Source organism: Ictalurus furcatus, chromosome 13 (assembly GCF_023375685.1).
Source record: "Ictalurus furcatus strain D&B chromosome 13, Billie_1.0, whole genome shotgun sequence".
Taxonomy (NCBI): Eukaryota; Metazoa; Chordata; class Actinopteri; order Siluriformes; family Ictaluridae; genus Ictalurus; species Ictalurus furcatus.
This window is the reverse complement of record NC_071267.1, coordinates 15,954,478-16,085,278: the sequence shown is the minus strand read 5'-3', so window position 1 is coordinate 16,085,278 and position 130,801 is coordinate 15,954,478. Positions and strand designations below refer to the sequence as shown.

Here is a 130,801-nt window from a genome sequence, read left to right as displayed (position 1 = left end):
GTTTCTTTTAAAACTATTATTTTTAATATCCTGCTATTGCTTTTCAGTACAGAGTTTAGTCTTTAAAATGTCAGTTCAACACGCTTTTGCTTAATTTCACACAATTTGATTTGAAAAGATTCAAAGCAGACAAATTATCAAAGAGGTTAAAGATAAAGATCTTTAAATGTTAGTACCAGAGGCAAGAAAAGATTAATCAGATTATATAAACAAAATGGTTAATAGCTCACACTTTACATGGAAAGGCACAGAAGTCAAGCAACACTTAAACTCAAAAAGACAAACCTAGTGGCCCAGCAAACTATATTATGCTATATATTAAGGTATATATAATAGTAACTATATTATTAAGGAATTGAAGCAATGGCTACAACATTATGCTGGGCATTAAATAATATTGTTCAATAACTCAAAATAATAATAATAATAACAACCTCATTGGCATTTTGTATTAATATGATATGCTAACACCAGATTTCAATGGAATAACACAGATCATGATCGAGTGACTGAAAAACTTCTCCCAAATACCAATTTCTGTAATAAGGCATAAGAGTTCATATCAGAAAACATGATTTAATGTTATTTCATACATACAAAATGTGATAGAAAAATACATTTTATAGTTGTTACAATGGTTATAAATAGGACCAGACATTTCCAGTGGAATAAACAAGACTGCTTAAAAAAAGGGAGGTGCAGTTGACTGGTGTAGATCATATTCAACAAATCAATCAAACACACACACACACACACACACACACACACACACACACACAAACACACAAACACACGTACGTATGCACACACACACACACACACACACACACACACACTGCCAATTACACAATCTTATAATACTGCTCACAAAAAGAAATAAAACAGATCAAACCTAGGAAAACATCTTAGAACCCAGAACTCCCGTTTTGAAGTTAATTGAGAAATTTGTTGTGTTTCAAAATATTTTCCTGTGCTGATTCTCACGTGTCAATAAAAGAAATGACATAAAATTTCTAGACCTTTAAAAACTACTTAATATATGGCACTAAATACAAAGTAACAGAAAAGAGATACTGAAGATCCAGTTATAACAACCGAAATAAGAACGATTATTCTTGTTAATCATGTTACAAATTAAATAACAAAAGCAATCTCCATATTCTCGATTGAGTTTCTAATCGAATCGTTTCCTTGTTAATGCTTGGCTGTGTAATCTGGAAGACCTGCAGGAAAACCTCATGAAACTTGGCAAGAGCAACTCAATTGCATAGACTTCTAGTTTTAAGATTCCATTTGCTTTATTTCACAGTTCACGTCGTAATAATGTAAAACTGAAAAGAAAATCACCTTCTACAACACTTGCTGAATCCATCTTACATTTATAATTCATAGAACCAGTGACTAAATAGTAACTAAAACCTTCTCTGTAACAGTTTAAGCATTTTTTTTGTTGATGCATAAATGCTGTTTTGACACGAGCTTCATAGTGGAGGAGCAGATGTTACTGCTGAACCAGAGTGAGTATCACAAAGTAACCAGTATTTAATATACTGCATGCGCATGGCACATAACATAACGCATGGCACGACTGTAAATCAGAGTTAGAAATAATGTCTAAGCATAAATGTTTAAAAAAAAAAAATCTAATTTGCTGGGTGCGTTTTTGGCATTCATCCCATTAACCAATAAAGAAATGAAGGAACTGATTATAATCGATATGTTCTCATAAACAGTGATGGATATTCATCCACAATGATCATATGTACTGTAAAATAAGGCACTTCAAATGTTAAAAAAGACATTTTGGTCTCTAAAATCTTTCCATTCTTCTTTGTCATTTAATGCATGTACAAAAAAAGAAACATTGTGAAAAATAGAGTAATTTCACCTGCAGCAACCTCATATCAAAAAATGCATGAGCTAGTCTTCGGTGCTTGTAAAATTATTCTTATTTATAAATGCATTTTATTCTATTTGTCTTTAAGATGCTGATGGGCAAGAATGGCTTTTACTTTATCAATGTACATTATAACTTTGAGTTATCTTTTAAAAAAAAAACTTTTGCAGATTTCCCCTGCTCATCTTCACACTCTCTCGTACATGAACATGCTGATACACGTGAACACATTACACAGCCACAAAGTTTCAGTCCTGTGTGTCTCCACAACTTTATCAAAGCACCAGCTTAATGCTCAATCTCTATATTCTATTACGAGAACTGTTGTGTGTGTGTGTGTGTGTGTGAGAAAGTCTGAGTGGAACTAGTAATGATTTTGCACATGGTGTTCCAGACCATATTATTGCTTTTATGTTGCTTCAGTGCAGGCTGTGGAGACTAGATCACCTGACCATGGAGGTCCTCAGATGGACGGTTGAGTTCAGGGGGACTGTCACTGCTGTGTTGTATTAAGTGAATTAAATCTGATTCGTTGCTCACCAGCAGGCTGCGAGTACGAGACAAGTGAAGGAGGAGAGCCAGAGAACTGGTCAGCACACAGGCAATGGTCAGGTCATCATTGGGTGAAGAGTTGAGAGCTCAGAGGGTCATTGGTTAGTTGCCGGTGGCAGCTGGGTGGTTAGGAAACAAACAGACAGACAGATACGTAAAGGGGAAAAAACCAAAAGAAAAGACACATAGGAGGACACAAAAGAAAAAAAGATAGAGAAGGAGATTAGTGTCCGCTAGTGACAGTCAGATGACAACATGACATTACTAATCAGAGCTACTGTCAGAGAAACTGTTTTAATATCTACATTAAATAAGGCAAAATCATGACAGCCTCATGATTTCACACGAAAGACCAACTCCCAGGTGAAAATGGTTAAAGAAGCAGAGAGGTGAATCAATTACAGAATTCAAATTATACCAACACCACCTAATGGTTAGTAGCAGTCAAAATATGGTAGGTGAACATGATTTATAGACTTGATTAAAGAGTTCAATAAATGAGTGGTTTGTTCTCTGACTGCTATTAAGCATTACAGTGCTCATTCAGTCCAAAGCCATGAAGCTGCTAGTGATAATGGGTTTGAAATCATGAGTAGTTAAAGAGATGTGACTGCAGAAAATCAAGAGATATATATATATAAAAAAAAAGACTCAATTTTTTCCCCTTGCAGAATACAAAAAAAATGTCATTTTTGACTCAAGCAAAGTTTATTGTCTTTAAAATCTGTCTATTTACAATAATACAAAAACACAAACAAACAAACAAAACAGAACACCAAAACAACTACTGAAGGCGGGGCGAAGAATAACGAGGAAGAAACAATAGACAAAACTGCAATATTTCATAGGACAGAGAATATAAAATGTACTACAGAAAATCATTGTAATTTCTATAATATTTGAGGCTCTAGAAACATGTTCTGCATTTTTCTCTAGCATATATTTCCTATTTCTCACATATACAATATAATCTGAATTTCATAAATTTTTTTGATGCTGTAGAAATATTGTTTTCATAAACGTGAAAGAAAGAAAGAAAAAAAAACACTATGCAAGTAAATACTCTGTTTTTTTTCTCAAATAAGACAATGGCAACAATTTAAAAAGAAGCAAAGAAGTTTACAATAAAACAAAACTTAGAAAATGGAATATTTCTTCAGATCATCTGCTCACACTGTGCCAAGAGAAAAAGGTACGAGTTTCTCAATAACACCACACAATTCTGATCATTTTAACTCTTACAGAAAGGACACTCTTGACAATATTGTGATGATCGTTTGAGCTTGCAAAACCTCGGCCCCAGCCCAGTCTACCACCCTGTCCTCTGTCCATCACAAAGAACTCTAACCTATGAGGTTTCATCTGTTTGTCTTTTTCCTGACATTTTCTGTCTAATAACAGACAAAGATCTGTTGATTTAAAAAATTCAGTGCAAACTATGTGCTGTATTTTTATGAAGAGGTATTTTTGCATGGGGAGCCATTAAGAGTCCATAAGCACAGCATATCACCTTTATAATGAAACAAGATCCACTCTGAATATCAGCTGTGTTGAGCATAATATAGAAGTCTGCTCAGATTTAATACTTATGACGACTCTCCTCCTCAAACAATTCATACTCTTCATAAGACACTGTCAATTTTTCCCATGTGACACTGACCACAACCTTTGACTTATGCTTATTGACCTTTACATTGGTGGCATTTTGCTATCTTGAGCTGCTGTACTTTATTTAAGAAGAGTATATTTAGCTAATGTAATACTCTTCATTAAGCCTTGACTTTGGGATGAAATAAGCAGTTAAACTGCAAATAGTGGGAATCCAAAGAATTTTCACCAAGCAAGTTGCACAGCTCACGTGCTGATTTTCATTATGGTATTTCTATTAATGACATAAAAATCATCATATAAGGTCATGGGCAGTAGGTCAGATGAGATATTTTGACATTTTGTGCAATTTCACAATTGTTTTTCATTAATCTAGTCAGTTTTGTCTGTCGGTTATGTGTTAAGATTTTACAGTGGTAATTTTAATTCGATGTCAAATCAATAATCTTATAATTACACATCAGATTTAACTTTTAGGAATCGTTGATATTATATAAAGATTCCATAAACCAAAATCATTGTTTGATATGACTAATCTAGTGTAGTTTCATTATTGAGCCATCTCTGAAAGTCTGAGGGTCTTTAATCATCTTCGATATGTTTTACTGTTTTGCTATAAAAAATGGTCCTGGCAAAAGACTTAATAAGAGTAGTCATTATGAAAAAGGTCACAGGTTTGTCAAATACAAATTATGTGAAACTATATAAATAAAATTATATGTAATTCTATAAATAAAACAGGTAAAATAATAAAGTTAAGACAAAATGTAGACTGCTGTAGGAGTTTGATATACCATATGCAGAATGTTACACAATGGGCTTAATTTTCTGTATTAAGTAATTTCGCTGTTGAAAAGCTTCTAAACATGCTCAGCAAGGCTGATGTAATACTGCAATATTGGGTTTACAAACTACAGTACAGTGAATATTGTTGCTTGTTGATCAATTTTGCATTAAATGTGTTACACTTATTTGAAATTAAGTTGGTCTTCAAATAACAGACTTATTCTTGTAAACATGGTCAATAACAAAAAAAAAAATCCCCTTTTATAAATTAATCTGGAAAAAAAGTAAAAAAAACAAAACAAAAACAAAAACAGATTTTCAGGCACAGGATAAAACTGGTTGAATGGAATACACTAGACGTGAATGTATTTAAGAGTAAAAATGAAAAGACACAGGATGTAATTAACACAAACTAAATGAGAGAAAGAAAGAGAGACGCTAATGAGTAAGCTCCATCAGCCTTCATTGACTGGGAGTCATAAGGTCATCCCGTGGTCATCAGTGAAATAGAGCTCTAGTAAACAGTCTATTTAACTCTGAACAACCCGAATAACTCTCTCTAATAGCTTGAGGCTTTACCTCCAAAACATGCAGTGTGATAAATCCACCTGTGAACCCATCCTGGATGTAACACGTATACATAGCATTATAAAACCTACATAAAAGTGTCATTAGAGCCCCTTTTACACCAAGTATTAACAAGTGCTTTTGGTGATATTGACAGAATACCTCCTGAGGTTATCAGATATGCACTGGGTTTGTATCTCAGGATCTATAGTGTGCTTACATCATGCTGAGATTACAGAGGAAGTATTCGCCCACAGGATTAAAACGATTTTACAAGTCTCATCATTTTTCATCATCAAGTCACTAATCAAAAGAGGAAAATTAAATTTAAGCTGTAAAATAAAAATTTTCTTCTACTCCTACTCTTTTTTTCTTCTACTCTAAGGATAACTACATCCACACTCCCACACTGATGCTAGTCAGTTATGAGATCTGATTACAGTGTAATGTGTAGAAAACCCAGACGTAAAGGTAAAGGTGTGATCAGGTCATTAATTATCCAGATACTGATATTCAGATACACATCACATGCTAATGCAAGGTGTAAATGGAGCTTATGGATCACCTCAGTCTAATTTTATACAATACACTTAAGATCACTGAGTTAGCTTAAGTGCTAACAACTGCTTAATATTACATTACTTACGTAACCATTTTAACAGTAGCTAAATGATAATATTTCTACGTATGTTTTTATGAACTAAATATAGTGTTACTCATTTCTGCCACCATCTTCAGTACATCCCCAACTTCTGGACATGCATAAACACACACACACACACACACACACACACTCAAGTTCAATGACAGTCATACTGTGCCCTCCACTAATATTGGCACCCTTGGTAAATATCAGCAAAAAAGCTATGAAAAATTGTCTTCATTGTTTAACCTTTTGATCTTGTGTTAAGAAAATTCACAAAAATACTCTGCTCTCATGGATATCAAACAATTGCAAACAACACAGGTTTATCAAAAACAATAAATCTTTGTTAAGTACAGGTGTGCAACAATTATTGGCACCCTTTTAGTCAATACTTTGTGCTACCTCCCTTTGCCAAGATAACAGCTCTGAGTCTTCTCCTATAATGCCTGATGAGGTTGGAGAATACATGGCAAGGGATCTGAGATCATTCCTCCATACAGAATCTCTCCAGATCCTTCAAATTTCCAGGTCTATGCTGGTGGACTCTCCTCTTCAGTTCATCCCACAGGTTCTCTATGGGTTTCAAATCAGGGGACTGGGATGGCCATGGCAGGACCTTGATTTTGTGGTCAATAAACTATTTTTGTGTTGATTTTGATGTATGGTTTGGATCATTGTCCTGCTGGTCCATGATGCCATATATTCTAACAAAATGTCCAGGTCATCTGGCAGAAAAACATCTCCAAAACATTAAAGAGCCACCCCCATATTTAACTGTGGGCATGAGGTACTTTTCCATATGGCTACCTCTCTGTGTGCGCCAAAACCACCTCTGGTGTTTATTGCCAAAAAGCTCTATTTTGGTTTCATTTGACCATAGAACCCGATCCCATTTGAAGTTCTAGTAGTGTCTGGCAAACTGAAGATGCTTGAATTTGTTTTTGGATGAGAGTAGAGATTTTTTTCTTGAAACCCTTGTATTTGTAATTTTGGAGACTTTCCGACCCCAAGACACAACTAACTTCTGCAATTCTCCAGCTGTGATCCTTGGAAATATTTTGGCCACTCGAACCATCCTCTTCACAGTGCGTTGAGACAAAATAGACACACGTCCAATTCCAGGTTGATTCAGAACATTTCCAGTTGTCTAGAACTTCGTAATTATTGCCCTGATGGTGGTAATACGCATTTTCAATGTTTGTGCTATTTTCTTATAGACACTTCACATTTTGTGAAGCTCAACAACCTTTTGCCACCATCACAGCTATATTCCTTGGTCTTACCCATTGTTATGAATGACTCATATTTATACCTGTAAAACATATTCCTGTAAAACAGGAAGTAATGGTTGAACCATTTCCTGTTCCTAGTCACCCAGGTGTACTAAAAAAGTAAAATATCACTGGGAATATACTTCAAATATATTTTTCTCATATGAATTCATGCCAATAATTGTTACACATCTATATTTAACAAAGATTTTTTTTTTTTATAAACCCTGTGTTGTGTTTGTAATTGTTAATATCAAATGAGAGCAGAGTATTTTTGTGAATTTTTCTTTAACAAAAGATCAAAAGGTTAAACAATTCTTTGCTCATTTACCAAGGGTGCCAATATTAGTGGAGGGCACTGTATATATTGTGATGTGTATTATGAACTAAGAGTATCAGTTTATGTGAAGAATCTTAATAATGGTTGAATAATTGTGGATGATGAATATGTCCATAAATATGATTAACTTTGTAGCTTGTACTGTGACTGAAAGTGTAAGAAAGACACACACATACACACACACACACACACACACACAAAGTATTGCTTGAACACTGGGGCTAAACTAACCTCTTTCTGCGGTCACTACCCTTTGGTAAGGATGGACGCGCATATCCTGCCTTCGTACTTTAGTAGTCACTGCACCTGCTTAGAATGTAATATTACCAATAAAATAGAAAGTAACATCAGATAATTAATTATTACAACACATCAACAACAAAACACTGGAAAATAACTAAACAAAATACATCCACAACAAGATTATAAGACCCAATAAATCACAAAAAGAAGTGAAAATGGGCTTTGTTTTCATGGTGCAGAAATCTTCCATTATAATTTGTAAACACCCCAGGAATATCTATTAGGTGACACAAGACAAGTGTTTATATTTGCTTTACTTGCTGAACTATGACAACAGAGCCCTTAAGTCTCTCTCTCGCTTTCTCTCTCTCTCTCTAAAAAAAAAGGACGAACTGCTTTTACTAAGACAGATTAATTTCACACAGAATCTTATAGATAGATTTACATTGGCACATTGCAAGTGCTTCACTTATTACTACAGTTTATAACACAAAGTCAGCCATAATACTGATAATATTCTGAGAGCATTCAGAGATTAAGCAAGCACAGGGAATGTAGCTGACATGGTTTCAAACTGTAGGAGGATATTCAAAGCAAAGTGATAGTGACAAATCTATTTGATTAATCATTAATAATAAAGTTATCTTTAATTTAAATTTATAATTAATTCATAAGTCAAAGACAAACCAAAATAATCCAAAGTTACAAAAGAATAAACTCTGGGAAGTTAAGACCAGTGTAAACATCAGTAGTAAATGATTTTTGTCTTGGTATTTCTATTTTTTTGTTAAAAAACTATTAAGGGTTTTTGTTTTATTGTTCTGCAACTGCTATAAAATAAAAAACAGTTAACACTTTTGAGGAATGCAGACTGTCCACGAACTCTACTAGCCTTTTGTAGGGAAAGCCATACCTAAAAGAGTGAGACAGAGTGCTAAAATTAGTTTATTTGGTCCCAAAAATACCAAAGACAGCATCCGGAACAAGATTTCCTATTTGGTGATGGCATATTAAAATAGATCATGAACATGAATCTGGACATGAACTAGTATACTACAACACACCAACAGAGTTACAACTACTTACCTAATACACCACTGGAGTCAATGGGATACTCAAGGATAGAGGTGGCAGGGGCCAGAGTATAGGGATACTCGTATGGGGTGTAGATAATACCCGACTCGGGGGTCTGGGGCATCAGTGTAGCAGTGGGGTGAGGGGTGCCAGCAGGCATTAGAGCAGAGGTCTGGATCTGTCGGATTAGAGGCATGAGGGTGGGACCAGTAGGCGCAGGAGTACGCAGGGCTGCAGTGGGCATCACTGGGGATGGGCCGGTGATGAGGCGTGGAGCCTGGGCAGCCAAAGAGAAAGCCAAGGCTGCTACAAAGGAAAAGATGAGATACACAGATACAAGAAAAAACACGGACAGGGAGATGTCAAAGAAAGGGAGGCAAATAATAATAAAATTAACTGCTTACCGTGTCTTATCTTGTTGAAAACAAAGCTGTTAGTGAAACTACCGATCTATGCACATACTACACAACCGTACTAGTAAATATTGCGTATCTAGAATGGACAGGAGGAAAGAGAGACAGAGAACTGACACTAATCTGGGCAGGTGCACAGATTTTTTTAAATGGGAGCCCTTACGTGATTTGATATTGGCATCTCGGTATGTGCCATTGAGAATTGCCAGCTCCATCAGCTGCATCTTTTTCAAGTTGTCTTCACCTTCAGCCTGTCAACACACACACACACACGAAATGCACTTCAACTGAAATATTATACATAGAAATGTTATTTTTAAATTGTCATGGTTTCGTGTTTTCTACAAAAGAACCAATTGAGGAGACTGTTTATCAAAATCTTTCAATAGAGACTATTTAAACACCATTTTATTTCTGTTTCATCTGTATGGTGAACTAGTGCTGGGTTTCAGAAGTGCTAGCCTAGTACTGTGTATACAAGCTAGGGTTTCCTACTTGCTAACAAATCGAGTGCGAGTTGCTTCAACGCTGTCCAAACAAACCAGTCAAAATGAACATGCAGAGCACAGAGGTTAAAGATACAGCTCATGCTTCTTTCAACAGCTTGGAATCAGCACCTCAGCTTCTCACGTTTTCTCCATCTCCTGTTCCATCTGCTTCTGCCACTTCACTGTATACCTCTTTTACTGTCTACTTCCCTTCTGCTGTCTACTTTTTCCATATTTCTGCAGTTTACTCATTCTGGTCGTTCCACTCATGCTCTCTGTACAGTCCAAATTCTCACGGTCTCTAAAGTGATAGCCAATGGTTCTTCAAATTATCTTCACACATATTACCATTTTTCTATTACTCTATGTCCCTCATCTCAGTTAAAACTATCTACCAAAACTGACACTTTACTATATTTTTGAAACTTGTTATTTCAAATACAAAATTTGCTATCTGAAATTTGTAGTTAGTAGTACTGTTGTACTGTTAGTAGTTTGACTTCAGTTATACAAAGAACTGACTCTGCTTGCAACTGCAACTCAGACGAGCTGTGATTCTGGTATTTTTAATGATCTGCTCAACATAGGTTCAGGTCAGGTCAGAGTAAAGCAGGCCACAGAATGATCTAAACTATGTCAGCAAGCACAATGGAAAAGAAAAGCTGATCCATTCAGAGTAGGATCAGAGTGTGTGTGTGTCCTTTGCTTAGAATGCTGATGTCTGCCTACCAAATGGCCTCAGAGCGTGATATGGGTCAGTATGGGCATGGCTGCGCAGTGATCAGTGTGCTATCAATGAAACTTTCCAAACCAGTGTAACGGTTAATGTATGTATGACAGTGAGCTCAATGGTATAATAATACCTCACTTAAAAATACAAACTGAACCTTTAAGCAAATGTCTTTCAAAGACTGCTGGAGTGTGGTGTGGTCACACACTGACACACCATAAAAATAGATAGCTGGATATTTTTAGTAGTCTGGTTGAATCCACTCCTATCCTGTTAGTCTGGGTGGAGGCGGTGGAAGTGGAAGCGTATTGTTAAACAGGACACCGTATGCTTGGTTGTGTGCACACATGCGTATGTATGTACAGTTTTTTTCCCCCATGCAAAAGAGTGTCTCAGTTTAAAGGGTTAAAACATTAGTAGCACTATGTTCAAACAGAAAAGCTCAATATAAATTATAATCCATGTACACTTCCTTTCCTTTGAGAAGCAAGAAAGGATTACCAAAATTACCCCAGCAGATGGAGGTTAAATGTGATTGTGTGAATGTTATGTGTTATAGATATTGAATTGGCAGTTGGCTATTTTACCATCAACTGGAAAGTAATATACCACTTTTTGTTTCGGATTTATTACACTACAATTACTATACTACATTACTATAACATAGTACCATTCTCAAATATACTGATCACAAAAACTAGTGATGCACCAAAAGGGAAATTCTGGGCCAAAACCAAAAATTCAGGATGCACTTAGTTTTTTTGTATAATTGTGTTATTATTAGATTTTTTTTTATTCATTTCATGAATTTAATTAAGCTGAATTAAAAAACCACAAAGCAATAAAATTATCACATTTTTATTGAAATTAACATATCAAAACAAAAACAATATTAAAATATATTATTCTTGAATTATTATTGACATTTCGGTGCATCCCTAACAAAAACCACTGTTTAAACATTTTACTGCAAAATGACTTGTATGAGCTTACATGATTGATTATCATCAGTGCCTCCTGATGTCAACACTGCTGAAATTTAGAACGAACGTTCCCTCCATTCACAACTATGAACCACCAAAAGGGCACAACTGTCAATCATGGATCACTGGAGTCCAATGACAATTACCATGGCAGCACAATGAGCCACACATTCCACATCACCCCTGAAGCTGGAGGTCCACTTCCAGTCAGAAATAAAACCTTACCTTCTTCAGCATTCTCTTTATCTCCTACAATGAAGTCTTGTTTTTCTGTGTAATATTTTACGGACCATTTGATGTGCTAGAAAGTGGAATTTACATTGAATCACAGTTCAGCACACATTTTCTTTTCCCTTTAAATTTCACAGGCATCTCCAGCTAACCTGCCATCTCTTACAGCTTTATCATCATTCAGCTCTACACCTGATGGCTACACAGAGCCTTCTGGTGGCCCCAATGGGCACACAGAGTCCCGACCCCTCGTCTCTCGTTAAATTTTTAAGCAGTCAATTAAGCCCATTAAATCTGTCCACACTGCTCACCTTTGAACATTAGAATCAAGTGTGTGTGCTTTTCACTTCAGTGCCAGTCTTTCTGTTTTCTGTACCACACTCTCTTTTTTCCTGTAAGGACTCAGTACAGCTAGCATGGAAATGGCAGTCATGCTGAGCGCAGCTATTTAGATTGAATTTGCTCCCACTGAGCAAATACATTCATCAGTGCTTATGTAGCACTTCTTTTAACTGAAACCCACAAGTCTTGTTTGTTGAACCAAATCAATGTGTTTTTGCCACTTTGACATTTTTCTTTAACTTGGTGTTCTGATAAATACATGCAGCGTAAAGGGGGAAAAAGGTAAGAGTGCAAACACGTGACTCACTGCAGGCACAAGTAGCTTCTTAACTTCCTCCACAGCTCTCTTGAGTTTTATCTCAGCACGGTTCTGTGAGTCTTCAACTGTAATGAGCACATGCAGGTCCTCGTTCAGATGCTCCCAGTTGGGCTTTCCACGGTTCTGCTCCTCCTGTACAGATTAATGGATGGGAGAGCATATCTGTGGTTACCATCTGAATCAGATGTACATAACTATGCCGGATGTAGAATTAATTTTTTTCAGATAAAAACATTTTTAATACTTGAGTACTTATGTCCAGCTGTACCACTGTGCCAGCCCCAGCTGCCCCGCCCAAACAAATGCTCACATTTGTTTACCCTGATATTGGTTGTGACAGAGCATGTCTAAAGTGATTTACACCATAGCACTGATGAATTCTTGATTCCGATTGGTCAGAAGGTATTGATTATTTATATTTATATTATATTATATTTCTATAACAGCATGGCTCGGAAAGCAGTGCTGATTACAAGGTAAATGATTCATTTATGCACTTGTGATAATACTTTATTGTTTCTATAGTAACAGTTAATTCACATAAAACACTAATAAATAGAATTAAAAAAAAAACATGTTGCTATTTGACAAAGAAAAATACATAATTGTTGATATGATGAAGTTTCTGCAAGGAAATGTTTGTTTCACATTCATGGAAGGACTTTGTAACAGTCAGCAAGTTTTCCACCACAGGAGAGTGTCCAGGACAGTCCTCTCAGCAACATGACGGGCTGCCTTTTTTTTTTTTTTTTTTGCTTTTTCTGTATTATTAAAAAGAGGATGGTGGGGTAACTGTTTATGGCTACTATAACCTAGAACAACTAACGTGTTTCACACGAGTTAAATGCAACCATAATCTGAGTATGAGTGTGCTGTTTTTAAAAAAAAAAATTAATTACAAAAACTGTAATCACTGGCAAAGTGCTGTGTTATGAGAATAATAAAACACTTCGGGACATGCTGTTATAAGAAAATAATCAACTTCAGCATATTGCTTTGGGAAAATGTGTTTTCTCCAGCTGGGTTATCATCACTCTGACTTTTACAACAAAGAGCTTGGATGAACAGCACAATCATTTACAATAAACACTCACGTGCCTTTCATCGGAGTATAGTATGACATGCTGAAGAGAAGCGGTTTTAGGATGTGGAACAAAATCAGAAATGCAAAATCACAGAAGGAGGCACTGTATTTACTAATTACTGGCTGCCTACTCACAAAGGAGCAATTACTTGATCAAATATACTGTATACACTCAGTAACAAAATATGTTTTAATGCTCCCGGGAGCTAGTTACATGCTAAAAGTGCTTCTCTGAAGTGTAGAAAGAGAACTATATTGGGTGATGTCAAAACAAATCTGTGCCATGAGGTCATGCGTTTGGCCTATTTGTTCATGCTTGCATTTCAGAAATGGTCGACATGCCTAGGGGTTGCATTATTTACACCTTCAAGCAAGTAGTAGTAAATCACCCTGTTTATATAGCAAGTCAGGATGTGACCTGTTGATCATTTTACCATCACTCTGATCCAGAACCACATTATAAGATTTAAATAACTGTATAAGACCATACATATACTCTTAATTATGACATCAATCACGTAGTATTATTTTAACTTTGGACATCTGCAGAACCAGACAGCACAAACTGACAGGTTTTTAGTCACACTTACTGCTATCCATTAAAAACATTTCACATAATAGGAAATCAGGCTGTTCTTTCATTTGCGAACAAAAACACACTGGCTCAAAGTGATATCTATAAAGCATGGGAATATTTCATGCCCTCCTATGCGTGTTTCACAGGGATCATGATTGTAAATCTAATTTGGGTAGAAGTAAGAGAATACAGAGGGGGAAATAAGTATTAAACGCGTAAATTGTTTTTCAGTAAATATATTTCCAATGAGGTTAGTCACAGGAAATTTTCACCAGACATCAGTATTAACTCAAGAAATTCTCAAATATAAAGAATTCACAACATTAAAGTCCATAAATAAAGTTATGTGTAATAAAGCGGAATGACACAGGAACAAAGTATTGAACACGCTAAGAAAAAGCAGTTCTCCAAGCCAAGGTAAGGCAAGGAACCATCTGAAATCCGTAAGTAGTTAGAAAGTAATCATATCTCCTAACTGTGCAAATTAATAGCAGCTGGGTTAATAAATTGATGGTCTAAAAAAAAGGCTTTTCGTTACCAAGGTGTCACACAAGAAACATCTCATGATGGGTAAAAGCACGGAACTCTCCCAAGACCTTCACAACCTTATTGATGGAAAACATATTGATGGAATCGGATACAGACATATCTCAACACTTCTGAATCTTCCAGTAAGCACCATTGGGGCCATAATCCACAAGTGGAAGCAACATCACTACTTCAATAACCGGCCACGCACAGGAGCTCCTTGCAAGATTTCTGACCGGGGAGTCAGAAGAATAGTCAGAAGAGTAGCCCAAGAGCCAAGGACCACTCGGAAAGAGCTCCAGAAACACTTGGAGGCAACAGGTGCCATCGTCACAGAGAAAACAATAGGCGATGCACTCCACTGCTCACGCTCACCCCGCAAGACTCCATTACTAAAGGAAAGGTATGTCGAAGCTCGTTTAAAGTTTGCTACAACTCATTTGGACAAGCCTATGAAATACTGGGAGAGTGTAGTCTGGTCAGTTTTTGACTGTCATACTACACACCATGTTTGGAGAAGAAAAGGCACTGCACATCACCCTTAAAACACTACACCAACAGTGAAGTTTGGAGGTGGAAGCATCATGGTGTGAGCTGTTCATCGCATGGTACTGGCAGACTTCATATAATTGAAGGAACGATGAATGAAGCCCTTTACGGGGAGATTCTTGAGAAGAATCTGCTGCCATCCACCAGGATGATGAAGATGAGACATAGGCGGACCTTCCAGCAGGACACCGATCCAAAGCATACAGCAAAGGAAACTCTCAATTGGTTTCAGAGGAAAAAAATCAAAGTGTTAGAATGGCCCAATCAATCACCTGACTTGAATCCAATTGAATAAGATTTAAAGACAATATGTTTAGAAGAATGGGACAAAATCCCACCTGAATACTGCGGCCGATTAATTTCTTCACACAGGAAGTGTCTTTACAAACAAAGGCTTCTCCACCAAGTATTAAATAAATTTGAGTTAGCGTGTTCAATAATTTTTTCCTGTGTCATTCCACTTTATTACATATGACTTCATTTATGGAATATAATGTTTGGATTTCTTTATATGTGTATATTTTTTGAGTTAATACTGATGTCTGGTGAAAATTTCATGTGAATAGCCTCATTGGAAATATATTTACTGAAAAAAATGTTGATGCATTCAATACTTATTTCCCCCACTGTACATGGATCCAGATGGCATCTCTGTTTGAAGCCTGGCGTGTTTAGTCCTGGCTGCTTTTTTTTAAACCCCCTTCACCAATATCTTTTCTCGGTTTCCTTTATTTATATAATAATTTCCTCTGTTGCAATGTCAACCACCTCTGTAATTACAAAATTATGACTTAAATGTATTAGAAACACAGTGATATTGTAATATTCATATATGCAGGAGCACTGTTCATTGAGATGATTATTTTCGCAGCATTCAGGGCCTTTATCAGAAAAAAGCTCATTGGTGACTACTGTTAGAAAATGGAAATGGAAACCTCGGAGAAGCAGAGTTTAATTGCAGTGTTGAAATCCTTTTAAAATAATTTTTCAGACATGCAGCAGCATCGGAAGCTCCAAGTAGAAACCTGTACAAACACATTTTCATCGTGTCCAATTAAATGCCCTCTATTATCATGCGTCTGACGAGAGCACTTGCGAAATTTGTGATGGTGCAGCTCTGAGAAAAATGGCAGCATGCCTAATGGATGAATCCTATGGGATTCATTGAATTTCATTCATTCCCCCATCACTCTGAATTACCATGGCACAGTATCTCATCTGCCATATATTTAGTGTTGTTCGGCTACCAGTTATCATTCTACAACCACAGGCAGGTACATTTGAGCTGCTACTAGACTGTCATATTCCTTCACTCCAAAATCAAGTATGTGGCAGATATATACATTTCAGACTTCATCATCATACACCAAATCTTACTTTAAATGTACAGTTATTCATTAGACTTTATTACAATACAACTGTCTTTAAGACAATAATTTGATTTGCTCTTAAAATTGGCGTGTAATTAAAATTGGATGTGACAGTGATTTCAAACTGACTGCTAATGTAAAAACATGGACTAAATGGTTTTGTCACAGACATATTGAAAAAGTGAAGCCATCACCTTTGCTCAGCTCTAAAAAGCAAAATGCTCCCCCCTCTCAAATCTCTTACTCTAATAGCACTAATTTTCATTTTAATGCAAGTCATTTTTCCACCATGTCAGGCACCCTGGGAGGCAAACAAAAAGTCTGGGGGGTTTTTTTGGTTCCATAGTCGTGTAGGACAAAAAGATGAAACTGCATTTGACATGCATTAGCCATGCATATGCACAAATCCTATATCTACAGGCATAAGCATCCACATGACATTGTAAATCTATTGCAAATAATAAAATATCTTCTGAATAGCAAAAAGGAAAAAGAAAAGAAAAAGCTCACCTTCTTCTTGTCTCTCATGGAGCCTTTGCCTCGCACCATTATCTTGCAGCCTGTCTCAGCTTCCAGCTGTTTGGCAGTGAGCCCACGTGGGCCGAGGATTCTCCCCACAAAGTTGAACTGCAAAGACACACCGCAAGAAGAAAATATGCCATTGAATTAAAACGCAGTTGTAGGTCATGCACTTGTTACATATCTCCTGCTGTCAAAATAGTGTACAAACCTGGGCAAAGACCCGTCAATGATCGGCTAAATCATAGTGGCTGAGTGATTCACATGTTGACGGAATGATTTATATGTTATATTTATAATGTACATACCTACATGCATGAGTATTTAACGACACAAATTTGATTTGTGTCGTTACAACCTTTTTTTTTTGTCTCTTATTTGATTATATTGTTAAATCAACTTGGAAAGAAACCACAGGATGTCCTATGACCAGATCTCCAATGTTAAAGACACAAACACACTACTGAACCAACACTGTTTCACAGCTGGAAACTTTGGCAAAGGTCTAATGTGAACTAAATCATGCTTAACATAATTTGATCAAAGAGATCTGGTAAAACTCTGAGGGAATCTGAGGAAAGTTTTGCACCCTGTTGTGAAATGATGAACATCCACAACCCAGTGGGTCTTATGAATGAAGCATTTGCTAAAGATCAGCCACAAATCTGTCCCATCTCTCATCCCGTCACACATATCAATTTTTCACTTTGTTCTTCCAGGCCTAACACAGCACGACAACCATTTAAGACATTTACTTACGATTAATGCTCAGTCATTTAGTTACTATTTCCAACTTTTACTGAGACGTTTTCCTCTGTTTACATCGGTATATATAAAAGCGCTTTTCTGAAAATCATGTAGCAAATGATTTGCTTATAGCGCCTGTGCTTTTGTGCAAGCTGAATATTGCCTTAATGCCTTGATGGGTGTGCTCATTTTAAACCAAACTCATTTTTTAATTAATGAATCTACAAGAAATTGATTTGTCCACAGTGAACCTCTTCATATTAAAATGAATACTCTCTTCCTCAAATAAACGACTCAGTAATGAACACATTTGATCTCAAGATCGTCTGAACTATATTACATTTTGAAGTTGATTTGCATCCACCAGTTCTTGAACCCCATTATAAGTAATATTATACTTAAAAAATTAAAAAGTACAGCTTCAGTTTCATGTGACATTAAATGTACTGAAAAGGAAAAATAATGAGGTACATGTGGAACATAGAGCCACACTAGGGTTGTCACGGTACCAAAATATCAGTAGTCGGTACCAATACCAGTAAAATTCCAAGATACTCTGTATCAATTTCGGTACCAAAACACAAAAACATGCTAATTAAACAACACACTATTTTATTATCTAATTTAAATATCAATGTAAAATGTAATTTTTTAAAATGCCATTCTGTATACTTCAAGTATATCATTATTATTAAAGCTACTAGGAGTTATCCAGGCAAGAGTAGAAATGTTTTTCTGACTGACTGATATTAAAGACATAAACAGTGCTAGCCACACATCTATTATTTTCTAACACATAAATTTCAGATATATTGGTCATCAAAAAGCCTCTCATGTGTAAAATTTGTAAACCCCATCATGTCCTCCCATTTATTTTACCCCAATAAAAGTTAAAGCATTAAATGGTTAATAAGGACTCCTGACCGTATTAGCTTTAAACGCGTGTACGCTAACATTATGTAAGCAAAAACAAGGATGTCTTCTTGCAATAAAACACTCAAATTAAACTATGCTACAGCATTCATAATGCAACTGCTACCATCATTTTAAACTCACATGCTTGAACTGCTTGAATAAATACTGCGGTTAAGCAGCCGCTCTTCCTGAAAGCACGGTTAATCTATCCGCACATAAATTTTATTGGCGCAGGTTTTACACACTTAGCGATAATAGCACCGAAAGCGGAAAACGAGAGAGAAACACATGTATTTCGCCTACTATATAGTAGGTAAGTATGCGGTTTCGGACACAGCCATGGTAACCGGGGGAGCTGCTGCTGCTTTGGCTCTTGTTGCACAGTGCACCCATGAAAAGTTCCCGACTGACTACCTGTCAGGCAGCACGTCAGTACCGGGTTGACCCGGTACTACCGATACTTATGAAAATCTGGTACCGTCAACTTTTTTTCCTTTTTAGTACCGACTTGGTACCGAAGTACCGGTACTTTTGACAACCCTAGAGCAGACATATACACGCAACGCACAAGTTATCTGATAACCTAGTACACGAAAGCCTAGTACATGAAACATGGATGACGCTGCATTACAAAGTATCACGTGGGAAACTGCTTTCAACAACAGACAAAATATAAGGAGTCTCGAGACCTTAAAGAGGAGACCAGGGTCTGCTTAGAGGAAACTTAGAAACCTCAGAAATTCACTCAGAAACCTTAATAAAAATGAATGTAATAAAGTACAAAATATGCACAAAACATGCTGAAAATATGCACATATTACTAACAAAGCTACACTTCACCAGATCTGTGGTATTAATTTGCCAAAAGCAAAATCAGTTCTTCAGTTTGGCCTTTAAGCTTTACAAATGACCCAGCAGAAAAAAGGTCACATATCACTGAGCTAGTAAACTGAGCTGAGAGTTTTGACTGGCATGATAACTGCTGTGAACAGTAGCGCTCGGAGAAGGGATTTGTAACAGGGACTATTCAAAATGTTAATTTCAGCAAATTAAAGCAGTTCGTTTTAATGTCTTAATGTGATTTAATAGGCTGCAACCAATAGTGGCCTGGAATAATATGTTGTGTTTTTTGGCTGGTGGCTACACTGCTCTCTGAGTGTTTAACCTTATCTGTCAGGATGGCAGAGTGATAAGCCAGACAGCTGTCTCTCTCTCAGGGTCACAATGCATTCTCTTCCTTTTAAAGCCCATCTCCTCTGGCCTGATCACAGCTGCTGCGGCCGCTGAGCCTCTGTGCTGTATATTTAGAGCTGAGCTCATCAGACTACCGTGTGGCAAAAGGCTGTTTGTGTCATTGTTGATCACTGTTTTGCACAAGCATCATCTCTCCAGTACATCACAAGGTTAAATTTGCGAGAATAAGAGCACGTGCATAAATCCATGCACACAAACACATGTCCGTGTCCATTTTGTTAGGCTCATAGGACTTACATTATAGAGACTGTAATAGACTGTGCAGCTCAGTGGCCCACATAGTAACATCTCAGCACTTTAGTATGCTTATTACAGTCCTCAGGTGTGACTCAATCACAAACAAATGTGCACTGAGAATATTAATGATGAGCAAAAAAGCAAACACATAATTGAATTTCTCACATCAGGACTTTTTTTCCCCTTGTGCTATTTACCAGTTTTGCTAAATTCATCTGAAGTGCTCAACTTTAAATTAACAACAACAAAGAATCAGACAAATCTCATTACCAGCCAACACAGAGAAAGAGATGAAGAAAGGAAAGGGGAGGGAATGAGAAAGGGAGCGAGAAGAATATTAAGGGAGGGAGAGATTGAGAAATAGGGGGCAGCAGTCTCAAAATCATTCTCAGAGATTACATCACAAAAGTGAGAGAGAAAGTGCAACTGAGCGGAAAAATAATCAGAAGGTGAATGTAAACACCTCTCATCTCTGTCTCTATCATCTCTCCATCATTTCCTTCAAAGCTCTTGTTTGTTTTCTGATTCATGAGCGACAGGTGCTGGGAAGGCAAGAATAACTTTCTAGATCATTCTTCCTAAATGAGGCAGCTCAGAGAGGAGACATAGTCCAGAGCCTTAAATGCCTCTCCACCATCAGCTCTGGGCAGTTTTACAACACGCCCCCTGTGACTGCTGAGGTATTGTGGGAGGCTTGTCAGGGATTATCAGAATGCTGTTAATATTACAGGAGATAAAAGTTGCGCTCTAAACAAGCACAATAACTGATTACATACATCCTAACTGGGCATTTGTGTTTCTTCACTTAACCTACAACAGATGCGGTGTCTACACTGTCCACAAAGTCAATATTTTTACAGCATTTTAAAAAGTTCTCCGTCACTTTACTGACTTCTTTGACAATGTGAGGTTCGATGTCTAATTATGACAGCGCTGAATACATGATCCTTACAAACAAATCCTGGAAAAGCCCCCGTGTGTACACATTAGTCATATTCATCTCATTATAAGCAGATTCACTTATTGTCCAACTCTGATCCATATTTGCAGTATTTGCTTTTAAAAAGATTAGATTTATACTGTGCTAAAATTATATTCCACCCTGATATGAACAGCAAAGAAGAAAGGTTAATGATAACTAAACAACAGATAAGATACATCACTCAGAAGATTTTGCTGGATGTTTCTCATCCAAACTCAATTACCCCCCGACCTCACTATCCCAATTATCAGCTCTTTAAGAAAGCAGACACGAATCACTCAATGTGTTTTCTGTATAATAAATATAACCTGAAATGCCTCTAAATAAATAGCCATTAGTAATAATAAATGTAATGCATGTAAAATGTGGATAATAACTAATTTGATATTTGCTGTATTGTGGTTGAATCATCATCAACTGCAAATACTGGTATATATGGTATTTTTTTCTATACACTTTTCTGACCATGTACAATAGAAAACAAAATACTGAACTCAGAATTAGGCCCATCACAATAATTATGTTAATCAACTTATCGTACGATATATGGACATGACCTCGATATTGCCCGTTGTGTTAACATGCATGTTATTTACATAAGAACATTTTAGCCATTCGCGCTGCTTCTGTCCTCTTGTCTGCTCTAGCTGTCAAATTAAAATTCAAACTTCGAATATTCCCCAAATTTAAGATAGAAATGCACATTCGAAAGCAAATACTGTGCTACACGCAAACATACTGTTGAAAAAAATACATGCAAGATATTAACAATGCACTAACAAGGTTTTCTAGAAAAATAATCCAGTCATAGATAATAATGTCAGGGATTGAGCCTCTTAAACTGCGTGAGCTGAAGCTGAACAGTGAATGAACACCAGTAAACTGTAGCGCTTTACTAGAGGGTTAATGAACTCACCCAAGCGCATCCTATACACCTGAGATTAATCAGACATATACACAACATAAACCTAATATTATAACTTGCTTCTGAACAAAATGACACGAATGCACAAGTGAGCTTCAACTTAAGTAACGCGCTAGAAAGTCACATTGTGAATACGCTCTTTCCATAACAACGCACTAAAACACGGACAATGAGTAACTAAAGCATAAAGAATTCACAGTATTGTATTACAATGTCTGAATATTCCTAAGAATTAAAAGTTCATTGCTCTTTGAAAGGGTATACTTGCATTATTATATTATATCATCATTATATCAGTGGCATAAAAAGGTCTTAAAGTGACAATAATATTGTCTATTGTAATTATTTCTAGGACAATATATCATACAGCAAATGTAGCTTTCATGACAGGCCTAGTCAGAATAAGACAAATTCTGACTAGAATTTCCTTTGTGCTGCACTAATGCTATGTTCAGACAGACAGCTCAAATCTCATTTTTTGGAATATTCAATCTCAGTGATGGCTGTGATATAAAACATGAGCTGTATAGGTTGTTTAGAATAAATTTGAGTATTTTCATATTTATGCTTTCAAGTACAAAAAAGAATTTCTACTGTTAAAATCACCCAACTGCCTAACTTTTTTTTTTTTTAAAACAACCAATACATGACTACAGTCTAAACAGACAAAGCAGATGTAGTTCCTTGTAAATAAATCAGATTATCCTGCTATTTCAGCATAGCCTAACTATTTTGAACGAAATAATGAAAAACTTATTTTGTTTGTTTTAACTAGCTGGAGAAATTTAATTTGTTACTTCAGCTGAAGAATTATGTTATTTCTCTAAATAAGGAGGTGTGGATTGAGGTAATTAAAGATCTTGCCATCCTCCAACTTCACACTCATTAATAATCAGCACAGGGTTTCTACTTGAAGTTAAATTTTCCATGACTCCTCAGCAAATACATTTTTGTTTCATTAAATTTCTTTCTATTTCAGACTCTTTAAACCAAGTCTCAATTTCACAATGCTCCATGGACAAAACACCTAATTGGTTATTACATAAGTAATGAGTAATAAACACTTATATAACAAGCAATGCTTATATATATATATATATATATATATATATATATATATATATATATATATATATATATATATATATATATATATATACACACACACACATATACACACACACACATATATATCACACACACACACTGTCAAACTGCCACTCAGGGAAACCTCTATACCACAACCCATAGAATTCCCGCCATTAACAAACTCACAATAGGAGCCTCATCAACACTCACAGCAAAATGTTTATTTTAACTAACATTAATTAATAAATCTCATTTCCACTGGTATATTGTGATTTGAATATAACAATTATGACTTTTTCAAGGTATTCAAGGTAATACAGCTACAAAGCACAATAATAGTAAAAAAATAAATAATCAAGCACAATAATTTTGCTGGCTATTTGCATTTTGTGTCTTCTGAGCCCATATTATTTCAAATAAAGAAATCTTTTAATAATGTTTGCAGTCTTATTAATCTTATTATGTTTTAAAGTCTAAATATAAACAGAATTAGAGTCAAATTATTACATAAACCTCAGTATGCAACCAAACAGACAGTTCAACCAATAATGGCAAGCTTGATATTAATATGCCAGTGTAGTTAATATTACTATTAAAATATGATTAACTGTATAGTCCTATCAGGTCAACCTTATCTTTCCTGACTTATATAGTCCGTGGGAATCCTGTGACCAGTAGCAGGCATAACAAAATCTTAAATTAAACTGAAATTTGAAGTTGTATAAAGGTATAAAGGATGACTAAATAGGGATTGTGTCAATATTACAAGCAACAATCTGTTTGAAGACCTTAAGGATAAAGAGAATAACTGTAAGGATAAGCAACGGTATCCCACTTACGTCTGGATATTCTTTTACAGGCACATAAAGTTTCTCCTGGAGCTGTGCAGATGGCCCCACGGCGTCTGGGAGCTCCGATGTCCTTTTGTCTGTACTACTGTTCAGTGTGTCATTGTACATGTCCTTCCGTACCCGGCCAATCTCTGCCAAATAGAGCCATAAAAACACATAATTACACAATAGCACTGAGAGGAATGCACTTTTAGGAAAGAAAGAGAGAACATAGAACACAAGTGATTTTAGCACAACTCAGAACTTCAGGTAAAAGATAACTTGGCTAAATCGCTTCAAGACCCCAAATCTCTCTTTGCGTTCCAAATAGACCAGGCTTCCTCTCTGAGTGCAAAGGCAAACCCTAGGCCTAAATGCCTCCTGCTAAATGGAAACACAGGGATAGCGATCAAAAATGTCTGTCTGTGATGATAATATTCATTCTTTCTGATAAAACTGACCATTAAGAAGGTATCACGAAAACTTAGCTAATCCAAATTCTTTTAATACATTTTAATTTCACAATCACACTGCATGAACACAACTCCCAGAAGGCAATGAGCAAAACCAGTCATGCACATCAAAACTATCTTAAGTATTCACAAATAATTAATCACACAACAAATATGCAATTCTGAGGAGACCAGACAAACATATTATTATTAACAAAAGCTCTTTGTAGAGTATTGGATGAAAGAGACTCCTTGTAAGAATGGATTTTTGATGAGGTACAATAATGTCTGAAATGGCTACATCAAAGTCCACACCAGACTTGCCGATTGCTGTAATCTTAATATAACCCTGAGACGAGACAGGCATTGCCCAAGGGGCTCCCATAAGATTCTCTCAGCTGGAGTAAATCTGAGGCCTAAGCAAGCTTAAACAACTGGCTGTGGTGCAGTATGATATATAACATGCAGTGCCCTCCATTAATATTGGCACCCTTGGTAAATATGAGCAAAGAAGGCTGTGAAACTTTGTCTTTATTGTTTAACCTTTTGATCTTTTGTTAAAAAATTTTTTAAAAAATAATAATAATCACAAAAATACTCTGCTCTCATGGATATCAAAGAATTGTAAAAAAAAATACAGGTTAATCCAAAAACAATATATTTGTTAAATATAAGTGTGCAACAATTATTGGCACCGTTTTATTCAATACTTTGTGCTACCTTCCTTTGCCAAGATAACAGCTCTGAGGCTTCTCCTATAATGCCTGATGAGGTTGGAGAATACATGGCAAGGGATCTGAGAACATTCCTCCATACAGAATCTCTCCAGATCCTTCAAACGCTGGTGGACTCTCCTCTTCAGTTCACCCCACAGGTTTTCTATGGGTTTCAAGTCAGGGGACTAGGATGGCCATTGCAGGACCTTGATTTTGTGTTCAGTAAACCATTTTTTGTGTTGATTTTGATGTATGTTTTGGATCATTGTCCTGCTGGAAGATGCAACCACAGCCCATTTTAAGCTTTCTGGCAGAGGTAGTCAGGTTTTCATTTAATATCTATTGATATTTGATAGAGTCCATGATGCCATGTATCCTAACAAAATGTCCAGGTCCTCTGGCAGAAAAACAGCTCCAAAACATTAAAGAGCCACCACCATATTTAACCGTGGGCATGAGGTACTTTTCCATATGGCTACCTCTCTGTGTGTGCCAAAACCACCAAAGCTTTTTGGGTTTATTGCCAAAAAGCTCTATTTCGGTTTCATCTGACCATAGAACCCGATCCCATTTGAAGTTCCAGTAGTGTCTGGCAAACTGAAGACGCTTGAGTTTGTTTTTGGATGAGAATATAGGCTTTTGTCTTGAAATCCTTCCAAACAACTTGTGCTGATGTAGGTGACTTTGGATTGTAGTTTTGAAGACTTTCTGACCCCGAGACACAACTAACTTCTGCAGTTCTCCAGCTGTGATCCTTGGAGATTTTTGGCCACTCAAACCATCCTCTTCACAGTGTGTTGATACAATGTAGACACACGTCCAATTCCAGGTTGATTCAGAACATTTCCAGTTGACTGGAACTTCTTAATTATTGCCCTGATGGTGGGCATTTTCAATGTTTGTGCTAATTTCTTACAGCCACTTCCCATTTTGTGAAGCTCATCACAGCTATATTCCTTGGTCTTACCCATTGTTATGAATGATTAAGAGAATTTGGCCTATGTGTTACCTCATATTTATTCCCCTGTGAAACAGGAAGTCATGGTTGAACAATTTCCTGTTCCTAGTCACCAGGAGTACTAAAAAAATTTTCAATACCAATGGGAATATACTTCAAATATACTTTTCTCATATGAATTCATAGGGGTGCCAATAATTGTTGCACACCTCTATTTAACAAAGTTTTTTTTATATAAACCTGTGTTGTGTTTGCAATTATTTGATATCCATGAATGAAGTATTTTTGTGAATTTTTTAAACAAAAGATCAAAAGGTTAAACAATAAAGACAATTTTTCACAGCCTTCTTTGCTCATATTTACCAAGGGTGCCAATATTAGTGGAGGTCACTGTAAGCACCTAACTGACCCTGTCTCTCACACAGAAGAGTTGATGGGTCCACAAGCCCAGTGACGAAAATACACATACACACAAATCAGCACATGCCCAAGTACTTCAGTTCATTAGTAGTAATACTGCTATACAGTACAATATTGCCACTGGTTTATGACGTAAGCTATGAAGGAAGGGAACAGAATTTTAAAAAGATAACAAAAGTAACAGGGTAACAAGAAAGGCATTTCAGTAAAAAAAAAAAAAAAAGTTCTAAAAAACGCAAAAGTAAAAAGTGCAGGAGAATTTGTTTTGTGTAAAAGTTGTACAGTTAAATGGTGTTACATGGTGATGGTAAACCTGCAAATGAAGGACTTTGATCTTTTATATTTTTAAGCATATAACTAATGTTTCAATACAAGCACCTTACCACAGTTAGTGACCAGCTTGACTAATGTACAGAAACACAACACCTACACACACTGTGTCACTCTATGACGTGCAAGTGCCCTTATCCTTAAACACCTGGGGTAAAATATAATTGCCACATCCACTTGAGCTATTATTATAGCACCTTCAATGGCACTAAAACCAACCATTACAGACTGTTGATCAGCACTACAAAGCCTCCCTACTGCACACCATCCACTCTACTGTAATCCATCATTTTAGAGCTAAGGGAAAGACGGCAGACAGATCTCAATTACAGTGTGTGTCTGTTTGCTGCCATCCGAGTCCACCAGCGCAATGCTCCATCATGATACAGTGGCTGTGGTATGCTATCATGTACTGACCACATCATTAAGGCATAAGCCATAAGGCATAAATATCACCTCCAAAATCCGGAGTGACTTTCGGTGCTTTAAATATACAGAGTCACTGCTGAACACTTTAATTACTTTAATCTTATAATAAGACATTGTAATTGTGTGTACAAATACATGCTCCCATATTTTGTACTTTTACATTAAATAAGGTTTGGGGTAAATAAGTTGGGGAAACGCATAAGTTTGATCCAATAAATTGAACAGTGTGTGAATGTCATTTGTGCACTACTGAATACCATCCATTATTTAAGGTAGTCTGAAATTAAAATGAAGCACCGACAGCATCTTAAGTATGTACTGTCCATGCAGACACAGGTCATGATTTCGCTTGTAACCATGTAAATATATCAATTAGTTACAATTGTGGACACGGTCAAAGGTGATAGATCAAAGAGCTGAAGAAAAAAGATTTTATACAATAAAATAAAAAAAAAGCTCTAAACTGATTATGTAAGCACTTGTTTATGCTTTATGGAATTGAAAAATATGTTTTAGCTATCCATTATCACAGGCCAAATGACTGGAAGTCAGAGATCTCATCTAGCAAAGAGGTAGACATGATTTAAAGCCAGATGTCAGACAGTTTCCACGGTAGTTTGGAGAAAAAAATTCCACTGCCAGATAGGACTCTCAATCTTCATGACTATGAGGCATTATGGGGAAAGACAAAAGGGTCACTCTGTTTCACACCATCCTACTCTGTGTGCATGGAGAGACAAAGAGAAAGAAAAGAGCAAGGCTGAGAAATTGACAGAGGAATGGAATATATTTACTTTAGAGGACTATATGTAAAAAACAAACTCTTCATGACTATGACCACTAGAAAGATAATTATAAACTGTTGGCATCAAATTCTTGTTATATTGATGCAATTGCCCTCAGAAGCTGTCGCATAAGACTCCATGGCATGGTCCTACCAGACAGGGTGACAGTCCTCAGTGCCATTTTTATGTGAGTACAAACAGCAAAAATCACACTGAGTGTAATATTCTCAATTCTAATTTGGGCCACTCTCGTGTGGTAATCTTGGCTGAAGCTTTAATCTTCTGGAATTGGAAAAGACTGACATTCAAAGCTAAAAACTTGTCATGCTTGTGAGATTTTAATGGTTATGGATAGGTACGCTCAAGTACGGATGTAATAGGTCTTGTGGCTAGCACAAAAAGAACAAAAAGTGCTCACAAAAATAGAAAGCGTGCTAAAGAAAGGTAAAATTTATTACGCAAAGGGTTTGCTCACACATGGATAAAAGAGCAGGCCTCAAACAGGGAAACAATCTGGGTACTTTTTTACTGCCAAGAAAAAGCTTGTTCTTGACTCTGACACTTATGGAGCCACCACACCCACACCAAGAACCAGCCAAAAAACATAATCCTGTTTTTTCACTTCCATCAATGACCAAGATAACACCAACTTATAACATAAAACATGTAGCCGAGATCTTCTTGTAAGAAGAAAATGACTATTCATATAAAACACTATTCGTAATCGGATTTGTAAAAGAATCCAGGATCGCTCATCTGTTTTTATCTTTCTCTTATTTCACCAAGCTGTGCTTTTTGCCATTTCGTGACTTGCATTCACAAGACAAGCATGCTGATAGACAAGCTGCGATCAGCATGTGTGAGCAAGTCATTGTGTCTCTGACCATCGAGAATACCATATGTAATGTGATTGGGAGCATTGGAGATGTAAACAACACTGTGGTGATATATGGCACTGTGGTTGGATGACAGGTATCCCCTTTGCGCTGAGTAGCTATAAGACAGGTAGCCTGGAACAGCAAGCTTCTGGCAGGCATTTAGCAAGATGGCATTTAGTAGGAAAGCTAAATTTACGGAGACAAGCACTGCTATCTTTGTGGAAAAACTGGTATGATGTGATCAAAAGAGACAAGCCTGACAGATTGGTTGATCAGCAGGGCAATCTCATTAAAGAGATCAGTCATGAGGGGGTGATGAATTTTAACAACAGAGATAAGGTTTACAGGACACTGACTAGTTAAAAACTGAATGGTGACATTGGTTCAGTCCAAGAAAACCAGTCTGATTTGAGATCCTATAATAATAGTACAATGTGAGGTTTAACCAGGCTGCTTCTTATTCAATGTAATCTCTACTGCACTGTCCTGATTAAACACATGGTGATTTAATACCAGCACCAATGGTTTCAAAAAGGTAATTCCATCTCCTAGAGTTTGCCTGGAAATCAAAAACACTCAAGGTGGTCAAAAGCTGTTTTCCCCCTACAAGTTTAAGGGGCTGTTTACACGACAACGTAAATTAAAAATGAAAAACTTTTTATGTGGTTTGGCTGTTCGTTTATACGACAACCGCGTGTTGGGGCCTGAAAATGCAAACTTTGAAAACGGATTTCAAAGTGCAAGTTTTTGAAAACGATGCCATTATCGTCTCGCATAGTGTTTCTTTACAAAGTGACATCGCCAACTACTGGCTTGGCATGCATAATACAGTGTTTTTAGTCGTTTTCGCGGATCCGTGTGAATGGGGATCGTTTTGACAACGTTGTCGCCTGTACTCAAACTTTTCAAAAACGCAAAGGAAAAACATTTCCGTTTTTAGAACATCCTGGTCATATAAACGTACCCTTGGAATCATTCATTCATCTTCCGTAAACGTTTTATCCAGGAGAGGGTAATTCTGGATCTGGAGCCAATCCCAGGAACACTAAGAAAATCTCCCTGGAAGGGATGCCAGTTCATCGAACAGCACCATGCAAACAAATATTCACACTTTCATTCACACCTAGGGCCAATTTAGCATAGTCAATCCACATACCTGCCATAATGGGAAACTGGAAAAGTTGGAGGAAACCCAAGCTGACACATGGAGAATATGTAAAATTCCACACTGACAGTAAAGCAAGCTTCAACCTGAACCAGGGACATTGGAGCTGTGAGACTGCAATGCTACCCACAGCAATGGTACCTGCTGTGCCACCATGACGCCCACAGACTTCAGATCTGAGGTAATATTGTTCTTTTGAATGCTTAAGTCACCAGGCAACATCCCAAAAGTGTTCATGTCACACTTGATGTAACTGGTCCTTAAACAACAGGTTACGGCTGCTTAATTACAGCAGTGTCAAGAGCACAGAAGGCTCCCTCTGAACACATATATTTAGTGACGTTTCACTCTGACTGCACCTCCTTCATAGGCTGGTGTGTCCTCATTGTTCTCCACACTCTCCTGCATGTTCATGCCTCTCACTCTGGCTGTGTAACACAGCCTAGCCAGAAAGTAATAGCTTAATGAAATTTAAATCAAAGGGCATTCATGTCACATGTGCTCACCAACAGGTCGAAAAAATGTCTCTCTGAGTAAATGAAGAAGGTCAGTGTAACATTGTCCCACACTTTTTCCTGGAATTCACTCCTACACAGCATTCTGTCGCTCTACCGCTCCAAATGCCACGTTCAATATGTCTAATAGTAACGACATAATACTAGATGAGTTACAGGGTCGGTCACTAACTGTTTGTCTATCCTTTGGGTGGACAGTGGTACACCAGTGAAATGCAAACACCAACTGCAGCATGCTGAAGCAGAAAGGACATGAGGACAACCAAAGGTCAAAACAAAAGAAACAAGCTCACATGTCACTTTGTGTAGGTGACACCATTCAGAAATAAACTCACATGGCTTACAGCTTGAAACAATTGCAATGTACAGTACATTGCTTTCTGTTCACATAAAATCAATGTGAACTAGCCTAGCACTAGGCGCACACTAGCCTACACCTTGAGTGTTGCTTTAGAAGCAACACATATATTTGAAACAGCTAAGACTACCAAAATAATATGGTACATTTATAAACTCACCCAGACACTCTGAACTATAATTAGAGCGCTTCTTTTAGAGTCAAGCAAAGTGCATGAAGGCGATTAAATAAAAACTTATCACAATATATTTGTACAATATTTTTATTTAAAAGTTTATCAGTCTCATGCACTACACATATACGTCTACATTGCTGCACCTTCACCTTTGCACTAAGAGTTACTCAATTACTAGTAAATATGTATATGTGCACAGATCTGTTCTTCTGTGTGTATCTGTATATATCTGTAAATGTATAAATGTTGTAGAAGAGTAATGATTTTTAATCCCGCTATCCGGTTTCACCCAGAAGAGGACAGGTTCCCTTTTGAGTCTGGTTCCTCTCAAAGGTTTCTTACTCATGTCACCTCAGGGAGTTTTGCTTGCCACCGTCATCTCTGGCTTGCTCATTAGGGACCTAAATCTACATCCAGATTTCTATAAATATGCTTTGTGCTATACAAATAAAACTGTATAGTAAATTGTACTGTAAGGTATTGTCTTATATTGTCTTACATTAAGACTTGTTAGAGAGGCGGCATAATAGAATAAAATTGGCATTCCTTGTATGCTGTGACAGCAATCAAGCCTACATATCTAACTGAAACAGCCAAGGAGCAATCATTTATTTTTTGGACCAACATCTCCATTGTTAAACTATAATCAATGGGCTTATATTTAGCAGGAAAAGAATGTGTGCTGGAATTGATGCGTGGACTAAAATCTGAAACTTATAACTAATGTTTCAAGGACAGTTACCAACTGGCGTCAGAGTACGATCAGGTATGATTCCAAATATGTTCAAGTCAACATAATTGGTTATTCAGCAATGTGCTCAGTCATTTCAGATGTTAACTAGCTAGAGCTTGTACAACTATGACTAGGCTCTGGTTGTCTCTAATCTACATACTGAATTATACATTAAATGAGCCATGATTTCAGGCTCGGGTTCAACACGGCTCTGGATCCTTTCCCAGATTTTGTTACTCAATGACTTAATGAAGATAATTTAATAAGCTACATAAAAACAGTGTGTGTTCCTATTAGAGAACTTAATCATAGTCATGCACACAAAACACACAATCTAAAAAACTAAACTAAAATCATGCTGCAAAAGACCTTTTTTTCCCCTCTTTTGTCCTGTAATTCTGTCTAAGTTTTGCAAGCACCCTAAAACAAGACTCCAACATGTGGAAGTGAAAACAGAAACTTAGTAAAGTTATTTCTGACCCACATGGCTTTAAGAGAACTAAACAGTTTAGTAGAGCACAATCTGTGAGCTGATACACATCCAAAGTCACTGTGCATATCAAGCAGCCTGGCTGAATAGCCTCCAACCCTTAGAGCCAATACTGAAGACATAAATCTGCCAAAGTAGCCTTCTCTCCAGGCAAGCATACACAGATACTCTTGTAAATTCAACAGATTCACCAATAAAGTGAGAAGGAACTCAGCCATGGCTAACCAAACTTTGCATACGAAAGACAACTTACCAGTTCTAGTAAATTATAACCTGTTTACTGTATAGAAGCCTAATTAATGATACCGATTAATGTTAAAATGATTCAGCTTTGTGGTACAGAATGTCTAAGTGATCTATTCAAGCTGCAATTTTATTACATGCTCACCGTTAGGCAGTAAGCAAAGCCAACCTTTAAATCATTACATCTCTAAGTGGGGTCCATAAAGCATAGCCAGAGTCCAGGAATTTTTTTTTTCTTCAGGATTTATGTTAATGCATGTCAATGATGTCAGCTTAAATCTAAGAGCCACTGTAATGAAGAAAAACTGGGATGTTTCAAATCAACATTTTATCACAATGTGTTTGGACTGCAATGGCTAATAAGTACATTTGAGGCAGGTTATATGCTGCATTTGCGTAATAAGAGTAATAGTTTAATTGTCTGATTATTTTCATGAAATTATTTAGTTATAGGGCTGATGTGAGGAGGCCCACATGATCCACGCCTCTCATTTGAACTGGCCGGAGCCCCTTGCTGACCGTCGTCGCGCATGCGCACAAGTTGTGTGTTGCCTTCCAAACAGCAACACCGCCCTCGCGCATTCTTCACCTACTTACATCGCTTTGCGTTTTATTTATTTATTTATTTATTTATTTATTTATCATTATGCAACTAATAGGCACAGACCACCCTGCTTTACCTCATTGTTGTTTCTCAAATAGCACTTTTAAAGCAATACTAGCCGAATAAAAAGTTGATTTAGTTCTCCAAGTGGTAAACACAAGGTGTTTCTTAAATAAGAAAATAAAAGTTTAAAGCAGTGCCATATTTGGGGTGTTGCCCCTAGTGATCCGCATCCAGCACGCCGCGTTTCAGATGAAACGTTACTCTCTTTACTGTCATGAGGGGGAAAAAATTGGGCATATTGGCAACTCAGTGCATATTTATTCTCGAAACAAACACAGAAAAGAGGACAACATGGTTTAACAAATATACGAACATGTTTGTATAAGTTTTTACCTTCGTCCAGAAGCCGCTCTAGGTGGTTGAAAATCCCACAAAAGTTAGGCAGGCTGCTCATCAGTTTCTTGTCGTTCATGAGCTGCATGAGATAGTCAGGAGTCGGCTTGGGTTTCTCTTTTGTTTCCATTTCCCCCACCATATTTCAAAACGTCTGCTTTAAATTTCAGTTGGGAAAAACGACAGTTATGAGGAGAAGAACAGACTCCACCGCAGGCTCCTCCACAGGCTCTATCAGTCTGAGACCCCTCTTCTGTCCTCACTTCTCCAGAGAAGTCCCGCTTCGAGCCAGAACACTTTCAAAGTGTCTCGCTTACAAAAATATCTCTTCAACAAACAAATAGATATCTGAAACACGCCGGAAGGAAAAAAAATCGCTGGTGTGCGTGATTTATAAAGGTCAGAAAAGCTCCGCAAACTGTCCGGACTCCCGCATGACCGCTCCGATTTGTTTTGTTTACTCTCAGAGATTGTAACCGTCAGAGTAACGCTATTTCCAGGCCATTCGACCTCTCTGGACCTCCACTTCCTGGCAAGATGATTTGGACTAGCGGTTTATAAGAGCGATCCTGAGAGCTGTGTGAAGTTTCTAGGCTAGGTCTGGAGCTGTGCAAACTCTTCTCCGCTTGCTGTGTCGGTATTCAAGAGACTCTACTACTGCTGCTGCTGCTGCTGCTTTCCTAACGCCCGCGGTCATGTGACCATCCGCGCGCGCAGCCATCAACCAAGCCAGAGAATAGGAGGAGAAATTTTTATACATTCTCTCTCTCTCTCTCTCTCTCTCTCTCTCTCTCTCTCTCTCCTCCGTTGGTCCCCACCAAAATATAAAACCATGCATTCCACCACACACACAGTGATTGTAATATTTTGTAACCAATTGGTGAATAGATGATTAGACACCTGCAGACTGAATCATTTGACCATGCATAAGAAAGTTCTTTTGAATCCACAGTGTTTAATGAAAAACAGCTGCCTTTGGATCAACTTTGGCCCATGTGAATTTCTTTGATTTCAGAAGAAGGGATCTCTAAGAAGACAAGCGACTCTAAAACAACAAACGTAGAGCTTCAATAAACACAGTAAAGGGCCTTGTATTCTTCACCTTAACAGGGAACAGTGCAAGAGTGAAAGACTTGCATCCAGCTGGTTTATAAAAGCCATTAAGCACTCATAAGAGCCATTTTATTAGATCTGTGTACCAAATAGGTGCACTTTGTATGTATACATTTTTGTACTACACACAATTTGTGTATGGTGGAAAGGAACCATGATAGAATCACCACAGACTGGATGTTATATACTATATGGCCAAAAGTTTGTATATAACTGACCATCACACTCATACTGTATATAGACCTTCCCCAAACTGTTGCCTCAAAGTTGGAAGAGCACAATTCTCTAGAATGTCTTTGCATGCTGTAGTATTACACATTCCCCTCATTGAAACTAAGGGGAACAAACCTGTTCCAGCATGATAACGCTCCTGTGCACAAAGCAAGGTCCATGAAGACATGGTTTGCCAAGGTTGGATTGGAAGAACTCAAGTAGCCTGCACGGAGTCCTGACCTCAACCCCACTGAACACCTTTGGGATGAATTGGAAAGCCAAATGCACCTCACCCGACATCCATGCCTGACCTCACTAATGCTCTTGTGGCTGAATGGGCAAATCCTCGCAGTCATGCTCCAAAATCTAATGGAAAGCCTTCCCAGAAGCTGGAGATTATTATAACAGCAAAAGGGGGACTGGATTGTGGGAAATCTGGATTGGGACATTCAGCAAGCATATATGGGTGTGATGGTCAGGTGTCCACAAACTTTTGGCCATATAGTGTATATGTGGTGGAATATTCCGACATGGTGGCACAGTAGTCGATGTTTTGTAATAAGCAGTGCTGGGGCATTTTAACACTATGCACACTTAATGGCCATTTTACCTACCTTCCTTGTTAATGTACCTTGTAGGTGTACAGTTAGAGAGTATTATCTATTATTATCTCCTATCCCTCCTTCAGTGTCAGTACTATTGGCTGGATATCTTTTGGTTGGTAGAATATACCTAGCCGAAAAAAGCATACTGAGGAGTATAAAAACCACCAAAGCCACTCCATCTGATACATCTGTATTACTGAAACACTGCTAACATGCCGTTATATAAGATTCACTGTTGTGCTGAGAATAGTCCAACCAAATAATGTCTGGTCAGCCACGGTCCCAGAGTAGATGGGGTAGAGAGGGACTACCAAACTTCTGTGCTAAGAATGGTCCACGCAAATAATGTCAGACCAGCAGTGATCTTACAGAAGACTGGGTAAAGAGGGACTACCAAGCTGTGGGTTACCATCCGTATTTCCATGATAGGTGTATGTGAAAAATGAATCTAGGTAAAGTTAGGTAAGGTGGCCACTAAGTACAAGTTTCAATTTACAGGTAAATACTACAGTTGTGGTATAGGCACAAAAGAAGCCAAAATGATTACTCAATGTTTACAATATTTGTCGAACCATCTCCTCTGTTTCTGCCATGCAGACACATAAGTGGGGGAGTCGGTTGGGTGCTAATTTGCTGGGCCGTGGAGATGAAAACAGGGATGGTGTTAGACTGACTGGCTGGGCATCAGAGGATCGGAATGCAGGCTGTTTAACACAGGAGTTAGACAATCCCTAGAGCCCCCACCAGCACCACAGCCCAACCGCTAAATAAATAGAAACGTAATTAAGAGATCACTGAGAAGAAAGGATGTGTTTCATTACTGCTGCTCCTTCTGAGGAAGCAAGAGACAGGCCATTTCATAGAGATTACTGTATGTAAAACAATACCACTCCGAAATAATGTAAATCTTTAAGAAAATAATATTTGTTTAACAGACCCCACACTGACACAGATATTTACTTGAAATGGCAGAAAAGTAGAGCAATATCTGAGTCATTGAACTGTTATTTCCATTCATGGGCTTGACACTCTGTAATTACTATAAGCTGACAGACTGAAGTGACAGCAATTAGTGAATGAATAGGTCCACATCCTTCCGTCTGTTATTCCTTCTCGCCTTCCTTCAGTCCTCCTCTGTAGCTAATATCATGCTTTGCAACGACTGTTTCAAAATCCAGTTGCAAAAATCTGAAGCAACGTTAAACCTTATGATTAAGGTCATGTCAATTAGACAAATTTCACTGTATACCCGTATGCTACAAGTTCACTGCATTGTAAATATAGCATTAATACATGATGATAGATCTTTTTCATTAATGGTGGTCATTTCTCTTGTTTGGGGCAGCGGTGCTACAGTGGGTAGGATCAAAAAGTGAGCAAAGCCCTTAATGCTCACTTGCTTCCTTGGACTGACATGGGAAAAATGTGTCTGCCAAATGAAAATGTATAAACAAACCACTGAAAGCAGGAATATTTGAGATAAATAGTGTTGTAATGTTTATTTTTCACATGAGCTGCTAAAACAGATGGCAGCACTGTTAGGAAAACTGTGAGATACATCCCCACCTGTATCCAAATTTGTAATGACTGTGCTTTTAAAGACATTTGTGCATTAAAGAGAGAGAGCGAGAGAGATAGAGAGAGAGCTAGAGAAAATCAGGTCAGAGGTCAGCGTCAGTGCTCTGTACTAGACCTGCTACACATGTAGCATGAGACATTTGTGTAAGTGTAAAATGTGAATATATTGTATGGCGGTATGGCAAAAGCAATTTTGTTTGACATAATGTTGTAATGTCATGGCTTAGAAAATCATTTGATTCAGTCCATGTGTAATAAAGTGTATAATATAGAAACAACATAAAGACAAAAAAAATAGAAAGGCAAAAATTGTGTGAAATATGTAGATGGAAAGAACCAAACGAAATGTACTTTGGCTTGATCCAACTGTTGTAGATACAGCTGGACATCACCTGTCACTTGGGAAAACTCTGGGTGGCCTTCTCTCCAGGCTAATTTAAATTGTGAGGCAATTTGTCCTGCTAAAAAAACATAAGCTATTTAAGAAACCCGAATTTTACTCTAAAAAAGGAACAAAATAGTTCATCACACCATTGATCATTATTTTTAACCATTAGTTATAGACTGATTTTTAAATGAAGCCTTGCAATGTGGGGATAAAAAAACTATTTAGGATTAACTGTTATTTATTTTTGAAGATGTATGGGTTTGTTTTTTTTTGGTGAATGAGTGTGTGAATGTGTGTGTACATGGTGTCCTATGATGAAATGGCTTTCTATTCACAGTGAAGTTTCCTTGCACACAGTTTTCCTTGTATAAACTCCAGCGCCACCGCAAATTAATTAATCTTTTGAATTTGTGTTCTCAAAAGCAATATATTTTCCCTGAAATACATGAACATGGAAGACATCTTTAAATCTGTTTTAGAACTGATTAAAAAATGTCATGGAGCATTATGAGTTTAGGATAGAGACAATTTTTTATTTTTTATCATTATCAGTTGATTTAATTAAATATAAAATATTAAAATTGATCTATGTTATTCATTAATTTACTAAAATTAGTCTAAAATCGTAACAAGTTACTTTTTTAACTGTTTACATATAACTTGTGGAGTAGAATAACAGAACTGAAACCCCATGATGAGTAATAGAGAACAATATTTCTCTCATTGCTATGTAATATCCACTTCACTCTGACCTATTTTAGCTTTCTACCTCACATTCTTTCTTCTTTTTCTCTTTCTCACTCCATGAAGGCTCATTGGTATTCACTAATAAAGACCATAGAGACATAACGCAGGAGTCATAGCCTTGTTACAGAAATAGATTTATTACTAATCCATTATGCATAGTGGGTAATGTTACATATCTGATGCACTGGCTCGCAGCAGGAGCAGAGAATTTAAGTGCACTGAACATTAAGCTGAGAGGCAGTGTGAGCAGAGAGGAACCCACAGGCCTCTTAACATACCACCCTGGAATAGACTCATAATCATGCCCTGCAACACTAAGTCCACACAGACCATTTCTCCTTCTTTTTTTTTTGACAGAATGAAAAGGTCAGGAAAAGCACTAGTGCCCCAAAGTGATTCATAAAACGAATGAGTTTCTTAAATGCTAAGAGATAGAATGGCCATTTATAGTGCATGAATGGATTTAGCATGCATACTGATGCAAATAAATATATATATATTTTTCAAAACATTTCCACTTCTTGTTGCACCGTTAATGTTATATTTCATGTTCAGCTGGAATAATTTCAGACTATGCATGGTCTATGTATACAATTCTACATGATGTTAATATATCAGTGGATACATTGATTGAAAGATAAGGCTAAATAGAATTGAGCTGCCACAACTTATTTAAAGTGAGCATTCAGAGATGACTATTTTTAAATCATTGCAAAGGCCTTCTACATCTCCAGATATCTCTAAGCATTCAGAAGGTTATGAGGCATTTGTATTACTAGCACACAGTAATTTTCTTGTGCCAAGCTCTTGGTTTAAGTGTCTGTCTAATTAGCACTAAACTCTTTTGAATTTATATTAACTGTCTTGTCTCATTCTGTGTTAAGTTTATTTACATCGGGATTTAAGTAGCTGTGCAGTGAAGTGTTGCCAATGTCACAATAATTACTGGTGATATATTGGTGATAGGGGAAGTTCATTATATTCTAATGGCCACTGGGAAAGAGTGGACAGGGGTTCTATACTTAGCTGTTTGTAAACCTCCCCCCAAATGTAGCACCTCACCTCTGCTTCATGTCACACATGCCTCAAGGTCTCAGTGCCCTTGTCACAAATCCAAATGAGAGACAGATGGCTGTTAACAGGGGGCTGGGAAAGTGTGACAACACACAACAATGTCCATCAGGGAGAGGGCTGGTAGATTGCTTGCTTTTTCCACTTGATGATACAAACTGATTAGAGTGAGTTAAGGTCATCTGAAGCCTATATTCTGGTATTAGTGGAAGAACATATACCAGAACTGCAGACTTACTCTGGACTGACTATACATTACATTCATTTGATGGCAGAAACAACAACAAAAAAAATAAATTTAACTTAAAAAAAAACAGTCTTAATATAATTATATATAGTTCTGATGCTAATTCACAAAATTTATTATAATAAAGTTTCTATGGCTTACATATCTGTCACAGTAAAGTGCATCAAGTTGCATGAAAGCTTCATAGCTTTGTATCCAGTAACTTTCTTATGCAAGAACTCAACATTTCTCATATAAAGTTGTTTCCAGAAAATGATGATGAAATACTCAGACAGATACAAGGTTTGTGAAAAAAAAATTGAGCGGAAAAAGAAAATCCTCATCGTGATGTTGTGTGAGTGCACGTGTGAGTGTGTGTGAGTGTAAGATTATATCATAGCATTTTCAACACATTACAGAGGCTGATTTTTCAGTCATGGATAATCCATAAATGGTGTAGATGTGTCACTGTGGCTATGGTAATGTCATTACTGGCAGGTAACTTGATTACAAACACCCAAATTCCACTACAATGACAGTGTTCCTGAGGCTGCTATATGTCTATTCAAATCAAAACCATCAGTGAAAAATTGTCTCCTACAGTTATAGGAGTTATAGGAAAGGGAGTTGGTTTTTTTTAAGATTCCCCTGGTAATTTTACAGGATTGTTTAGCATAAAATTCACCTTCTGAGTGGAGTAATGGATTTCTCTTTCTGTAAAGTAGTAAACACGTCATCAGATCTCTACTTTCTTCTTTCTTCCTGTCACTGAATTAAATTGGTAATGTCAAAAACAGTCTTTTCATTCAAACAAAATATAATTCAATACATCAATCCTATATCAATGGTATTCAGCAATGAATTAAAATATTTTCTTTCATAATATCACATACTTTGAGGTAAAGGACTCCTCTTAAGTAAATCATGACCATTCAGAGACCATCCAGCTTGCAATATCTCTATCATTATCTATCTATTATTACATCACTGGTCCAAAGTACTATCGTGACTTATTGTGTATCTGTAAATTTTTGGTATATTTTGTTATGCTTTATTGTCTCCAGGGTTATCCACTTTAAAACAACTGAGCCTGAACATATGGCCATTCTCAGAAACACAAGACTAATCCAAGGCTCAGTGCAGTTTTGGCACAAGCTCCCTCTCTGCAGAAGGGTGTTACACATTACACACGCTTGTTGAAGGAAATATCTCTAGGTTCCAATACGTAATGACCATCTGTTAGAGTCAGATTCTCTCATGCTACAGTACACTGATCTCATGGACCTCCATGCGCAGTTAATACACCCCCTGACAATAGGCATCTTGGGATTCATTTCAGCATCCACTGAAATGCAGTGTGGAGAAGCAGAGTAATAAGAGTCATCTGTAAAAATCAGTAAACAAAAATCATAACATTTCAACTTGAAAATGATATATTATGAGCAGCATTATTTTTTATACTGATGCTATTGTGTAGTAGAGTATAAAAATTCTGTCATGTGACAGACATGGATATAAACATTTGAGATAATGAGATCATGAGTGGAAAGACAGTTAGTAAGACATGGAAGTTTGTCTGTGCTTTTATTATGTTTACCTTTTTTGTGTATAAATGAGCCCTGTAGCTACTGGCATATTCATTGGCTACACTGTGGCTGATGATGTAAAAATGTTTATTATTATTACCCATCCATCCTTCCGTACATCTATCCATCCATTCATCCATTTTCTATATCGCTTATCCTACAAAGGCTCACAGGGAGAATGGAACCTATCCCAAGGGACTCAGGGCACAAGGCACAGGACTCCCTGGAGGGGGTGCCAACCCATCACAGGGTACAATCCTACACACATTCACACACTCATTCACACACTATGAACAATTTGGAATTGCCAATCAGCCTACAGCGCATGTTTTTGGATCGGAGTACCTGGAGGAAACCCCTGAAGCATGGGGAGAACATGCTAACTCTCTGAACGCAGGGTGGAGGCGGGATTCGAGTAGTAGTAGTAGTGTCATAAATGTTGTAAATATTACTGTCTGTGTGTATTGGCTAAGCTATATTTGACCCTAGAAGTGAATGTTTATGTGAATATATGTGTGCTTGGCCTCCTTTGTCGCCTTACGCCCAGTGTTCCAGGGTAGGCTCTAGATCCACCACAACCCTGATCACGATGAAGCAGATGAAGATAATGACATAAAAAAGCATTATTTTAATAAACACTGTAATCCATTCAACTTCCATCAAAGTAAATTCCATGTGTAAATTCTGATACAAACTGCTGATGAATCAAGGAGGAAGAAGATGATTTAGACACAGGATCTTGTTAAAAAATGCCTGGCATTTTCACTTTATTGTGAGGGCTTTAGACTCACAATAACCCTGACTTAACCTACAAACCTTAGAAGATATGAGTCATAGGCTTAATTAAATTGAGATAATACAGGTTTACTTCTATTTGAGAGGGAAAATGTAGTTTTTTCCTCCATAAAACTAGATGCTGTGAAAAATAGTGATAACTGAATAATACTATTAATACTATATTATCCTTATGGTACTGATTTTAACAGGATTTCTTTTAGAATCACACATAATGTCATCCTGGACAAAACATGTTTATTTGTGTGTACATTTTTATTCGTATACATATAGCATTTGAAGACATGCGCTATCAAATACAGATCCTTTTTTAAAATGCAAATGTCACAACCCACAAAAGTAAACATTTTTCAGTATGTAATTTTCAGTATGTTACAGTATGGAGGAAACCCTATTCAGGTTTTTATCTATATGAATAATGTGCTTTTAACTTGTACTCATACATTCATTGATTCTGCATTTGTAATCTAATGACACCAGAGCCTAATGCATTTAAGATTAATGCATGAATGGCATTTTTCTATACTTTGTAAGACTATACTGTAAGGCACTGTTCCTCTCATTATATACATGCCTATTCTTCTGCATGACTGTTTGTTCACTCAGACCTTTGTCCAGACCAAACGTGTCTATGTGTGTACTTCTTTTGTGTCACCCGGGACAAATATGCAGCAATGTGAATATTCATTATGGCTGCTGTCCTCCCCCAGAACAAGTTTTGCAGCACGCACTGCTGGTATACGAACAATTGATCCAAGTGTGCATTGACCAGCTATGGACAACGGCAGTCTTATGTGCCTGCAGGGTGTATGGGCGTACAAGCGCTGTAAGGGTGGCGATATGGTTCGTCACTACCAGCTGGTATGGAGGGTATCTCTGGGTGGAGGAGGGCCATTGTTCTTACACTGTCCAAACAATGGCACGTTTGAGAAGGACACACTGTCTCCGAGAGACAAGGCATGCTCTGACTACGGCGAGGGAAGGTCAGAGACAGGGAATGCATGTGATTTGAGCCTGCTGACCACAATAGATGACTGTTGATAACTGCTTTGGCTTTCTGTTATCACTTTGCCTTGGTACGGTTCCAGTATTTGTGCCTACTTGGCTTGAACTCAAAAAGGTTGGGTCATCACACATAGGAGTAATAACCGTACTTTTGATGAATGTTGTGAACAGTAAAGATTCTGTGTAAAAATGTGCACTGATTTTTAAGACCATCCATAGTGCGACAGCAACACACACACACATACACACACACACACAGACACATGTATAGAGCTGCAAAGATCTGCACAAGTACTGTTGTGTCTCATACTAATAAGACACAATGGAGATCTACAATAGAGCAGGCAAATCAATATTTCCCATTAATGCTCTCTAGCTGAAGGCTGCAGGTCTTCTGTTTTTATCTTCACCAAACTACTCCCCCCCCCCCCCACTCACCCCACAGTGCCATACTCTCTCAGCGATCAGAGGGACGGTTCAGGAAATTCATTCCGGATAAATATGTTGCCTTTTTTATATGCTTGAAATAGTCCATCATACACAAATGCAGCGGAGCTGAAAAAGCCTGTCACTGATCTCCATACAACAGCAGTAGCTTTCACATAAATATTAGTCAATTATTTCAGGGTTTTCCCTTTAGGACAATATGGATCATTCCTTGCCTGTCTCAGCAGACATTTGTAGTTGTCGCCTTTCTGCCATACAACAATTTTCTCTTTCTCAATCCATTGAACACAAACAGAAATAGTTTTCTTGGCAACCTGAGCTAAAAGAATGGAGAAGTAGGATATATAACCTGCCAGTAGGATTGATTGAAGGAGGTATGACTCTGGACTGTGTGTGTGTGTGTGTGTGTTTGCTCGCATAGCTGGAATCTGATAATAGTACACTTTTTTCTCTACACAGATAACAAATCTCACTGGCATTCATACAAAGCCATCCTCCAGGGAGGAAACACTGTTCTTCAAACATTTTGCCATTGTTTCTCTACTTAACCAATTCCTGAGACAGACTTGAACTTGTGTCTTTTATGTCTGTGCGAGGTATTTTTCCTGGAGCGGCTGACTATTTTACCTTCCTGCCTCAGGTTCTACACTTCAGTCAATCGAAAATGACTGAACATTTTATTTGAAGAGACAAACACACTGAAAACTGGAAAACATCAATAAAAAGATATGGATTTATTTGTAGCATACTCGATATAGTGACAATTGAGGCTCCTATAGGAGGACAGAGCAATTTTAGCAAGAAGTAGATTGGACTGGGGTCACCTCTCATGTAGCAATGCCGTGGTCTCCTGATTATTGCTAAGTAAGCAGTACTGCACATGCAGGGAGTCCTGTTGTAAATCACTGAATGAAGTATTCCCATGAAGTATCACTCCTACTGTTTAGTGCTGCTCTCTGAGTCAGAGCCAGCACTTTAATCAGATCCATCGTTGCAGTTTTATTCTCTAAGACACACATCTACATCATACACCTGCCAACTGATCTCTCTCTCTCTCTCTCTCTCTCTGTCTCTCTCTCTCTGTCTGTCTGTCTGTCTGTCTTCATGCTAGCTGTATAATCTGCAAGTGTGGATAGGTAGAAAAGGCACCTGGAGACATATATGTATAAATATTTGATAAGATTAATTACTGTCTAGCCAAATAAATTAAATAAAATTAAATACTGTTTGTGTGTGCGTTGTGATTGTCTTTTCTTGATAGTGCCATTAAGCTAAAATCATGGGAACACTGCCCCCCTGAGGAATAAATGATAACTGACGCACATGTTTACTCACCTAGAAATGTCCATCCTGACATTGATGGAACCCACCTGACACAAAAGGACAACAAACGTTTCAAATATATATACCCTTACTCATACTTTCCTCATACTAATACAGAAACACTTATATGACACCTGAGATTGTCATAGATGGGTCATCAGATGTAAATGCTTGTATTTTTCTCATTTGTAAGTCGCTTTGGATAAAAGCGTCTGCTAAGTGAATAAATGTAAATGTAAATAAATGAAAATGAAAAAAGTAATACAAACATGTTGATCTGTCTAGGTGACTGAGAGCATCATACCATAAACAAACCTAATTCTATTAGATCTGATCTGATTTTACATGTAGTTTAAATAGCAAACTTAACCCATTTATTATTTAGAGTAAGGATATACTCTATCTCGCTAAAGTGAGTACACCCCTTACATTTTTGTAAATATTTGATTATACCTAGCTTCAACCTGTGAAGCTCTGGTGAACTCCATGCCCAAGAGGGTTAAGGCAGTGCTGGAAAATAATGGTGGCCACACAAAATATTGACACTTTGGGCCCAATTTGGACATTTTCGCTTAGGGGTGTACTCACTTTTGTTGCCAGCAGTTTAGACATTAATGGCTGTGTGTTGAGTTATTTTGAAGGGACAGAAAATTTACACTGTTATACAAGCTGTACACTCACTACTTTACATTGTAGCAAAGTGTCATTTCTTCAGTGTTGTCACATGAAAAGATATAATCAAATATTTACAAAAATGTCAGGGGTGTACTCACTTTTGTGAGATACTGTAACTATATTTATTATATTATTTAGAGTGGCGTTAAAACCAAACCAATGACAAGCCTGTTATATTGCATGTTAAACTATAAATCAAAGAATCACACATTTTCACAAAGACAGCAACACTAGTCTCTGTTGATGGCTCACTCAATATCACTCCAAGACAATATTAAAGAGCAAAGAGTGCAATAAAAATACTGACTGACTGAGTATTAAAAATCCAAAACAGTTAGCAAAAGTTAGTCTTTAGAGGGAGGTAGAATAGTCTCCATTCTATCTGATTGTACACGGTGGCTTAGTGGTTAGCACGTTTGCTTCGCACTTCCAAGGTTGGGGGTTCGATTCCTGCTTCCACTCTGTATGCATATTCTCCCCATGCTTTGGTGGTTTCCTCCCCCAGTCCAAAGACATGTGTTGCCAATTTGAGTTTCTGAATTGTCCATAATGTGTGTGTGTGATTATGCCCTTTGATGGGCTGGCCCCCCCATTCAGGGTCTTGTTCCCTAGGATAGGCTCCAGGCTTCCCATGACCTTGTGTTGGATAAGTAGTACAGAAAATGGATGGATGGATGTATTCCCATGCTAACATTCACAATTCTAATAATTTGAGTCATTTGTAAAAATCTAACTCACAAGAAATATTTTGCTGGTTTTATTTTAGCAGGTCTGAAGTATGGGTATGCAAATTTTTGAACTCAACTTATCTGCACTGACAAATACAGTGATCTTATCACTCTACTCTTTTGTTTAATTATTTCTGTACCTCCAGTCTATTTCTGTTCATGTATTTATTATTTATTATATTTATTATTTTATTATCTATTTGCATAATAACAGAGGTTTGAAAAAAAAAAACAACAACTGTGATTTGTGGAGAAACATACTGGATACTGTCATTTTACAACAAACTAAATGATGCCATGTTGAGCAGCAACACACTGAAGACATTAATTTAAAATTAAAATAAAAAACAAGGAGCTACTAAACAGCTGGACATGTAGGATGGGTTCTAATGTTTCATCAACACTGCTTTATCATGGAGAGTCTTGAGAGACTCCTGACAGTGTTGGAGTGGTAATACTTCTCAATGCTGTAAGACAGAGAAAAAGATCATAATGTAAATCATAGTCAGTTATCAGAGTTATTACAAACATCAGTGTAAAGACCAGCGTGTACACACACACACACTTTCATACCCCATCAAAACACACACACACACACACACACACACACACTACATTATGTCTGTGCGTGCATGTGTGTGTGTGTGTGTGTGTGTGTGTGTGTGTGTGTGTTTCCACCAGTAGGGACACATCCATACCAATACTGGTATCTCGTATGAGCCTGATACCGTGCTCATTTACTGTTACTCAAGCTCATAAAAAAACTCCAAAACAAATATCTGATACCACATGCACATACTGTGTGATGTAAGCCTAGTGTGTACATGCTACATGCTAATGAACAGGTGACAAGAAACAGAACAGGTGTGGACATATTTCACAATGATGGCAATTAAAGCAAATCCCTTGGAAAAGAACTTGATAAAACATTACAAACATATAACCCAGATGAGTCCACAAGGCCTGGGTCAGTGAAAATAGCAGCTCTATTGTTGTTGATTGACAATAAGGGATTCCAATGTAGTGAAGACAATTAAACGTACTTTAATTACAGCTAAACAGAAGTGCTTTTTCAGAAGAGGAGCTCTACTCAATACATTTTTACTAATGTTGCTATCTAATGCACTTCATCTAAAATGAACTAACTACTTTATCAAGAATGAGCCTGAACATACACGTGCACACTTTTCAGGGCCACTATATAAATTGGGGAAACACAAACAGAGCTAAATAAAATGGCCCACCTCAGCACACTATTTAAATGGGTACAATAATATTTTGTCTATTTATTAGAGCCCTAGAGCTTTCTATTCCTCAATGTTCCACCAATTGAACACTTTAGATTTAAGCTGACATTATTTATAGGGCGACTTGTTTTTAAGTGTGGATTAAAACAATTTGCTTAAAGTGACCAGTCAAACATGCTAATAACTATAAGAACTCAATAATAAATATATTAACTTTGAAAATAGTGGATTATGATTTCTACTCCTAAAAAAACAAATTCAATACAATTCAATTTTATTTGTATAGCACTTTTAACAATGGACATTGTCCCAAAGCAGCTTTACAGAAATATATGAATTCCGAATATAAATTTTAAATGTATGAATTTGTCCATAATGAGCAAGCCGGAGGCAACGGTGGCAAGGAAAAACTCCCTGAGACGATAGACAAAGACCCCCAGGCTATGTGTTATGGACCCCTGGGGGTCCCTGGACCTCACTTTGGGAAACTTTGAAGAAGGTTACTCATACACATACTCTGCAGTTTTTTACTCTGGTATGAGTATCGGTACAGGCAAGTATGTGGTTTAGAAAAAAATGGTATCAGTGCATGCCTACCCACAAGTATATGAATATTTGCATGTTTTGACGGCTTTGACGGGAAAACTGTTGTGTTTACACCTGTCAAGTTTTTGTGTTACGAGTTTAATTTCTAGATATTTGTGTATGTGTGTGTGTGTGTGTGTGTGTGTGTGTGTGTGTAGACACCAAGTGGGTAACTCACTGTAGTTTCTCCAGTTTACAACATGGATCATCCAGTAGATCAGAGAGTAGCTTCACTTCTGAGTCATTCCATTTATTGTTGTTCAGATTCAGTTCTCTCAGTTGTGATGAGGAGTTTGACCTCAGAGCTGAAGCCAGAGCAACGCAGCCTTCATCTGCAATATTGCAGCCACACATCCTGCAGAAAAGAAAAAATGTCTCACACTTAAGAACTGTAGGAGACCTCTAAGAACTGGAGAACTTTAAGACCAGAAGAGCAGGCAGAGAGTAGTCTATGAACAAATATGTCTGAGTTAAGTATATCCGTACATATACACTCACTGGTCACTTTAATGGGAACACTTGAACACCTGATCATTTATGCAGTTATCCAATCATGTGGCAGCAGCACAATGCATAAAATCTTGCAGATACAGATCAAGAGTTTCAGTGAATGTTCACATCAAACATAAGAATAAGGGAAAATTGTGATGACTTTGACTTTAACCATGGCATGGCTGTTGGTGCCAGATGGGCTGGTTTGAGTATTTCATAAACTGCTGATCTCCTGGGATTTTCACACACACAACAGTCTCTAGGGTTTAAACAGAATGATGTGAAAAACAAAAAAGATCCAATGTCTGGAGGGTCTGTGGGCTGAAACACACATTGTTGATGAGAGAGATCAAAGGAGAATTGTCAGACTTAGGAGCTGTCAGTAAGCCTATGGTAGCTCAAATAATCACTCTTTACAACCGTGGTGAGAGGAAAAGCATCTCAGAATGCACAACATATCAAACCTTGAGGTGGATGGGCTACAACAGTAGAAGAGCACATTTACTTCACTTCTGTCAGCCAAGAACAAGAACCTGAGGTGATCATGGGCACAGACTCACCGAAACTGGACAGGTGAAGACTGAAAAGCAACCAGGTGATTTTTTTTGTAATCTTCAACTATCTAGTTTACACCATTCTGTGTAAACTCTAGAGACTGTTCCCAAAATCCCAGCAGATCAGCAGTTTCTGAAATACTCAAACCAGTCCATCTGGTACAAACAACCATGTCACTATAAAGAGATCACACTTTTTCTTTATTCTGATTTTTGATGTGAACGCTTTACCTAAAAAAGAGTCCAATCTACATGATTTTATGAATTGTGCTGCTGCCACATGATTGGCTGATTAGATAACTATATGAATGTGTCAGTGTATAGGTATTCATGGTATTCATAATAAAGTGGACGGTGATATGTGTGTGTGTGTGTGTGTGTGTGTGTGTGTGTGTGTGTGTGTGTGTGTGAGACAAAGCGATAGATAGATAGAGAGAGGGAGACTGACTTACTTCAGTATCTCCAGTTTACAGTGTTGACTCTTCAGTCCATTAGAGAGCCATGTCACTCCTGAATCCTGTAGGTTATTGTTACTCAGGTCCAGTTCTGTCAGACTGGATGAGTTTGAGCTGAGAACTGAGGACAGAATTCTACAGCTTTCTGCTTTAAGATTACAACCACATAGACTGGAAGAGAAATGATGATATATTTGAATATCTGATTGTTTGTCTGCATTAGGAAATAAACTGTCTACCTGATCATGAGGAATTACTGTGATTATAAACATTTTAAATAAAGAGACTGTGTATTTGTACATTGACAAATATTTGGATATGATTTTTCTGTGATAAAAGCCACATATAATAAATACATTTACACAAACAATTCTCTATGTAATCTTTGGTAATAAAGTGAGGACCTCAGTATCTCCAGTTTACAGTGTGAATGCTCCAGTCCGGCAGAGAGTGACTTTACTCCTGAATCCTGAAGTTTATTCTTATTCAGGTCCAATTCTCTCAGACTGGAGGTGTTTGAGCTGAGAACTGATGACAGAACTTTACAGCTTTCCTCTGTGAGACTACAATCAAACAGTCTGGAAGAGAAATGATTATATATCAAAACACTGATCTCAAACATACAAACACATCCATGATACAGTATATTTAAACTCTAAAAAAAAAAGTGTTTCTCTCACACATAAAAATCACCAGCACATTTACAGGAGCAGGATATTGATTTATTTTTTTTTGGTGTCAGGTCATTCTGTCACATAATTTATTATAAGCCCAAAGAAGGTTATTTTGAGTCCACACCACAATTAGATATTTTGTGACATTATATAATTTCATTAGTTTCAATTAATTTCACAACCGAAAGATTTTCAGGCAGTGTCAGAGTGTGCTTAGATGGACACTCTTGGTTGTAAACTACCAGCTAATAGCATGCCAATAAGAGTCACAATTTAAAATAAGGTCAATAAGCTAATTACTCTGATGTTATACAATGTTACCTCGTATTTATACCCCCGTGAAACAGGAAGTCATGGCCGAACAATTTCCTGTTTCTAGTCACCCAGGTGTTCTAAAGAAAATTTTAAATATCAATGGGAATATACCTCAAATATATTTTTTTCCATATGAATTCATAGGGGTGCCAATAATTGTTGCACATCTATATTTAACAAAGTTTTTTTTATATAAACCTGTGTTGTGTTTGCAATTGTTTTATTATCAATGAGAGCAGAGTATTTCTGTGAAATATTTTAAACAAAATATAAAAAAATTAAACAATAAAGACAATTTTTCACAGTCTTCTTTGCTCATATTTACCAAGGGTGCCAATATTAGTGGAGGGTACTGTATGCCCTATGGAACTGTTAAAGAATTGTTTCTATTGTTTTTTGGAAGGGAAAAAAATCCTTTAAAATATTTAAAAGGAAACAAAAATGTTCGCAATGTCTCTACAGATCTACGTGCTGTTTGTATTTTGCTCTAACGTGCGAGGCAATCTATATTTTTCAATAATAACACAAAGTAAAAAAGTAAAATAGTTTTGAGTTTAGTTCAGACCTGAGCAGGCAGAGCATTCACATATGTCAGAACGGATCAAATTAAAGAAAAAATTTGATAGGTACTGTAAAATTACTGATGGTTCATGTAGTTCAGTGTTACATGAAAATAAAAACAGTAGTAATGCACTTATGAATGAAAATACTCACACAGCTTTTCTGGATGCTTTGACCACTGGCAGTAGCCCCAGAAGACATTCCTCTGATGGGTAATATTTACGCAAATTGAACACCTCTAACTTGTGTTCGGAGTTCAGTAACACAAACACCAGAGCTGACCACTAAGAAGGAGAGAGTCTAGTTCCACTGAGACAATAGTCACTTCCTGTGTTCAGGTAAGTTTGGACTTCCTGCACTAGAGAATGATCATTCAGTTCATTCAAACAGTGGAACAGATTGATAGATTTCTCTGGAGAAGGATTCTGTCTGATCTTCTCCTTTGTGTATTCGACTGTTCTCTGTTTGCTGTGAGAACTGCTACCTGTCTGTAGCATTAATTCTTGTAAGAGAGCCTGATTGGACTCCAGGGACAGACCCAGAAGGAAGCAGATAAAAAGGTCCAGGTGTCCAGTCTCACTGTGTAAGGCCTTGTCCACTGCACTCCTGAGGAAATCAGACATGTTTGACTGGCTGAGAAGATCAGACAGATGACTGGCCTGTTCTGTTAGATTTTTGTTGATGAAGGAGAGAAAAGCATATAACGCTGCAAGAAACTCCTGAACACTCAGATGCACAGTGCTGAACACCTTTCCTAGGTGAAGCCAAAACTCCTCTCTGAAGATTTGAGTGCACACTCCTGAGTACACTGATACTTCATTGACATCAATGCCACACTCACTGAGGTCTTCCTCATCGAAGATCAGGTTGCCTTTTTCCAACTGTTGGAAAGCCAGTTTTCCCAGTGCAAGGATACACTCTCTGATCTGCTGAGGATCCAAGTCATATCCCTGAAGGTACTTTTGTTCCCTGTGTTTGATCTGAAAGATCAAGAAGATCAAAGAAACATTTGAGTCAGAGTCCTGGGGATCTCTCTGTTCTCTGCTTCATGCAGCATTCTCTCTACAACAGTGGCTGAAATCCAACAGAAAACTGAGATGTGGCACATGATGTACAGACTTCTAGAAACTTTCATGTGTCTGATGATTTTATCAGCCAGGCTCGGATTACTAACCTTCTTTCTGAAGTATTCCTCCTTCTGAGGATCATCGAACCCTCATACCTCTGTTACCTGGTTAACATACTCGGGAGGGATCTGACTGGCTGCTCCTGGCCGAGATGTTATCCAGAGAAGAGCAGAGGGAAGCAGATACCCCTTGATGAGGTTTGTCAAGAGCAAATCCACTGAGGCAGACACTGTTACATCACACAAAACTTCAATGTTTTGGAAATTTAGAGGAAATCGACACTCATCAAGGCCATCAAAGATAAACACTACTCTGTAGGTGTCACAATTTAATAATTCCATTGTTATAATTTCTGGGAAAAAGCGATGGAGAAGTTTCATCAAACTAAATTTTTCCTGCATCACCAAATTCAGTTCCCTGAAGGGAAGTGGAAACATGAATATGGTGTCCTGATTCGCATCTCCTTCAGCCCAGTCCAGAATGAACTTCTGCACAGAGACTGTTTTTCCAATTCCAGCAACACCTTTAGTCAGTGCAGTTCTGATGGACTTGTCTTTAAAGAGGTCATTACATTTAATGGGTGTCTCCTGTGATGCTGGTCTCCTGTATGCTGTCTCAATCTGTCTCACTTCATGTTCATTACTTATGTCTGTACTCCAACCTTCTGTTATGTAGAGATCTGTATAGATCTCACTGACAGCTGCTAAGCTTCCATGCTGTGAGATTCCTTCATTAATTCTTTTACAATGTTCTCTCAGTTTGGATTTGAGATTTTGCTGACATCCAGAGACCAGTTCTAATACACAAAGGAAAATACACAATGTATTAAATACAATAAACAAAGCAATAAAAAATATTAAAATTAACATAAAAATGTAATATTCTAAAAATAGTCAATTATATAGTGAATTTAAATTATAAAGAGCCACAGTGCAAACTAAAACTCTATGATTATCTCTATGACCTATTAAATTGTTCTGACACAGAGACCTATGTTTATCATAATTAGAGTACTATATCATAATATCAAGTCCCTGATGGCAACACAAGTGATTTCACTTCATTACACCACCCTTAGGATGGAAATGTGATAATCAGTGATTATCAGTGGTGTGATAATCAAGCACAGTTTCTTCTCCCAACCTGTAGTTATTTTCTTATAATAGCATGTCCCCAAGTGTTTTGTTCCTGAAACATGCTCCCAGAACATTACTCCTTCACACCAGCAAAGTTCTCCCTCCCCAGAATTCTATGACTCTTCTACTGCACACATATTTTCCATTTACTTCCTGGTCTTGCATACATGGTTCACATTTACACATTGCAGAGTCTTGCCTATCATTCAGGGTAACATAATTCTGAGCATTTTTCTAGTGATTGCTATTTCTGTGTTTTGACCCCTGGGAGTGCCAAGCCTTTTGAGTACTTTCTTGGATTTACCCTTCAAGTGGATTTGCCATGTTTTTCTGTGCATGGCCTATACACATTATATTTTGGAATGTTAATAAATCTCATACAAATGGATAGTCACCAATCTCCACAGCAGTTTGCCACCAATTACAATGTTGTTAGTTAGTTAGTTACAGTTACATTTCTAGACACTCAAAGTGCTTTACATTGTAGGGGGGATCTCTTCAACAACCACTAGTGTGTTGCATCCACCTGGGTGATGAGATGGCAGCCATAGTGCACCAGAACCCCCCCACACACCACCTATTGGTGGAAAGGAGAGAGTGATGTAGCCAATTCAGAGATGGGAATTATTAGTGGGCAATGATAGAGAAGGGCCAATGGGGGAATTTTGCCAGGACACCGGGGTTATACCACTACTCTCTTACTATAAGTGTCCTGGGATTTTTAATGATCACAGAGAGTCAGGACCACGGTTTAAGGTCTCATCCAAAAGACGGTGCTGTTTTTACAGTATGGTGTCCTCGTCACTATACTGGGGCATTAGGCCCCACACAGACCACAAGGCGAGCACCCCCTGCTGGCTTCACTAACATTTTGTAATGTTACAGATAAGCCACAAAGGAGCAAGCTCATGTGTCCTGAAATCTTTCCTGAAAATGTTTTTCGACATGTTCTTAAATCTAATTATTAATCGTAGATTATGTGAGCTGTTACCACAATGATATTGTATAGAAACGATAATGTTTCAGAGCGAGTGCATTATTATAAACCTGTGATTTGCAGGTCATGCAGATTCTCCTCATTCTTCACCTCCCTCAAGATCACCTCCCTCTCAGAGCATTCTGGGTAGTCTGGACTCAAGAGTGCATTATTTAACTTTGTGATATCTTCGTGTTCCAGCTCCTTTTTAGAAGTAGACAGTAGTCTGTGAACAATCAAAACACATCATGTAATATGGACTGTGCATATTCATAGCACAACACATATTTAAAAATACAAAGATTGATTGCAGCAATGGGGGCATGGCAAAGCACCAGCTATGTATGGGAAGAGGAATGGCAAAGAATGAGCAGGTAAAGACTAAGCATCTACACCTATGTGGTATTAATGTTAACCTATTTATATGCTCTGTGTCTTGCAGTAATCTGCTTAACACCAGACAGAGAGCAGATGTACATCAGAAGGAAAACAGGACACCTCTGATACTGTGTGTCAAATGTCATAGTGAGTTTCTGTTCTTCTCTTACTGCCAGTCCAAAAGCTGCAGCACCTTATGAAGCTGATGAAGGGCTTAATAATGAGATGAGAGCGTGTGATATGGTGGGACACAGATATAGACCATGTCACTACACTGACCTCTTATCAGTAGTACAGTCTACATCTGTGAACTTAATTGGGGATTCCATTGACTGGTCACTCTTAATGGACAAACAGCTGGGGTTTGGTGAGTCTGATCTTTTAGCCACCATCATTCTAGAACACAGATATTATTAGAGCTCAAACTCATGGGTACAATCAATAAAGTCATGTGACTTTGGAACATGTGACTGACAGGTGTTTCTTGGTACCGAGGTGTGTCCTGTTAGATTGATGTTTAAATAATAAATAGCTCTGAACTTCTACTTTTCGACTTAGCCTTCAGTTTCACATGTGAAGACTGCATTTGTTGTTAAAAAGGATAAGCCAACATGAAGATCAGAGATCTGTCTATGGGACAAAAGCAAGCCATTTTGAAGCTGAGAAAAGAGGGAATCAGAGGCATTGCACACGCATTTGGCAATGCCAATACAACAATTTGGAATATCCTGAAAAAGAAAGAAACCACTGGTTTACTGAGTACCAGACACCAAATTGGTTGGCCAAGGAAAACAACAACAGCTGGTGACAGAAACACCATCAGAGCTGTGAAGAAAGACCCCAAAACATCAGTCAGTAACATCACCAACAACATCTACAGGGCAGGGGTGAAAGTATCACAATCCACATTTTGAAGAAGAACAAGAGCAGAAATATAGAGGCCATACCACAAGATGCAAACCACTCCTCAGCAGTAAGAATCGGAAAGATTGGTAATCGCAAAGAAATACAGAGAGATTAGCCACAAAAGGTCTGGAATCAAGACTAACCTCTACCAAAGTGATGGAAAGACTAAAGTGTGGAGAAAGAAAGGATCTGCTCATGATCCAAAACATATAAGCTCATCTTTGAAACATGGTGTAGGTAGTGTCATGGTTTGGGCTTGCATGGCTGCTTCTGGAACAGGCTCATTCGTCTTTATTGATGCTGTAACTCATGAGAGTAGCAGCAGAATGAATTCAGAAGTTTACAGGAACATTCTGTCTGCCAATTCAGAAATGCATCCAAATTATTCGAGAGGAACTTTATCATGCAGCCTGACAATGATCCAAAACACACTGCCAACACAAGAAAGGACTTTGGGGCAAAAAGTGGAAGCTCTTAGACTGGCCAAGTCAATCACCAGACCTTAACGCAGTTGAGCATGCATTTTACCTCCTGAAGAGGAGAAAGAAGGCAGAAACCCCCAGAAACAAACAACAACTGACAGAGGCTGAGGTAAAAGCCTGTAAATTATCACAAAAAAAGAAACAAACAGTAAATGAGTCGCAGGCTTGATACAGTTATTGCAAGCAAGAGATATGCAACCAAATATTAAGCATTATTTACTTTCATTTCCTTCAAGACTTATCTGTTCCTATATTTTTGCTCACCTCAGAAATGGGGGTCTGATACAAAAGGTTCTGTGTTTTATGTTGTTTAACACATCTAGATGTAGCACAAACAAATGTCTTAGCCTTGCTGTTCCAATATTTTCAGAGGGGACTGTATCTACAGTATATACTTGTAAATATAGTCGAGTTTAAATGTGTACATTCTGTTGTTTTCAAGTCCAATTCATTCACTGAGGTTGTAATTGCAGTATTTTACAGCTGGTGTCTGTAAGAACTCCATGATGAATAAATGAGCTCCAAAATGTCTGTGACGTTCAGCCGAAGTAAAAAATTTAAATAAAAAAGCCGCTTGTAGCAAGCATGAGCAAGGTGATATGGCTCTCAACTTATGAATGTAAACAGTGCTACCAGAACTACACAATTTCCAAATGGAAATGCATCATAGCCCTGAGTCCAAGTATAGCCATTTCCTTACCACCAGCCAGCTCCCCCTTCCTCCAAGACATGTAAAACTGCTGCTCATGTACATTAAAAGTTCAATAATAAACCCACAAAACTGTGGGGAATCTGGTGTCAATTCATAGTGTTACATGTTATAAGTTTAGATTTAGATACTCACTGTGTTTTTTATATTTAGATTTAGATACTCACTTTTCCCCTCCTTACAAAATGGCAATGCTGAGATTCACTTTCACTTTTGCTCTGTAGAGTTCAAAGATCAAAAACACAACCCATACCATACCCCCCACTGGAGGAGCGCGCGCACACACACACACACACACACACACACACATATAACGGGTATGGAAAATATTCCATACATTTAATGTGTATAATTACACAAAAGGAAGTGTATACCTGATGTAGCTGTCTACTTGTGTGAGTACTTTGCCTTTTAATTGTCATGATGTCATTGGTCTGTGTAATTTCCTGCTTTGGTGCCTCCTCTTCCCTTTCGCATTATGATTGAATGGGAGAGAGCACAGTTTAAGGCCGATTCAGTCAAGGAGACTGCTTGTTTGTGTCATCAGAGATTAAGTGAAGCTTCAACCCAGTTGCCGTCCGCATATTTATTTGGTTAGAAGAAAACACACAACGCAGACTACAACCAGTTACACACACACACACACACACACACACACACACACACAGTACCAACAGTGCTACACACAAATAGTTGCTGTCCCCTGTACATCTCATCAACTGTCCTCCAATGTAGACATAAAGAAAACAAAAAGCAAGTATATTTATTTGATTAAAATAAAATGATGTACACTATAAGGCCTAATGTATGTGGACACCTGATCATCACACCCATGTGTGCTTGTTGAACGTCCCATACCAAAACCATGAGAATTACTATGGTGTTGGTCCACCCTTTGCTGTTATAATAACCTCTACTCTTCTGGGAAGGCTTTCCACTAAATTTTGGAATGTGGCTGTGGGGATTTGTGCTCATTCAGCCACAAGAGCATTAGTGAGGTTTGGCAAAAAAGCCTGGAACACTTTCATTCTTCCACACCAACCTTGGTCAGATGTCCAATAATTTATTATATTATATAATATATATTATAATTAATCATATAGTGTATCTTATATTCATGGCTATATACAACCTACCCATAATACATTTTATATAATATATGCTCAATACATTTACCTATATAAACCATAATATATGTGAAGTATATGAATAATATATGTTTTTCTGTCACTATAATCCAACTGTGACAGACAGTGTGATTTACCATGTTCTGATGCTGCAGATAATAGTCCTCCAGATCACTTCTCCAAATCAACTGGCAGCAGGCCAAGCTGTCGGCACTATAAAGCTGCTTACTGTTTTTTATCAGCTTTACAGCGAAGTCGTCCTCCTTACAAATGTCCACCTTAATTTCTCCCGTAGGTTTCCTTCTCCTCTAGCTGTCTACTCCACAACACTGTAATATACAGTCTATTATTAGCAAATTGGGTTCACATTTTAAAATAATACAGAAAACAAGGGCATATTGTACTGTGTGTGACATACATGTATACAACACAAGTGAATGCTACACAAGTTAACCATTATAGGATTCTTTACAGGCTAAATGTGATTGGTTTTGAACCAATAAGTGTCCTTCGAAAAGGACATCATTTGAAAAGATCAACTCAAAAACCTTTACTTGATTGCACCCAAGCACAACATTCCTTTGTATATAATTTTATATATCACTTTGTTTCAGTTCAAGAGCTGAGATACATTATTAACTGTTGTCAAAGTAAGAAAGATATGCCCCCAAAACCTCCACTTCACTCCACTTCAGCCTGGAAAAATAACAAAAGGGAATTTAAAAAACCTATCCTAATTACTACATGTCAAACAGAACAGCATGTGAGTGTAGCAATCGCATAATTCTCACACTAATCCAAACACTTAAGCATACCTCCTGCAGAGTTCCCAGAATACTGTACTGCATCTACAGTATGTCTTAAAAACAGACAAACGAATTCATAACACTCTTAATCCACTTATCAGAGCTGATACATTTTATTTACAGCAACATGTAATACACATAAACACTACCACATATTTTAATTAAGATTTGTTCACATTTATTCACTTGTACACTTAGAAAAGTAAAGAAACCTAGAACTCTACACTATTTACAAAGATATGAGTACATTTATGTTTGAGTCTTTTGTGACTGCTCACAGAAAAGTATGAAAGCATTTCATTTTTAAAGCATGGGGACACAAACCAGGTGAACCATACAAAGTTCAGAGGTCTCAGGTCAAAGATCTGTTGCAGTAAGGGTATTTTGAGAATGATAAAATGTATATTTATTGTATCTATGTGTCAAAAAAAGTCAATATCTATAACTATTTGAACAATTTTTTCTATATTTTACTTCACTGTGTTAGCACTGCAGAAGTGTTGTACCAGTTAAACCAGCAAAGTGATGGAAGCTGATGAGGATCTACAGTAGGTACACTCTCATTTAAATATATATTTAAAAGATATCAGAGAGACTTGTAGTTGCTATGTTACTCGATTTGTATGTATGGTTGCTCTCTGAGTTGTATTTTTAAGTAAATGAGGGATGTTCATTCTGCATGTTAAACCAGTATTGGTCACTAGAGAAAGTGGAGGCAAGGAATGATGTGTGTAGCTAGTTTCTTGGAATGCTTTCCTCATGCACTACAACACACATTACTCTGACCAGCACAAGATTTGGATTATTTGTAATGTGCCTTCTTTTGTATAAAAGACACAAAGGTTAAAGTTTAATGTACAGCACTGTGCAAAGGTTTTAGGCACACGCAAAGAAATGCTATAGAGCAAAGATGCCTTCAAAATAATGAAATTAAATGTTTCTACATAAAAGCAAATACCGTAAAGAGCAGTAAACAGTAGTAAATGACACAAAGTCAATATTTGGTGTGAAAAAAAATAAAATAAAAATAGTAGTCTCTGGTACAATTTGTGCAGATTTATAAGGAAATGAGCTGTAAGGTTTATTGAGCATCTTGCAGAACCAGCCACGGTTCTTCTGGAGACTTTGACTTTGACACTTGCTTCTTATTTTTGCAGCAAAACCCAGCAGCCTTCACTGTGTTTTTCATCTGAAAAGTGTTATCTTACCACTTAATATTCTGCTTTCATTAATGACATTCAAACATTTTTCTGTAACATTTAATTTTGTGCTAGAAAACTAATGTTTTGGAATCTAAAATGTTTTTTGTACTAACATGATAATGTAGAAGTCATAAAATAAAAAATTCCAAAGTTTGTACTAAAAAAATAGGGTGCCTAAAACATTTGCACAGTACTGTATGTAATTAGTTTTTTTCTCCATATGCACCACAATCCAATCTACAGGTCAGGATTTCCTACACCATTGAGAACAAATCTTAATAAACTGTTAGACATAGTAATCAACAGCATCGTACACACCAGTTCAGTCTTATCAGTTTAAATGGAGAGACAGAGTAACCATATATATTGGAAACTTAGTTGGGTTATAGTATTTGTTTTTAAAAAGTGCTTTGTGTGTAAAGCCAGCTGTCCACAAACCATACACAGAAACACCAAGATGACTGGGTACGTTTGTAATGGATTATAGACTAATAAATGATGTCTGGAAAATATATAGCATGAAAAAGAAGCACAACATTTTTAAAAAATTGGTTTCAGGTACTGTAAAAAGACATTTCCATTTGGATTTGGGTTCACATTACTTTCATAAGTTTCATTATGTAGCTTTATCTTCAAATAATTATATTAAACCATATAGAATGTAGCTGACTTGATCTTCATGCTGTATAATGTCAGATAGGCATTCCTACTTTGGTAGGAATGGAGTAGTCAGTGTTCAATCAGCATAGCATATTCAGCTCACTGTGGAAACTGCCTGCACTTCCACCCCCTCTTCCACCTGATTGCCTTTCCCCATTGCCTTCATTTTGGCTATGATGTCTGTGAAGGTTTCCTTGACTGTTTTCTCAAGGACCCACCCCTCACTTTCACTCTCAGGGTCTTCTGGGTTGACCAGTGTGGATAGAGACGTGTTTACATACTGTAGTCCCACCATCACAGCAACCTGAGAGAGGAGAAAGTAAAAAAAAAATCTACAATAAAAATAATCACATGCAAAATCACGAAAATGGACAACATTAAAAAGAAAATCATAGGTGTTATTGGTGTTATGCTATATGTGCCCTAATGACTGATATGGTTTTATCCACAGTGTGTTGGTAGATTTAAGGGCTACATTAAAACCCATTAAAGTCTACCATTAAAAAAAAAAAATGAAATACATTTATAAACCATACCTCAAGAATAGTAACCAATAACACCAGTACACCAATAGTGTTCATCAGTCCTCCATAGTAGAAAACTAGAGCTTCCCTGCAGCCACGTGTCCAGATGTTCAGTTCTTCACTATGGTGGTCATAACTGTAGTGAGCAGAGTTGTTGGTGACTTGGTAGTGAATGCAGGGCCTTGGTGAGCTAGGATTGCAACAGCTGAAAGGGACTCCGTCCAACAAATATTGCCCGTCAACATTGCTGCTAATTCGGCTATAAAGAGAGAAAACCAATATGAGACGAATTAATATCACAGAACTGCTTAAAAAGGATATATATATTTCTACAACCTGGGATATGCGTATGTCTGAGACTTTAAACTGTTTAAATAAAAACAGATGCCCAAACAAGGGGCAGTGGTAGCTCAGTGGTTAAAATGTTGGTTTACTGATTGTAGGGTTGTGAGTTCAAATCCCAGCAATACAAAGCTGCCAATGATGGGCCCTTGAGCAAAGCCCTTAATCCTCAACTGCTTAGTATTATAAATGAGATAATAAAACAAATTCTATTCAGAAAAGGGTATCTGCCAAAATATCACAAATGTAAAAAGGCACATGTACTTAATTGAATATCTAAGTAAATAAAAATTGGGATTTCTTTTTAAGGATTTGTTGATTTATTTTGGGCATTGATCAGGAAATATCAAATGTCACTGTATCAAAACATGATTAACACCTCAGCAACATTGAGACTCAAGGTCTCTCTATGACACCCTGATCTATTCCCAGCCAGTTGACCTAGTCTCAAAGTGATTGAAAAGGACATTAAGCTCTGAAAGACGTTGAAATGTGATTCAAGAGGATTATCAACTAAGTCTGAATTGGCTTACACACTTGATAGCATTTATGCAAACTAACCCCACGCTGTCAACTAACTACTTATAATGCAAAAGGAACAGTGCAAATTATTTTTTAAAAGTATATTATTGGTGATGACTGAAATATTACAACTTATGACAGCTGCTTATGCTCAGGCTTACTAATATTTAATTCAATATACAACACTTCAAATAAACTATTATTAATAAAACTGAATTTCACCACAAATAGCAAGAGTATTGTCATTCTATAATATTTATACATGTTCCAGTCTCAAATACTTGATGACAAACACTCACTCTTTGACTTCTTTAGAGCTGAAGTCCAAGTAGCGATTGCTAATCCACTGGATCTCAAACCAGTCTTTGTAGTTGTTGTTTCCACAACAACGAAACTCCATCTGCATTAGGTCCAGCGTTCTCTTCATGTAGCAGTGACCAGGTACATCTGTGTCCTTGTAGTATTTCATGCCATTCTTCAGGCCTTCTGCCAGGGTAAACTGTAGAGGGATACGCATGGCGAAGCACAAAAGTGCTGTGAAGATGAGGATAGCATTGAAGAGCAAACAGAAGATAAGGAATGGCTTTATAATTGTCTTCCACTTCGTAAACTTAGAGGAATCCAATGAGTCATAGCAGATCTTGCCTCCAAAGGCACTGATGCCGCAGGCTAACAGTCCCACACCAATTACCAGGTTGGGCACAAAGTGGCTTTCCTTGTTGTCCATAAGCTCACTTCGCTTCCTCAGTTCAATTTTTAAGAAAAGGCCCATGCTGAAGACAAGCACTCCAGCCATGATAGACACCCAATACATGAGCCATAGCATCTGGGCCAGTTTTACCCGTTTTTTCAAGTCAAACTTCACTTTCCAAAGAGCCATCTTTTGGTGCAAGTTTTTTATTTAAAAATAGAAAATATCTACCTTTTTTTTCCACCTGTATTTTTCACTGGTAGATGACGTCCAACAACGGTATTTAGATCCAAATTATTGTCTCAAGCAAAGTTTGGTCTGCCTTAGATGTAAATCTTCAAACAGCAATTTGTAATCCACTCCAGTTTTTTCCATGTCAGATTTCAGCTGGCATAAAGTTGATCTCAAGTCTTTTCCTTTTTACTCTATAAGTCGATTCCTTCCTAAACTAAAACAAAGTAGTTTTGATAAACATTGCTGTCTGTTCTCCAGTCAAGGGAACTAAACGACCAGTGAATGATTAAACCCAAAGTTATGTTACGTCATGCTAAACCACTTAATCAGCTTCATCCCATTTACAGAAATCCTCTGCCAGCAGATCAGCCAATCACTAAGCTGCTGTTGTAGTATCTGATTGGTTTGATTTGTCATGTGGTCTCGCTAGCAACACTCAAAAGTCACCAGGGGAGCAAAACTTAAGAGGACTTAAGACCATACTATTTCTGCTCTGAGGTCTTAGAGTTCAGTTCAGGAACAGGAGCTTGTACATCATTGTACAAAGATGTTTAAAGATGGCTTTTGAAGTAAAGCAGCTGTTGTGCTGCATCTTCTTGTTTCTTTTATTTATTTATTTATTAAACAATTATCTGCATGTCATAGCTATACATTCTTCCCTGATGGGCAAAAAACAGACATTCAAATCTACTATAAAGCACACGTTGTGTATTAAGCAAAAAAACTAATCACATAAAATCTTACACAATTTATCAAGATTTCAAGATTTATTACACAATCTACACATTTATTGTGATACTGTTATTTACATAAAATGTGTTTATCTATGTGTGCAACATAATAATGTGTTCTGCTAAAGGTGTTAATGTATATTTGATTCGATGTGGTCACTTGGAATGCTTTTTCAGATCTCTACCTGTCAAAACCATTTTCCAACAAGCATTCAGTCATTTGGTGTTTTTCTCATGTTAAAGCATTCTTTGATTCTAATGCACAGGTGTCTTGTCCTACTAGTAAAAAATAAACACTCAGCATCTGCCTCAACAGGCAAAAAGCACAACTGAAATTAATTAGTCCTGGCTGGATGAGAATTTATTCATGCAATTTTCCAGTGGGGTGGGGTGAAAGCCTAACACCCCAGAATTTTTATTTTTTTATTATAATAATAACATCTGAAAGCAGGATAAATTATTTTGAGATCACATCTAAAATTATAACATGCAACCTATAAAAGATGCTTTAATATGATAACTGTGTTTGTACATATGGGTTTCCTTGATGAACTTTGTCATTCAAAGTCGTGAAAAGTAAACATCAGTATTATGTGTATGTGGGAAATCTAGGTCACATTGTACCACACTGATTCCTACCTTTAAAGGAGACCTATTATGCAAAATGTACTTTTACATGGTGTTTGAACATAAATGTGTGTCGGCAGTGTGTGTACACAACCACCCTACAATGGTAAAAATCCACCCACTCCTATTTTTATATTCCCCATAAACCATAAACAGAGTCTCAAAATCAGTCGTTCGTGTTTTCTATTCAATGTGATGTCACATTGGAACAGGCCCCACCCATGACTGGTGACGGACTCTGCCCTATTAGCATAGATCCTCCCACACAGTCCGCCATGTTCTCCGCACTGGAGCAGCTACAGTGATAAGAATGCCTCAGCTTTGTAAGCGTTGTAAGTGCTCTGTTGTAGGCTATAAGAATGAACATAAGAGTCTTCATGTACTCCTGGCATCAGAGCCACTGAAGATGCTGTGGAGAAGTTTTTTTATGAATGTGCCCCCAAAAAAGCTACATTCGTATAAGTTTGTGGGAATCATTTTACACCAAACTGCTTTGTGAACGAGGGTCAATATAAATCAGGAAATGCGAAAAAGTTGATTCTCAAGCATGGATCAATACCAACTGTTCGTGATCCAGCTTCATATCCAAAAGATGTATCACACATTATATTTTGTGAAATTTTGTGAATAAAATTGAATTTTAACATGAAATTAGAACTAAGATAGTTGAAACCTAAGAGAGAACTTAAAGCGGTAAAAGTACAAAAATAAAAAACAAAACATTAAAATAAATAGTGTTCTGTTCAATTAAGTTCAACTCAACACAAACAGCTTTTGGGTTTGTTTGGGTTACTTACAGGTTGTTGTTTTTTTTTTGCAAAAAAACAATAAAAAATCAGCATATCTACATTTTCAGGCAGAATCTGGGATCTTTGTACATTTACAATATTCCCTGCTGTAGAAAAAACACATTCACTGGGAACAGAAGTTGCTGGAACTGTGAGGTAAGCCTTGGTAAGAGGGGAAAGAAGTGGATACTTTTGAGTATTTTCTTTCCATCATTTCAGTGGATAGCTAGTGAGGGGAATAGAAGTGTCCTTTTTGTACATGTCAATCTCTACTTCTATCCTACTTTTGTGCTGGGTGATTGCTGGTTCAGCAAAAGTTGCACCAAGGAGATTTTCCAGTGCTGTCTTTTTGCTAGGTGGCTGTTCTTGCTCAGCACTGTGTGCTGTATCTCTCTGATCTGCTGCATTAATGGGATCTCCATCACTGGCACCTCCTGCCTTCTTTTCATTTTGCTCCACAGTGCCAGCCTTAAATAAATAAATAAATAAATAAATAAATAAATAAATAAATAAGGTAGTACAGTTTCAATTACACACACATAAAGGTCTGCACAAAGTACACAAACATGCAAATGGAGTGACAAACACAAACACACATGCACACAAATGAAAATCCACAGATTCTCACACAATTAGTAATGCAGACATACCTGCTGTAACTGGTTTGATTTGTTCTTCAACCCGTGGAAAACCTTTACATGTTGTTCTGGGAATAAGTGGGGCAACAATCGAAATCTGGGGTTCAAGGCAGTGCCCTCTAGCAGATAATCCTGTTCCTCTGTGTATCTGCTTGAGAGGTTTTGCAGGATGGCGGTCTTCATTTTAGTTATAGATGTAGTCTTTCTTGTCCAGTGAACAGCCCTAGAAGTCCACCCGTCAGTTAATATTGCCACACTCTCTGCCTCTCTGCCACAATCTCTGTCACATTTGCTTTAGCTTTGTTGTACAGGGCTGGAATTACCTCCTGACTGAAGTGCGGGCATGACAGAATATAGTACCTGGGATCCAGTACATTAACCAATTCGCAAAATCCAACATGGTCGACAACAGAGAACGGTCTCATGTCTTTTGCAATAAAAACTCTGATGCACCTGGTTAATTCTTGAGCTTTTGCACTTTACTGAGACCACATTGAAGCAAAACTACACCGTTTAGATGTTGGCCTTCTTTCACTCTCTTTTTCACACTTGCACTAGTTGCAGGAGTTTGTCATTGTGGTGCCGTTTTAAAAAAACACAGCATATTTGTAATGTTCAACGCTGTGTATAAGTGTTTATTTTTTTAGAATACTGGCACAACATTTGTGTTTTGTCTGTTTGTTTTTTACCATCCTCCTGTCGAATATCTGGAAAAACCAAAATGCTGCCAGACTAATAACTGGACAGGGCATCCTCTATTTCAATTTCAGTTTCAGCCAAACTCATTTTGCCCTGCTTCTGCTCAGTTCAAGCGATTTCTGTGAATGCACGCTTGACGCAGGTACAGAGTAGGTCATGTGTTGGTAGCTCAACCAATATCTTGTTTGCATCACGTCACTGCGTTGTTGTGGTGCGAAATGCAGATGGAGGGCAGGAAGTGATTTTCTACATAGGAAGCACCATCACAAACTCAAATTGCCTATGTTTTGCATCGTTTATGGTTGCTCAAATTGATCAAACCAAGAAACCACAAGGAGCTTTTATCGTGTACCAAAAGTTGTTGTTCATGAGGGGGAAAATTCAAGAAATTGACAGGAAAAAGTGGCTGCGTCTGCGGTCGGGAGGAGCCAAGTCGGATAATGCTCGTGTGCAGTGACCACATTGCCAAGGTTAAGTTAATACAACTTACATATGCTATGTTTATGTAGCATTAGCTGTTTCCAAACTTTGTAAAGTTAAAGTAATTGTTTCGCGTTGATCCAGGCCTTTAGTGGCGTTTTGGCGGACCTTTGAGAGTGGTTAACTAATAACGTAAACAACCATAATGCTAACCTCGAGAGGCGCAACAGCGTTTAATGTTTGTTGCTAGGTTAATTCACAGGACAAAAAAGTAATGCCACTCACCCAGGCAAAAACCTAACAATAATCACTGTGGAGCACCTTAGTACCAAGGTTGTTGACCCATCCACTAACAAAAAAGTTGTATGCCTCCATAGTTTTGTAAGCTTTCCATTTGTTTTCTGGACTAGAAGGATGTCTGGAGGACAAGGTAATTGCTTATATTGACCGCCTCGTTGACACACAAGTATTTCAATTCAGTAGAAAATCGCTCCTCTTCATAACATAAGGATCACGTCCAACATATGTTGTGATTTTCTGTTTATACCTTTCTTTTGTAATAGTATCTAAACCAGTACAGTACGGACTTTCCTCCATCTTCTCCATTCTGCTTTTCACTTCCTGCTCTCTTTCTGAATTTCACATGTCATCAGAATCACATGACTGCAAACAAGCTATAGGATAAAATGGAAGTCATATCGTAACAATTTTTTTTAAACATCGCCATAACTCTACATATCGCAACATTTTTGCATCGCGATATATCGTACCACGATATATCGTTACACCCCTAGTGAATAATGAATGAAAGTCATAATTAATTTAACATGGCCATGTTTATTTTGAAAGTGGATTTTAAGACATCTCATTAAGTAGAGCAATCTGTTAGTAGAGGCATGACGATCAGAATTTGCCTACATTGTTAATCAAGAACATTTCAGTTTAGAAGAATACAAATGCCAGATCATGCTTCGGGCTCTGCAGCGTCCCAACAAGGTATCCTCTCAGACTCTGGAATTACAGTCCAGTTAGGCGAAGGCGTTCCAGCAGCAAGCCAGTTGAAATCATCCACCTGAGACCAATTATTTCTTTTGGGGTCCAGTCCAGACACTCGAAAATCATCATCCAGTGCAGGATACGTCCAGTTAAAAGGAGCAAAACAGACTCCGTGACAGTCCTCTATTATTGCTCGGCTAGTGACATGGAGGTAAATTCGGGTCGACGAGGTGTTGTGGGTGCGCAGCTGCTGACAGGCCAATACCAGAGTGGAGTCTCTACACTCATCAATGAAAACTGAACTGGACACAGGCCCACTGAGGATCTGGCAACCCTTCACATTTTTAATATGCAGGGTACTTGGTGAGCCATAAAGTCTCACCTTGCAGTTCGTCAGGTGAGACAACAGTACATCCCGTTGCTGGATCTCTTCTGACTGTTTGATTAATACTTCACTGTGGGCATTTGAGAAGCTACACTGTTCAGCAGGGATCGCAGAATCCACCGCAGAATGACCGGGATCTACCTCTGGTTTTCCTTCACTGCTGGAGGGAGGGACTGCAGGCTGCTGACTCGCAACGGCGGTTCGGGACCGGAAAGCGAATTTCTTTTTGGGCATCACCTCTGCTCTTTTCTCAGCTATGGACTCTTGCAATTGCTGCAGAGATGCTTGTGCCTGTCTCAGTTCGTACTGTGTTAGAAATACCGTGCTGTCATTCACGAACTTCTGGATGTTTTGGATCATGTTTGTCGCCTCCTCTAAAGCCTTCGTGGCTTTTTGGTGGTCGGTCTCGGTGCAGCTTGATAGCAACTCCTCGATAGCAGCCTTCTCCGCGCTAAACGTGGCGTTGAAGTAACTGATCTTTTCCTCCGAAACCGCTTGGCTCTCTTTGGCATTTTTGCGGCGCTCTAACTCTTCCAGTCTCGCCTGATCCCGGCGTAAAACGCGTTCAGGGATTTTTACAGCGTCGCTTGGACACGGTTTCGTTGGAGTTTCATCCATGTTGATTAAAAAAAACAGCCTCCTGCTCAGCCAGGAAGTAAAGAGCCGAGCTCATGCGCGTTCTAAAAAAGCTGAATGGTCATTGGACGAACCCCCCCCCCCTCCTCTTAGTGACGTTGTGATTGGTGGATTCAATCTTACCGCATAGTCTGTTACGAAACCATGGAGACCAAGCGGCTGAGTCATCTACAGAGCTGTACATTCTGTAATGAGCATTGTAAAATGATTTTGGTTAACAATTAAGTTATTTTTTATTTATTTGTTTGTTTATTGTACAAAATATGATCAGGATCCATTGAATAAGGTGCAAAAAGTAAAAACAAAATAAAGATTTTTTTTTTTTTAAAAAAGCTAAATGTTACAAACATACACTCACTGTCACTTTAATAGTGAAAATTAATTAAATAAATGTACACCTGATTATTTGTGCAGTTATCCAATCAACCAATTATCTGACCAACCAATTATATGTATCATGCAGATACAGGTCAAGCGCTCCAGTTAACGTTCACATTGATCATCAGAATTGGGGAAAAATGTGATTGCTGGGATTGTAACTGTTGCATGGATGTTGGTACTCTTGGTGAGCAGAAAAGCATCTCAGCATGAACAAAACATCACATATTGAGGTGGATGGGCTACAGCAGCAGAAGACCACATTAGTTCCACTCCTGTCAGTCAGAAACAGGGATCTGAGGCTATCATGGGCACAGACTCACCCAAACTGGACAGTTGAAGATTAGAAAAAAAAAATCACCTGGTCTTTTTCCAGTCAAATGTTTTGGTTAGTCTGTGCCCATGATAGCCTCAGATTCCTGTTTCTGGCTGACAGGAGTGGGACCAATGTGGCCTTCTGCTGTTGTAGCCCATCCACCTCAAAATTTGATGTTTTGTGCATGCTGAGATGCTTTTCTTCTCACTGCAGTTATAAAGGGTGTATATTTGAGTTACTAAAGACTTTCTGTCAGCTCAGACCAGTCTGGTCATTCTCCTCTGATCTCTCTTATCAACAAGGTGTTTTAGCCTGCAGACCCTCCACTCACAGGATGCTTTTTGCACAATTCTGTGAAAACTCTAGAGACTGTTATGTGTGAAATTCCCAGGAGATCAGTTTCTGAAATACTTAAACTAGCCCATCTGGCACCAACAACCATGCCGGGTAAAGTCACAGAGATCACAGTTTTCCCCATTCTGATGTTTGATGTGAACATTAACTGAAGCTCTTCACCTGTGTCTGCATGATTTTATGCATTGTGCTGCTGCCGCATGATTGGATAACTGCATAAATGAACAGGTGTACAGGTGTTCCTATTATACTGGATGGTGAGTGTACTTTCCCCAAATGTAATTTTGTCTGTCTTGAAATCCAAACATTACTTTGTGTCAGCAAATTCTCACATTACAAGAATGCTATAAAAACTATAACAATTCATAATACAGGCAATTTGTTTATAGAATGTTTAAATCACTTTTATCCCATTCTAACAAGTTGGTTAGGATTATCTTATCTTCTGTGTGTACTTCTTTGTATTGTGATTATTATTATTATGTAAAAGCAAAAGGGGATAAACATCTACAAGTTCTCTCCTCAATCATAGACCCAGCTTCTTCACTGAATTACACTGAGAAACAAGTATTACTCTGTGTAGAAAAAAAGTTTTAATATTAAAAAGGAAAAAAGTTCGGTTTGTTGCTGTGACAGTAAAACAAGTCATGCAAGACATTTTTATTTCACTGCCATTGTAAATTTTATTAATTGTCTGGGTGGGTGGGGGGGGGGGGGGGTTACAACAATGTAAACATAAGACTGTAAACACAAAAAATAAACTAACAATTTCACATTTAATTTCCAAATGAATGCATGTCACCGTGGCTGTGAAACCTTGATGTAAATTTGACAAATTGTATGATGATGATGATGATTATTATTATAATAATTATTATTATTATTAACAATAAAGCAGTAAATAAATACATTTTCAAAAAAAAATAACAATATGAACAGCATTGGCTACATATATTTATTGAAATTATTTAATACAACAAATAAAATAAAAAATAAATTAAGAAAAAAATGAATCCATCAATATATCATACAATAAATAAACACCCTTCAATGGCACTGTTCATAAATTAAGTATATTTTTTGTATATAGTATACATTCCCAGCCCCATTAATCTGAGGTATACCAGGCACCATAATAATTACAATAGCAGATGATTTTGGGTGTGGTCCCAGTCGACACTCCGCCCCCTATCGCTGAAATGCAATTAATAATCCAACTGAGCATAAACGTTAAACTAAACTCTGGACTGATTGTAGGGCATCACCGTGACCTAAAAGGTCAGCCTTTTGTTATCCTGTATGTGTTTATGTGAAGTGTTGAGTGTAAAGTGGATGTGGCACAGTGTTTGTGAGTGAGTGTGGTGTTTTGGGGCTACAGTTGGTGGTGATGTTTCCCTCAGGGCTGCAGATGCGCCTTCTGCTGGAGCAACGCTGCCTCAGCGGCCCGTGCAGAGATGGCGAGGAAACCCCGGTGACACTGCACTGCTTTTTCATGACGGTGAGTTTCCCTTTGAGTGTATTATAATTTTGTGATAAAAATTTCAAGGAAAAAACACACACGGCCTCCTTCCACCCCTTCCTTCTGGGAGGGAAGAGTGAGCGCGGAGAGAAAAATCTATCTGAGACAGAGCAAGGACAGTGAGGGGAAAATATATGAGTGGGAGAGGGAGAAGAAGAAGAAGGAGGAGGTGGAGGTGGAGAGGAGGGGGAGCAAATTAAAAGTTGCCAAATGGAGATATTGGGTTTCAAGAGGAGTGAGACAGGAGTAAGGGTTTGCCTCTTTTTCAAAGTCGTCTTTATGTTATGCAAATGAAAATAAATATTTATTGTTCGACACGGCTTACTTCGTTATGTTTTGTCGTCGAATTGGACCCGTTTCTGGATAGGAGGGGGAAACCTAACGTAGCAGGCTAGCGTTTCACTCCTGAGCAGGCCAATAGTTGTTTTTTTTTAAAGAAAGGGGGGAAAAGGCTAAGATTGATTAGGTTTATCTGCTTTCTTCTCGTAAACAACAATGTAGATTGTGTTTGTTTAGACGAGCATCCGAAAATGATGCCTATCATATCAAACCTGTGAACGGTCGCTAGTCCACTGGTGGCCGTGTGTGTCCTCGCTGAGAGAGTCCACCTGAGCAGGAATAAAGCGCAGGATCACCGAGCTCTCCACTGACCTCTGCACGATTCGGTCTATTTCTGGACAAACCCAAAGGCTCTCTTTTTTGGTCGTATTCCCTTTTCTCGGAGCTGCCTTTGTGTGCAATCGCGGCTATTCCGTGCCTTATGGCTAAGCTAAAAAAAAAAAAAAGCCCACGGCAGAGCTTTCAGTTTGAGATCCGAGTGTAGATAGAGAGTGAACAGTCCCCCTCTCTGCCAGAGTTTAAATTAGGATGTATATTGAGGGTTGATGCTTTTTGCTGCGTGTCCTTTCCGCCCCCCTGACTGCAACAATCGAAGAGCTAGCTTTGCTAGCTTGCTGTGTTTTTTTTTCTTCTTCAAAGAGAGGAAGGAAAGCGACATCTCTTCCCTTATTTGTCTAGAAAAGTCTCAACGTTACTGGACTAACCAAACAACTGCTGTTTAAAATATACATATATATATATATATATATATATATATATATATATATATATATATATATATATAGGGCTATAAATATATAGTAGCCTGACCGTGTTGGGCTACATTCACTCTGAATGTTATTTTAGTGTAACGACTACGACGTGAAGCAGCCATTACACACAACACAGTGGCCAAGCCTGCCGCATGTACGTCTAGTCGGGCTACTCTCCGACCTTATATGTACAGAAAACCCTAAACGAATATTAATAAATAAGCATTTTATTGTGGTTATGTGAAAGTGAAGAAAGCGAATTGAACAACAGTTGATCAACATCTGCCTCTACAATAAATTATCCAGTTTTACATTGGCAGGGGATTTTAAAACGCGTCTTAATGGTTTCTAGTCGTTTTTCCGTTTGTGAGAGCGTGTGTCGACGATAAAAAAATAATGAATGATATATATATATATTTTTAAAAAACCCCTCATGATAGCAGCTTCCTGAAGGACCGTCCCCCACATGTCTGTGCTTTAGTCCCAGTCCTTTATAGCTTTTAAAGTTTTTTTTTTAGTCAGGTTGTCGTATGCCAATACGTTTCTCGTACCACGCCAAAAGTGTTTTTGTCAGCGATCTAACATCGTGGTGTCCGTACATTTTGTCTGTGCTTTCAGCAGAGTGGCGCAGTTTCAGGTAGCAGCCGCCATTTTACATTCAACACGAGGAGCTGCTTTGTGTTGTATGAAAATATCGAGGACAAACGCACAAAGTCCCCCACACAAACACTTGAGTAGCAAGCCCTTCACATTCTGCTACAGTACCAGCAAAATCCCCTTGACCCACAGTCTTCTTACAAAACGATGATTCATTATACAGTTAAGTTTGTGCTTATTATAACTGATCATGGTAAACATACCAGAAACTCATCGCACTACATTTCACCTCTCACGTTTTAAATTCCTGTCAGATCTTACTAGTGCAAATGTGTATTAGAAAAAAAAGTCAATTAAGAGTACAGTGAAAACATTTGGATGTAATGCTATGAATGCTTAATCTGTCAAATTGTTAAATAAATCAACTGAATTTGAGTTTATGTTGTTGCACAAAAATACTGTAAAGGAGTTATCTTTCCTCACTATAAATAAAAATGTGGCATGATATCCCCATGTTTCAGGGGAAGAAGCTCAGATCTACAAGTATGTTTTTCTTAATTTTAGGTGTCATGGATGATGAAGACGATCGCCGTCTTCTGGATTTTATTGGGTGAGCTGGATTATTGAAGTTTACTGCTTATCACTCACCTTTATGATATACTATCTGGACCAAAATTTGAAGCATTAAAAGCTGAACCATTGATATATATAAATAATAACTACCAAATACTAAGATTGATGAATATAAATTTGCTTCATACCTTTTTTCTAAACTGGGAAAATTTAGAATTAATGCTGCAATTAATGAAAAACAAGCTATGAATAAATTGATGGGTTTGAAGAAAATGCATTTTCACTATTGCACAGACAGATTCAATAATGCATGTTAGATTTAATGATACATGATTCTAACCAGAACAGCTTTTTGCTGTGACCATATCCTCTAGCCACAGACCATGTTATGCATTTTCTTTTCTAAACAGAGATGTACAAGCTCTAAATGACTATCTTCATGGCCCCAATAGCAAATCGGTAAGCTTGTCAATATTTTTCAGTGGTAGTGTGTATTGGTTGTTTATTGTAAAACATTTCATTTTCTGGAATAAATTTTCTGTACAACATTCTACTTTTGCATTTTCCGTGATCTAACACACAATTCACTATTTATTAGCTAATAAAACTCTTCAGGACTAAATGTTATATATAAGAAAATATGTGCATTGTGGTGGTTGCCCTGGATTTTTTTTTGGCATTCATTTTGTGACCTTTGAACAGATAGAAGAGGATGACCTGACAAACGCAGCTTATGAATCTGCAAGCTCATTTTTCACAAATGACACAGTAAGAATGTTTTCCATTAGAATCTAGATAATCAGTTAGTTCAGTATGATGAAATGACACTAAAATTCTACTGATTTATTTTCTCCTGCTTAGGGTGGCTCAGATGAAGGACTTAAAGTTGGCCACAATCATCTGGAAGAGTTTGGTGAGGCTGGTGAATCTGGACTCTCCAGCAGCCTTCAGTTTATTGAAGATGAGCTTGAGCGTGGCGTCTCCCCAAGTGGCGGGGTTGATCTTGGTAATGAGGACCAACCTTTTGATATCCTCCAGAAGTCTTTATTGGAGGCAGATATCACGGAACAGACATTGGCCGAAGAGGCGTTGTTGGACTCTCAACCAGCTCCTCTGTGTCCTGCCACTGCAACCTTCCCCCAGCAGCTGGTCTCTGGAGGACTTGGAGGTGTTTCAGGAACTGGACTGGTGGCTCCAATGCCCCTAGCTGGGGCACAACCTCAGGCTTTTCTTCAGCAAGTTCCCCAGCTGCCGTTACCAAATGGACCAGCAGGACACATTCAGTTAGTGAGCTCTCTTAATGGAAGTAGTCCCTCCATGATGACTATCAAAAGCGTGGAGCGGCCTCAGATTCTAGTGAGGCCTAGTGGAAATGCAGTGATGGGCAGTGCTGGGCAGAGTACAGCTTTTGTTCCTTCTACACCTGGGCAGGTATCTGTTCCCTTCAATAAAGGGCCAATACAGCTGCAGAATATTATCATTCAGAGAGGCCCTGTACCACAGTCTTTGGTCAGACCTATTCAGCCTAAGGCCCTCCAGACAGGTGGACAAACTGTGTACAATATAAGCAACCTAGGGATCCAACCCAACACTGCTACTATTGCAAACCCAGCCAATACTATTGCGTACACAGCCAATGGATCTCCACAGACTACCCAGCAGGTAAAAGTAGTGAGTCAGGCCACAAGCATTGTAGTCCATTCTCCCTTTGGACAGCAAGGACAACCACAAGTCCAGGCCAGTCTTCCCCAGGGCCAGTTTTTACTACCCACTGGCAGCACTGTCCATGGGCTCCAGGCAGTGAATGGCCAGGTGCTTCAAACCAACACTCAAGTGGGTGACCCATCTTTAACTAGCACTACTACGTACTCTATCTTGACTAATCAGAATACAGCTATGCAGATTATTGCTGGGCAAAATTTTGCAGCTGGTGGGCAAATGATAGTGAATCAAGGTATGGTTAATGCAAGCCAGATAGGGCAAGCCTCTCCTACAGGGGTAATGCAGGTTGCTCAGAGGCCTGCTGTCACAACCAAAGTTTGGACTGCCAATGCATCACCCACTCCAACCGCTGTACAGTCTTTGCAGGCACCAAACCGTTTCACCATGGTAAACTCCACAGGCCAGACTCTCCAGACTCATCTACAGATATCTGTTAGCCCAGGACAGCGTCTTCTGGTGCCTGTGGCACAAAACAACACAAACTCTTCACAAACTGCAGTCCAAGAGCTACAGTTTGAAAAGCAGCAGGTACCTTTCAACCAGGTAAGACATTTGTTAGTATTCTCATGCTTTTGCCACTAACTTTTTTCTTCTTCTTTCTGTATCAAATTTATTATCAGTAACTCTAAACAAGACATTTTTTTTACTGATTTAAAAGGATTCCACATTACCAAAGCAGAAAGCTCAGACACAGCTGCTTAATATTCTTGGTACTAAAGGTATGACTATGTATTACATATCCATTTTTGTTTTTTACTTTTCTGCTAATTGTCAAGTTTAAACATTGTGAAAATGTTTCAATTCTCAGGTGTGAAAACTCCTGCTAACCAGGAATCCCTTCTTCTAACTACTCCAAAGAGACCTGAAAATCAGCAGCTCAGCAGAGGAGGAATGTGTGTGACCCAATAGATCCCAACTCATTTGCCATTGTACTTCTCTCTGTTTTATTGATAACTATTATTATATTAATATCCAAAACATTATTACGTAATCTACACATTTTTACAGGGTTCTTGAGCAGCTAAGGAAGGCTCATAAGAGGGTCATGTCTCCAGAACGTACACCCTTCACTTCACTAAATGATGTCATTGAGAGATTTCTGCCCTATCATGTGTTCCAAGGGGAGCCACCCTGTGAGGAGGATTTTGCCAAAGGTATGATTTTCTACACTTTTAACCCACACTAAAAGTGTGTCTGTGGGAGGTTTTTAATGCAAGCTTTTTGTGCTGTTTATCTGTGCAGTGGATGAAGAATTTGAGGCAGTTGCCACACAAGTGTTAATGAGAACACAGTCCATGGTGAACAAATACAGGCGTTTGCTCATGGTGGAGGCTGAGGTAGGTTTACTTCAAAGTACCTTTAAAAAACAACCCGATCACTAGTCCTGTTCCAGAAGTGTTTTATATCATGGAGTTTGTACTTCAGGGATCTTCTGCCTATGCTTAGGAGCACAACCTATAAACGTTCCTCGGCTCTGTATTTTACTCTTACAGCGGTCCAGCCCTTCATCAGAAATCGTGATGATTGACAGGACATTCAACCAAGAGGAACGGAACAACTTGACTCAAGACAAACGAATGTTACTTGTAGACCCAGGTAAAAATATGCATTAACTATTTAAATATATATTCATTATTTTAGACATATATCATACTGTTCTGTCCTCTGTGTTGCAGATGGTTTTCTAGAGGAATTCTGCTGTGGACCTAAGAAGTTGGTTTCAAACTCAGGGGCCATGGATTCAGTTGGTCATGAGGAGATCCCCAGTTTGATGGAGACTTCTCCTAGCCAAGACACACCGCAAGCATATAGAGAGAGGACAGAATGCCATATAAAGCCTGCTTATAGGACAGAAGCCTATTCAGCTTTTGAGGATCCAGGAGGTGGAAGGCATGAAGAGACCTTCAGTAAGGGCAGCTTAGACATGAAGAAAACGAAATCCAACATCATCAGTAGCAGCAGCAGCAGCCAGCACCACCAACACTTTCACCCTGCCCACTACTCCACATCTCCCAGCCATTCTCAGCACAGTTCTGGCCATTTCTACCCATCTGAACAGCTCCAGTCACTTGATCATGGTCATGTCCAACTATCCGACACCGATTCTGTGCTTGAAGCTGCGGTGAATAGTATATTAGACTGTTAGCATTTTTTGTTTTATTGTGTTAGATACTGTCACAATCGTGAGTTGAATCCTGCAACATGTGAGACTGAAGAATGCACTTCAGCAAAATAAATGTTTGTGCACACAGTGTCCCTTTAGTACATGTTAAGCAGTGTAGAGGAAAAAAAATGACTGTGCCTACTGTTCTGGAGACGTTTACATGAAAGCCTTTTTGGAAGTGCACCCACACAAAGCAGTAAGGTCTGATGTTTGAAAAATGCTGGTTACACATTATTCGTGTGTGTGTGTGTGTGTGTGTGTGTGTGTGTTAGTTGCTGTCTATCTGTAACTCTGGAACATACCTACTCATAGAGATTCTTTGATCAGATCAATAATTACTCTTGTATTAAGTTACACTATCTGTGGAGGTTTTGTGTCCTTTTTAGTTTAGGTGTAGGCAGGTATTGTGTGTCTGGAAAAGCAGCCCTTCATAAGACTCAGTGCGTATGACTGTCCTTTATCTTTTGATGAGATTGTTGCAGTAGTTTCTGACCAAATAAGGCATCTAAATATAGGCACTCTCAGTTGTTTTACAGTGGTAATATTCAATCCCTGTCCCACAACCTCCTTGCACTGCATATATTTGTCTTTTCTTTCTTTTAAATTTCTGCTTTACTTATAGAAATGCTTGAAAATTAGCTGAATGACTGAACTGGTTGAAATCCTAAACTATGCAGTCCAGGTGAGGAATTGAATGCTGTTGTAAGAGCAATGACGATGCTCATTTTCTTTTATTTAGCATTTAGTTTTGTACCTTACAGGTATGTGACCTCCTGTCCACAGAGACAAGCTCACTTTGAGTGTTTTTTTTCTGCAGGGGAAACTAAGTCCTCAGATTGAGGGTACAATGTTACATTCTTTTATGCTTTATTCATTTTTTTGAAATGATGTTTTCCCCCCTCCCTTTTAAGCTGCTTCTAGCCCTGGATAGAAAACCTGCTCATGTGGAACTGTAGGTTGCATTTCCATGAGCCCAGAGAGATATTGTCTCAAACATTTTCATTTCCCTTGTGGCTGGTGTTCCCTGCTGGTCAGGCTATGTTCTCTCTGTGGTTTTCATTCTTTGGTTGTAACAATTAACATTTGCACACATAAACACAGTGTCTTTTAGACAACCGTGTTTTCTGCAGATTGTCTCTAGTCACTATTTGGTATTTGGTAAATGCTTTGAAGTACCAACATCTTCATATATTGTGGAGGAGACATAATGCTTTGCCTACTCATTTGGTTATTTGACAGAGAGTGACAAGTTACCCATATGTCCACCAAGTTAATTTTATCATGAGAACATATTTTAAAGCCACAATCACAAATTTTAAAGCTACTTTATATAATTTGATACTTCTTGAAAGAATTAGAATAATCATCAATCATCATATGTTAATGTTAAGTACATAGATTTCTACACTATATAACTGCTGTGAGCCAAAATATTTTAGATAGATTTTTGTAGTATTTCTAGAAATATAGACAAAACTGCTTAGATCATCTTAGAAATGTGGTTCTTTTGGGGGAAAATAGTACATTACATTCAGAGCTCTAGCTAGGAATTTTAGGTAGCAAACTGGATCCCTTCAAGTTCAAGATATGCAGCATTGAGGGATTTCTTTGCTGTAAATTCGTAGTTCTGAAATTTCTGACTGTGGCTTTTTTTTTCTGACTGTTTGTATAACAAGTTAATAACTTGTTTAATCTAACAACAGGAGTGAGACCAATGCAGCATAAACAGCAGTGAATGGCTTGATACATTTATGCATATGTATGTTTTTGTGTCTGCTTGTTGGTATAGAAAGGTTGCTTGTGCCTAAAATATGATTTCCTTAATCAACAACACTATACTGCATATGTATATCTTTCCCAGCAGTTCAACCAAATATGATGAACAAAATGAAGTTGTACTATGATGTGATGTCTGTGATCTGAGCTTGTGTGGGTGGAGGAGGTTCAGCCTGAAGTCCTTTTTGTTTGAGGGGCTTTTTTGCCTTAGGGGTGTGTATGTGAAAACAATTTGAACATTATTTGTTTTACGGTACGTGTGTGGCCTTCAGTTAAGCCTAACACCTTAGTTTTGAAAGTTTGAAGTTGTCACCATGCTTGTAACATTTCATTTTCATACAAAAAAAATATTTGAAACATTTGTTTTGTATTAAAAATGAGACTACAACAAAATATTTATAATTTTTGTAAGAAAAGTATGGAAAACAAAACAAAAAGGAAGTTATTTTTTATGTTGGGTATACCTTGTTTATGTGAAATCAAAATATATGGTCAGATATTGATTTATTGTTTCATTTGTGCTCACTACAACAGCAAAGATCAATCAATATTAAATTCACTTTGAATACAACAGTTAACTCATGTGGTACATGATTCTTTTGTTACCAAAACTACATTTTAGTTTAAGTATCTATCATTTATAAATACTGATCATTTGTGTTTATGAAATAAGCGGAAAAATGTGTCGGTTGTGTTGAAATTAAAAAGTTAGTTCTTTAACTAAATTACATCTGTCATGGCCTTTAAAACCAAAGCAAATGTAATGTTAGTCAATGCACTACATTCTACATGCATTTCAAAAATGAATATAAGAGGAATTAAATTTGGGATATTCCTAACACCACCCTCCTCCCCATGGATGTTAATTTCACAGTTTATTTCACAGTTTACACATATTTCATCATTAAAGCTAAGATTGTGTTACATGTGGTTTAGTCACAAATATTTTATTTATGTTAACTTTATTAACTAAATGCAGTGATTTGGAAGCAAGTCAATATGGAGTGTTTAAGTAATATATTTTGATATGCAGTCAGCATTTATTAGTATTCACACTTGTTTGTGTATGTCAAAGTTTGTAACAAATTCATTATGCATTACAAAATTCTAAATAAATTACTTTATAAATATCCAGTTCACACATTGCAATACTCTGAGTTCAGTATGGTTCAAAAACCTATGAGGTCCTCCAAATACTCTAGTGGTAGTGGGAAGTCAGCATGGTTCAGAAATGTCCTCCAAATACTCTAGTGGTACTTCCTCCAGCGGTGTTTCTCTACAAACCAACAGAACACAGATTAAACAAATAGTAAATTATCATAGACCAACAGTATTCTTGTACTTGTATATACCATTCAATAAGAAATTATATCTAAAATTAACTTACTGATGTAGGGGTAACTCCAAATGTAACTCAGGACACAGTAGCCACCAATCAAAATGGCAATCCCACCAATTCCTCCTTTCTGTACATCAAGGTACTTTCTGTAATACCACTGCCAACCTGGTAGATGCAGAAGTGCAGAGAATTAGTTAGAAGCTTATCGTCAAAGGGCTGCCGTAGCTGCATGTATTCATTTCTAACCAATCAGGAGATGATCCCAAGTCTAAAAATAAAGGCTTAAAAAAACATCTGTAGAATAAGTGTATGTGTAGCCACTGGGACAACTAGAAGTGCTTTAACCATTTAAAATTTAACAGTATTTTTGGGACTCTCACACAGCAGGTGCATAATGCCATTTATCATATACATTAGTGTTTTCCCAGAAGTCATCAGACAATTAGAATGACATTTCATGGGAAAACACTGAACTGCATGGAACGTTGATTAAATTCATGCACCTTTTGTCTATACCAACTCGTATGGAATAATTTTCCAAAAAATGGAATAGAACTAGACCTTTGTTAAACATTGTCACAGCCTCTCTGGGTGATTTTGGTGTTCGTGCACCAAGCCAAGAAACCAGCTCATTAAGTCTCACATCTCCAAGTCTCTGCTCTGTCATTAAACCTGCCCAGACAGATACAGAAACTCTGTGATATAAAGGTCTTAGTTTTAACAGACCTATATAATGAAAACTTAATCTACAACAAGTTAATGAATGAATTAAAGAAATGGTGATTCAACATATAAAAAGATAATGATAAAAGATAATGATTTTTTTTCTCTCTCTTATTTTTTGAGTCACTGTGTGTTTTGTATATCACAATAGTAGTAAAGTGAATTTTTACTAAAGAGGATACTCTACCTTGAGTTTGTGGTGAAGGCTTGGAGGTTTGGCACTTCATCAATAAACTCTCATTAGAGGAGATTTCTGAATGAGATGAGAAGACGAATGTTCCGCCGTAACCTGTTGCCATATCAGGTGAGTATGCCATAACGGACATGTTTTGTAATCGTGAGGTTAGTACGTCTTCAAATGGCCTTTGGACTGAGGTTTGGGAAATCGGAAACTGTACAGGGGACATCTTCATAGTAACATTTTGATCATTCCCTGTATGAGGCTTGAGTACAGACTCTGAATTGTTTACACACTTAGTAAAAGACACTTTGTGTGCTGAAACTATGGGAAATAACACTGGAACACAGTCATATCTCCTTTTATAAAGTCCATGTTTAATGTGGTCCCACACACAAGTCTTAGTATGAAATACAGACACACCTTGCTCTTTTATTCTTGAATCCAATATATATTCTTTGGTCAACAGCTTTGGGCCATTTTGTATCTGCACTGATACATTAGTATTTGCATTGCACTTTGTCATAGTTTGCTTATCCTGGTAGCATGTGGTCCATGGAACACTTTGTAAAAGATTTAAGGCAGTGCTGTTGGTGGTTAGTTGAGAGGTCAAACTGGTTCCCATAAGCTTTTTTTGCCCACTGGCTATTTCTTTTTCTAATAAAGGTATGTCTTTTACTGGGTTTTTGTACGTTTCACTATTATGCTGTTCCTGCTGAGAAACTGAAGTGAATTTGATTTTTGTCTGTGTTTGCAGTTTAGCTCGTTTCAACATCTCTTGCTCTCTTTTTGCATGCCACTTGGTTTTGGGCTTCAAAGTTTCTGTGTTCATTCCTTCTGGTGATTGGACTTCGGATGCAATGCTTCTGAGTGTGAAGGAGGTGTTTTGTAAGCATTCCTTACCCACACTCACTGTTTCAACTTTTTTGGATTTGGGTTTCATCTGGGATTTTGAATCTGCCTGAAATGTTGGGTAATTTAGTTTAGTGTCAGTGTTTACTTTATTTGTCTTATCCTTATTACTTGTGTGTTTAAAAGTAGTAATCGATATTTCTTTAGGGATTTTGGCAGTCTTGGACCCAGGGGACATTTTGCAGTGAGGAAGATGAGATTTGAGCCTTTTGAATGGCTTCCCACAAAACGGACATGCCTCTGTTCAAGAGAAACAGATTAAATAGCTTAGATAATGATATTTGTAACTGTAACATTAAAAGGTAATGATGTGATCTTCAAAATATCCTTTCTTTTTAGGTGTGCAAATATGTTCTAATGTTCTGTTGTATTATATATACAACCCCAATTCTGAAAAGGTTGGGACAGTATGGAAAATGCTAAAAAAAAACCAAACAAATAGTAGTGGTTTGTAAATGTACTTTGACTTGTATTTAAACAAAAAACATATAAAGACAAGGTATTTGATGTTTTACCTAATCAACTGCTTAATTTTTTGAAGATAAATATTTATTTGAAATTGATGCATGCAGCAGGTTCCAAAAAAGTTGGGACGGGGCAGTTTAGGACTAATAGCGATGTGACAAGTTGAAATAAGAAGGTGATGTGAAACAGGTGAGGCAATCGTCTAATCATAGTATATAAGGAGCCTCCAAAAAAGGCCTAGTCCTTCAAGAGCAAGGATAGGTCGAAGCTCGACAATCTGCCAACATGTGCGTCAGTGAATAATCCAACATTTTGAGAACAACATTCCCCAAATACAAATCAGTAGGATTTTGGACATTTCACCTTCTACAGTGCACAATATAATTAAAAGATTCAAGGAATCTTGTGAAATCTCTGTGCGTAAAGGGCAAGGCCGAAAACCACTTCTGAATGCGCGTGATCTCCGATACCTCAGACATCACTGTCTTAAAAACTGTCATGAGTCTAGGGATGTCACGATACCAAAAATCTAGTAGTTGGTACCGATACCACCAAAAGTACACGATACTCGATACCACGGTGTGGTTTAAAAATAAATAAATAAAAATTAAAAATAAAATTAAAAACTCCTGGAGGACATCCTCCTCTGGCTGATACTGGCAAAAAGAAAGAGAGAGGGGGATATTTTAGTTATCAAACACTGTCTGACAATGACTAATAAAACAGTGCTAAGTGCTAATAACAAGTGCTAAGGTGCACGCACACACACACCCCTTATACTATGAACGCAAGCATTAGTTTAAATTCCCTGTTATGGTAGCAGGCCAGAAAGATTTATTAAAAGCATGAACATTTGAATAATTATTAGTGACATTAGGCTACATTTTGCTTACAGGACACGGGCTGAATGGCGATGCATGGGGGCCCATTAGGAGATAGTTTATAACATGCATTGTGTTAGCATCGTTAACAAATGAATGGCTATCGCAAACATTACATGGAGCATAACAGCTGGTTTCATGGCCACAATGCCAGCTGCCTCAAACATAATATAGGACCCGTCTTTTAGGTGCTTCGCCAAATTCCAGGTGTTGTTTGTTGTTTGAAATGAACGACAGCATCGGTTGCATACCGGCAACCGACGCTACCTTTCCTCTCTACGAGCTTTCCTCTCAACGAGTCGGGGCGGAGCTAAAATTGTCGCCATTTTCTGTAGTTTTTCCTGTGTGCTTGTAGGCGTTCTTCTTCTTCTTTACCACTTCTGGACCGACTAAAACACTTGCGCGTATTTGCTGTCCCCATCAGGTCCGGAACCTACGCTACTGCAGAAAAACAAGTACCGTCACGTTTTAAGAATGTTGGTACTGACTTGGTACCGAAGTATCGGTTCTCATGACATCCCTACATGAGTCTGTAATGGATATCCTGGCATGGGCTCGGGAATACTTTGGTAAACCTTTGTCAGTCAACACCATTCGCTGCTGCATCCACAGATGCAAGTTAAGGCTTTACTATGTAAAGCAGAAGCCATACATCAACACTGTCCAGAAGTACCGCCAACTTCCATGGGCTCGGTCGCAGCCAAGATGGACAGTAGCACAGTGGAATCGTGTTTTGTGGTCTGACGAGTCAACATTTCAAATAGTTTTTGGACAAAACAGCCGTCGTGTTCTCTGGGCCAAAGAGGAAAATGACCATCCAAGCTGTTATCAGCGTCAGGTCCAAAAGCCGGCATCTGTCATGGTATGGGGGTGTGTTAGTGCCCATGGCATGGGTAACTTGCACATCTGTGAGGGCACCATTAATGCAGAAAGATGTGTACACATTTTGGAGCGACATATGCTGCCATCCAGAGCAGGACAACGCCAAACCACATTCTGATTACAAGCGCATGGTTGCGTAAGCAGAGAGTGCGGGTGCTAGCATTCCCTGCTTGCAGTCCTGACCTGTCTCCAATTGAGAATGTGTGGTACATTATGAAGTGCAAAATAATGCAACAAAGGCCCAGTACAGTTGCGCAGCTGAAGAAATGTATAATGGATGAATTGGGGAAAATTCCACTTGCTAAACTTAACCAACTGGTGTCTTCAGCACCCAAACACTTAAGTGTTATTAAAAGTAAAGGTGATGTTACACAGTGGTAAACAGTCGACTGTCCCAACTTTTTTGGAGTGTGTTGCAGTCATCAGATTTGACATGAGTGAAAATTTTCAAAAATAAATTAAATTCACAAAGTAAAACATCAAACAATGTGTTTTCAATATAGTACAGGGTGAATTGAATTTTCAAAAGACTTTTTTTTTTTTTTTGTTGCATTTTCTATACCGTCCCAACTTTTTCAGAACTGGGGTTTGTGTGTGTGTTTGTGTATATAAAAACTGTTAATATAAGAGAACATTTCTGGGGCTGGACGTCAAGGAATGAAAAAGAAAATAAAATTGTATTTAAAAAAAAATAATTAAAACCTCGTGTTAGTATATTTCAGGCTCATACTCACCTAAGCTCATCTTGAGCTTCATTAAATTCCGATTTTCCTTTTGATAAATATAAACATGACATAAACACATACATTTACCAGAACTTTACTCAGAGATACAAGCTTGTATTCACCGTTACTCATTTCGCAGCAAAGAGCTTTCAGAAAACACGCTCGAAACGAAGGACCCATTTTGGTTCTACTCGCAGCGCCTGTATAGAAATAAACATTTACACACGAACTTAATTATTATTATTTTTTTATCAGGAAGGTTAATCTACAAATGTTAACATGGAAATGTAGATACATTTCTACGCAATCAAAATTTACAGTATACAATGCCAATGCTTTAAAGTCTTTTACGCAACACGTACGTCACTAAAATGTCAGACGCGGAACCCGGAAGTTTCCACCATGTAATTTAGCTGAAGAGAAATGGTAGTTGTCACGCAACCTGCTTTCGAGGCGTTCAGTTAAGTGGTATATATTAGGGTTTATTTTTCTAAACAGTTAAGTTGATAGTGCTTACCAAATCACGGTTATCTTGTGTTAAAATGACATTCACAGTCACCAGGCACGGCCTGACTGCTTTTCTGCATTGACCTGTTGGTCTGTCTGATAAAAAAAAAACAACCATCAACAACAACAACAACAAAAAAAACATTACGCGTATAATATTTTGTGTTCAGATGGACCAGGCTGAAGGTGTTCATTTATAACCGCTTTAAACGTGTATTCAGGAGGTCAATAAAGTTACATTTAACCACGATAATTCGTGCACTTTATATAGATCCACTAGCTATCCTGAACAGTAAGCGTTAGGAAACTGAAACGGACACATCAACATTTACATACAAGTGAATATTCATATTACATCGAGTTTATGGAGTAGTTAGCTAACAAGATAGATTGATCTCGACTGATCTATATTCAATCGACTATAGTTTGCAAGGTTTAATCATAGGAAGTGAATATGTGTGGTTAGTTCCCTGACTATATAGTCACAGAGGAACAGCACTCCTCGAGTTAAAAACACTCCTCGGTGAAGACGATATCCTCCCTCCCCACGGGCTGACTCTCTAATGCACGGCTTACCCATGCCATCAGAAAGCAGGTAAGAGTTTCACTTCATCTTTTATCTCTTTTATGATTAATTTTTTTGTTTGCTGTATATATCTGCAGATCCAGACGTCCAGCACTGTACATGATATGTGTGTGTGTGTGTGTGTGTGTGTGTGTGTGAATACACTAACACTCCTGGTGCTTCAGTTGACTATTATTAGACATTCAGTCCCTAAAAGTTAGTGTTCAGTGTCACCAGTATTTGAGTCGTCCTGAGCCCTTATTAAGGTCAAATTGATTATTGTTAAACTAGCTGAGTCATAATCCTGCAGTGGATAATAAAACTAATAACCATGAGCTCTTGTGTGAATAAATTTGAACTGATGGGAATATTAACGCAGCAGTGATTCTTCTCATTGTTATGAGGCATATAGTTAAAGGGATAGTCTGTCCACAGCATCTGTCACCACCAGAATAATACGTGCTTATATAACACAGATTCAAAGCTACAGCCATGACACCTTAACAGTGAAGGATAGAGCATGAGAGAGACATGAGAACGTCTTGCCAAAGCACTTCTTGTGGAATGTGAAGATTAAATACAAAGATTAACAGATTTAAAACGTGTATAATTGTTGGTCTTGTGACGCTTTCTGTAAGGAGACCTTTATTTAACATTTCTGGAAGGAGTCTCCGGTATCAGCACCTTGTAATGGTCAGTAAGGTTTCCATGACAGGAAGGTCATCGTAGTAGTCATTTTCCTTTAACAGCACATTCTAAAGTGTTTTATTCCCTTTTTTGCCTGCCTGCTTTAGACTTCCATTATATGTGTCTGGAATGGTTTTCCATTCTTTTCTCTAGTTCTGGGAAAGAAGTTGAACTTTTTGACCATGGTTATCACACATACATCACAAAAGCAATAGATAGAGATTAGGCTGGAAACACACTTCAGTATTCAAAGCAGTTCTTGTGGAATGTTAAAATTAATAGATTAAATACAAAGATTAACAGATTCAAAATGTGTTGTTATTTAGCACAAAAAAAGAGTGTGTGTGTGTGTGTGTGTATATATATATATATATATATATATATATATAAATTAATTAATTGGTGGTCTTGTGAAGCTGTAAGTATTGTAAGGAGACAGTAATGGAGGAAGTCTCTGATGTCAGCTCCTTGTAACTGTCAGTAAGGTTTCCACCACAGGAAGGACTGGTTCTAGCTTCTATAGCGTAAGTGGTAAGCGGAACTAAATTGTTTCTCGGACTTTCCACAACATTAAAAACGTAACTATAACTAGGTAAAAAGTTCAATGTGCTGTTCATTAATAAATGAAAAATTGTAATCATTATAATAATTTTTTCCTTGAACCGCACATCTGGAAGTGTTTTATTCCTTACTTTTACCTGCCTGCTTTAGACTTCCATTATATATGTGTCAAGAGTAAACTAGTTTTCCATTCTTTTCTCTGTTCAGGGGAAACAAGTTGAACTTTTTGGCCATTGTAGTCATCACACATACGCTACATACAGTATGCCATAGAAAAAGCACTTCACTATTCCTTTAACCGGACCTTGAGGTGCCATGATGTAAAATGTTAATGTGAATTACTCCAATGACCACTGCAAATGGGCATCATCTTCTCCTAACAGGAAACGGCATCACAGCTGTGATGCTGAGGAAGAGCAGCTTCTGCCTCAAGCCAAGAGGTTTCCAGGTCATCCTTTCTTTTCTGAACTAGCCCGTGATGTTTGGGACTCTGAGGTGAGGATGCTGATCAGTTTTCCCTTTCTTTATTCAATAATAAAGCATGAAAAAAGTATGCAATCTTTGTTCACATTTTTGAAGGATGTAATTTTTCTGTTTTTAACAGTCTTCGAGTAGTGATAGCAGCTGCATTAGCAGTCCAGAAAAGCTGACAGGAGCCGGCTCCCAGTCTGTAGAGCAAAATGGAAGGTGTGTCCTAGAGGATTCCTGTAGCCCTAGCACCTCCGGTCAGTTTGGTGAATCTGACGACTCTTACCATCATATCAACCGCATCCTTAGAGAAGCCCACTTCAACAGCCTGCAAACTCGTGGCCAGCCAGGAGCAACCTGATCATCTGCCATCTAATGGCAGAAAGAACAGTGCACAGGGAATCTTTCACAACAGAAATTTATATCAATGGCACACCGTGAATCTCTCTTCACTTTGGATCAGTTGCTTTGGTGCCCATTTTCAGAGCGCTTTTCCATTTTCATTATCAGGGTTCGTTTAGATCGCTACGTGGGTGCTACAACATAAAAGAAATATCTCAGACATGCAATATGATCATTACATGTAAATCCCTAATACTGATCCTTGAAGATGTACATGGTGCTACATGCTAAATAATACAGTCATATTAAGTAAGAGGATGTGTGTTATTAGTGTACCTTGTGATGAGTAGTGCACGAAGTGGAAAAGGTGCACATAGAAATTATGCATTTTTACTTTCTTCTTCCTAAAGACTTCTGGGATCACAAAGATGGTTTAAGCACATGGGAGCATTAATGCATAATGACTTAACAGTAGTTATATTACCAGTTCTAATCCATATACATAGGACCTTAGGGTAATTGTGTTGCATTTGTTTCTATTTGATTTAAAAATCATTCAGTTAGCTTAGTTTTATCTTGTGTGTATATAAGCCAGAAGCTCAGGTAGGTGGCAAGTTGCTAACTATAGTACAGATATGTGCCACGAGTATATTATTACCCTCAATCTTTTTCTTTTTCAATTTTCCTGTTGCTTAGTCCAAACTACTTATGTGACATTTGTGCTTAATATTAGCAGAATGTCTATTTAATTATCTGATTATTGTTTAACTCAGGTATGTTGTAAAGTACATTTCTTCAGGCACTTTTATTAGTGGAGGTAGCAAGATTTTGTGACTTTTAATTGAGGTGTATTCAGACTGAGATGACAATATAATTTTAACCCACAGAATAATTTGCACAGCTTGAAAGGAATGATTTCCTATTGGCTTTTCTGCATATGAGTCAGCTGTTTCATAGGAACACAGGAAGACACCATGGTCTAAAATTAGTCTTCTCCTAAAATAGCCACCTAGAGCCCCAGTACCACCGTCACTTAGTCATAAAAGGTCTGGGATGGTTTTAGTATCTTTGCACACGTGCATAACATGTTTTTCCCACCCGTTTATCATTAGGCCTACAAGTCTGGGTGAATAATGGACAGTTACCAGAAAACGCTACATCTTGAACATCCCAGAATCTGTAACTTTGTATGTATGATCACATTTTGTTCTTGGCCTGAGGTCATACTCGAGCTTCCGACTTAACTGTTTGTTCGAGAGTGTGTACAATAAGGGTGCTGATATAGCTGTTAACTTGCACTGAGACACTGCAGTACGTCCAGGTGATGGACCAGTGGTTCTCGACCTGGGGGTTGCATGGTGGCTTTCAAGAAAAGTCCACATGCCTGTATATTTAAGAACATATTTTTGAGAATTACTTTTCCTATGATATTAAATGTGTGTTCAAACTTGTATGCAAACTTGTTTGTTAAAGCTACACAAATCTTTGTGGACTTGACCATCAAACCCATATGTGCTTTTTGAACATCCCCAATCCAGAGCCAAAAATAAAACACAGGTATGCAGTGTTGTATGTTCTGAAATGCTTCCTCACAAAATCAGAGGGCAAAACAGCTCTAAAATGAACAAACATTACATTTATTTGGACACATGGAATGTGCACTTAAGCAGCAAAACAGGAGTAGACTACAATCCTACAACACTCGAGTGTGAAGAAATGTGTGTTGCTTGTAATGTGTCTTCAGGGAAACACATTCAGAGAGAGGTGCACAAACCCCAGCCTATGTTTTCGAATTGTTTTTGAGAGGGTTGCAGCTCAAAAAGCTTGAGAGCTACAGTGTAAGACTATCAGTTTTGATGATAATCACCTTATCATTCATGTTTTGGATTTAGAAATGTACTTAACATAGTGAACACATTTAGTTTATAAATGGATATTTTCTCAAATGATCTTCGTAAAATATCGACAATAAAAGTTTATAAATAATTTTATTGTGTTTGGTGTCTATCTATAATTGAAGATATGACAGTGTATTTTCTGAGATGTCTAATTGCAGATCCATATCTCACACACGTACACACACATGAATACACAGCAGTTTGCAAACCACATGTAGATAATTTCATTCGTCTAATTATTGGTGAAACGGTCATATATTGAAAGGATTTTGCATGTTAATGTGTGTGATCATTTTTTAAAGGCTTGAAATTATTGGAAGACTTAAGTAGCCTTGAGGAATAACCTCATAGTGCAAAACATAAAATTATCATTAAATTACTTGTAAAGAGACACAATATGTGTCAGGCAAGGTAAACACTGGAGGAAAATAATCCTGAGGTACATCTATCAGTTTTCGCTCATCAACAAAACACTCAAGTACTTAACTGAATGTACATTTTGTTATGATTAATAGACTGAGAGCAGACAGCAAGAACTGTGATAAACGTCTGGTCTCAGGGGATTCTCTCACTCGCTTTCAGTAACTGCTTATCCTGGTCATGTTTGCAGTGGCTCCAGAGCCTGTCCCAGGATCACTGGGCATGCAGCAGGGATAGACCCTGGACCACCACATACACACACATACACATTCACACCTAAGGGCAGTTCATCTTTAGCCAAAACACCTACTGGCATGTTTTCTCAGAGGTGAGAAGAAAACTGAGAAATTGGAATAAACCTACAATGGACATGGTAAGAACAGAGGAAACGCCACACAGTAACCTGAGCTCAGGATCAAACCCGGGGCCATGCTAGCCACTGAACAACTTGAGGAATATAGAATACTGAAAGTGTTTGGACATTTTCTTAGGTAAACCTAATATATATTTAGTAGGGGTGTAACGATGCACAGAATTCCAATTCGGTACAGCAGTGTCCTGATACGTTACATTTTCAGAAATGCAAAAACAAGCGTTGCCTGATCATGTACCTTATCTTTCCATTTTCAACTGATTCAAACTTTCAACATTATATAGGTAAATAAACTTAAACTGTCATTATGTGAACCATATAATTAAACAAAAGTCATGCATTAGAGTGTTACAAAATGAATCATGGATAATTAAATAACACTCGTCAAGCTCTTGAAGTGCCTTTCTAGTCGTGCTGTCAGTCATCGCTCGCTGTAGCTCAAACACATCTCTGAAGCCTGCGTTCTTCACTATGCCGAGTATTCTCATATCTGCTGCTATTAACTTCCGAAGCACCGCAGCGATTTCTTCAGCCCAGATGGATTCAGTCAGTAAAGCTTAGTATGCTAGTGTATTAGCTTGTAAAAACCAGCTTGCTTAGGAGAGGTTTTTTTTTTTTTTTTTTTTTTTTAAACCCATGTAGACCCTCCTGATTCGAGATAATGAGGAGGTAGTGTCGGCTTGATTAAGTTTAAATGTTTATTACCCCTCACATGATGAGCGGTATTTTCTGACAAATAGTCTACATTATTACACGCCGTATCGTTACACCCCTACTATACCTACCTGCAGCTCACCTGTTGCTATGCACAGTTTGTCAGCAACCTTCTACCTAGTACGTCAATGAATATATGACCCATTAGACTTGGTTATAAGCCATTAGCAGCATCTGGACACATAAATATTACATAAAGACCAGTATCACACTTGACTAACTATGCATACCCAGGATGACAACATTCTGTATCCTAGTATACGAACATTATCAATCTTTTGATTTGAGTAACCATATAATATCTATGATCTGCCCTTGAGTGGACATCACTTTTAATCCTAAATATGCATAATTACTTGTGAAGTACAAGACTGGACAATTCGTTAATGGCGTTTTCGTACCTTCATGCACCTGGTGCAGGCTTAAATTTTGCAGACTTCACCCATATTATTCCATTCTAGTCATATTCACTATCAATAAAATTGCAATCTACATCAAATGGTCATCTAAACAAAATAACAGCCAACACTAGGTCAGAGGTTGAGGAAGGAGAAGGCAGAAACCTGTTCACAACTAGAGGATGAAGAAGGCTCTGCTGTTCTTTCAGAGCTCTTCTCCATAACCATGTCAATGCTTTCAAAGGTTTCCGCTCCAGTCTGGGGCTCTGGTTCTACGAGAACAGGCTCAACCAGACACACTGGTTTCCCTCTGTTTATCAGCTCCATTCCACTAAACAGTGACAGTCTGGGATGGTTTACAGACAGCTCAGAGCTCTCACAAGGGTCTGTGGTTCTGGCTTTGTTTTCCAAAACAGTCGGCTCTTTTTGTTTGCTCTCTTCTACAGAATCAGTACAAACTTCCTCCTGATCTTGTTCAGCAGAGGGAGCCTGTATATCACTTATTGATGGAGGTTTCTTTACAGCAGCATCCAGTGGTGCTGAGAGAAGAGGACTAGTGAGGGTTGGATTTTGTGGCTGATCTGAACGTGAAGTAGTGGATGATTCTGGAACCGTAGTAACGTCACCCTTCGTTACTTCCATGGAAGTACCCAATAGAGCTTCAAACTGCCTAAGAAGCTAGACAGACAGAAAGGCATCAAAGTCCTTGTTGCATGTATTTACACACAACTGATTATTTGAACAGAATATTCCCTTGTATACTTCCTCCTTTACCTTACCTTGGTTGCCTTGTTTGTTACAGGTCCTGCTGTGCCCTTACTCAACTGGGTGAGGCGTACATGTGTAACACTGAAGATCTGCTCTAAAGATAGCAGATCTGTACACATCAGACATGCCAGACCACATAGTGCCCTCTGGAGAAATAAGATTGCAATGTGAAAGGTTTTACATACAAGAGATTATATTAGCTATTTCTTCAAGCAAGAACCAGAGTGAACGGTCACATACAGCAGCTAAGGATGTGCTCAAAGTAACAGCATGTTTAAATCTGACACTTTTCGGGTTAGAAGTGATCGATCACAAAATAACCATACCATTTGGGTGGTCTGTGAGGGGTCCTGTAGTTTGTGACAGAGAAGTTCTACCACAACTTCACAGTTTAAAGTAGAACACCTGGAGAGAGATCATTGAGGGATTTGCCTGAGATGTGATAATGTTAAACAAACAATCACTTTCCAACAAAGTTTTCCTGTACTGAGAAAAGACTGGAAACAGAGGTCAAAGGACAAATGTCAAAATATGCAACAATATGACAAATTCACGACATGTTACAGTCCAAACAAAGCTGTTCTAATACGGTTTCAAAAACATGTGCAATACAGAAAAAAAGCAATCACTTTCCAAATGTTTTGGGAAATCCATGTTTGAGCTCACTCACACAACTATTTTTGTTAAATAACCACAAGTTCTTCCCTCCAGAAGTACCGCTATCCATTAAAGGAGGAATTCTACAGATTTACAACTTCATTCGCAAGCACATTTGGCCAGAGATTTAAAGTTTTTCCCAACATCAGCCTTTAAATGTCCATTCGGTGAATTTGAGTAAACACATTTTTCAGTACTTTTCTCAAGACAGGAAAACATGTCGTGATTTCCACATGTAGGCTGAGCTTCCTGTTTCCACATGAACACTTACTCTTTGATGAAACAGTGGCTCTCTTCTCTGGACAGGAAGATTTTAGATCCAGTGGTCAGTCTGCTGATCAGTGCCATCTCCTGGCCACAGTCTCCCAGCTGTACAGCATCCACACTGAGAAAGAACAGCCAGAATGAAACAACTTTCGAACATGGTGACATCCGAGTGGCATCTCAGTCGAACAGATCTGAATCTAAAGATGCGGCAAATAAAGATTTAGAAAGAATTACTGAAGTTTAACATCAATTTGGAAGAGATGTATTAATTCTCCTTAATTATTAAATATTGATTAAGGTTGATTTTGGTAGAAACCCAAGATTCACATAAATCCATCCAACATAGATGGATGCCTTCAGAAAGGCAAGTAGATACACTGCCTATCCTGATTGGTTGTATATTACTGGTGGGTCACATACCCCCCCCCCATTTACAGAACCTGAAGCACAACAGAAACCATCCATCCATTTTCTGTACCACTTATCCTACACAGAATTGCACGGAGGCTGGCGGGAACAGGGAACTTGACACCCAGACAATTTGGAAACTCTAATCAACCTACAACACGTCTTTGTACTTGGGGAGGAAACCAGAGTACCCATAAGAAACCCCGAAGCACATGCAAAACATCCAAACGCCACGCACACAAGGCGGTGGCAGGAATCAAACCCCCCCAACCCTGGAGGTGCGAGGCAGATGTGCTAACCATTAAGCCACTGTGCCCCCCACAACAGAAACCAAATTTCATACAATATTACAACAGTTGTGCTGAATTATAAATGACTGATTTTAACTCTAAATGATTTTCAATCTTAATCTGGGGGGTTGGGATGAAATCGCAATATAGCTACAGATGAAGATGTGTCAGTGAACACAATATCTCTTGCACAATATACAAGCAACTCCTATTAGCGTTCATACATTACTACCAAACATAATTGGGGGTAAACATTTCTCATCCCATATATACAGCATTACTTTATCACTCTTTAGCTGTACAGTGATCTGGCTTTTTAGAAATCCACCTGCTTTACCGTTCTGACACACTGTCTCCGCTCTCTCGGCTCGCCCCCGAATGGCTGCCTGTGTCTCCTGACTTACTGCTTCCCCTCAGTGATGCATGAATGATTTGCTCATTCTCAAAAGAGGAGTTGTGAGAGGAGCTGTGGCCACTGCCCGTTTCCTCCCAACCTCCACTCGCCTTCCCGGGGCACCTGCGAGAGGCTAAGAGACAGGAAATAAACAATCATTAACGCAACAGCCAATTCAGAGAAAATGATTTACCATGTAGTAAACTGTACCAACTTATAAAAACTGTAAGGAATTAAATTGATCTAAAATTTGTGTGCAATAGTCTGCAAGGAGAATAAATACTAAATGACATGAAGGTCACACACACACACGCACACTTTGCAGAAGTAACAAATGGTGTGCTATGATCAAGTACATTTCTGCTACATTATTCATAGTTGTAGATGCACTGGTCAATAACCTCACAGTGTAAACAGATATCCTTAAGCTGATCGATCCATCCATCTATCCACCTTACATGCACTACAACTACAATATTTATCCAAGAAATGGCCCTCTGATTATACTTTATTTCAAGTGCCATTTACATTATTCAGGGTTTTATACTGTTGCAATTTTTCCACATAAAACAGGGCCATCAACTGGTAGACCACAGTCCAGGTGCAGACCTGCGAAGTATTTCAACGAATCAAACTGGGTACTTGAAAAGAAAAAAAAAAAAAAAAAAGAAAAACACACACTATAAGCAAGAACTTTTATGTAGCAGGACCTTCACAAATTTGAGTTGAAAACCCCTCCCACAGAGCATAAACACCGCTCATCTGCATACCTTTGCGGCTGCGTGAAGGGACACTGTAAGTGCAGGCGGGCACTGCAACCTCCACAACAGCAGAGGGCGCCACCACAGGCCGGTAGTGGTTATCATGGAGGCGAATACCAGCGTGCTCTGTTGGGGGAAGAACAGCGCTGGCCACCACCTCTGCAGCCTTCTGAATCTTATCCAAAATACCCAGAGTACCTTACGGAGAAGAAGCCGAGAGACTGTATAAATTGAAAATGAAATGGAAAAAAAAAAAGAGAGCAATCTTGGGTGTGCATCACAAAACTGAACTGAATCTGTCTTACTGGATGATTTTCTCACTGGGCTATTTCCAAATCCCAGCATCCCTGATTGGAGGAGACACTCTGATCCCATTCCTGTAAATAATAATAATAATAATAATCCAGTGTGTAAAAAGTGACATTTGACACAGATTTAACACTAAAGTCATAATTACTTTTCTCTTGCTAATAGAACATCTCAGTGCTTAAAGGAACATATCGAAAAAGTCATAGGATGGGAAAATGATTAAACAGACATCTACAATTTACAGATTTTTAGCATTCAGTGAAAATAATTCCTGAGTATTCATTAATTCATCTTTAGTTAATACTTTACCTGGTCAGAGTCACAGTGGATCCAGGCCTGTGCCAGTAACACTGGGCCCAAGGCAGGAATGTATCCCAGATGGGATGCCAGGGAATCACACACATGGCAATTTAGAATCACCAATCAACCTACCAACATGTTTTTGTGAGGTAGGAGGAAACTGGAGAACCCAGAGGAAACCTAAACTGGAGCTCTGGGGCAGTAACACTACAACATACCACACTAAATCCTGAATAATAATGCCTTTTTGTTTACATGTATAACGATGCTTCTTACTGTACTGTGTGTTGGCAAACATTTGAAGTTCATACATACTGTACACTCTGATTGTAACTGTAACTACTAGGTTGGAAAAGGGTGAAGTAGCAATAACGATACATCACAAACTCTTGCTCACATACCTAGAGTTGGAGACACACCAGACCCTGTGGACATCATGTCACCGAAGAGCACACTAGCCAATTCCTATAGAGAAGAGATCAAGGACAATATAACAGGTCATCTCTAGTCAAGATTAGTGCAAACAATTAAAGTCTGTGGAGTGTATTAAAGGATTCCAGGGACCAGGGGTATCTGGCAATATTGTAGACGGATGTGATTATTTTCCCATTTACACACTATGAGGAACGATCTGGAAACCAGAAAATATTGGAAGAAGCAAGGTTCAATATCTCACCTGTGCCGAGACCCGGACTTTCTGAAAGAGTGCATTGCCATGAATAGAGTCTGGAGGACCACTGTACACTGAAAGAGACACCAACGACAACATATTTGCTGCTATTCTTTTTTTGTTTGTTTTTTCTCCCTAGATGGTTACTTGCCAATTCCCAAGCACCAGCCATCTCCCGCCCGTCATGCAACAGCTACCAACTAGGGTAAGGTGAACACCTGCTTCCTCCGAGACATGTGAAGCTAGCCAACTGCACCTTTCCTACCGGTGCTCATGCTGTGTCACTTGGAGTGCTATTTGCCCTCTTCCACATACATGAGCTCACAGATGCATACGATTCGCTAGTGTCCCTGTGCATGCCCAATTCTGCTCTCTTGGCTCCTGGCCATGGATTCCTGTGGCATCTTCAGGATTCAAACTTGTGATCTCTGAATGGTAAGGGTAAGCTTTTTTGTGCCACTTGGGAGAATTTATATTAAAAAAATAAATAAAAATAAAAAAACCCATTCTGATCCTGTAGCTGTAACTTAAGGGAAGTTGAAGCTCGAAAACTAAATATGTAAAAGAGTAATCCAGACTGATGTTGTCGATAAAGCAACATTTCTCAAAGATTCTCCTATTCAAAATCTTTACACTGTAGAAAAAATTTATGCATGCGTTCGTATGCAGAATGGTTTTAGATGCATGTGGAAACTCCTTACCTGTTACTTCCTGGATGAATGTGGCATTTCGCCTCAGCTCTGTGACAAAGTGTGGAGGACTGTGGCCACAGAGATGCAGCAGGATCTTCAAAACCTTGGACAGAGAACAGAACAAGAAAAAAAAAAAAGCATGCTTTAGAAAGCTGACAAACAAATCATGGAGTTATTGGCTGGGAAAGACCATTGAATCGTGGCTGTTATTCCTGCCCATGTAAAGTGCTGATTTCCTTGCAGCTAAGAGACATCTCAAGAATGAAAAAAAACCTCAGGACAATACAACCTCAAAGCAGAACTCTTCAAGACAGATCCAGGGTTCACAGCACAAGCACTACAGCCACTTTTTACTGCCATTTGGGAGGGAAAGAATATTCCAGATGACTGGACAAAAAGGTGTCATTATAAAGATTCCAAAGAAAGGCGCCCTGAACAACTGGCAAGGAATCACTCTTCTGTCTACCCCAAGCCAATTCCTGACAAAGATTATTAATCCATCGAATCTCACAGGCAGTCGATAAAAAAACTCAGAAAACTTGTTTATCGTCTGCCTCAGAAAAACAATCCGGATTCCGAAAGAACAGAGGATGGATGCATTGACCAGATATTTTCTCCACGGAACATCATTGAGCAGTGCACAGAATGGCAAAGGCAATTAAACATCAACTTTGTGGATTTTGAAAAAGCTTTTGACAGCATCCACAGCGACAGACTTTGGCGTATTCTTCATGCTTATGGGACACAGCAGAAAAAGCTTTGCAAAAACACTGTCCCAGCCAAGTACGGAGAAACGAGCTGCGAGAGACTTGTAGTGCACGCACGCAATGCTCCGCACGTGTACACAACGCGTGTGACTCTGAACAGCGAGTGTTTTCTGTTAAAATGTCAGCTCTGGGGAGGACAATCAGAGTCCTCAGAGCAGGACCTCGACTCGTCAGACGCGGACCGCATCGTTATCCGGAAATAAGTGTTAATCTGGAAGTTTTATACAAGGCTAGGCTAACTAGGCTAACTATGCTAACAGGCTGAGCACAAACCAGAGCACCAGGAGTGCTATAATGCGATATTGATCTCTGTTAAAGTTTGCCTTTTACATTGCACACATTTAATTTATTAAGTTCAAGAGTTTCTTTAACACTTATTTAATCTTCATAAAATATGTTCAAATTATAGGTTGTTTTTGACTGTTAAAGATAAAATTATTTGTTGTTTGCCTTAATAAAGTGGGTAAATTAAAAATAAAATAAAAAAACTGGTTAAATGCAAACCTTTTTTCCCTACAGGTCCTTGTTTAAAAAAAAAAAAAAGATTCAAATTTATCAATACCGAATGATATGAAACTTTATATCGTGATACATTTTTAACTGTATCACCCAGCCCTGCTTGTCCATGAGGTCTTCCCCTCACCTTCAGTTTGACATGACAGGACTCAACCTGCAGCCGCTCCAGAAGGTATTCAAGAAGACACTGGCAGCAGCCCGGTGACTCATGGGAAATTTCTGGGATGTTTTGAAAGTTAAGAGCTTTATTTGAAAGCAGTTATTGTAAACACAGCTCTACAACATTGCTGGAAAAGGATACTGCTAATTTCCTCAAAGAGGTATCCAGGACAGGGCGCTTCGTCATCTGCTGTCGCCTTCATAAGAGTCGGCATCTGAAGAAACACAAGAGGGTCAGAAGAAACCACACACAGCTTTCTCATCCAATCTAACACACCTAGTTAAAGCTTAAAGTCTATTATAATGAACTGGCCTGGACAGGGAAACCTTCATATCTACATCAGGAGCGTGCTAGCTACTTATCTATGGATAAACACCTTACATAAAACATTTCCAGGCAAAACACAAACTTGTTTCAACTACATTTCCACACGAATTACAATGTATAACACCTACTTTTTGCAAGAAAGCCAATCGCTCCATTAATGTAGCCATTTGTTACCGCTCTCGGGTTGTTCCCGTGTCTGTGTATCATTGCCGTCTGGGTCAGGCCGAATCACCGTGCACTGTCACACCACACTCACAGCTACGCTTCTCCTGTATTGCATTTCATTGGTCCGACGCTTTTACGTCCGCATCAGAGCTTACCAATAAGCAAACAGAAGTTAATTCAAAGGGGAGGGTCGTTAAGGAACTTGAGCAATCGCTTATGACGTTTTTAATTCAATTCAATTGTATTTGTATAGAGCTTTTTTACAATGGACATTGTCTCAAAGCAGCTTTACAGAAACATAAACACAGGATACAGATTTTAAATATGTGAATTTATCCATTTTGAGCAAGCCGGTGGCGAGGGAAAACTCCATGAGGAAGAAACCTCGAGGGAAACCAGACTCAAAAGGGAACCCAATGTTTTCCCACCCGTATTCACACAAGTCTCACTTTCTGTGCTAGGATTGGTTAGTAATTCTGATTCACACTATAGGTCAGGTTTTGCGAGAGTTTATTATAAACCAATCATAGCGCAGGAGGTGGGATTTGTCTGAATCCGGGTAGGACAGTAATGCTCACTTCAAGTGCTCTAAAAGTTTTTGTATTCGAATTCCTGACCTAAAAGTTATCACTGTAACAAGTGATATGATTCTCAGAAATAATTTCTGACTGGTTACTATCCTTCACACTCACATCATAGCAGAGCAAATGCAGTGTCAGTTTTCTATGTGGGTGATTAATGCCATACTCACCGACTTATATCTGTAACTGCTGTTGCACATTTTAACAGTAAACTCAAACACGATGCCAAGAATACCGAAATATTTCATATAAATGAACTAGTTAACTAGCGGTGCAGTTGACTGAAAAAAAAGAAACCCTCACAATTACAGCTTCACATTTAGGTACTCTGCCATAGTAACTATGGCATCCGAGAATCCGAGGAGCACTTGAATAAAGCATTAAGCCAATCCTGAAGTGCGTCACTGGGTCAAGGGTCACAAATATGGCGCTGCACTTGTAGAGGGTTATGTCTTTCAGATTTTGTTTGTAGGCTCATATACTTTGTGATAAAAAAACATTTTTGTGACGATTTTTACCTTTGTAAAGACACTATGTAAATTCGTAATCGATTAAATCGCAATACAATTGTGAATCATCATTATTAATCAAACATAACATGCAGTTAGTCAGCTCACTTTGGTTAAAGCTGTAGCATAGCATCTACTGCGGAATTAGAGACGTCATGGTTAACATATTTTCCGATTGGTGATATGCTTTTGAGTATGAATTATCAGCCAATCGCAGTGTAGGAGGCGGGACCTTCGCGTGTTACCAGTCATGTCAGGGAGAAACGTTTGGACCAGTAGCCGGGAGCGGATGAGGAGATTCCCTGAGCTGTTAGCCCGGTGCTCAGTAGAGGTAAATGAAACCATGAGACACAGTTCATCGACTAAATACCAAAGTTGAAATGAAAACCTTTAGATGTGTAACCTCACTGTGCTTCTCTGAACTCTTTGTGTTGTAGGCAGCTGCTTATGGTAAATGTGTGGTATCTACTACATCAGGCAAACAGGAGCTGAAGAAAGATTTGTGCCTCAAAGAGTTTGAAGCTCTGAAGACCTGCTTCATAAACGCTGTTAGTTATACTGCTATACTAACTAACATACTGACATACTTACATACTTACTAACTTACTGACCTACTTCCAAACCTGCTGTTTTGGAGATGCTCTGAACCAGTCGTTTAGCCAGCACAATTTGGCCCTTGTCACAATCACTCAGATCCTTACACGCCCATTTTTCCTGCTTCCAACACATGAACTACAACTAATATTTCCCACCCCTTGACAGATGCCATTGTAACAGGATAATCAATGTTAGTCATGTCACCTTTTAGTGGTTTTAATGGTATGGTTGATTAGTGTGTGTGTACAGTGCCCTCCACTAATATTGGCACCCTTGGTAAATATGAGCAAAGACGGCTGTGAAAAATTGTTGTTATTGTTTAACATTTTGATATTTTGTTTAAAAAATTTCACAAAAATACTCTGCTCTCATGGATATCAAACAATTGCAAACTTCAAAATCCAAATATATATATATATATATATATAATGTGTGTGTGTGTTAAATATAGGTGTGCAACAATTATTGGCACCCTTTTAGCTACCTCCCTTTGCCAAGATAACAGCTCTGAGTCTTCTCCTATAATACCTGATGAGGTTGGAGAATACATGGCAAGGAATCTAGACCATTCCTCCATACAGAATCTCTACAGATCCTTCAAATTTTGAGGTCCATGCTGATGGACTGTCCTCTTCAGTTCATCCCACAGGTTTTCTATGGGTTTCAAGTCAGGGGACTGGGATGGCCATTGCAGGACCTTGATTTTGTGTTCAGTAAACCATTTAGTGTTGATTTTGATGTATGTTTTGGATCATCGTCCTGCTGGAAGATCCAACCATGGCCCATTTGAAGCTTTCTTGCAGAGGCAGTCAGGTTTTCATTTAATATCTGTTAAACAAAATGTCCAGGTCCTCTGGCAGAAAAACAGCCCCAAAACATTAAAGAGCCACCCCCATATTTAACTGTGGGCATGAGGTACTTTTCCCTATGGCTCCCTCTTTGTGTGCGCCAAAACCACCTCTGGTGTTTATTGCCAAAAAGCTCTATTTTGGTTTCATCTGACCATAGAACCCGGTCCCATTTGAAGTTCCAGTAATGTCTGGCAAACTGAAGACTCTTGAGTTTGTTTTTGGATGAGAGTACAGGTTTTTTTCTTGAAACCCTTCCAAACAACTTGTGGTGATGTAGCTGTGCTAATATTAATGGAGGGCACTGTGTGGGTGTTTGTGTGTGTGTATATAATATAAAATTATATATATATATGTGTGTGTGTATCTCCCTGTCTAATTAAATGACAAAGTACAGCTGAAGATTAATTTTAATCAGAATTCTAATGAATTCAATTTTCTTTGCAGGCAAATCAGGCGTTGAAGTAGAGGAAGAATTCAAGCCTGGACATACTACTTTGTTGGATAAATACTTGCTGTTGATCTGTTCATTCACTCATCTTCACTAAGTGCTTTATCCTGGTCAAGGTCATGGTGGATTTTAAGCCTTTCTTTGATGCACACACATTCAAATGGGGTGCAGTTTAGCAAAGCCAGTGCACCAGAGCATGTTTTTGGACGACGGAAGGAAAACAGAGGAAACCCATATGGACACAGGGAGAACATACGAAACTCCACACAGACAATAACCTGCACTTCGGATCAAACTGCCTCCCTGTTGTTAATGTGGTGGTGTTTTTTTTTTTAAAAATTATTATTATATTTGTAACCATCATCATCTGAGATGTGTTATTTAAATTTCTGAATAGTGTATGGACATGCATCTCAAAATCTAATGTTGCTATTGTATTGATGCATAAAAATAAATGATCTATATGGCTTAGGTTTTGTGTGATCAGTGAGAAGTGGTTGTGTAGGGAAATTTTCCTGCAGTGTGGTTTTCTATGCTGCTGCAGTAATGTATGGATAGGTTGTTCTACCACACACTCTTTCTGTCTCTATTATCTAGTGTGATTTAATAGATTAGATCAAGATGTGGATAAAAGACTTGAGGGAACCAGAAGCAGACTATTCATTTGCTTTAGAGAGAGAGAGAGTGCTGTGGAGTTTGAGTGGCTGTAGAAGCAGAATCAGGCCGGATGAGTAATGAGGTGTGTTATGGCAGTAAGGGTGGTACAACCTGGCCTTCACTCCTGATCTCAGAGCTGTTATGAAGAGACACGTTAGAAAGATAGAGCTCTGAAGAACTGGTCCTGGCTCAGTGAGAACAGATGATAAACATAAAAGGCTTGATTAATGTTTTGCCATGAGCTTCATGTCACACACACCCTGAAAGCACACACGCAACACAGGTCTGCACATATGGAAACCTAGGCTGCACTGGTGTTACTGACGCCCTGCTCAAGAACCCACAGTCTTGTTATCCACATGTTAATTGATGGGGTGGCCATAAAGTCCAAGTCACTAATGACTTGGGACCAATGTACAATCCCAACAGCCAATTAGAGAATTTACAACAGACTCTGCTTTATAAATGTTTACAGCTAAAGTTGGGGTACTGTGTAACACTGCTTGATGTACGTTTGAAAAACACAGCACTGAAACATTGCTTGTCTTCATGTGGAGTAAGAAGGTGTTAATTAAAAGGATCTGGCCCTGTGAAAATAGTTGCTACCAAACTTAGTTTATTAAGTTTAATGGTTGAATGAAGCAGATTTATTTAATTAATTACGCTTTTCTTTTGTCAAGATATCGACTACTACAGTTTTCCTTCATTACTGAGGCACAATAATAATGTCCCAAAACAATGTGAACGCTACATTAATTTCTTACATGGGAACATTTTTTTGAAGGTCTTTTTTGTGCCATTATGTGCAATTATTGGAACAAAAAAGCAAAAAAATTGCACTAAAATTATATTTAGATACATTTACAATGATGTTATAGGATTTAACACTGAGAAATTTGAAGCGTTTGTTCCATTCAATGACTCGTGCATCAGTACATCATGAGTAAGAGTAAAGTTTGTAAATGTATTCAATATAGCAAATTAATTATAGCTATTGTGAACTTGTGGGAAGCAACATTATTTAAATCCCACAAGGCTTCAGTCTCTGTGAATTTTCTTCATGAAGAGGAAGGTGGGACAATGTTTCTTACATAATTCTACGATATATCAAAGCATTACAGCTATATGATATATTTTAAGCCTAACAATACACAGATTTCTCAAGTGTTCTTTAACAAAGAAAGATGTATAATGTTTGCTATGGTTTCACAACATTAAATCTAACTAAATAGACAAAAATAATGACGTCATTGTTTAATAAACAAAAAATGTAATTGTTGGAGAATTGCTGTGGTATAAGTATAATAAAACATCATAATGTAACATATAAAGCACGTTTTACAATGCCTAACAAATACACTGCACTGAACCATAAACATAAATAAACTTCACTGCTGAAACAAGATTTATTTAACATTTTTATTACCACCTGAGAGAATATGGTATGTCATTCATGTGTATATCCTCTGCAAAACAAGTTTTCAATACTCAAACATCGGAAACAGCAGGTTCAATCTGATAAATTTACAGGCTGTAGAACTTACAACAGCATAACAAGCTTTAGCAGACCTGAACACTAAATACATATGAGCACTGTTAAAAGAATGAACCCTAAAAATGGGCCAGAAAAACAAAATTATAACAACACAGTCAAACCACAAACCTACAGAGGAAAAGATGGAAAATGCAAAAATGTCACACACTCACTGTCAAAATGTGTGACACCCACAAGACACATTAAATAGTTTTAGGTAAGAGCAAGGAATGTAGAACAAGAGAACGATCAACAAACACACAAAAATCTATACGTTGACACGAATCAAGCGAAAAACAACAAACAAACAAACCAAAAAAAAACCAACCACCAACAAGTGTGAACTAACTATTGCCAGTTGGTGTAGCTCTTCTGTACCTTTTTTTAAACACAGTCACTCCAAAAAGGAGTTTTTAAAAAAATATATATAATAAATTATAATCTGGTAGGCCTAGAAAAATAAACATTTCTATAAAACCTTTCATGGACATTACTTTTTTGGAGTTGTGCTTTTGTAAACTTCATTTTCTTTTGTCTTTCTACAAGCATTAACAAAGTGCTTGAGTTGCAAACATTCGTATTCAAATCATGGATTGAGCCCCAAGCAGGTTTTACTTATGGTCATTGCTTACTGCCCATCACAGAATGGAGCACTAGGAGACGGAATAACTTTAGGCTTTATCTTCAAGTCTTTAGTCTTTATCTCCAACTGAGTTGAATGACATTGGTTAGCAATTAAATGCTGACCAGATATATTACCCAAAAATAACGTAATCAAGAAACAAAAGCTGGCAACTTGGGTTCTTTAACAGTGTTTGGTCCTTGAGTCTATTACTCATGTACACCACATGGCCAAAGGTTTGTGGACCTGACCATCACACCTATATGTGCTTATAAATAGGCCATCACACTTACTGTACTTGCATCAAAGTCAGACACGACTGACAGCTGAGAGAAAACATCCCATTCCAGACTTGATCCCCTTTTGCAGTTATATTAACCTCAACTCTTCTGAGAAGGCTTTACGCTATATTTGTATAGCATGGCTGTGGGGATTTGCTCATTCAGTCACAAGAGCATTAGTGAAGTCAGGTATTGATGTTGGATAAGGCGGCCTGGGGTGCAGTAGTCATTCCAGTTCATCCCCAAGGTCTTCAGTGGGGTTGAGGTCAGAGATCTGTGCAGGCCGCTCGAATCCCTCCTCTCCAAACTTGGCAAACCATGTCATCAAGGAACTCGCTTTGTGTACAGGGGCATTATCATGCTGGAACATGTTTGGGGCTCTTAGTTCCAGTGAAGAGAAATTGTAATGCTACAGTATACAAAGACATGCTATACAGCTGTGTGCTACCAACTATGTGGCAACAGTTTGGGGAAGAACCACATATAGGTATGACGGTCATGTGTCCACATACTTTTGGCCATATCGTATACATCTTCAAAAGACATTTTATACACATTTGCTTTTAGCTAAGCCTTTAAATTTGCTTAGCATAAGCTGATATTAGAAGTAAGCTCAAAAGACCTGGAATCCTGGCTACACAAAAGATACGAGAAATGGATCGAGTCCTGACCTCGTATAAATAACACAACATTAATGGATTGATGGGGACAGTCTGAGTGAATTGATATAACTGAATGCCACCCAAACCACACAGCAGAGGAATGAATGTGAAGAGAAAGAACATGACTAACGTGTCCCTGCAGCTACTGGAATTCTGGCACGTTTGTGTATACATCTATTTAGGCTAGTTTCAATTAAAACTTGAGCTCTTTACTTTGTAGAAAATCCTTCAAAACTGGACGTCACACTCAGCTTTCATTCAAATGAAAGTATAGGAACGCTTATCATTTTAGGGATGTTTATGGAAACTTTGGAAGTTTAATGGTTCAAAATTGACCTGCTGCGAATAAATTTCAAGAGAATTGTAACAAACACTACTTACCTTCAGATGACCACAGAATATCCAATGACCATGTACACAAATCAGCCATGTGATACCAGAAATTTTTCAGCATTTTAACAAATGCGAGTTAAAATACACTATTTGCACGGACATTTCCAATACAGGCGAACAAATCTGGCACCTTGGCATTAATCCTTATTATATAAAGCAAACAGAAATATTTAACATGCCCATTTTTGGTGGGTGGTTTGATATTCTTGCAGGTTAGTTTTTATAATGTGGATAAGAGATTACAGAATTCGCTGTTTAGAAAGGCAGATCTCGGGAGGAGAGTCCCCAAGAAAGCTACAAAAGTACAATAGTAAATAAGGAAATAACGAAACCCCAACACTGTCTAGCTGCAGATTAAACATATCCTTCAGTGTGGATGTACACAATTTGAATAAATGTTAGTCCTGGATTTAAACTTAGTGGCTGATCCAGCATTTTATCGTATGGGCATAAGATGAATGAACCATGTGCATATGTTCATGTCTATGTATTCAGCATACTGCTAGGTGAAAAACTACTCATCTGTGTTTTGCTGGTGTGAAATCTGTTTAATCTGGCGGGAATGGATCACAGCTCCAGCCAGCAGCTGAGCCTCAAGTGCTGCATGGAGGTCTGACCCTCCAAGTTCCAGCAGAGGTTCCAGTCCAGGCACTCGTCTCTCCTCAGCTCCCAGAGCCCTGCGTCGCCTTCTCAGGTCCATCACTCCCTCCTCTCTGCTCTTCTGTTCTTTCTGAAGATCCTCTTCTTGAGGATCCAAATTCTCCTTTAAATCCCTGCCTCCTTTCTTCAGAGGTTGAGGTACTTGATGTTTTTTATCGATGACCTCATTCTGATTGGTGTCTCGACTGTCAATTATCTGCTGCAGCTGGACCAGTTTTTCCCTCTTTTCCATCAACTTCTGCTCATTCTCAGCCTGCTTCACAAGTTCATGATCAAGCTTGTCCTTCTCTTGTTTCAACCTCTCTGCTTCCAGCCTCTCTTTCTCCAACCTTTCCTTCTCAAGCCTCTCTTTCTCCAACATTTCCTCTTCGAGCCTCTCTTTCTCCAACCTTTCCTTCTCGAGCCTCTCTTTCTCCAATATATCCTTTTCGAGCCTCTCTTTCTCCAACTTTTCCTTCTCGAGCCTCTCTTTCTCCAAGGTTTCCTTCTCAAGCCTCTCTTTTTCCAATCTTTCCTTTTCAAGTCGTTCTTTCTCAACTTCAAGCTGGGCTAACCTCTGTCTTACTCTCTCCTCCTCCTTGGCGATATCTTCTGGCTGACGTTCTTCAAGGTCTCCTTGCCTGGTCTGCTTATCTTTAGGAGGGTCAGGCTGATGCTCGCGTAATGGCACCCCTCGTGCCCCAAGGTCTTTCTGCAAGTCTAGATCTACATGCACTGCTACTTGTGGAGGCTGTTTCTCCTGTTTTGGTTCATCTTGTGCTGGGATGAGAACCGGGTCTTTCACTTGTTGCTTTTGAGCGTCAGCTACAGGTGCGAGCTTCTCAGGTTCTTTATGGTGGTCTGAGCTCTGTTCTGGGGTTTTCACCTTCCTGTCTTCATCCACTGGGTCATGTTGTTGCTGCACTATTTCACCCACGTCAACTGCAGCATCACCTAAATGCAGCATATGATACTTATTGTACTGCATTCACACATACAGTGGGCTCCACATGTTTGTGACCACATTGAAAATCTGGGATATTTTTTTTTCTTTTAAAATTGGAAATTAACAGAAGGTTTTAGAATGTTTAAATATTTAAAACAAAAAATAAAAGTTGAATATTTACAATTACTCTATTGTAAGCAAATGTGTGATACTGACCATATTAACGGCTTTGTACAAAAGGTCAAATTTTCCTCATGCCTAATCTCTTCTATTGAAGTGTGTGTCCAGATGACACTCAGATGGATTTGATCTAAAATGGATCATTTTTTCAGTTTTTGATCCAAACTTGGAGTGTCCATGCTAGCTCGAGTGCACACTGTCATTAAAGCAAAGAAGTGACAAACCAAATAATCCCAATTTCATAACATTACCAAATACCAAATTCATGTAAACATTTAAAATATTCTACTTTTCAATCAATCAACATTTACTTCTATAGTACATCTAAAAACAACACAAGTTGACCAAAGTGCTTTACACTCCCAAAATTACAAAACACGCATACGATGAAACAGAAAACTCATCACTATTCACTCTCCATGCAACTTTCACTCCAGTTGTTGTCAATAATATAATTTGTAATGATAATTGTATTAAATTAGAAAATAATGCAAAACAGAAGCATTTTCACTAGTGGTCTCAAACTTTTGGACTCCACTGTACATACATAAGCTATGCCCATTTTCAAAACATTTTTTCACACCATCTTAGTGTTGGGGCTTTTAGTAGATGTAGTCCTATAGAATGAAATCCCAGGAATTATCGGTGGGGGGGGGGGGGGGTCTTCCAACTGACCTGCAGCTTTGGGTTCCTCCTCTTCATCCTTTTTCTGATGGATCTCTTTGTGCTGTTCCTCAATGACAGCGAGGAGTTTCTCCTGTTGGTCCAGCAACCTCTTCTGTTGCTCTTGCTGTTCTTTGATCACCTGCAGTAGCACGGCATGGTCCAGCACTCCCTCTGAGGAAAAGACAACATAAGAGACATTCAGAGACATTTACAGTCACAATGATCAGCTATTAGTATTATAGAGCTGAGTAAAATGATTAATAATTATTTGAATTTATGATCTATGGAAATGAACTAGATGATTAGTGTTAAGTGATATCAGTGCAAGCATTTATGCATTCTATTAAAGATTACTTAATCAATCTGTATTAAATATTCTGCATTTCCACTGTGAACATCTTTTATTAAAAAAAAAAAAAAAAAAAAAAAAAAAAAACCACATCAAGATCAGCTGGTTGTTATTTGAATCAGTGTGCTTTCAGAAGCAGTAGCCATAAACACAGGAAAACTGAAAACAAGATGTTTAAGAAAGGATATAGAAAGAAAGGATATAGTGTAGTGTTAACAGTAGGTGTCTAAGGTGCTATTGTCAAACATAGCGTGTTAGATGTCAAAGGCTAGAGAGCCTCATACCTGCAACGATCTTTTTAATCACTGTGGTAGGAGTCCGTGGCACAACAGAGCAGTGGAGCAAGAGACAGAAAGAGACAGAGCAAAGAGTGCCTTAAGTGTGCCTTAATAAAAATCAAGCCAAGCAAAAGCAACAGAAGTAAGATTCACTGTGCTTTTTCATGATATTTCATCATGATAAAGCAAAACACGTCATGCAGGGTCAGCTTGCACTGACTTCAGAAAATAGCTTATATCAGGAACAAGAAATTGAATAAGAACTGACTATTGACTATTGCAGGTTAACACAATCATAGGAGTGTGCTGATTAAAAACCAATAAAATACATATATGGATATAACCAAACTCTTACACATACATTTTTACAGAGTAACCTGCAATTAGTTCCAAACTCTTGGAAATAATCTGTGAAGGCCCAAAATAAAGGACAGTAAAAATGACAACACGGGTTCCTCTTATTAAACCTTATTCCACTCATTACAAACAAATTGTTCTTTCTATAAAACCTGGTCACAGGTTTTTTGTGCAAGGTCAGCTGCATCTGATCGCTCAAATGGAAAAACTGACTTACCTTCCATCTTGTCTCCATCTCCTTCCTTGGGGTCCTTTCCATCCTGTTTCTTCTCTTCTTTATTCTCTTGACTGGCAACCCCATCATGCACTGCAGCCAAATGGACCACTGGTTCAGAATCTGTACAGTGGATCAACCAGTGAGTGAGGTTAAATAAACATGTTACAAATCCCTGGTAGTTTAAACCATTTCAGACCAACCAAATTTCATATGTTAATGTCTCGCAAATACTTGGTACAAACGTGCACCAACATTACTTAATACTATGGTTGTGAATCTCCCACTTTCAGATGATATGATGCACATCTCGAGAAGTATCATAAAACATGATGGAAAAGTAATACAGTTAAACAAGTAACAATGATCCACTTCAATTCAGCACTGATGTGATACGATTCACTTCAGCACTTATAGAATTCGAATCAGGCCCGATCCAGTATGATTCAGTTCAGTATAATTTAAGTTGTCCACCATGGGAAAGTCTTCAGTAGAGGGCTTTGTGCTTTCTGGTTTCTTGGTAACTTGAAAAGCTGTGCTTTTGGGTCTTATTAACTTCAAAAGAAAGGAAAAAAGAAAAAGGTAACTACTATAACCTACAGTCATGTGAAAAAATAAATACACCACATGGAAATTGTTGGCTTTTTTTGACATATTTGGACAAGCAAACATTTGATCATCTTTGAAATCATGCCTATTAATGAAGTTGATATACTTGAACAAAACCACAAAGAAAATTAGCCTTTTCAATCATATATTCAACAGAAATATCAGTAGATGTGATGTTCTTCAGTGGAAAAAGTAAGTACATCCTCAGAAGCTAGTATTGTCCCCTTTAGCAGAAATAACGTCTTGTAGGTGTTTTGCATAATTGTCCACAAGGCTTGCTGGAATTTTTCACCACTCTTCCATGCAATATTCTTTCAGTTGCAAGATTGCAAGATCTTTCAACAGCAATATCAGGTTTTCGTCATTTTCCTTTTTGATTTGAGCTAGATCTAGGCTTGTAAATCAATGCAGCCATACTACTGTAGAATGTTTGACCGATTATCCAATTCAAATGTGTATTTATTTACACCCCTACTTAATATATTCTGCACTGTTGCTTAAAGATACTCACGTTTTACTTTCTCAGATTCAGCTGCTTTTTTATCACTTTCCTTCGATTTCTTATCAGCAGGCAGTCTGTTCTCAGCTTCCGGGTCCGTCTCTAAAGATTCCACAGGCTTATGCACCACCACCACTGGCTGCTTCTGTTCTTCCACCTTCTCATGGATCTCATTGGCCTGGTCCTGTGCCACATGGATCTTTGCAACATCCTGTTTTTTATGCACCTCCTCATTCTTCACGTCATCTTGTGCCACCTCCTGCTGCTGGCCTGCCCCCTGTTCTGCCAACTCCTCCTCTTCCTTTCCTTCATCTTGGTTCTTTTCATCATCACGCTCCTGCTGGTTCTTGCGCTTCTCTATATGAACCTCGTCATGAGGGATGGGTGGTTCGTGGCGGTGAGCCTCTCCATCAGGCACTGCAATGTCTGGGAGGTAAAGGTAGAGTATATATGGGATGCATTCACAAAGACAGACAAGACGCCTTAAGGACCATTGCACACTGTATGCGGCAATATTGACAGACAAATACAAGAACCTTTTCAATTTTCTACACTACAGCAACATGTACACCAAGTAAAAATTGTTGCTGGTCATTTTTCAAATCAAACAAGTTCAAAATCAAGTGCAGTGATTTTGAACGGTTAAAAACCTGACTGAGCTACTTAAAAACAGATTTTAATGACACGAGTTAAAACATTAAAACAAACTCTAAAATAATGCCTTAAACCACATGGGAATGAATCTCTGAATGACTTCACAATTCAAATTCTGTGTTTTTAATCTATTGCTATTAAGAGGTCTATTATCATGTTCTGGCCTAGTGTAGAGTTTAAGCTCTTAAATGAGAAGAATCAGGTGAGTCTAATAATCTTGCTTCTCTTCTTCTAATTTTATAACAATAAAGCAATTGCAATCTTTAGAACCATTTTGTAATTAGAACATTTTGTAATTTTCAAAGATCTGTGCTTAAATTATTCTACTTTATTTTTACATTGATTATAAGACTAAGAATGTATGACAAAACAGACCTGCAAGCTGGCACCTTCTTATGCTGAATTACCTGCTTCGGGACGGTCCAGCTGAACCTCCTCTTTCTTCTTCCTCTCAGGCACTTCCATGGGTACTTTTATCTGTGGTGGCTCAGCTGGCTCCTTCTCCTCTGGGCTCTTTATCTCCTCTGCAGGCAGGATCTGCTCCACAGCCGGCTCAAGTTTGTCCAGTTTTCCTGCTGCCACTGGAACCACTGGGGTTTCTCCAGCTGAACACACACACGCTCATGAATTCAGTGGATTATACATACACACATTTATATATATATATATATATATCTGCTATTTAAATAGATAGAAGAAGTACAGGTCATCCTTTGTCAATTCTTTGTCAACAACGAAGACATAATCCACAGAATACAGAGAATGGAAGCTTTGATCAGCAGGGGGCAGCAGAGTATGTGTGGCCACAGAAAACAGATACTAAAACTGGAATTCTACTTTAGATAAGAAATGGATAGATGGATAGTACTTTTCATATAACCTTGCTATTTGTCCTAAGGTTTAAAAAAAGCCATTGAATATTTAGAGCGTTCACTTCTTTTATCCTGGGGCTATGGTTTTCTTCACAGCACCAGGCTAGGTATTTTAAGATACATTTAAAGGTTCTGTTGCCGTTTTATTCAATCAGTTACAACTTAAAAAAAAAAAAAGAAAATGATAGGAAGTAGACCTAAAGGTTTACATAGTAACATTAATGGAAATTATTCTATCCACTATTTTCATTTTATTAAGTGATTGTTACCTGTGTTTTATTTATCAGATAAGCCACTGTGAAAAAATCCTAGATTCTGAAAAGGTGTCTAGTTTACCCATCATGGCCTCCAGGGAAATAACACAGCAGGGAGTGAGCAAGAACAAGAGCAATAGAAAATGTAAAATTTAAAGCATGGAATTTTGGTGTCCTACGCCTGCAGACACTCCTTCACACGTCTTCATGGCTTTTCTACTCACTCCCCCTTTCACACTCACTCACTCCTGCCCTGAGTCCTGTGTTTCCGCACAGCTGCCCTCACCAGCACGCCGTAAACAGGAAACAGGTGTGGAAGTGGGTGTCCACTCAGTGATAAATGCCAGTGTCAGTCAGAAGGGGGTGGGAGGAGGTATGGTGAGAGAAGAGGGAGGGAGAGGGAGAGCAGCAGATAGAAAACGAGAGGAAAGAAAAAGAGTGTTGGGACATAAAGCTGTCTGAACTGCCCTTGTGCAGTTTTTTTTACAACCATCGTCCCTTTTTACAGTAGGGGGAATTTGAGTCCCGCCATCATTTCCTTTGCCCTATTCTGTATTTGGATGCCCTCCCATCCTTCTCTCCCTCGGCTGGAGTTTGAGCAGGAAAACGCCAGCGGCTGTCTCGCTACTGCTCTGGGACGGTGTGCATTTAGGTTTGAAGGGCATCATTTAGGTCACAGCAGCACAGAAAAGGCCTAATTCTGGAGTTTGTCCTGCCCACTCTACACCAGCCATTTCTCTTTATAATCTGTTTCTCACTCTCCATTTCCTTCTTTTTCAATCTACATTTGTCCCATTGGTCTCCTTCCTCTCACTCTCTCATTTCCTCTCTCCACATCATTGACTTACCAGGATGTTTGGGCAGCTCTGGCACAGCAACAACAGGAGGTTTGTCATTAGTTTTGGAGACGATAGCAGGAGGCTGTACTTGATCTGGCTCACTGGACATGGACAGAGTGGTGAAGGTGCTTAAGAGTAGAATCCCAAGCCCAACCCATAGAACCAGCTAGATAGAGAGAGAGAGAGAGAGAGAGAGAGAGAGAGAGAGAGAGAGAGAGAGATAAATGTGTTAAAAAAAAATTCCCTTGACAAATCCATTCAAGTTCCTGATTCCCCTTTATTTCTTTGTAGCATTAATAGCATTTCAAACTAAACTTAAATCTATTAGTGAAGGCTTTACCACACATTGTATTTCAGCACAAGTGGCATAAGTAGCTTCAGGCCACTTGGCTTACAAAAGGGGGCACTATCCTGGCAGAGGGGGCATTACTCTCTAATGCCAACCCAAACACCTGCTGTGGCCATTATGGCAAAGGAAAAAAACAAAAAACAATTACAAATTATCTTTTGTGCATTCTTCCGAATTAGGGCAAAATCTTTTTGGCCAGACTCTACTGGCTGGCAATCATGGTGACCACCAGCTCTGGGCACAACACGTCACATCTGCATGGCAGTACTAATTAAAAATGTATACTATAGTGCTGCCTGCTCTGACGTTTACAGTAACTAAGGTTAGAGCTGGAGCAGATAGAAGCACACTGAATAAGCTAAAATACAAACAAAGTCAAAATATGTTCATTCCTCTAAACTAACAACAATCTACAATCTCACAAATATCTGTATATGCACACACGTAGTCCCTGTGTAAATGCGTCTCTCAGAATTGAGCACTACCTGCTCCCCATTTCGACAGATTTCATGCAGAGAATACATCAAATATTCTCATTTTACATTCTGTTCCTACTTCAATGTGCCCAATTCAGCAGTATGCAAGATGTGTGTAGACGTGCTACATGTGCAGTACCTGAGCAGCAAGGCCATTCTTCATGATCTTCCTGTATATGAGAGCAGGGCAGATGAAGCAGATTAGGCTGCCCATAGTGGCTCCAGTCAGACCTAGGATAGTCTCCACTGCAATACACACACACATTAATCATCCATCATAACAAACTCATATTAGGAACAAATTAAAATTAAAAAATGTTTTTTGGATTTTAATCAAAGTAAAATTTATTCAACATCAGTATATGAAGAATGTTGAATCTAATCTCCTGAATCACCACTGTTATCTTTTCTCCATGGTGCCCCAACGTCGCCAGACTGGGAACAAGGCCCATAAAACATCTTTTATCCTAAAAGCAGCCATATTGTTTTACTCAAATTTATGCCCTACGGTGTCTGTTTCCCTACAGCTGGATTTGTGGCTACAGTGACACTGGCTGGCAGTGGAGCCATCACTGTGGACAAAGCTATGCTTCCTTTTCAATCCCATCGGAGTATCTCACCCTCTTCCACTCTATTAGCCTAATTGGGTCCACAGAGCCAAGCAGAACCCATGTCAACAACAGCTCCAGTGTATGAATAAAACATAGATCTTCTTCTCCCTAAAAACACGTCTTTGTTATCCTGCTTTGCTCTTAAGGAATGAATGCTGCAGAGTGGGAAGGGTTGGTGTGAGGGAGCATCTGTTACCATTTTCTAAAATGGACTCAAGTGCAGTGTGATGTCAGTAGAAGTGACAGCGCCATTAAGGCCAAGCTGACTAAACTTGAGCTGTAGAGATTTAAACAAAACAAAAGATATGTGCGCACACAGATAAGTAGACATTCATACATGCAGACACTAACCGTTTGGGATGAGGATACCTCCCAGCATAGTGCCGAAGACAATGCAGAGAGTAATGCTCTTGAAGCGAAGGGGCGGCATGTACCCACCGGCAGCAAAAGTGCCATCCTTCTGCTGAAAAACACCAACAAAAGACACAAACGTGCAGTGATGGTTCAACAGGCAGTTACATAAGAAAGGTCATTTTAGTGTTTATGTTCCTAAAATTTGCCTCTGGTAATCTCGCGCTGGCATCAGAGCTGATTCAGCACAGCAGCAGTTACACAGTAAGCCAGTGTCTCAGCTGCTTTATGGAGCAGCGCTCTCATTCTCTTCATCAATCAAACACTTTTATTTCCTTCCTGAACCTGTCTGCTCTGTAGCTGCTGCCTAACTCCTTATATCATGGCTCCTGTTGCCACTAAGGTCGGAGATGACTCTAGCTGGAACGGGACCATGAGATTAATGGGAACCACCAAGAAGGTACAGACCAGAATGATAAACAAAACAAGTGGGCTTGTGAAATACACCAAGAGTTTGTTTAGTAGGGATTCTGACATGGATTCTGTTTCCCAAAGCTAGTGTGGTGCAAGATGGTTTAGTTAAAAAGCACAGTTATGATACGGTCCTGTCTTACCTGCTGCTCAAAGAGCATGGTGTTGATGGCCTGCCTGCAGGGCAGGATCATCATGGGGAAGCCCACAGCCACAGACATCATGAAGCCCACTCGGATCATCTCCGTCACAAGGTTAGAGGGAAAATTCATCAGCACATTCCCAGATATATTGTCTGTGAAACTTACATAGCCAAAGAACCCCACCTGAATGGAAACAAAGACAGAAATAAAAACAGGGAGGTTAGATAATGCTGGATAAGAGGGACTATATACATCCAATTCTGTGTAATACATTTGTGTTCATCCTAATATTAAAATTCTTTTTCGACTGCAGACCGTGGTAATATCACTCTGATGAGATTATAATTACTCCAGATGGTGCAGTGGTAGTGTTTACTTGACAAAACAATAGTGCAGAGCCATGCAAGAAACATATTTTTTCAAAGGTCTTTTGATCCCATTGGCCCCTGCATGCCCACGGTATAGTGAAAAAGCAACAGAACCCCGCTTCTCAAATCGGCCTTGATCTATCCACAGAGGTAAATAGAGGGTTCCTCTAGGAACAACACCAGACAAAAGTCCTTGAGCGCACCACAAATCTCCTGCACTACTCTGTACACAGCCCCTCCTTCTCTGCATTTGTTCAGGGTAAGAAAGCAAGGGGCTATGAAATACAAAAGTGGAAATGCAGGAGCAGTTGAAAAACACATGAAAGCACTATTATCTCTCAAGGTAACATTTATTTGCTGCTGTATGAGAAATAGGGCAAAAAAAAATCTGTCATGGTCTTAAATAGCATTCCACCTGAAAATATTTATGGAGGACTAAAAGAGGGTGACGTCGGAGACTGATGAAGTGGGCTGATGTTTATGTGGTGGAAGAAAAGTGCCATTCAGACTGTTTCTGTCATTCACACTACCTATTTCTTTCTGTTTAAACTGAAAGAGTACGAGTGTGCTGCCACACTGAGACAGAAGAGAGTAATCACCTGAGGCACTAGATGGAAACTACAGCAGGTGAGAGGTGAACAGACACCTGATCTCTCCAGAGGATAGAGGAGGACTTCAGGTCTACCATGAACGCAATTGCCACTTAATTAGAGCTGTCTCCTGATGCTTTTGTCATTTCAACCGCAAAAACTGATCAGCCAAATGTGATTTTCAAACGCTGAATGCCATGGAAATAAAAAGTAACATTTTTGATAGAGAATACTAAAAATCTATGCAACCAAACAGAAAACAGGTAAAGCAGTTTTTAAATTTAAGTGATGTATTAAAAGTGATTTGATTCAGGGATTCAGAATTTCTGACTTAAATTAAGCGTGACAAAAAATACTTTTCTCTACAATAATGCAAAGGGGTCAACTGAAATCACTTTTAAAAAATAATACTGCCTTAAAAATTAGCATTTCAGCATTACTACATGATTTTGACCAAACCATTAGGTTAAATAATGCCTAAAATACATTTTAGCAACAAAGCACAGAATTAATTTATTGGAACCTTAAGCTCATACAGGTATTATATCCAAATTAGACAAGAGCCTCCTGCTAAATAAACCACATTCTACAGATAAAATTAGGAAGAAAGCAGTAGGAGCGCAATTTCACATTAAGATTAAGAGCTGCAATTCGCAGTGGAAACATACTAATTTGCATGTACGGAGAGAGCTCAATGGGATGAGTGTTATCCATTTTTTTTATTATTCCCAAGCAGAAAGCTTGCTTCACTGGGAAAATAACAGATGCTAGAGACGGTGTGGGAAACAGGAAGCTCACTACTAGTGAATATCCTGGGAATGTCCAGTAAGAAGATTCTTGTGGGTAAAGGTACACAACACATTGGGGAATATATTTAACACTGGACTGCCCTTTCAATTTGAAGAATTGTTCTTGTTATTTAAAGAGTGTTATTTTAATTGCATGTAGAAAAAAAAGCTCTAACAAGGCAGTGGCTTGCATGACTGCATTTATTTGGACAATAAAACATATATAATGAAATATGTAAGGTGGGGATTTACACAAGCACAGGCTAAATGAGCATTTATTTCTAGTTGTATTAATGTTTCAGTCTGTGTCTACTACACTAAGAAATAGGAATAAGTGTGTAAGCATAATCATTTTAATCTAGTCCCTGGTGTAGTAAAGGGGAAATGGGATAAACATGTCCCGCTATCATAGCTCTATATCATAGCCGTCACAAGAAAACAAAAAAAAGTAAACTTGCAAGCCATCCTTTGATACAGAAAATTCTTTTTCACATACGTTTCTTCCTCTTAACATCTTAGGGAGTTGAGCAAGCCGGTGGCTTACTCAATTGGGATTAATCAACACACTTAAAATCTGTATCCTGTGTTTATATACATCTGTAAAGCTGGTTTGAGACCATAACCGTTGTAAAAAGCGCTATACAAATAAAAACTGAATTGAATTGAATACGCACACAAATATACGAACACATACTTACTGTAATGTAAAAGGTGGTAACGACATTGAGAGAAGAGGTGAAGATAGTGCTCATTCTCTTTACCGAGGGATCATCCAGGCTGTCATAGGTAGGCAGCACCTGCCTGTGGAAAAGAGGAACTTTTTTTTTTTTACTGTACACTTAAAGCCCCCTACACCTCCCCACAAACACCACAGAACTACCGATCTCTCACCATATGTACTTGTGCACTTTAATGTGAAATTAATGTCAAAGCACGTTAAATGTATTGGTAGTCACATAAATTCTATTTTACATACTTCAAATAAAACATACTACACTACTGTGGAGCTTCATAATAAGTTTTTAGCTCAAGTATTAAGCAGAGAACAGCAAAGAAGTGCAAGAAAAGAAAAGGAAGAATTTGATAGAAAAGCTCGATATTTGTTTCACATGAACTGAAGACAAAACATAAAGAGAGAAATGGGGGGAAAGACAGATGATGGGCTGGCAAAATGATGAAGAGCTAGCTATCTCTAGGAAGCAAAAAAGAGGGAAAAAGCACAGAAAAAGAACGGGGGAAAAACCATGCGTCATCAAGACAAACTAGAGAAACTAATAAAACTAGAGACCGATGAAACATTAAATGGGGAATTTACTATGGCTATATATTAGTGACTAAAGTGCAAGTCAGATTTTTAGAATGTTATAAAGTTTTCTGCCAGGTTGGGCTGTTGTTTGGGTCCCTTTTCTTTCTATCTCTCTCTCTCTCTCTCTCTCTCGCTCTCTCTCTGACACAGTCTGAGCACATTCTCTGTTTTATTGGAATATACAGCACTGTGTTATGTGCTCTTTAGCCAAAGCCTGGTCTGGTGCCAGAAGCCAGCCAATCTCATAGCTGGAACCCGTTCGCAATAAAACTCAGGGACAGGAGGAGACAGGAGAGACAATCGCTTCCACTGAGTAGTACCGACAATCAATTGCATTTACAACCTTTCTACAAGCACAGCATTGAGCCTGTTATTATCAGAAACACTGTGAAAGAACTAGTAAACCCACGCTTTACCAGATTACACAGGGAGGGGTGTTCTTCACAATTACTTCATAGTGCTAAAAAGTTTGTTTAAATTGTTGAATTATTTTGTGATTCGACCTATTCGAAAGTCTTACTCAAGTGTATATGACAGGTCATAAATATTTTATGACAGAAATAACATCAGTGTTTACACATTATAGTGCCAACACATTACAACACTATAACTGGGATTAAGCTGATTCTAATATTTTTTTGCAAGTCAGTTTTACTGACATCTGTACACAATCGACTACCTTCAAGATCCACAAAGAATGGGTTTTTTCCCCCACTAGAAAATAAGGTATTAAGCTGTATTTAACCTTTTATGGGGGCATATTACTGTGAAGTAAATTTCATCAGAAATATACATGGGGTGCTGAAAGGGCTGTTTTCTGGTCAGACTGAGAGTCAAATGTCCTCACACAGGGGAGGCTCGCCTTTGCTCTAATGATTGGCATAAGTGGCATCATGTGTCACACTTCTGACCAGTGTCCAAAGAGCCGGAGCCAAGCATCACTCATCACCCTAAGAGTTGTGCGTGTGTGTGTGCGCAGAGAAAGGCTAACTGTCAGCCACTAGCGCTGCATTACATCACTGTACTCATTAACAGTGTAACCCACTACTTATACTTCTTTCACTCTATCACCATCTGACACACACACACACACACACACACACCATCCTGAAACTCTGACACACCTCTCACACACTTAAGTTGACAGGAGAAAGCAGGCTGTGAAAGAACATGCAAATGAAGAATGGGAGTGAAGGGGCACTAAATGAATAGAGCAAGAACACAGTTCTCCCTTTCAAAATACTGACTCAGAGGAACAGGAACTGAAGTTGCCAAAGTCGCCTCTACAACAACATTAACAACTATACAAAAGAGGACAACATTAGCGTTGCCTGGAGGTATAAAGAAAGCCTCAAGTCATAATACTTTTTGCTGTATCATCTACTCACTATTCACCCTAACTTGGTCAAATGAGGAGCACTACATAGAACACCGTTGTAGGGAACAGAATTCCTGATTGGAGTAAACAATTGTACACTGCATCACACTGCAACATTCTGTCACAATAGCATGCATAACATTAGCAAATCCATTAACCACACTATTATTTGTCAGTTATTAAACCTAAAGACAATAAAGCATTCGAGCCTCCTATAAACTGAACACTTACGAGTATAAACATGATTAATCCACTCCTTACATTTGTAAACAATTCAAGAAGTCCACAGAGACGTTCCCATTTCAGCGTGCAGCGTTCCTCAGTAAACATGTGTGTGGGAATTAAACCAAACAAAACAGTGCATTATGGGTCTTTTGTGGCTCTTAAGGTACTTTGTTGATACAATACCTATTACGGGCCATTATGGGATTAATGGAGTACACTAGATGTTCTTCACTATGTTTTCATGCCACTACAAAATGGCAGATCCCAAAGATAGTGTACTATCAGTACACAGATTATAGCTTAAAAAAAAACAACTTTATTCAATATGCAGGCTATATTTAAACGTATGCTTCATGGAGACTTGTTCTCAATCACGGTGCCTGCTGCACAACACACACTGGCCAAGGCATGATTTCGTTGTCGGTAAAACTGGTTTTATTAGGTGCATACCTTTTCAGAATCAGAAGTGCACAGGTATGTGAAAATGCCTCTTAAACTGAGCAAATACAGCACAAAGTTGTCATAACTCTCCAGCTATAGAATAAGTAACATACACTTCACAGTTCAACATACAGAAATTGACAGAAAATTAAGACAAGTATTATTTTCTACGTGAAGTGTGAGGACAGAACACCACATCTCATAGCCAAACTGTTGGCTATGAGAAGTCAATGGCATATACAAGTTTTTTTCTAGACGAGTCAGTATTAATGTACTCAACTAGCTGACCAGCTCACTTAACTAGTTAACCTTAGTTAGCACTTAGTCAGTTACAGTTCCTGGCAACCTAAACATGGTACTTGTCATTGGAGCACATTGGACCTTTTCTTCCTCACTTGGATTCTCGTAGCTACAAATCTCACCTAAACATCATTAGGCCATGAACATCATCTTCTGGAAGTACAAAAACCTACAAAACTGCAGTAATATGCACTGTCCATGATTAATTCAGAAAGATGCCAAAATCGGTTTTCTTAAAAACATGATCTGCAAAGTCTATGAGACTGTGTAAACTCTGTTCAAATGGAGTGTTTGATTAATGGCGACTGCAATGGCAAAGATCATTTATTGCGGTGAGAAAGTTAGTATCATTAGTGCCCCACTGAAGCATTTCACATACAGAAAGAGAGGAGAAAAGGAATGATTTTTGTTGATTGTTTTTGCAGAAGGAGTTCAGTGCGGTCGCTGCTAGCAGTTGGGGTCCATTTTCTCAGTGCATTACACCTCACATACTGACAGCTTCCAGCTTTCTGCTGCCTACATCACAACGAAACCACACACTCGGACTAATTCTGACAAAAAAAACAAACAAACAAAAAAAAAAAAGGCAGCTCAACATCTGCACTGAAGCTGGTCTTTTTGCACAATGAAAATGGTGCCCCTGTTATAAGCCAACATTGAGTACTTCATCTCTACATACAAAGCGACAACAAAGAAAAGGTCACTACAGTCCAACATGTTCACAGGAAGAGGGAAATGGAACAGGGAAAGGGGAGTACTTACGACTGACAGGCGAATGCCATGCCACAGATAGGGATGCAGCGAAAGACGCCGTCCCAGCGTATGTAAATGACTCTGCTGAGCCACAGGCCACTGAGGAGGCCATGTTTGAAGGACGAGAGCACCATCTGTGGTGAAGGGGAAAGCAGCAGGGTTACAGCACGTCCCGTTATGAAAGAGGTTGAGAGGGAGACAAGGGGAAACAATCTTTGACCAGACCATCGGATTGGCCATTGGAAAAAGAGGAGACCCCTAGTTAAAAACAGGAACTAAAAGAAACGTCTGGCTAATAAAACACAGGCGAATGTTACAGCCCCATGAGTGACGATTCACCTGTATCTGTGAATTCAAGCCTTGATATTTTTAGCTCGCTTTCAATCTACATTGCCAACCACCTGATGAAATCAAACCTGAGGAACACATTTTTCCCAGCGCAAGAAAACAGTGATTCTCTGGAGGACGCAACACGTCATGGGAAACAGAAAGCATGAAACGAAAGAAGTGAGCAAGACTCCAGAAAACCTCTTCAATGAACCACAACCATAAGCCCTGTTCAGCAAACCATAGAGAATGTCACACATACACACAAAAATGAATAACACACATGAAGATGTTTGATTGGTGCAGGTGGAGAGAGTAGGGGGGAGTTGGGGGTAATGCAGTGATCATGTTGAATCCGTGATGGTAGAATGCCTCGGTCCAGGGCGTAGGCTACTTACGGGTGGCAGCAGAAGGTAGTGGCGATAATTGGCAGACATTGCACGACCCCCTTGATGCGCCACAGGTGCACTCTGTCCACCCATGACCCACTGATAATGCCGTAACGCAGAGAGGACAACACTATCTAGAAGCAGTCAAGGCAGCGCCCATCAGGGAGGCAGGGCACGCATGGAGTAGATTGGTTCAGAGAAGGGGGCAAAGGGAAGACACATTAAGGTTAGAGGGTTAAAGGCCAGACCAACACGGGCCTGGGAGGGTTCTTGTCCAGCAAACTGGCTCAAGTATCAACATATTACAAAGCAACTACAGGCATGGCCTGAATCTATACATTAAAACGTCATTCACTAAAAAGCTGTCAAATGATTCGATGACAGTTAAGCTGAGGACATAAAAAAAATTATGACATTAAGCATCAAATACAACTCTGTAAAACTATTGTAACAGCACTGTTATTGCAGTTGGTAGCACAGCCAGAATACATTATATCAGATTTAAACCATTATCAAGACTGAATTATGAGTCATTTATGCCTGGCCAGGCCATTACATGAAATGAAACTGATGCATTAGCTGTGACTGAAAACATTCATTAGCTTGTGATGGATTCAGCTTAATATTACAGTAACGTGTGCTAATATATGCGTAATGTTTTTCACTAGAAGTTTGTATTGTTGAGTCGGGGTGAGCGCAAAAAATGCATCAGGCCCCTCAAAGCATGCGGACCTCCTTAGAATTAAAAACAAACTCTGTTATGGTTAAACATGTCAACTAAATAAAAACCAAACGGGATCAGGAGGATGCATATGAACCACTGAGGCTCTGCTCCCACAGCAATGATTGGTAGGTTGTAAACAGAACCATATACAGTATACTACATAATGCTATATAGCAAACACAAGGCGAGAGAATACTACTAAGAAATGTTTTCACGCGAACAACAAATAACAAAATAAAACTAAAACCTGAAATGTCCAGCGGTACTTCAAACTCCCATTTCTCAAGACATGCTGGACTACAGGATGGAAGCAGGGAGAACAAAATGACAATAGCTGAGACAACTGAATCGACTTCAAAATGTGCCACACACAATCTTCTAATCTTATAATCACTAGATCGTGAAATTTCCTTTCTTGAATCAAGTGTGTCCTATAAGCAATCCATAAACGTTGCTAAAACATAAAACTATTCCGGTCCTCTAAAAAAGGTTTAAAATAAACCAAGCTGGAAATATTGTCTGCCACTCATTCCCTCAGGGCAACATATAAAGAGGCGAGTCCTTAACAAATGTTAATACCATAAAAACACAGTGCAGGTGCTTCACTTTACTGAAAACTATCATGTAAGTGACTCACCGTGAACATAAAGAGCGTGTAGAAGATCAGTGCCATGGCTGAAAATGACTGGATAGATGACATCATGTTCCTCTGCAGACTCAGAGGCAGCACAATGAACAGCGACACAGCAATGAGCAACAGGACACGGAAACTGCGTGTTACCTGAGGAAGTGAGAGGAACACGGACTAGCATCACATATCTCAGATAAAGAGACATCTTCTTATATTTAACACATCTGGTCAATATTAACTGTTAGTTATTAGCATCATTTTGGCCTTTGCAATAATCATAAACAATATGCAATGGAGCCCGCGAACAAATCATGTCTTATGTTTTCTAAGCATTCTCATCAATGCATTCTAAATATGTCTTCTGTGGCTGTTGCAAATATACTGTGGCATAGCTATGATCAATTATAAAATAAAATAAACATGTATGGACAAATTAATAAAGGCTGGTCTTTGACCATGACATATCCCAGGATGATCAGTTTGTTTGTGCTATTTTAGTCCATTTTGTACCTACACCTGCCCTCATGTAAATATTATTATTTCAGAACACAGCATAGCACATTTTGAAGAAATGTCCCTGGATAATCAGACCATCAAGATAGATTTAAGATGGACTATAAAGATCAGGTTGGCAAAAATGTGATTTTTGCAAAACAAATGTGATTTCAGATTTAACCCACTGTTATCTAAAAAGGGAGACAGTGCTTACCTGGAGGCCTAAAAGTTGGGCAAAGAAGTTTGATCCAAGGTCTGCAATGACCACGTAGAATGCGATACATGTACCAAGCATTAAGCCAATCATACTAGAGAGAGAAAGAGAGAGAAACAAAGCTCTGTCAAAAAATGATTGGAATGATTTGGTGGGAAAAAAAAAACTGACTTGAGTAAAGATCACATATCTGACCTCAGCTCCACAAGTGCCTTTCCTGGTTTACCAAAAGCATGAAAAGCTGCAGAGAAAAATATATCTTTAATCTGGGCACAGCTGTTGTGGTATTCGAGTCTGAATAAACAACAACAACAAAAAAATCCTAAACTAAATATGCAGAGCAACTATTTGGGTAGAAACACCAACACAGTCCTGCTGCCAAATGTCATTTTCAAAAGGTCAGTGGTGTGTTTGTCATTCTTACCCAGTCCAGCATAAGTCCTGCGCTTAGTGTTGCTGGCTGTATGGACCAGAAACATGCAGGACTGATGGGTCATCCACGAGCAGAAGAAAAGCAACAGAGTGCCTAGAACTATACCACACTGTATGACGGGGGGAAAAAACACAGACATAGGTCGATCAGGGGGACATAGGATTTTTCCCTGCTAATATACAACACAAGAGCACAGAAGAAGCTACAGTTTACTCAACCAGATATTGGGGTTGATACTATTCTGAAACGTTCAATCTATACCAAATCAATTTTGGCATATTTTTCCATTCTATTCCACTGTTGTGTTTTATACCCTGAATGAACAGACACACCACAGATCACGCATGTGAATACAAGACATCCATCACACATCTGATGTTTCACATAACTTCAGCAGCATAAGCTTGCTAAGAGTCGGCTTAGTTCCTGTGACTACATCAGTATTGGATTAGTATCTGATGCTCAGAACTCTGATGGCAATTTCATCTGAAAAGGGACTTGAAAAAGTAAGAACCAAGCATTCCTAACTACAGCAGTGAAATTTAATTAATTACTAAGAAACTGAGTCCACTCAGACTTTGCACAAGTAACACTTCTAGGTGCACCAATCCCACTTCTATACACCAAGTGTTCTCTAAGTTTTTTGCAGCCAGGTAATTTAGCAGGGTTAACAAAAATGATAATAAATAAATACAATTTTAAAATCCACTGCCCCCTTTTGCACAGCTCATTCTTCAAATGTGTACAATAATAATCTGCCTATATATCAGAGCCATTCAGTTTTTTATTCCTGAATCTCCTACCAAAAAATACACTGGATTAAAATTTACATATTTAGAGACCTACTTGTTTTTCACTGATTAAAGTTTGGATTAAACCTTTTCAATTCATGCAACTCAAACAGGCTAATAACTATAAAACCTCAATAATAAACAAAAGTTTGATACTGGTGGGTTGTGATTTCCCCCAGTGGAACAAAATAAATAAAATCACAGTCTCTCTGGCTCTGATATACCATACCAGAGCTTTTCCAATTATCATTTGGTACCTGAGACTGATTCTGATTTTTAAAGTAAATGAGCTGATGCTCTGTAAGCTTCAGTTGTCAGGTTATGCAAAACATCACAGGTTCAATGGCACCATAAGTCAAGATGTCTCCTGTTTCAGCCTGTCAATCTAAATCACACACACTCACAGCATAAAATTTGTCAGTGGCCCCATGGGTAGATCCTTTTGTCTGTCCATGAATTTATGTGATTTACAAATACTGAATTAGTCACAAAACTATCCAGTGGCAGAGCTATAAATATACACTCACTGAACACTCTACTAATACTGGGTTGGGCTTCCCTTTGCTCTCAAAACATCCTCAATTCTTCCTGCATGGATTCCACAAGATGTTGGAAACATTCCTTTGAGATCACGCAATTTCTATAAATTTTTCAGGTGCACTTTCATGCTTCAAATCTCCTGTTTTACCACATCCCAAAGGTGTTCAACTGGATTCAGATCCAGTGACTGTCAGTATGTTTACATGGACAACAATAATCCGATATTAACCCAATTAAGACAATATTCTGATTAAGAAACTACCATGTAAACAGCGATTATTGATGTCCTTAATCCGGCTAAAGTCATACTCGAAGTAAGCACAAATGGAATTAAGACATGTGGAGTATTCCTATTTTAGCTGCATTACTAATGTGCATCATGGACATGTACACACCTTAATCACACTATTAATGTCGTGTCGGAGTTTTTACTGCATTTTGCAACAGGACACGTTCACACACGGCAGTGCTCAATCGTTTGACAGCAAACAAGAGAGCATGGCTGCGTCCGAAACTGCGTATTTATCTGCTATATAGTAGGCGAAATACATGTCTTTCTATATATTTTATATAGTAGGTAAGTATGAGGTTTCGGATGCAGCCCATGGCATCAAGCAGTCATCTATTTGCACGTATAGCATGACAAATAATTAACTGCACTTAAAAATGAAACACCCAAAACTGTATACGGTACCATAACGAAGACGAACTGTAATTTTATACGTGAAATTCTGGAGGGAACGTCGGACGGCGTGGCGTGGGGATGTAATGACGTGTGCCGTTAATCGATCTATGTTCTATAACATGTAAAACGGGTACATGAGAGGAGTATTCTAAAAGCAATTCATGTAAAAACCTTAATCACAATATTGTCTTATTCAGAATAAGGTCAGTAATTAGATTATTGCTTTAAACGTAGTCTGGGAAGGCCACTGAAGAACACTGAACTCATTGTCATGTTCATGAAACCAGTTTGAGACGGCTTTTGCTTTGTGACATGGTGCATTATCATGCTGGATGTTGCCATTAGAAGATGGGTAAATTATGGCCATGAAAGGATGCACATGGTTAGCAACAATACTCACATAGGCTGTGGCATTCAAGTCATGATTGATTGATTGGTATTATCGGGCCCAAAGTATGCCAAGAAAACATTCCCCACACCATTACACCACCTCCACCTGTTGACAAGGCAGTTTGGGTTCATGGATTCATGCTGCCGGCGCTAAATTCTGACCCTACCATCTGTGTGCCTCAGCAGAAATCGAGATTCATCAGACCAGGCTACGTTTTCCAGTATTCAACTGGCCAGTTTTGGTGAACCTGTGCCTACCGCAGCCACAGCTTTCTGTTCTTGGTTGACAGAAGTGGAACCCGATGTGGTCTTCTGCTCTTGTCGCCCATCCACTTCACGGTTTGATGGGTTGTGCATTCTGAGATGCTCACCACAATGATACAGAGTCATTATCTGAGTTACTGCAGCCTTTCAGTCAACTCGAACAAGTTGACCTCTCTCATCAACAAGATGTTTCCATCCACAGAACTGCTGCTCGTTGGATGTCGGCAGTGGTATCTCAGTGGTTAAGGCGTTGGTCTACTGCTCAGAAGGTCATGAGTTCAAACCCCAGCACCGCCAAGCTGCCACTGTTGGGCCCTTAAAAAAGGCCCTTAACTCTCAATTGCTCAGATGTATGAATGAGATAGATGTAAGTCGCTCTGGATAAATGTTAATGTAAATAATATGTAAATGGATGTGACTGCTGTGCATGAGAACCACAGGAGATCAGCATACTCAAACCAGTCTGCCCAGCACCAACAATCATGCCATGTTCAAAATCACTTAAACCACATTTTTCCCCATTCTGATGGCTGGTGAGAACATTACCCAAAGCTGTTGGCACGTATCTGCGTTATTTTATGTATTGAACTGTGCCGCATGACTGGCTGATTAGATGGATGAGTAGGTGCACAAGTGTCCCAACTGAAGTGCTCAGACAGTGTATATTCTAGCTATGTCTCAGGTAAACGAGTGTCACTATGCATAGGACAGACTGCAACATGAGGCACAGACTGTGGATGTAGAAATACCCTTTAGAAAAAAATTCCCGTCTGTTTACCTGTTTGAAGCAGAAGGGCATGGTCAGCACACTGACTCCCACAATGCTGTTCACCACGTTCATTATTAAACCCCAGTTAGAAGACGTCATTTTAGCTTTCTTCAGGGGTTACAGCTTTTATATCCGAGTGTTTTAAGAGAAACAGGTGTAATCTTTGCTTTTATTCCGGTGTAATCCAGGCAGGACCCTGGGTAAGTGATGTTTCCTGCACTAGTCTGTGACGTGGCGCTCTGTGGTGGACAAACACAACACACACTCAAACCTAAACCACGTAGCATAGGTAAATATTTCAACTCCGAAACACAAGGTATTTACATTAATATTATATGTGAACTAACGTTACACAGACAAACAAAACAAAGTTAGCTAGTTTAATAGACAGACAAAATTCAGGTAATGTTACATACCACGTCCTCACTTCCCCTCAGATATTAAGTCCTATGTTACCATTGGTATCGTTAATGCTTTTAATTTTTCGTTGTCTAGCAATAACGAGCAACCCAACTACTCGTGTTAATATGAACTTTTCTTTTTAATAACTGCACGCGTTATAACTGACGATAATACGTTCTGAAGAAATTCACGACTCCATGTCCAATAACAGTATTTCCTCGACGCGTAACCAGGAAGTGGAGGCGACAGCATCATGCTCGCGCCATGTGCTGCCCCTTGTGGCCAGGAGGAGGAAAAACATCCTCCGTCCATAATAACTGCCTACATTTGTGTACTGTGGGATGTTATGTTAATAGAAAGGGACACACAATACAGAATCGATCATTGTCAAAGTCACATAATTTCCCCAATCTGTCATCACTTAAGTCGTCTTTACATGATGTTGTTTCATTTAGACAGAGATATGAGCAGGAAAGCAGGAAAGGGAAACAGGAATAAGGGATGGTGATCTGCAACAGGAGCTTTGTGGAATCCAGACTACAGGCACCTCCTGCAGTGTTAGTGGCCCAGCTGGAGCAGTGAGGTTGTGTACGGTGTACACCATCCGGGCATTAACATAGTCTCTAAGGACAGGATTTGGGACTGGAGTTTTACAGAGCAGGTTTAGATGGAAGACAGGAAAAGTCTGGCTATTGTATACCACTGACCTCTGAACCAACCTGACTATTCAGCTTATTGGCTGGAGGGTCTTGTCAGTCCACACATAATCCCTGAAAATTGCAATTAGGTCCCAGCAGAACAGGAGAAAAGGGGGCAAGACTGTGGACCAGTTGGGCAGATTTCAGTGTCGATTTGAGGG

The 130,801-nt window shown here is 38.5% G+C and overlaps 9 protein-coding genes and 1 pseudogene across 22 annotated transcripts; 3 read left to right on the top strand and 7 right to left on the bottom strand.

Annotated features, from left to right (window-relative positions):
- Nucleotides 1–562: 562 nt before the first annotated feature.
- On the bottom strand, nt 563–34,459 carry qki2 (QKI, KH domain containing, RNA binding 2). Of its 4 annotated transcripts, XR_008387457.1 has the most exons (8): nt 33,744–34,459; nt 24,106–24,248; nt 17,109–17,225; nt 12,479–12,622; nt 9,561–9,648; nt 8,997–9,290; nt 7,899–8,823; nt 563–2,568 (listed from the first exon to the last, which is right to left on the bottom strand). XR_008387457.1 is itself a non-coding variant. In XM_053639172.1 (7 exons), exons 1-7 carry the CDS (start codon nt 33,883–33,885, stop codon nt 8,798–8,800), a joined length of 954 nt encoding a protein of 317 aa, XP_053495147.1. In that variant the 5' UTR covers nt 33,886–34,459; the 3' UTR covers nt 6,673–8,797. The 4 variants fall into 4 exon arrangements, 3 of the variants coding, with proteins under 3 accessions (XP_053495147.1, XP_053495149.1, XP_053495148.1); XM_053639172.1 differs by lacking the exon at nt 563–2,568 and having other exon boundaries at nt 6,673–8,823; XM_053639174.1 differs by lacking the exon at nt 563–2,568 and having other exon boundaries at nt 6,673–7,973.
- An 11,804-nt stretch (nt 34,460–46,263) lies between these two features.
- LOC128617361 (NACHT, LRR and PYD domains-containing protein 3-like) lies at nt 46,264–55,327 on the bottom strand (annotated as a pseudogene).
- A 4,985-nt stretch (nt 55,328–60,312) lies between these two features.
- prph2a (peripherin 2a (retinal degeneration, slow)) lies at nt 60,313–62,933 on the bottom strand. The gene is made up of 3 exons (XM_053640445.1): nt 62,323–62,933; nt 61,172–61,418; nt 60,313–60,939 (listed from the first exon to the last, which is right to left on the bottom strand). Exons 1-3 carry the CDS (start codon nt 62,901–62,903, stop codon nt 60,730–60,732), a joined length of 1,038 nt encoding a protein of 345 aa, XP_053496420.1. The 5' UTR covers nt 62,904–62,933; the 3' UTR covers nt 60,313–60,729.
- Nucleotides 62,934–67,342: 4,409 nt separating this feature from the next.
- On the bottom strand, nt 67,343–68,919 carry tbcc (tubulin folding cofactor C). The gene has a single exon (XM_053639866.1). The coding sequence runs from the start codon at nt 68,848–68,850 to the stop codon at nt 67,816–67,818; it is 1,035 nt and encodes a 344-aa protein (XP_053495841.1). The 5' UTR covers nt 68,851–68,919; the 3' UTR covers nt 67,343–67,815.
- Nucleotides 68,920–71,259: 2,340 nt separating this feature from the next.
- bicral (BICRA like chromatin remodeling complex associated protein) lies at nt 71,260–79,861 on the top strand. Of its 6 annotated transcripts, none has more exons than XM_053640467.1 (12): nt 71,260–71,414; nt 73,148–73,345; nt 73,688–73,733; nt 74,107–74,155; nt 74,399–74,464; nt 74,558–75,961; nt 76,077–76,137; nt 76,227–76,311; nt 76,427–76,572; nt 76,661–76,755; nt 76,912–77,014; nt 77,095–79,861. In XM_053640467.1, the coding sequence occupies exons 3-12, from the start codon at nt 73,693–73,695 to the stop codon at nt 77,562–77,564; spliced, it is 2,520 nt and encodes an 839-aa protein (XP_053496442.1). In that variant the 5' UTR covers nt 71,260–71,414; nt 73,148–73,345; nt 73,688–73,692; the 3' UTR covers nt 77,565–79,861. The 6 variants fall into 6 exon arrangements, with proteins under 6 accessions (XP_053496442.1, XP_053496439.1, XP_053496443.1 ...); XM_053640468.1 differs by lacking the exon at nt 71,260–71,414 and adding an exon at nt 71,567–71,681; XM_053640466.1 differs by lacking the exon at nt 71,260–71,414 and adding an exon at nt 71,567–71,681 and having other exon boundaries at nt 73,145–73,345.
- On the bottom strand, nt 79,846–85,862 carry si:dkey-21c1.4 (uncharacterized). The gene is made up of 5 exons (XM_053640477.1): nt 85,473–85,862; nt 81,608–82,750; nt 81,259–81,369; nt 80,746–80,862; nt 79,846–80,634 (listed from the first exon to the last, which is right to left on the bottom strand). Exons 1-5 carry the CDS (start codon nt 85,540–85,542, stop codon nt 80,606–80,608), a joined length of 1,470 nt encoding a protein of 489 aa, XP_053496452.1. The 5' UTR covers nt 85,543–85,862; the 3' UTR covers nt 79,846–80,605.
- A 10-nt stretch (nt 85,863–85,872) lies between these two features.
- si:dkey-21c1.1 (uncharacterized protein LOC100150256 homolog) lies at nt 85,873–90,159 on the top strand. The gene is made up of 3 exons (XM_053640485.1): nt 85,873–86,565; nt 88,167–88,278; nt 88,388–90,159. Exons 1-3 carry the CDS (start codon nt 86,534–86,536, stop codon nt 88,610–88,612), a joined length of 369 nt encoding a protein of 122 aa, XP_053496460.1. The 5' UTR covers nt 85,873–86,533; the 3' UTR covers nt 88,613–90,159.
- A 50-nt stretch (nt 90,160–90,209) lies between these two features.
- On the bottom strand, nt 90,210–100,162 carry tepsin (TEPSIN adaptor related protein complex 4 accessory protein). 2 transcript variants are annotated; one of them, XM_053640471.1, is made up of 13 exons: nt 99,811–100,162; nt 99,497–99,569; nt 99,323–99,414; nt 97,922–98,015; nt 97,227–97,294; nt 96,952–97,015; nt 96,247–96,318; nt 95,951–96,139; nt 95,124–95,313; nt 94,093–94,206; nt 93,491–93,569; nt 93,176–93,310; nt 90,210–93,074 (listed from the first exon to the last, which is right to left on the bottom strand). In XM_053640471.1, the coding sequence occupies exons 1-13, from the start codon at nt 99,847–99,849 to the stop codon at nt 92,532–92,534; spliced, it is 1,752 nt and encodes a 583-aa protein (XP_053496446.1). In that variant the 5' UTR covers nt 99,850–100,162; the 3' UTR covers nt 90,210–92,531. The 2 variants fall into 2 exon arrangements, with proteins under 2 accessions (XP_053496446.1, XP_053496445.1); XM_053640470.1 differs by lacking the exon at nt 99,811–100,162 and having other exon boundaries at nt 99,497–99,802.
- Nucleotides 100,163–100,819: 657 nt separating this feature from the next.
- Nucleotides 100,820–103,304, top strand: ndufaf8 (NADH:ubiquinone oxidoreductase complex assembly factor 8). The gene is made up of 3 exons (XM_053640487.1): nt 100,820–101,268; nt 101,375–101,485; nt 102,830–103,304. Exons 1-3 carry the CDS (start codon nt 101,188–101,190, stop codon nt 102,848–102,850), a joined length of 213 nt encoding a protein of 70 aa, XP_053496462.1. The 5' UTR covers nt 100,820–101,187; the 3' UTR covers nt 102,851–103,304.
- A 1,591-nt stretch (nt 103,305–104,895) lies between these two features.
- On the bottom strand, nt 104,896–130,169 carry slc38a10 (solute carrier family 38 member 10). 5 transcript variants are annotated; one of them, XM_053640459.1, is made up of 18 exons: nt 129,957–130,169; nt 129,550–129,779; nt 126,093–126,210; nt 125,864–125,909; nt 125,669–125,762; nt 124,966–125,109; nt 123,614–123,738; nt 119,184–119,286; nt 116,740–116,922; nt 116,126–116,237; nt 115,303–115,409; nt 114,348–114,504; nt 112,781–112,978; nt 111,732–112,145; nt 110,615–110,734; nt 110,047–110,067; nt 109,423–109,584; nt 104,896–108,575 (listed from the first exon to the last, which is right to left on the bottom strand). In XM_053640459.1, exons 2-18 carry the CDS (start codon nt 129,637–129,639, stop codon nt 107,497–107,499), a joined length of 3,273 nt encoding a protein of 1,090 aa, XP_053496434.1. In that variant the 5' UTR covers nt 129,640–129,779; nt 129,957–130,169; the 3' UTR covers nt 104,896–107,496. The 5 variants fall into 5 exon arrangements, with proteins under 5 accessions (XP_053496434.1, XP_053496433.1, XP_053496435.1 ...); XM_053640458.1 differs by lacking the exon at nt 123,614–123,738 and adding an exon at nt 122,898–123,022; XM_053640460.1 differs by lacking the exon at nt 123,614–123,738 and adding an exon at nt 122,898–123,022 and having other exon boundaries at nt 116,126–116,234.
- Between the last annotated feature and the right edge of the window lie 632 nt (nt 130,170–130,801).

Coding starts and splice junctions, on each gene's coding strand:
- qki2 (XM_053639174.1), bottom strand. CDS start 33,885: ATGGTGGGGGAAATGGAAACAAAAGAGAAACCCAAGCCGACTCCTGAC. Junction 17,226..24,105: donor CTGTAAAAGAATATCCAGAC/GTAAGTGGGATA, acceptor GTGTCTTTGCAG/TTCAACTTTGTGGGGAGAAT. Junction 12,623..17,108: donor CCATGAGAGACAAGAAGAAG/GTGAGCTTTTTC, acceptor TAATCTGTACAG/GAGGAGCAGAACCGTGGAAA.
- prph2a (XM_053640445.1), bottom strand. CDS start 62,903: ATGGCTCTTTGGAAAGTGAAGTTTGACTTGAAAAAACGGGTAAAACTG. Junction 61,419..62,322: donor AGCTCTAAAGAAGTCAAAGA/GTGAGTGTTTGT, acceptor CTCTCTTTATAG/CCGAATTAGCAGCAATGTTG. Junction 60,940..61,171: donor TATTGGTTACTATTCTTGAG/GTATGGTTTATA, acceptor CTCCTCTCTCAG/GTTGCTGTGATGGTGGGACT.
- tbcc (XM_053639866.1), bottom strand. CDS start 68,850: ATGGATGAAACTCCAACGAAACCGTGTCCAAGCGACGCTGTAAAAATC.
- bicral (XM_053640464.1), top strand. CDS start 73,693: ATGGATGATGAAGACGATCGCCGTCTTCTGGATTTTATTGG. Junction 75,962..76,076: donor AGCAGGTACCTTTCAACCAG/GTAAGACATTTG, acceptor CTGATTTAAAAG/GATTCCACATTACCAAAGCA. Junction 76,756..76,911: donor TGCTCATGGTGGAGGCTGAG/GTAGGTTTACTT, acceptor TTACTCTTACAG/CGGTCCAGCCCTTCATCAGA.
- si:dkey-21c1.4 (XM_053640477.1), bottom strand. CDS start 85,542: ATGTGTTTATGTCATGTTTATATTTATCAAAAGGAAAATCGGAATTTA. Junction 80,863..81,258: donor TGTGACAATGTTTAACAAAG/GTCTAGTTCTAT, acceptor TGCATCTACCAG/GTTGGCAGTGGTATTACAGA. Junction 80,635..80,745: donor TTGGAGTTACCCCTACATCA/GTAAGTTAATTT, acceptor GTTGGTTTGTAG/AGAAACACCGCTGGAGGAAG.
- si:dkey-21c1.1 (XM_053640485.1), top strand. CDS start 86,534: ATGCACGGCTTACCCATGCCATCAGAAAGCAG. Junction 86,566..88,166: donor CCCATGCCATCAGAAAGCAG/GTAAGAGTTTCA, acceptor TTCTCCTAACAG/GAAACGGCATCACAGCTGTG. Junction 88,279..88,387: donor GTGATGTTTGGGACTCTGAG/GTGAGGATGCTG, acceptor TGTTTTTAACAG/TCTTCGAGTAGTGATAGCAG.
- tepsin (XM_053640470.1), bottom strand. CDS start 99,617: ATGAGAAAGCTGTGTGTGGTTTCTTCTGACCCTCTTGTGTTTCTTCAG. Junction 96,319..96,951: donor TGGTGTGTCTCCAACTCTAG/GTATGTGAGCAA, acceptor TATTATTTACAG/GAATGGGATCAGAGTGTCTC. Junction 95,314..95,950: donor CCCTTCACGCAGCCGCAAAG/GTATGCAGATGA, acceptor CCTGTCTCTTAG/CCTCTCGCAGGTGCCCCGGG.
- ndufaf8 (XM_053640487.1), top strand. CDS start 101,188: ATGTCAGGGAGAAACGTTTGGACCAGTAGCCGGGAGCGGATGAGGAGA. Junction 101,269..101,374: donor TAGCCCGGTGCTCAGTAGAG/GTAAATGAAACC, acceptor TTTGTGTTGTAG/GCAGCTGCTTATGGTAAATG. Junction 101,486..102,829: donor AGACCTGCTTCATAAACGCT/GTTAGTTATACT, acceptor TTTTCTTTGCAG/GCAAATCAGGCGTTGAAGTA.
- slc38a10 (XM_053640459.1), bottom strand. CDS start 129,639: ATGACGTCTTCTAACTGGGGTTTAATAATGAACGTGGTGAACAGCATT. Junction 116,238..116,739: donor CCATGCTCTTTGAGCAGCAG/GTAAGACAGGAC, acceptor GGTGTTTTTCAG/CAGAAGGATGGCACTTTTGC. Junction 112,146..112,780: donor GCTGGACCGTCCCGAAGCAG/GTAATTCAGCAT, acceptor TTTACCTCCCAG/ACATTGCAGTGCCTGATGGA.